This window comes from Nomascus leucogenys, chromosome 4 (genome assembly GCF_006542625.1).
Source record: "Nomascus leucogenys isolate Asia chromosome 4, Asia_NLE_v1, whole genome shotgun sequence".
Classification (NCBI taxonomy): Eukaryota; Metazoa; Chordata; class Mammalia; order Primates; family Hylobatidae; genus Nomascus; species Nomascus leucogenys.
This window is the reverse complement of record NC_044384.1, coordinates 44,465,038-44,606,632: the sequence shown is the minus strand read 5'-3', so window position 1 is coordinate 44,606,632 and position 141,595 is coordinate 44,465,038. Positions and strand designations below refer to the sequence as shown.

The following is a 141,595-nucleotide window of genomic DNA, read 5'->3' as shown; positions in this document are numbered from 1 at the left end:
CCAAGTGAGGAACCTGGACTCCAACTCCAATATGGCAGTAACAAGGTGGTACTACTCTTGCCCCACCAGTGTGGATTCACAGAAGGCCTGCTGAAAATACAAGATTTAAATAGGATCCAGAGTAGTCTCGTAACAAAATACCTAATATGTGCTGGATATAATTGAAAACTCACTCATCATGCCAAGAACCAGGAAAATCTCAACTTGAATGGGAAAAGATAATCAATAGTCACTGACACCGAGATGATACAAATGTTGGAATTATCTGACAAGAATTTTAAAACAGCCATCACAAAAATGGCTAAGAACCCACTTGAAACAAAGGAAAAATACAAATGAAATAAAGCAAGTCTCAGCAAAGAAATAGGAGATATAAAGGAGAACAACATGGGAATTTTAGATCTGAAAAATACAATAACAAAAATTTTAAAACTTACCAGATGGAATGAACAGCAGAATGGAGAAGACAGATTAAAGAATCAGTGAATTTGAAGATAGAGCAATAGAAATGACCAATTTACCAATCTGAACAACAGAGAAAAAATACACTGAGAAAAAGATGAAGAGAATTCAAGAATTTGTGGGACTATAACAAAAGATCTAACATTCATGCAACTGTGGTCTGAGAAAGAGAGAGAAAAAAAGGCAGAACTGAAAAGGTAGTTTTTAAATGTATGCCTAAAAATTTCCCAAAGTTGGCAAAAGACATAAACCTACAGATTCAAGAATGTAAATAAACTGTAAACAGAATAAACACAAAGAAATCTACACCATGACACAGAATGGTCAAACTGAAAACTAAAGATAAAGAAGAAAGTCTTGAAAGCAATGAGAGGAAAAAACATCTTACCTATTTTGGGTGGTGAATGGAAGGCGGTGGAAGAAAGTTTCATTGACAGCAGATTTATCATAAGAAACCACGGAGGCCAGAAGGAAATGGCACAATATTTTTCAAATGCTGAAAGAAAAAAAACCCTTATCTAGTAAAAATATCCTTCAAGAATGAACAAGAAATCAAGATAGTCTCAGATGAAAGAAAAGTAAGAGAATTTATTGTTAGCAAATCTTCTCTAAAAGAACAGCTAAAAGAAGTTTTTGAAATAGGACAGAAATGATAAAAGGTATCTTGAACATCAAAAAGTAAGAACAAAAAAAGTAAAAATTGGAGTAAATACAATAGATGTTCCTTTACCTCTTGAGTTTTCCAAATTGTGTTTGATTGTTGAAGCAAAAGAAATGTTAACACCATTTGATTTGTTTCTTAATACAGGTAGCGGAGATAATTTAAGATCATTACATGATAAATGGGGGTAAAGGGGCTTTTAAAAAGTAAGGTTTCTATACTTTATTTGAACGGTTAAATGTCAATACCAGTAGACTACAATAGGTTGTATATATAGAGAGAGAGAGACTACAATAGGTTGTATATATATACATACGTGTGTGTGTGTGTGTGTGTGTGTGTGTGTGTGTAATATAACACCCAGAGCAACCACTAAGAAAACAAAACAAAGACATACAATTAAAACACCACAGATAAATTAAAATGGAATTTTTTTTTTTTTTGAGACAGAGTCTCTCTCTGTTGCCCAGGCTGGAGTGCAGTGGCACCACCTTGGCTCACTGCAGGCTCCGCCCCGCAGGTTCACGCCATTCTCCTGCCTCAGCCTCCCTTCGAGTAGCTGGGACTACAGGTGCCTGCCACCATGCCCGGCTAATATTTTTGTATTTTTAGTAGAGATGGGGTTTCACCATGTTAGCCAGGATGGTCTCGATCTCCTGACCTTGTGATCTGCCTGCCTTGGCCTCCCAGAGTGCTAGGATTACAGGCATGAGCCACTGCGCCCGGCCAAAATGGAATTATTTTTAGAAGTGTTTTAATAACTCGCGATAAGGCAAAAGAGAAAAACAGAGGAAACAAACAAAAAATAAAATGGAATAATTAACTACTAACATAGCAATAATTGCATTAAATAAAAATAGTCTAAATTTACCAATTAAAGAGATTGGCAGAGTAGATTTTTAAAAAAAATTAAAAGCAAAAACATGACCCAAGCCTCCCCCTATGCCCTGGCAACCACCATTCTACTTTCTGTCTCTATAAATTTGACTACTCTACATACCTCATATAAATGGAATCATGTAGTATTTGTCTTTTTGTGACTGGCTTATTTCACTTAGTATGATGTCCTGATGGTTCATCCATGTAGTAGCATATGTCAGAATAGCCCTCTTTTTAAGACTGAATAATGTTCTATTGTATGGATATATCACATTTTGTCTATCTATTAATCCATGATGGACAATTGGGCTGCTTCCATGTTTTAGCTATTGTGACTATTGCTGCTATGAACATGGGTTTAGAAATATCGCTTCAAGTCTGTATTTTCAATTCCTTTGAGTATATACCCAGAAGTGGAATTGCTGGTTCACACAGTAATTCTATTTAAAATTTTTTGAGGAAACCACAATATTGTTTTCCACAGCAACTAGACCATTTTACATTACCACCAACAGTCCACAAAGATTCTAATTTTTCCACATCCTCACAACACTTGTTATTTCTGTTTTTTTTTAATTGGTAGTAACTATCTTAATGGGTATAAGATGGTATCTCATTATATTTTTTATTTGCATTTCCCTAATAATTAGCTTTTCATGTGCATATTGGCTATTTGTACATCTTCTGTGGAAAAATGTCTATTCAAGTCCCTTGCCCATGTTTGAATTGGATTGTTGTTGTTGTTGAGCTTTAGGAATTCTCTGCTTATTCTGAATATCAATCTCTTATCAGATATATAATTTGCAAATATTTTCTCTCATTCTGTAAGTTACTTTTTTTTTTTTTTTTGAGATAGGATCTTGCTTTTTTGCCCAGGCTGGTCTCATATTCTTGGGCTCAACTGATTCTCCTGCCTCAGCCTCCTGAGTAGTTGGGACTACAGGTGTACACTACTGTGCTCAGCTGTAGGTTGCTTTTTCACTCTCTTGATATTATCTTTTGATGCAAAAAATCTTTAATTTTTAAAATTTGTTTTTATTTTTTGAGATGGGGTCCTGCTCTGTCACCCAGGCTGGAGTGTAGTGGCATGATCAAGTTCACTGCAGCCTCAATCTCCCAGGCCCAAGCAATCCTCCCACCTTAGCCTCCTAAGTAGCTGAGACTATAGTCCCATGCCCCCACACCCAGCTAATTTTATTTTTTAAGTAGAGATGAGGCCTCACTATGTTGCCCAAGCTGTTCTGAATTCCCGAGCTCAAGCAGTTCTCCTGCCTTGTCCTCTCTAAGTGCGGGGTTATAGGCATGAGCCATCATGCCTGGCCAATTTTTAAATTTTCATGTAGTCTAATTTGTCTATCTTTTCTTTTGTTACCTGTGTTTCACATTTCAGCCTAGAGTTTCTAGCCCTTCTGGTAACCCCCAAAGTTTCTAATGAGAAATCAGCTGATAATCTTATTGAGGATCCCTTGAAAGTGATGAATCACTTCTTTCTCACTGCTTTCAAGGTTCTCTCTTTATCTTTGTCTTTTCATGGTTTGATTAAAATGTGTTTCAGTGTACGTCTCTTTGAGTTCATCTTATTTGGAGTTTTCTAAGCTTCTTGGATGTTTATATTGATGGCTTTCATCAAATTTGGGGGACTTTCAGCCATTATTTTTTCTCTTTTCTTTTTTTCTTTTTGAGATGGAGTCTCACTCTGTCACCCAGGCTGGAGTGAAATGGCATGATCTGGGCTCACTGCAGCCTCTGCCTCCTGGGTTCAAGCAATTCTCTTGCCTCAGCCTCTCTAGTAGCTGGGATTACAGGTGCCCACCACCACGCTCAGCTAATTTTTGTATTTTAGTAGAGACAGGGTTTCACCATGTTGTCCAGGCTGGTCTTGAATTCCTGACCTCAAGCAATCCAGCTGCCTCAGCCACCCAAAGTGCTGGGATTACAGGCGTGAGCCACCGCACCCGGCCAAGCCATTATTTTTTCAAATATTCTCTCTGTCCCTTTCTCTCTTCTTCTTCTAGAACTCCTGAAATGTGTATACTCATCCATCTGCTTGATGGTGTCCTACAGGTCCCTTAGGCTCTATTCACTTTTCTTCAAACCTTTTTCTTTCTGTTTCTCAAACTCAATAATTTCCATACCCTACCTTCAAGTTTGCTTATTCTTTCTTCTGCCTGCTCAAACCTGCCTGTGAATCCCTTCAGTGAATTTTTAATTTGTTATTGTATTTTTCAGCTCTAGAATTTATTTATTTATTTTAGCCTTTCTATTTCCTTACTGATACTCCCATTTTGCTCATGCATCATTTTCTTGACTTTCTCCACATCTTTCTTTTGTTGTTTGAGAATCTTTAAGACAGTGATTTTTAAATCTTTGTCTAATAGTTCTGCCATTAGGTCTTTTTGAGGGACAGTTTCTGCTTATTTTTTAAATGAGCCAAACTTTCCTGCTTCTTTGTTTTCCTTGTGATTTTGTTGTCAAAAACTGGACCTTCAAATCAAATAATGTGGTAACTCTGAAAATAATATTCTCCTTTTGCTGTTTGTCTGCCATTGTTTCTGTTATTCCTTTTGTTTTTCTGATTGTTGTAGGCTGTTACAGTGCCTTTTTCTAAGCAAGTATGGTCACTTTCTAATTTCCTCATATATCCAGTTGCTTTTGAATGTTCCAGTCTTTAATGTCTGGCTCCCGAAAGGGAGAAAAAAAAAAAAAAAAACTCAAGAGTAGGGGAAATATAGAACTGGCCCTTTAAATCCCCTGGATGTCACTTCAGCCAGAAGGAGAAAGGCTTGCAACAATGGGGGTGGTGTAGCAGAAGCAGCAACAATGGAGCCAGGTGATCAGAAGCAGCACTCAGCAATCAGAGCACAGATCCCCCATATTTGTAGAACAGGGTCCTTTTTGCCCTCCTTGGCTTCCACAAGCTGTGTGCAAGCTGCTCCAGGAATACATAACTATCCCAGGACTGGAGGTGAGGCATATGAACTGTTACTGTCCTAAGAGCTGAAATTGATTTAACTTAACTGCAATTTACTTGTGCAAGCCACTCTATAGAAATTGTAAGCCTTCAATTCAATAGATGCCAGAGTTCCAAAAATATTTACATCAGACAGATTCTGCCAGTGCAGTTGCTGTCTAGGTGAGGAGACAGATTCCTGAGACTTTTTACTCTGCCATCTCCCCAGAATCCTTCTAGTTTTAATATTGTACTCTCTAATGAGATGTAACTCTTTATGCAGTTCCCCCAATTGCTACAACTTATGGTTAAATAAGATAGTTATATAAGTTATATAAATGTTTACATCTTATGTGCATCTTCTCCAATGACAAAACCACTGGGGAAAACTTGGTAAAGTGTATGTGGGACACCTCTACCATTTTTGCAGCTAACTGTGAATATTTAGTTATCTCAAAAACAAACAAAAAACAAACAGAAAAAAAAAAAAAACTTGCCAAACTTGAAATTCAGGCTCTATTACTGTCTGTGTGAACTTGGTCTCATTTAACCAATCTGTAACTTGGCTTTTTCGTCCATAAAATAACAGTATCTACCAAGTTATGGTAAGAAATAACCGAAATAACATATCAAAAGAAAAACTGTTTACTTAGATCCCAGTTGTCACTTTTCACTTTCACTAAGCCATCATATCCCCTGTGACCTGCACATACACATCCAGATGGCTGTACACATCCAGATGGCTGGTTCCTGCCTTAACTGATGACATTACCTTGTGAAATTCCTTCTCCTGGCTCATCCTGGCTCAAAATCTCCCCTGCTGAGCACCTAGTGACCCCCACCCATGCCTGCCAGAGAACAACCCCCCTTTTTTCCTTTACCAACCCAAATGTTATAAAACGGCCCCACCCCTATCTCCCTTCGCTGACTCTATTTTCGGCCTCAGCCCGTCTGCACCCAGGTGATTAAAAAGCTTTATTTCTTACACAAAGACTGTTTGGTGGGCTCATCACATGGATGCAAGTGAAATTTTGGTGCCGTGACTCGGATTGGGAGACCTCCCTTGGGAGATCAATCCCGTCCTCCTGCTCTTTGCTCCGTGAGAAAGATCCACCTACAATCTCGGGTCCTTAGACTGACCAGCCCAAGGAACATCTCACCAATTTTGAATCAGGTAAGCGGCCTCTCTTTACTCTCTTCTCCAACCTCTCTCATTATCCCTCAACCTCTCTCCTTTCAATCTTGGTGCCACACTTCAATCTCTCCCTTCTCTCTTTCCTTTTCTGGTAGAGACAAAGGAGAACTGTTTTATCCATGAACCCAATACTCTGGCGCCAGTCACAGACTCGGGAAGACAGTCTTCCCTTGGCATTTAATCACGCAGGGATGCCTGCCTGATTATTCACCCATGTTTCAGAGGTGTCTGACCATGTGGGGACGCCTGCCTTGGTCCTTCACCCTTAGCGGCAAGTACCGCTTTTCTGGGGGGCAAGAACCCCGACCCCTTCTTTCTGTGTCTCTACCCCTTCTCCACTTCCCTGGGAGGCAAGCACCCCCATCCCTTCTCTCTGGGTCTCTACCCTCTCTTTTCTCTGGACTTGCCTCCTTCACTAAAGGCAACCTTCCACCCTCCATTCCTTCTCCCTTAGCCTGTGTTCTTAAAAACCTGAAACCTCTTCAACTCACACCTGACCTAAAACCTAAATGCCTTATTTTCTTCTGCAATGCCACTTGACCCCAATAAAAACTCGACAGTGGTTCCAAATAGCCAGAAAATGGCACTTTCAATTTTTCCATCTTACAAGATCAAAATAATTCTTGTCATAAAATGGGCAGTCTGAGGTACCTGACGTCCAGGCATTCTTTTACATCAGTCCCTCCCTAGTCTGTTCCCAATGCAACTCGTCCCAAATCTTCCTTATTTCCTTCCCGCCTGTCCCCTCAGTCCCAACCCCAAGCATCGCTGAGTCTTTCTAATCTTCCTTTTCTACAGACCCATCTGACCTCTCCCCTCCTCGCCAGGCTGAGCTAGGTCCCAATTCTTCCTCAGCCTCTGCTCCTCTACCCTATAATCCTTTTATCACCTCCCCTCCTCACACCTGGTCCGGCTTATAGTTTTGTTCTGTGACTAGCCCTCTACAACCTGTCCAGCAATTTCCTCTTAAAAAGGTGGCTGGAGCTAAAGGCATAGTCAAGGTTAATACTCCTTTTTCTTTATCCGACCTTTCCCAAATCAGTTAGTGTTTAGGCTCTTTTTCATCAAATATGAAAAACCCAGCCCAGTTCATTGCCCATTTAGCAGCAACCCTGAGATGCTTTACAGCCCTAGACCCTGAAAGGTCAAAAGGCCGTCTTATTCTCAATATACATTTTATTTTATTACCCAATCTGCTCCCGACATTAAATAAAGCTCCAAAAATTAAATTCCAGCCCTCAAACCCCACAACAGGACTTAATTAACCTCACCTTCAAAGTGTACAATAATAAAGTAGAGACAGCCAAGTAGCAATGTATTTCTGAGTTGCAATTCCTTGCCTCCACTGTGAGACAAACCCCAGGCATATCTCCAGCACAGAAGAACTCCAAACGCCTGAACTGCAGCTGCCAGGGGTTCCTCCAGAACATCCTCCCCCAGGTGTTTGCTACAAGTGCTGGAAATCTGTCCACTGGGCCAAGGAATGCCCACAGCCCAGGATTCCTCCTAAGCCATGTCCCATCTGTGCAGTACCCTGCTGAAAATTGGACTATTCAACTCACCTGGAAGCCACTTCCAGAACCCCTGGAACTCTGGCCCAAGGCTCTCTGATTGACTCCTTCCCAGATCTTCTCGGCTTAGCAGCTGAAGACTGACAATGCCCGGTTGCCTTGGAAGCCTACAGGACAATCACAGACCTCTAGGTAACTCTCACAGTGGAGGGTAAGTCCATCCCCTTCTTAATCAATACGGAGGCAACCCACTCCACATTACCTTCTTTTCAAGGGCGTGTTTCCCTTACCTCCATAACTGTTGGGGGTATTGACAGCCAGGCTTCTAAATCTCTTAAAACTCCCCAACTCTGGTGCCAACTTAGACAATACTCTTTTAAGCACTCCTTTTTAGTTATCCCCAACTGCCCAGCTCCCTTATTAGGCCAAGACACTTTAACTAAATTATCTGCTTCCCTGACTATTCCTAGGTTACAGCCACACCTCATTGCCACCTTTTCCCCCAGTTCAAAGCCTCCTTCACATCCTCCCCTTGTATCTCCCCACCTTAACCCACAAGTATACGACACCTCTACTCCCTCCTTAGCGAGTGATCAAGCACCCCTTACCATCTCATTAAAACCTAATCACCCTTACCCCGCTCAATGACAATATTCCATCCCACAGCATGCTTTAAAAGGATTAAAGTCTGTTATCACTCGCCTGCTACAGCATGGCCTTTCAAAGCCTATAAACTCCCCTTATAATTCCCCCATTTTGCCTGTCCTAAAACCAGACAAGTCTTACAGGTTAGTTCAGGATCTGTGCCTTATCAACCAAATTGTTTTGCCTATCCACCCCATGGTGCCAAACTCATATACTCTCCTATCCTCAATACCTCCTTCCACAACCCACTATTCTGTTCTGATCTCAAACATGCTTTCTTTACTATTGCTTTGCACCCTCCATCCCAGCCTCTCTTCACTTTCACTTGGACTGAGCCTGACACCCATTAGGCTCAGCAAATTACCTAGGCTGTACTGCCACAAGGCTTCACAGACAGCCCCCATTACTTCAGTCAAGCCCAAATTTCTTCCTCATCTGTTAACTATCTTGGCATAATTCTCATAAAAACACACATGCTCTCCCTGCCGATTGCGTCCAGCTGATCTCTCAAACCCCAACACCTTCTACAAAACAACAACTCCTTTCCTTTCTAGGCATGGTTGGATACTTTCGACTTTAGAAACCTGGCTTTGCCATCCTAACAAAACCATTATATAAACTCACAAAAGGAAACCTAGCTGACCCTATGGATCCTAAATCCTTTCCCCACTCCTCTTTTTGTTCCTTGAAGACAGCTTTAGAGAATGCCCCACCCTAGCTCTCCGTGACTCATCCCAACCCTTTTTATTACCCACAGCTGAAGTGCAGGGCTATGCAGTCAGAATTCTTACACAAGAACTGGGACCATGCCCTGTAGCCTTTTTATCCAAACAACTTGACCTTACTGTTTTAGCCTAGCCCTCAAGTCTGCATGCGGCGGCTGCCACCGCCCTAATACTTTTAGAGGCCCTTAGAATCACAAACTATGCTCAACTCACTCTCTACAGTTCTCATAACTTCCAAAATCTATTTTCTTCCTCCCTCACACCTGACACATATACTTTCTGCTCCCCCCCCACCCCCCCACTCCTTCAGCTGTATTCACTCTTTGTTGAGTCTCCCACAATTACCACTGTTCCTGGCCCAGACTTCAATCTGGCCTCCCACATTATTCCTGACACCACACCTGACCCCCATGACTATATCTCTCTGATCCACCTGACATTCACCCCATTTCCCCGTATTTCCTTCTTTCCTGTTCCTCACCCTGATCACACTTGGTTTATTGATGGCAGTTCCACCAGGCCTAATTACCAGCAAAGGCAGGCTATGCTATAGTAGAAGCCACTAGCCCACCTCTTATAACCTCTCATTTCCTTTGCATCATGGAAATCTATGCTCAAGGAAATAACTTCTCAGTGTTCCATCTGCTATTCTACTACTCCTCAGGGATTATTCAGGCCCCCTCCCTTCCCTACACATCAAGCTCATGGATTTGCCCCCACCCAGGACTGGTAACTCTTAACTCCCTGTTAGAGTGGATAGATGATCTTTGCTGGCAGGGGACCCTCCAATACTTTCACCCTGATGAAGTTCTATTCTTTACTTTTATACTCACTCTTATTCTCATTCCCATTCTTATGCCACCCTCTACCTCTCCCCAGCTATCTCCACCACACTATCAATCTCACTCACTCTCTCCTAGCTGTTTCTAATCCCTCCTTAGTGAACAACCGCTGGCTTTGCATTTCCCTTTCTTCCAGCACCTACACAGCTGTCCCCACCTTACATGCAGACTAGGCAACATCTCCTGTCTCCCTACACCTCCAAACTTCCCTTCTGAAGAACTCATTTACTTTCTAGGCAGGTCCAGCAAGACCTCCCCAGACATTTCACATCAGCAAGCTGCTGCCCTCCTCTGCACTTACTTAAAAAACCTTTCTCCTTATATCAACTCTACTCCACCCATATTTAGACCTCTCACAACACAAACTACTATTCCTGTGGCCGCTCCTTTATGTATCTCTGGGCAAAGACCCACTGGAATTCCCCTAGGTAATCTTTCACCTTCTTGATGTTCCTTTACTCTTCATCTCCAAAGCCCAACTACACACATCACTGAAACAACTGAAGCCTTCCAGCTCTGTATTACAGACAAGCCCTCTATCAATACTGGCAAACTTAAAAACATTAGCAGTAATTATTGCTTAGGAAGACACCCTGTATTTCACTCCATCCTTGGCTACCTTCCCCTTGCTCGTCAGACTCTCTTCCCAGGCCCTCTTCTTGTTTACTTATACCCAGCCCCGAAAATAACAGTGAAAGGTTGCTCGTAGACACTCAACGATTTTCTCCTACACCATGAAAATTGAACCTCCCCCTCTATGCAGTTACCTCATCAGTCCCCATTACAACCTCTGACAGCTGCTGCCCTAGCTGGATCCCTAGGAGTCTGGGTACAAGACACCCCTTTCAGCACTCCTTCTCACCTTTTTACTTTGCATCTCCAGTTTTGCCTCGCACAAGGTCTCTTCTTCCTCTGTGGATCCTCCACCTACACGTGTCTACCTGCTAATTGGACAGGCACATGCACACTAGTTTTTCTTAGTCCCAAAATTCAATTTGCAAACAGGACCGAAGAGCTCCCTGCTCCCCTCATGACATCGACATGACCAAAAAGAGTTATTCCACTAATTCCCTTGCTTGTCAGTTTAGGACTTTCTGCCTCCACTATTGCTCTCGGTACTGGAATAGCAGGCATTTCAACCTGTCACGACCTTCCGTAGCCTCTCTGCTGATTTCTCTCCTAGCATCACAGACATATCACAAACTTTATCAGTCCTCCAAGCCCAAGTTGACTCTTTAGCTGCAGTTGTCCTCCAAAACCGCCGAGGCCTTGACTTACTCACTGCTGAAAAAGGACAACTCTGTATATTCTTAAATGAAGAGTGTTGTTTTTACCTAAATCAATCTGGCCTGGTGTATGACAACATAAAAAAACTCAAGGATAGAGCCCAAAAACTTGCCAACCAAGCAAGTAATTACGCTGAACCCCCTTGGGCACTCTCTAATTGGATGTCCTGGGTCCTCAATTCTTAGTCCTTTAATACCTGTTTTTCTCCTTCTCTCATTCCATTTAGTTTTTCAATTCATACAAAACCATATCTAGGCCATCACCAATAATTCTACATGACAAATGTTTCTTCTAACAATCCCACAATATCATCCCTTACCACAAAATCTTCCTTCAGCTTAATCTCTCCCACTCTAGGTTCCCACACCACCCCAATCCCGCTCAAAGCAGCCCTGAGAAACATCGTCCATTATCTCTCCATACCATCCCCCAAATTTTCGCCACCCCAACACTTTACCACTATTTCATTTTATTTTTCGTATTAATATAAGACAGGAATGTCAGGCCTCTGAGCCCAAGCTAAGCCATCATATCCCCTGTGATCTGCACGTACACATCCAGATGGCTGGTTCCTGCCTTAACTGACGACATTCCACCACAAAAGAAGTGAAAATGGCCTGTTCTTGCCCTAACTGATGACATTACCTTGTGAAATTCCTTCTGTTGGCTCATCCTGGCTCAAAAGCTCCCCCGCTGAGCACGTTGTGACCCCCCCACCCCTGCCCGCCAGAAAACAACCCCGCTTTTTTCCTTTACCTACCCAAATCGTATAAAACGGCTCCACCCGTATCTCCCTTGATGACTCTCTTTTTGGACTCAGCCCGCCTGCACCCAGGTGATTAAAAAGCTTTATTTCTCAAACAAAGACTGGTTGGTGGTCTCTTCACGTGGACGCGAGTGAAAGGATATATGAACTGTTACTGTCCTAACAGCTGAAATTGATTTAACTTAACTGCAATTTACTTCTGCAAGCCACTTGATAGGAATTGTAAGCCTTCAATTCAATAGATGCCAGAGTTCCAAAAATATTTACATCAGACAGATTCTGCCAGTGCAGTTGCTGTCTAGGTGAGGAGACAGATTCCTGAGACTTTTTACTCTGCCATCTTCCCAGAATCCTCCTAGTTTTAATATTGTACTCTCTAATGAGATGTAACTCTTTACCCAGTTTCCCCAATTGCTACAACTTATGGTTAAATAAGATGGTTATATAAATTATATAAATGTTTACTTCTTATGTGCATCTTCTCCAATGACAAAACCACTGGGGAAAACTTGGTAAAGTGTACATAAGACCTCTCTACCATTTTTGCAGCTAACTGTGAAAATTTAGTTATCTCAAAAACAAAAAAAACAAACAGGAAAAAGAAATTGCCAAACTTGAAACTTAGGCTCTAACACTGTCTGTGTGAACTTGGGCTCATTTAACCAATCTGTGACTTGGTTTTGTCATCCATAAAATAACAGTATCTACCAAGTTATGGCAAGAAATAACTGAAATAACATATCAAAGAAAAACTGTTTACTTAGATCCCAGTTGTCACTTTTTGCTTTCGTTGCAATTGCTTTTGGCATCTTCATCATGAAATCTTTGCCTGTGCCTACGTCTTGAATGGTATCGTCTAGGTTGTCTTCCAGGATTTTTATAGTTTTGGGTTTTACATTTAAGTTTTTAATTCATTTCAAGTTAATTTTTGTATATGGTGTAAGGAAGCGGTCCAGTTTCAATCTTCTGCATACGGCTGGCCAATTCTCCCAGCATCATTTATTGAATAAGGAATCCTTTCCCCATTGCTTGTTTTTGTCAGATATGTCAGAGATCAGATAGTTGCAGGTATGTGGTCTTATTTCTGGGATCTCTATTCTGTTCCATTGGTCTATGTTTTTTTACCAGTACCATGCTGGTTTTGGTTACTGTAGCCTTATAAAATAGGTTCAAGTTGAATAGTGTGATGCCTCCAGGTTTTTTCTTTTTGCTTAGGATTGCCTTGGCTATCCAGGCTCTGTTTTTGTTCCATATGAATTGTAAAATAGTTTCCTCTAGATTTGTGAAGAATGTCAATAGTGGTTTAATAGTAATAGCATCGAATCTATAAATTGCTTTGGGCAATATGTCTGTTTTAATAAAATTGATTCTACCTATCCATGATCATGGGATGATTTTCCATTTGTTTGCATCTTCTGTGTTTTCTTTGAGCAGTGTTTTGTAGTTCTCCTTGTAGAGATCTTTCACCTCCCTAGTTAGCTGTATTACTATGTATTTTATTTCTTTTGTGGCAATTGTGAATGGGAGTTCATTCCTGATTTGGCCCTTGGCTTAACTGTTGTTGGTGTATAGGAATGCTAGTGACTTTTGCACATTAATTTTGTATCCTGAGACTTTGCTGATGTTGTTATTATTTAAAAAAATCAAAAGATAACAGATGCTGGTGAGGCTGTGGAGAAAGGGGATAGCTTATACACTGTTGGTGGGAGTGTAAATTAGTTCAGTCATTGTGGAAGACAGTGTGGTGATTCCTCAAAGACATAAAGACAAAAATACCATTCAACCAGCAATCCCATTACTGGGATCCCATTATACCCAAAGGAATATAAATCATTCTACCATAAAGACACATGCGCAGCACTATTCACAATAGCAAAGACATGAAACCCAGCTAAATGCCCATCAATGACAGACTGGATAAAGAAAATGTGGTACATAAGGCCGGGCGCGGTGGCTCACGCCTATAATCCCAGCACTTTGGGAGGCCGAGGCAGGTGGATCACGAGGTCAGGAGATCAAGACCATCCTGGCTAACATGGTGAAACCCAGTCTCTACTAAAAATACAAAAACTTAGCCGGGCGAGGGGGCGGGCGCCTGTAGTCCCAGCTACTCGGGAGGCTGAGGCAGGAGAATGGCGTGAACCCTGGGGGACAGAGCCTGCAGTGAGCTGAGATTGCGCCACTGCATTCCAGCCTGGGCGACAGCGAGACTCTGTCTCAAAAAAAAAAAAAAAAAAAAAAAAGAAAATGTGGTACATATACACCATAGAATACTATGCAACCATAAAAAAGAACAAGATCATGTCCTTTGCAAGGACACGGATGGAGCTGGAGGCCATTATCCTTAGCAAACTAACACAGGAACAAAAAACCACATACCACATGTTCTCAGTTATAAGTGGAAGCTAAATGATGAGAACACATGGACACATAGTGGAGAACAACACAAACTGGGGCCTTTTGGAGGGTGAAGGGTAGGAGGAGGGAGAAAATTTTAAAAAATAACTAATGGGTACTAGGTTTAATACCTGGGTGATAAAATAATCTGTACAACAAACCCCCATAACACAAGTTTACCTATGTAACAAATCACTTGTACCCCTGAACTTAAAAATAATAAAATAAATAATAAAGAAAAAAAAAGAAAAGAAAAACCGTTCTGTGATTACTAAGTGATTACTCTTATATTTCTGTTTTTCCTGTGTTGTAGAGCTGGGCAAGATCAATCCTTCTTTCAATCTTTGATTATTTGCATGATCTAGTGCATGTCCAAATTATACAACTATTATCCAGAGCCTACATGACTAATAAAATGTTTTCAGCATTTCTCCATCACATCTTAGAAAACATTGTCCTTCAGGATAAACACAAAAGGACTAGACACTGAGTATATCAAGGTGCAGGCACAAGCAGGCTTATCATCTGACTTTATTCACACCTTACCTTAATGATCAAAATATGCCTTCCAAAGCACAGGATGCTTACAACCCCATGTTATTCATCAAATAAAAATAAACAAAAACCATATTAATGTTTAATAGATCAAAAGACAATTAGGAAAACTGGCACATGTATAGCCAGACAAATCCAGGGGAAAAGAATAAAACATGATGCTAAGAAATAAGTCAAGCATATATGGGGAGTTAGTATATGAATGAAAAGGTTGTCATCTGAAATTAATGGGGGGAAAGATGAATTATTTAATAAATGGCATTGTAATAATTAGATAGCCACCTAGAAAAATATATATGTTACACCCATATTCTACATCAGGACAAATTCTAAATGGATCAAATATTTAGATGTGAAAATGTAACAACAAAATGCTAGAATAGAATTTTTTTTATAATCTTGAAGTAAGAAAGACTTTTCTAACCATGACACAAAATGAAGAACCCATAGAAGAAACAAATGATAAAATTCACTATGTGAAAATCAAAAAGTTCTGCATGGTAAAAACAAAAACAAATCCAAAAACAACAAAAAAAAAAAAAAAGAGGAAAAAATACTCATATAACAATAGAAGGTCAATAATCTTTTGAAATGCATATGGTTATTTCTTATAACGTTGCTTATAATAGTAAAATATTGGAAACAACCTAAATTTTCATCACTAGGAGGCTGATTGAATAAATTATGGTTTAATAAATTATATGTTATAGAATATTAGGCAATTGTAAAAAAACTGAGAAAGCTCTTTAAGTAAATAATATGGAAAGATCTTTAGGTATATTATTAGCTTTCTAAAAAGCAAAGTGAAAACTGGGTGTATAGTATGCTACCTTTTGAGTAAAAGGGGTAAAATAAGGAAATGTATTTTTTCATTGCTTCTGTAGACACAAAGAAACTCTGGAATGATTTATAATAAACCAATTATGCTGGCTATCCAGAGGGTAGGCAGGTAAGTGGGAAATGAATAGGTAATTACAATTTTTCATCTTATACCTTTTGCAATTTTTTGAACCATTAAAAAATTTATCTGTTCAAAAATTGGATTACAACATTTAAGCAGATGCGAAAATATTATTTTATTCATTTTAACCTCCACTAAAAAATATCCCAAGAGATTCTTTTTTAGACTGAAAATATTCTGGAAAACACCTTCTAATCAGAGACCAGGAGACTTAAGATACTACAAAAAGCCCCTGGATTAAAATGCTGAAAGATGACTTCCCATTCAGCTGTCTAAGAAATTAGTTAAAATTTACTTTAAAATATGAACAATGGGCTGGGCGCAGTGGCTCACGCCATAATCCCAGCACTTTGGGAAGTTGAGGTGGAAAGATTGCTTGAGCCCTGGAGTTCAAGACCAGTCTGGGCAACATGTCAAGACTCCGACTCTACAAAAAATACAAAAATTAGCCAGGTGTCGTGGCACATACCTCCAATCCCAGATACTTGGGAGGCTGAAGCAGGAGGATCCTTGAGCCCAGAAGGCGAAAGCTGCAGTGAGCCATGATTGTGCCACTACACTCTGGGTGACAAAGCCAGGCCTTGTCTAAAAAACTAATAATGGTAAAGTAAAATAAAATAAAACATGAACGTCGTATAATTTTTTGCAAATCTTAAAGGTATTAACAATTGAACCATATAAAATTCTGAGACCTAGCAATGCCATACTATGTTAAAGGGACATAAAATATAAGAAAAAGATAACAATGAAGGTAAGCAATTGTGGGAGGAAAGAAAAAGGCTTTGCAGTAGACAGGTGAATAGTAGAAAAATATCAAAGATCTGCAGTTCATTACAGGAGTAACTAAAGTTTGAGAAAAATATTCCAGCAGGTCATTATATGTGTGTACTCTGTGTGTGTGTGCTTGTTTAATTGTTCATTTATTTATTTATTTTATTCATTTATTCATTCCAAACTGGCAACTTTTCCTTTCATTTTAAATACACAATTTAAAAGCAGGAGGGAACTGTATTCCCAAAACTTATAGACCTACAGAAATAAAAATTGACTTAGAGGCCAGGAGCCCTGGCTCATGCCTGTAATCCCAGTGTTACTGGTGGAGGGTGTCCAGGTTCTTGGTGTCTTGAACAAAGAATTGGACAAAATGCACAAACAAAGCAAGGAAAGAATGAATCAACAAAAGCAGAGATTTATTGAAAACAAAAGTACACTCCACAGGGCAGGAATGGGCCTGAGCAAAGGGGCTTAAGAGCCCCAGTTAAAGAATTTTCTGGGGCTTAAATACCCTCTAGAAATTTCCTATTGGTGACTTGGTGTACACCCTACGTAAATGAATCAGTCCTAGTGGTTGCAGAAAGCAGCCAATCAAAGGCTGAAGTGAAGTTACAGAATTACATCCTATGCAAACGTCTGATTGGTTTTGAAAAGCAACCAATCAGAGGCTTAAGTGAAGTTACAAAGTTATACTCCTATGCAAATGAAGACTTGGCCCACTACTAGCCTGATTGGTTGCATGAAGGGACCAATCAGAGGTACTTTCAATTTTTCATCTGCCAGGCAGAAAAGCAGGGGCAATACAAAGGGAATAGCCTCTGGTCCTTTTGTTACTTGGCTATGAAGAGTTGGGGTTTTCCTTTTGCTTTACTTCTAGGAAGTCAGTGTCAATTGGCCTTAGGTTCTCTGCCTCCAGACCCTATTCTTCTGCCTTGCCAGCACTTTGGGAGGCCAAGGCAGGCAGATCCCTTGAGGCCATGAGTTCAAGACCAATTTGGCCAACATGGCAGAACCACGTCTCTACAAAAAATACAAAAATTAGCCAGATGTGGTGGCACATGCCTGTAATCCCAGCTGCTCGGGAGTCTGAGGCATGAGAATCGCTTGAACCTGGGAGGTGGAGGTTGCAATGAGCCAAGATCACCCCACTGTAATCAAGCCTGGGTGACAGGGTGAGACTCTGTCTCAAAACAAACAAACAAACAAAATCTATTTAGAGAAGAAGTCTTTACAAAACATTAACCTAAATTATAAGATGGGGGACAGCATAATTATAATATCGGTAAGTGACCACAAAAAGTAAACATGATCATTCCTGAAACACCAACTATTAAGTCCAGAGAGATTATAAACATACACACTTTTATAACTGCTAGTCATTTCTGTCTAAGCTTTAGTTATTAAGTTAAATTATTTACATCTAAACCATGAAAAGAATTCACAATTTTTCTGAAGTTAAGTTTTTTCTTCAAGAGAAGAAAGAGAAGGAAATTTTACAATGAGTAACGTACACTTTAGATGGAAATCTGACAATATAAAATTGGAGTTTAAATTTTTTGTGGGGCTGGGCACGGTGGCTCATGCCTGTAATCTCAGCACTTTGGGGGGCTGAGGTGGGTGGATCACGAGGTCAGGAGATTGAGACCAGCCTGCCCAAACATGGTGAAATCCCATCTCTACTAAAAATACAAAAATTAGCTATGCATGGTAGTGCGCACTTGTAGTCCCAGCTACTTAGGAGGCTGAGGCAGGAGAATCACTTGAACCCGGGAGGCAGAGGCTGCAGTGAGCCGAGATCCTGCCACTGCACTCCAGCCTGGGCAACAGAGCAAGACTCCGTCTCAAAAAAAAATTTTTTTCGAAGATGTAAATTTAAGTCTGTATTTGTCAGTAGCCTACCAAGTAAAAAATATTTACATTAATCTGGTGATACGGTTTGGCTATATCCCCACCCAAATCTCATCTTGAATTGTAGTTCCAATAATCCCCACATGTCATGGGAGGGCCCCAGTGGGAGGTAACTGAAACATGGGGGCGGTTACCCCATGCAGTTCTCATGATAGTGAGTTCTCATGAGATCTGATGGTTTTATAAGGGGCTTTTTCCTCTTTGCTTGGCACCTCTCCTTCCTGCCATCATGTGAAAAAGGATGTGTTTGCTTCCCTTTCCTCCATGATTTTAAGTTTCCTGGAGGCCTCCCCAGCCATGCGGAACTGGGAGTCAATTAGACCTCTTTCCTTTATCAATTATCCAGTCTTGGGCAGTTCTTTATAGCAGTATGAAAATGGACTAATACATCTGGTTTGTTTTTTATTTTCCATAATCTAAGCTGGGGTTCAGAGTTCTTCCTCAATTCTCCCCAAGCACTCTATATATACTGTACCTACTTTTGCTGTTCTAGAATACTCTTGATGTCTCTGTCTTACCCTAGATGGATTCTAGAGGCCCAGTCCCTGTGTCTTTTATTTACGGTTGACCCTTAAACAAAAAAAATTTTTGAACTGTGTGGGTCTGCTTATATGTGGATTTCTTCAACCTTTGCCACCCCTGAGACAGCAAGACCAACCCCTCCACTTCCTCCTACTCCTCAGCCTACTCAACATGAAGACGAGAAGGTTGAAGACCTTTATGATGATCCACTTCCACTTAATGGATAGTAAATATATTTCTCTTCCTTATGATTTTCTTACTAACATTTTCTTTCTCTAGCTTACTTTATTATAAGAATACAGTATATAATCATATAACATACAAAATATATGTTAATCAACTGTTTATGTTATGGGCAAGGCTTGCAGCCAACAGTAGGCTATCAGTAGTTAAGTCTGGGGGGAGTCAAATGTGGGCTGGGGCACGGTGGTTCATGCCTGTAATCCCAGCACTTTGGGAGGCTGACACCAAGGCATGAGGAGCACTTGAGGCCAGGCATCAAGACCAGCCTGAGCAACTTAGCAAGACTCCCCCATCACTCTCCCCACAAAAAATGTATATGTATATATGTTAGTCTGGCCTGGTGGTGCACACCTATAATCCCAATTACTCAGAAGCTGAGGCAGGGGGGTCATTTGAGCCCAGGAGTTCAAGGCTGCAGTGAGCTATGGTATGCCACTGCACTCCAGCCTGGACAACAGAGTGAGATTCTGTCTCAAAAAAAAAAAAATTATACGCTTTTTTTTTGAGACAGGTTCTCTCTCTGTCACCCAGTCTGGAGTGTGGTGTCGTGATCTCAGCTCACTGCAGCCTCAACCTCCCAGGCTCAGGTGATTCTCCTACCTCAGCCTCCCAAGTAGCTGGGACTCAGGTGTGTGCCACCACACCTGGCTAATTTTTTATATTTTTAGTAGAGATGGGGTTTTGCTATGTTGCCCAGGCTGGTCCTGAGCTCCTGGACTCAAGCAATACTCCCACTTCGGCCTCCCAGAGTGCTGGGATTACAGGTGTGAGCCACTGTGCCTGGCCGATATGCAGATTTTTTACCTATATGTAGGTGCATGAGTTCCCCTAACCCCCAAGTTGTTCAAGGGTCAACTGGTACTGTGGTATTCACAGAACCTAGTACAGTGCCTGGCTCATTGATGCTTAATAAACATTTTTTGTATTTAATTAAGTATTTAAAAATTAAGACATAGTAATATTTTGTATATTAATGACATTTTAAATACCCAACATTTCCATTTAGGCCAAAGTTATTTAGTTTTCACATACGCCGTCACTTAATAAGTGATGCTGAATTTATAAGACTACGTTTAAGAGAAATTCAGCCTTAGGAGATTCACTGTAAAATTCTAGTAAACAAATTCTTCAGGGATAATTTTCTTTCTCTGTTCATATAACTCAAAAGTAGCTATAATAAAATTTGTTTTTTGTTTTTTGTTTTTGTTTGAACGAAGTTTCGCTCTTGTTGCCCAAGCTGGAGTGCAATGGTGCAATCTTGGCTCACTGCAACCTCCGTCTCTCAGGTTCAAGCGATTCTCTTGCTTCATCCTCCCAAGTAGGGGGGATTACAGGTGCTCGCCACCACGCCCGGCTAATTTTTTGTATTTTTGGTAGAAACGGGGTATCACTATGTTAGCTAGGCTGGTCTCGAACTCCTGACCTCAGGTGATCCGCCGGCCTCAGCCTACCAAAGTGCTGGGATTACAGGAGTGAGCCACCACACTTGGCCATAAAATTAATTCTTTTACAGCATCTTTATATTCAAGTATTTTGTAGAAAGCATTCAAGATTATTTGGTTCCTTAGGATGTCATATAATTTTTATTTATAATTAAAATATTTGATAAAGCCTTTAGACATTTAAAATCCAAATTTCTATGTCCAGAAATTATGTGTTATTGGGAATGAGAAATTACACTGCAGGCTTCGCCAGGATCCTTCTGAACGTGCCCTGCTTTAAATGGCCAACAGGGGGCAGCATGTTCTAGGGAAATGTCTCCAATCCTGCAACAGTCTGTGACGAAAAACGGTCGCAGAACTGCCACCAGAACTTTTGGACTGTGGAATGCAGGGTAAACAAAAATCTATTTACTGGCTCCAGTCAAACTACTTCTAAAGCAGTAGAAGTCATCTTATGGTTTCAATCATTTTACAATTAGTTTCAATACCACCACTAATTATCACCTGCTTGTTAATGCATAATAATAGGTGAATATAACACAAAATAGCAAGTTTCCTGTCAAGCCAGAGAGGAGAGAAGAAAGAGCTAAAAGAATCTTGGGAATATGAAATATTGAAGAATGCTTAAGTAATCTGGAACACTTATTATTTGCACACTTAATGACCTTTCAGTCTAACATGATTAATATGTGATTTTTTACTGTTTATAATACTAACCCCTTATATATATTATTAACATAGATACTACTAATAGTAATGCACTCAGATAACTATAAGAACTAGTGAGGATTTTTAGGCTAATTAATGTATTCACTCTTTGTACAAGTAAATTCTGTAAAAACAGAAAAATTTATCCTATGAAATAGATTGACATTCAATATCACATATTTTACATATTAGTCCTTTTATAGACTAATATACAGTAGTAAAAATTATGGTAAAATTGTAGGCAAGTTAGATTAGAAAGATAATTACTTTTTTATTTTGTTCAATTTGGTTAGATTTGTTCTTTAGCAAAAGGCATTCATTTGTGTATATTCTTAATTTTACTCTGCTATGTTGTCATGTTTACCTACAGAAACTGTTAATTAATAGTACCCTTGATTTCGAAGCTTGAAGAGATCCTGACATTCCCTCTATTTAAAGAGTCTTTGAGTCCCTACTTTTGATGCAGTTTCCTAGGATACTGAGAAATCAGTTGCTATTTAAACATTGGCTAGACTTGTCTAACTTCAAATAATTTACTTGAGACTTGTTTAAAATTATATTAGCCACTAAGCTTAGAAATGTGTCAAGTAGGAGTCAGGTTATGATCTCGTACTTCAAATGAAACTGGAAGACTTGAAGACTTGGTTGGCTCTCATAATCTCAGCTAGTCCTCACTGATGGCTCTATGGCAGCACAGCACTGAAGAAGTACAATCAGGAAACATCACTCTAGTTCTATTATACAGTTCACTTAGTTGATGAGTGGTGAACCAATTATTACATTTTTCTGTACCTCAATTGTATGTAAACAGTGTAGATATTTGTTAAATGTTTGTCGAAGTGATTATGGCGATGATATTACTTTGGTTTTCTAAGAAATCAAAAGGGAAATTTACAAATAAAGAACTAAATGGTAATGAAAAGTTCCTTTTAAGGATAATTTCTAAATATGAGTAATTTTAATTTTAAAAAGAAATTAACAGTATGCTCAAAGTGCTTTGCCAGGTCCTGAGAAGACTAACATAAATAAGTTAAGAGGAGCAGTGGCTCACGCCTATAATCCCAGCACTCTGGGAGGCAGACATGGGTGGATCCCTTGAGCTTGGTGTTGGATCCCAGGAGTTCAACACCAGCCTGGGCAACACGGCAAACCCCATTTCTACCAAATATATATATATACACACACACACACACACACACACACACTTATTAGCTGGGTGTGGTGTCTCACGCCTGTAGTCCCAGCTACTCTGGAGGCTGAAGTGGGAGGATTGCTTGAGTTGGTGAGGCAGAGATTGCAGTTAAGTAGAGATCAGACCACTGCACATAGCCTGGGCAACAGAGTGAGACCCTGTCTCAAATAAATAAATAAGTCAAGAGGAGCATATCATAACAGAGCCCTTCCTAGGGAGCTGAGGAAGGTTTCACAAGGAAAATAACATAATCTGGCCTGAAGGATGCTGAAAATTTCAACCAAAAGCAAAAAGATTATTAAAAATAATAGGCCCGGTGCGGTGGCTCACGCCTGTAATCCCAGCACTTTGGGAGGCCGAGGCGGGCGCATCATGAGGTCGGGAGATCGAGACCATCCTGGCTAACATGGTGAAACCCCGTCTCCACTAAAAAATACAAAAAAATTAGCCGGGCGTGGTGGCAGGCACCTGTAGTCCCAGCTACTCGGGAGGCTGAGCCAGGAGAACGGCGTGAACCTGGGAGGCGGAGCTCGCAGTGAGCAGAGATCGCTCCACTGCACTCCAGCATGGGCGACAGAGCGAGACTCTGTCTCAAAATAATAATAATAATAATATACGGAGCAAATTCAAGGAAGTTGGACAGAATAGGATAACAGAAATGGCACATCACCTTTGGTGCCTGAGTATGTGGGGTGTACATGAGTATGGGTCAGAAGAAGGAAGATGTTAGATGGTATGGCAAGGGTATGTACTTTATATTCAGTGGACATGGCAAAGCAGCAAATATTTATAAAATAGCATGATTACATAATCAAATTCATATTAAGACTCTGGCAGCAATCTGAAAGATGCATTGGACTAAGAGGAGAGATAAGAGACAAGGACTAAAAAGCTATTACAAGAAAGACAGCAAAGACCGGAATTGAAACAGCAGTAAGAAAAAGAAGATAAATTTGAGTTATTTCAAATGATGCTTTAATAGGACCACAGTTAAACAATGGCCAATTTTTCTGGTCCCTTACACTGGCCCTAAAATTTCTACTTAGTCTTGACAGTGTGAGGCAAAAAGGAAAGTTAAGAAAGTAAGATAATTATTCTATTTTAATAATTCATAATAATAACATGATTAATAATAAAATTTAAGATAGAGGAAGGTAGTCGAATTCGATTTGGCTGTGTGAATGTTGAGGCATTGGTGAATTGTCCAGAAGAGACGCTCACAGAAATTGGATATAAGATTTAGGGCTTGGTAGACAAGTCAGGGTTGGAAGTACAAATTTGGGGATAGTTTATGCATAAGTGGAAGAATGAAATCACTGCCAGAGAAGGAATATATATGCAGAAGAGAAGAGTGTTGAAGATGACTTCAGAAGGAAGTAAGCAGAAAAGAGGAGGCAGCTGTAAGGCAAAGGTGTGGATAGAGAGGCAGAGAAAAAATAGTGCCCAAAATCTAAAAAAATGGACAAGTTATCAACAGTGATAAATGCTAAAATGCAGGAAGGCTAAGGAATGAGATGTCATTATGTTCAAGGATGCAACGTAAGTGGAATGGTAAGAGGAAAGTGGATTGCCTCAGGTTGAATAGTAAATGAGAAGTGAGTTTGTATCCTTATTTCCATACTTCCATAATTTCCAAAAATCATACTTTGTGTGAAAGTAAATTAGAGCCCTAAGAGTGTTCAATATACTCTGTAAAGAGATGGAAATGTACAACATAACTAGAATGTGCAAAAATGTGATAACTCTGGCTCTTGAAGAGGTAAGCTTTAGCTATCTAAAATGCCACTAGAATGAACATCTCATTTCCTCGACAGCAATGTCCAAAATGCATTTTTGTTTTTAATGTTTTTTAATACTGTACTTAATGCATGAGCACCAACAGTAGAAAGAATAGAAAACCACCATAGCCAGTGGGAGATATATCCAGAATCTGCAAATCAAAGGATAAAAACTGCAATACTCAAAAGATTCCAAGAAAATAGTATTTTATCTTTAATGTCTATTTTTCACAGTATTAAATTAAATAGCACTCTTACATTGATCTTAACACTAGTGTTCTTTAATTCATTTACTAAAAAACAAACAAAACAGGGTTTCTGTTCCTGTTTTGATCTTAGAAGTAGATAAGGACACCAATTATATTAAACTGAACTCCAATTCAAACCACTGTCAAATACTTTTTGGTATTACAAATTTGGTAAATATGGGCCGGGCATGGTGGCTGAAACCTGTAATCCCAACACTTTGGGAGGCCAAGGCAGACAGATTGCTGAGCCCAGAAGCTTGATACAAGCCAGGGCAACATGGTGAGACCCCATCTCTACAAAAAAAAAAAAATTACAAAAATTAGCCAGGCTTGGAGATGTGCACCTGTCATCCCAGCTACTCAGGAGTTGAGGCGGGAGAATCAATTGAGCAGATTGACAGAGTAAGACTATGTCTCTAAAATAAAAATTAAAAAATAAGTCCATTAAAGTCACTCAGTGAGGCCCTGGTTGGTGCCTTAGAGTGGTAATCCCGGTATATACTATAAGGTCTATAACGATAAACGTAGAAATATTTTTATCAGATTTAGTATCTGCTGTAGCCAAAGAATGGTACACGTAGACATTTACACATAATTGTTTAATGGATGGATCAGAATCCACATCTGTCTGACCCTAAAGCCTGTACTCTGTCTACCAGATCACAGTTTCCTAAACTAATTGATAGTAAGAATCATCTGGGGTATTTGCTAAAAAATAGATAGAACCCCCTCCCCCAGGTATTCTGATTGAAGGCCTAGAAATGTTTATTTTTAATAATGACCCTAAATTGTTCTTATCATTGGGCATATCCAAACCTGCAGAAATATTCCTTCTTCTAGCCTCCACATTCTCCCCACCGACTCAATACCTCCTCCCACAAATAACAATACACGTTTATTGTGCACTGTTCTAAATGTATTGATTCACTTGATGCTTACAACAATGTTATGAGGTAGACACAATAATTATCCTTATTTTTCAGAAGAAAAAACTGAGGTATACAGAGTTTAAGAAACTTGTACAAGGTCACAGAAGTAAGAATTAAGAGAGCAGAGATTTGAACCAGGCTTTCTCCAGAACCTGAACTTCTAATCATTATATTACTCTGTCCATACTCACTTGCCCCTTCCTCCCCAAGGTGCTAGCCCCAAAAGTTCCCTTTGGATAATCATTTCCATAATCAGTAATGAAAGTCAATTTATTGTCTCTGTATACTTCATTACAATTTCAAACTGGTAGATTATAAATAAAGGAAGTTCCACAAGAAGCTATTCAACTGGATATTTTAAATATAAGAAGTAGCCATTTATAAGAAAAGTATTACCTGCAGCAGTATAATCCCAGTCATAAAAACATAACGTATAAAATAATATATATAAAATAATTTTTAAAAGCTACACATATCTAGAAAGATAAGCAAATTATATTGTACCACCTGAAAGATATTTAAAAATAAAAGTATATTTGGCATTTAGGAGGCTTTAAGATAATTTGAGGGAATATATAAATTAGTTATTCATTTACCACTATGTTGCCAAGCAAGATTAAAAGAAATAAATTTATTAGACACTGTCAAACAGAAACCCAATGAGTATTAAATAAATTCACTGTCTATCAAGAATTCAATTAAAATTGAAATCTCCTTTTAATAATGATAGCTACAACAAAAGAATTTAGGCACATAATACAAGCTCAAAGCAACCAGATTAGATTTTTAAACATATCCACAGATTAGATTTTTAAACATATCCACCTTATCACATATAATAGGTGTAATGAAATGAGGTGAGTGTCTTTTATCACTTAATTCCTACAGCTTTTTTTTGATGCTTTCTCTCCAAAAGTGCTCAAGTTTCCTACCCACAAAACTATGAGAACATGTGTTTTTCTTTTTATTACTCATACGCCATGCTTTTAGGCATTGCCTTTTTTTAAAAAAAAAAGTTCTTAGAATGTATCTATGTATCATGGTTGAATTATCCCTAAGACAGAACAGAATCCCAGTGGAAGATCTTTCTGAAGTGGCTGACAGAACTAAGAGCTGGGGTGGGACCCTGTCAAATGATTTATCATTGTGATTAACCTGAAAAAAGTAAAACAATAATAACAGCCTACCTGAAGCTTTAACTCTGTTCTATACATGATAAATACAAGAATGAATGTCAGGAGAAACCACAAAGGCTTTCTTTCACATTAGCAGCAAACAGAAACAACAGTAACTAAGGCCTTTGTTTACTGTTGTGGATACTACAAATAAGCACTGTCAGGCTCTGTTAATACATCCTATTATCTGTCTCTGAAAAATACACCTGCTAAATTAGTGACATCATGGAAGAGCCATAGAATACAATAGTACAGTGACTATTCTTGATATCCTGTAATTGATGATGTGGTAGCTTATAGCCACTGGCCAGTGCTGGAGGCTCAAGGTTGTTTATACCTCTACCATCCCTGTGTTTTCTCAGGCCCTCAGAAATCTCACTACAAACCCTCCAGCCACTAGCCCCAATATGTGTGTTTTGCTTCCTGCCCACACATCTCCACTTTGCAACTTAACTGCCACTATAGTAAGAAAGACTTATCATCAGTTCCTATCTCACTCATTCTCACTCTCCCTGCTTCTCCCTGCAAGAGGTCCCATGGCATACCATGCATCTTATCCTCTAGAATTGTGAGTAATAAAAAACTCTTTTTGTAAAGGCAATGGCCTCTGTGTCTGTCATCTTACCATAAATGATAAAAACAAATCCTGGGTTCATATTAAAATAGTCTAAGCATATTATTAAAAATGTTCCTACCTGTATACTCCGTTTCTTTGAATGCTTCAAATACTATCACTAGTTTTTGCATCAATACTTCGTCTTGTATATATGTATTATATATTCATTCATTTATTCATCAAAATATCTACACAGTGCTAGGCCATACAGGAGAGACAACAATGGAAGACAAAATCCTTCCCCTCATGGAATTTATACTCTAGGAATTACAGTGATGAGTGAGGTGAAAGGGTATATATTTTACTTCATTTGAATCCCTACTTTTCTTCTCAGTGTTTCACATACACAAATATTTCATAATATTTGCTGAATGAGAAAATGATTTGGCCAGGCGTGGTGTCTCATGTCTGTAATCCCAGCACTTTGGGAGGCTGAGACGGGAGGATCACTTGAGCCCAGGAGTTTAAGACCATCCTGGGCAATATATTGAGACCTCGTCTCTATGAAAAACAATTTTTTCTATAAAAAATAAAAATAAAAGAAAATGATTCCTTTCCTTTGTGCATCAGAAGCCATTTTCTCTATTCTTTATTATTGAATAGTTGTTTCAATGGGCTTATCTCACTTGATAAATATCATAAAGTGGACTGATGTTGTATGATACAGTAATTCAAGCAGTTGGACTTCACTTACTGAGAAACCTTACTCACTAATCACTGGTAATGCCTGGAGCTGATATTATTTCATACCTGTCATACATATCATTAAAAAAACAGAAACAAAAATTAAGAACATCTGGAGGAGGAGAAAAACAAAAATTATACTTCTCTACCCTTGATTCAATAATTTTGCAAACATTTTCACATCAAAGCAGACTGGATATGTGTGAAATTGGGGATGAGGGAAGATGGAGGGAATGATTTCAAGGGCATTGATATAATCGATAGCACTGAAAGTTAAATAAGTCATGGAAATTGTTGGCTAAGGTCCTTAAGGGGCTCTAAGGAGGCCCTAAGACCCTACAGTCCTATGGGGTAATCAGTTGCTCTCTCAGTGGGAACTTAAACTATGTCCCAGAAACTAGCTCTAAATCTCTAATCTACATCTCTTGCAAGTAAGTAATTATTAATATTTTATATTTTAAACATACATAACATCTTATAAGGAAGGACAGGAGTCTGGATTTTTTCTCAGTGTCTCACTTTCTTACCTATACAAGGGAATCAGATTACCTATCAAAGCAGATATTACTGTTGCAAATTCAACATTCATCATTTATCTCCCTTTTCTGCCTTTTTAACACAGCCCTAATTTCATGCATTCTCCCCAGAGTGTCTGTGTCCTTTAGGAGAGGCTGGCCTTCTCCTTAGCCCTGGGATATAAATTTCAATTGTCCTAATCCCACCATGGAGGCCTTACCTCCCTTGTTAGTGATAGACATAAGCACTCAAAGCAATTTCAATTAATAAGACATGACAGAAATCTGCCGGGGTAAAAGAGTTTCCTCAATCTTATAAAGGGGCAAAAGATAAAGGTGTTCCCCTTTTTGGTCTCTGAACATTATCTGTAATCTGGAACTGAGGTAATCATTTTAGGACCATAAAGGAAGCCAGACTGGAGAACCACACACTTAAAGATGGCAGAGCCAAAAGAAGGAAGAAACCTGTGTCCTTGACAATATTGTCCAGATGCAGAAGTAACCAACCCTGAGAATGATTTTATCTCCATGCATCTAGCTATTAGGATTTGTTTTAAAAAGGCTTAAACAAAAAGGACATTTAGTAAGGTTCCTGTTACTGCAGCCAAAAGCATTTCAACTGATATGCCTTCTCTCTTTCAATAGTTTCACTCTTACATAGTAAGTTTCTCAATATAACAAGGTGTGTTAGGTTGGACGCAAAGATAATGGCCAAAATTTCCTCCTATGATCAAGCTGCTTAATGTCTATTTCCCTTTTCCACCATTCTAGTCCTTCTGTCATGGAATACTGCAGAAAAATATAATGCCACTTCCAGACTCAGGTTTCAAGAGAATTAGCATCTTTCCTCCTCCTTCACTCTCTTGGAAGCCAGTCACCATATAAGAAAGCTTAGGCTAAACTCCTGAATGGAGAGAGGCCTTGTGGAGAAGAATCAAGTAACTTCAGCCAAGAGGCAACACCAAGACTTCAGCAATGTGAGTGAAGCCATCTTAGACCTTCCACCCCATTTAAGTGAAGATAGCTGACACCTCATAAAGCAGAGACTAGCCATCTCCGCTAAGCCCTGCCTGAATTCCTGGGAACAGAACTGTGAGCAATAAAATATCTGCTGTTTTTAGTCACTAAGTCTCGAAGTGGTTCATTATGAAGCAATTGATAAAATTTATAAACAAATTAATATTATTTGGTTTTTGCTTTGTAAAATTGCTGTAGTCATTTCACAATGATAAAGAATTATTTAGTGAGTCACTTATAGCTTTGAATGCTAATGAACATTTTTCTCAATTATGTGTTTTAACAGTCTTGGCTCACAAAGGACAATTTGTTTCTATGTATGTATGTATCGCTTTGTTATTATCCTATGTACTTTTTTTAATATAACATTTTAAAAATATGTAACATTTAAACATTAAAATGTAGCATTTTAAAAATAAGTACAAATAAATGAGAAACGATTTGCAACAAATGAGTTGCTATCCTTAATAAGCAAAAAAATCTCACAAATAGAAAAGAAAAATCTTACTCCCTTAATTTTTTAAATGGGAAAAGCCATCTCTGAAGAACCATAAATGGTCAATAAACACGAAGGGGGACCATCTTAAGCTCACAAAGTTGAAACATGAGGCATCATTTTTCACCGACTAAATAGCCAAAGAAAAATTTAAACAGTAAGACAATACCAGCAAGCTTCCACTGAAGAACGGGAAGACCCTAAGATAGGCTCCTGGATTCTATGATACCAGTCTCCTTGAACTATGGGGACGTGGGCGTCCCTGGTCACAAGTTGCCTGACTTTGGGCGATGTCTACAGCTGTAAATTTGGGATTATATAGCCACAGCACAGAGCTGTTGTTAAGGCTCCAGTGATACTCATAGGCAAGAGCAATATAAGTGACTGTTAGTTTTTGTTCAGCCTATTCATCCTTACGTTTATTTTTGTCGGAAAAGAACTGGAATCACAGGAAAATCTGAATTATTTTTTTGAGACGGAGTATCGCTCTGTCGCCCAGGCTGGAGTGCAGTGGCACATCTCAGCTCACTGCAAGCTCCGCCTCCCGGGTTCTCGCCATTCTCCTGCCTCAGCCTCCCGATTAGCTGGAACTACAGGCGTTCGCCACCATGCCCGGCTAATTTTTTGTATTTTTAGTAGAGACGGGGCTTCACCGTGTTAGCCAGGATGTTCTCTATCTCCTGACCTCATGATCCGCCCGCCTCTGCCACCGCGCCCGGCCGAAAATCTGAATATTTCAGTGGAAAATTGGGAGTGGGATTCGGGAATTACTTGATACCAACAATGGTGGGTGGCACCGGGAGAAAGCTAGGGTGGGGACGGCCCAGGCGGGATGCAGAGCCCTCCAGGTGCCGCCGCTCACAAGGACCCCCGACTCCTAGCGCACCCTCACCTGGGCTTGGAGGTTTCGCCGGGCTAGCGGCCACCGGGAGAAGGCGGTAGGAACGGTAGAGCCCGCGGCTCTGATTGGCTACCTCAGAGCAAGGGGCGGGGCGGCGGAGGACCCGAAGGGCGCGAGAGCGGAACACTGCGTACGCGCACTTCCGGTCTTTGTGGCTTGCAGCTCGGGGTGGGCGGCTCATTTCCTGGCCGCTCCTGGGCTTCGCGGTGAGGGACGTGGGCCCCTAGGAAGATGGAGGTGGGGTTGGGAGCGCGCGCCGGACAGTGGAGGAGCCCCGCTCCTCTGCCTGCCTATCCCCAGGTCGCGGCTCCTTGGCCTGCGCGGCGTCTCCAAGCGACTGGGGAACTCAGAGGAGGCCCGCACTCAAACTCCTGCTTTCCAAAGGAAAACGCAGTTCCGCTGACCCCGTGACTTCGCAAATGCTGCGGGTTTAACCAAGAATATAAAAATAGAAGGGCTAGTTAGTACGGCCGGACTGGTTAAACCTTAAATTTGTAGGCTAAATATTCTAATTAATCTCTAACGTTAACCGTAGTGTGAGGAATGAATTTTACTCGTCTGTCCTGACAAACTAAGGGCATACACTCCTATCGGTATCTCGCCATCCTAAAATCAGGTCAAGTTTGGTCTGTGTCACATTTAATACCTATTTGTTACCATATTTTGCTTTTGAACATTTTTACTCTTGGGATATTCTAAGCTTTTTAAGAACTGATGGATCTTTTTGCTTCTTTTGTGTATGTGGTTCCTATCATGTTTTTGAACACATGGTAAGCATTTTACAGATACGTCTTGGTTCTTGGTCAATTCCTCTGTAGACTCATTTATTCATAAGCAAAAATCTTAACCTAATGCCCAGTAAGTGCCTCAGTGTTTGTTGAAGTAATTCGGTAAACACCAAATGTGATCAAATGAGAAATATCCAATATTTACATCAACTCATATTTAATGTGAACTTTTAAAAAAATGTTATTACTACCTTAAATGAAAATCAACATTACTTGCTTTAGAAAGTAAGTAAAAATAAGTGTTTAAAATCAGCATTACCAAATTCTGCCTAAATATTTTTACCTTTGGAAGTCTGATTCTGAAGCCTGTATTTTATTTAAAAGAGAGTTCTACAAGTTTTATTAATACATACATGTTAAAGATAGAGTTTTCTCCTTGATACATTCAGAATTGAAAGAGAATTGGAAAGGAAGTTTTCTTACTATGTGATTGATGTTAATGTTGCTTTCACATGCTTAGGCTTCTAAAATAGTTTCTTCTAACATTAGTGGTAGGAATTCTTCATAATGGGAGACACTAATTGAGGTTAATGATTTTTAGTTTATAATCTCATTATTGTTTTATTTAGTGATAGCCCCAAATCTACTCCTTTTCAATATATTACTAAAGTTACTCATCTTTATTATTACAAGTACTTAGAGATTTTATTGATTGCCGTAAGTTAACTGCTTTTATATCCTTCAGGAAAGAAGCGATTACTCACACTCCTTCTCAAGCACAGAACCCAGTTGTACTGAGCTTTTTGCTAAGCTGTTTCAGCCAAGAATGGCTGTGGAATCTGGAGTGATTTCGACCCCGATACCTCAGGATCCTCCGGAACAAGAACTAATACTAGTGAAAGTAGAAGATAACTTTTCCTGGGATGAGAAATTTAAGCAGAATGGGAGTACTCAATCCTGCCAAGAATTGTTTCGTCAGCAATTCAGAAAGTTTTGCTACCAGGAGACACCTGGGCCCCGGGAGGCTCTGAGCCGACTCCAGGAACTTTGCTATCAGTGGCTAATGCCAGAGTTGCACACAAAGGAGCAGATCTTAGAACTGCTGGTACTGGAGCAGTTCCTGAGCATTCTGCCTGAGGAGCTGCAGATCTGGGTTCAGCAACATAATCCAGAAAGCGGCGAGGAAGCTGTGACCCTGTTGGAGGTTTTAGAGAGGGAGTTTGATGACCCAGGGCAGCAGGTGGGAACAGAGAAAAGTGATGTGGGAAAAGGAATTTACAGCCTGGAGCATGTAATGGTATCGTAACAGTAGCATAAAAATGTTTATGTCTCTACTGAACCCTAACCTGAAGTGACTAATAGAGCCATACTTGTCTATACCCTTGAATGGTCTTTTTCCCCGTCCTTCATCCCTGGAGATGTCATCATTGACCTCTTTGAGATTTTTACTAAGCAAGTTTTCCTAGGGATTTTCTCACAAAGCTAACCATATTTTATTGATTTCAGGTCCCAGCTAGTCCACAGGGACCAGCAGTGCCATGGAAGGATTTAACATGTCTCAGAGCATCCCAAGAGTCAACAGACATCCACCTCCAGCCCTTAAAGACACAGCTGAAATCCTGGAAACCGTGCCTTTCCCCTAAAAGTGGTGAGGAATGGGAAATCGTCTGGAAACTCTTGACACTTAGGCCTCTGTTTTTGAGAATGCAGAATTAATTGCACTTGACAAACTTGCCACATGTGAGCATCACCTTTATTATTCTAAACCAGAGGTGCTCACTTTAGCAGCTTTGTATTCACAGCTCATGAATTGCTGTCAGCCCTCCTGTGTCAGTTTCCCTGTTATTCATTCATTCATTTCATTATGTTGTAACTTTATAAAGCGTCAATACATGTCTGGTACTATGGTAGGCCCCGGGTCTCTATCTTAAAGAGGTTTCAGGTCTAGATGGGTGATGGACAAATAAAAAGGCAGTTGCAATGTAGTAAATTATAGAATATAAGTAGGCACTGGGTACTGTTGGAGCACATCTAAAGGCACCTAACCCAATCTTAGAGGATCAAGGAACACTTCCTGAAGGAAGAAAATCTAAGCTAAGACTTGAACTATGAGTAAGAGAAAGCCAGGTAAACAGGTGGCAGGAGGAGTAGCCCAAGTAAAGGCCATACCATCCCGAAGGTGTGAGAATACAACCCATTCTGAAAATTGCAGGTAGTTTAATTTGACTTGAATGGAGAATTGACAGGTGGTAAGAGAAGAACCAGAGAGGAAAATAGGATCCAAGTCATGAAGACCTGTATGTCATGCTAATTTGTATAGTTTCTTAAGAGCAGTGGGATGCAGTTGAAGGATTTTGGACAAGGAGTGACGTAGTTTGATTTGTAGTTTAGAAGTTAGCTGCAAATGGAGAATCATGTGAGGATAGAGACTGCTGTAATCCAAGTGGCCACAGTGTATTCAATCAATATGTGTTATGGTGAGCGGTGGAGAACATAAAAGCTGACTCCTGTTTATCAGCATTTAAGTTGCTTTGCAACATCTGGTAATTATTAAAACTAGAGTGTGAGGGAGAGGAGTTGAGGATGATACTGAGGTTTCAGTCTTCAACAGTCTGGTTAATGGTACTACTGTTCATGTGAATGAGAAAACATAAGGAAAAACAAATACATCTGATGATGTGTTTAGGTTGGTACATTTGGTGCTTGTAAAATATTCAAAAGTAAAATGCCCAATTAGCATAAGACTCTAGAGCTTAATAAAATATGGATATAATTGGGGATCTGGGCAGACATTAGTCAGACAATAGCTTACAATGTATAAGTTGTAATGGAAGCCAAGGGTAGAGAGTTTCTAGAGCCCAAAACAGAATCTGGAGGAATGCTCATGTTTGAGTGATTTACCCTAGAATCTAAGAAGGAACAGCCACAGAAATCAGGCTAATACCACTGGCGGAGAATGTCTCTAGAAGGAAGGTGTGATCCTCAGTGTCAATGCTACAGAGAGGCTAAGTAATAATCTAGAAAGTGCCTATTGGATTAAAGAGCTATGAAGTGACCTTGATAAGAGTAGTATCAGTGGAAGTAGGGGATGGGGCGGTGGGGGGTGGGGCAGGACAGTAAGGCAGAAACCAGATTGTGGAATGAGGATACTTTCACTTGAAAAGCTGCAGACAACTCTTTCAAGAAACCATTATGAGAGAGTGAGGTTGCGAAACCACTATGAGAGAGAGTGAGGTTGCTTGAGGGAGATATGTAGGCAAGAAGGTTGATTTTAAAAGGTGAGAGACACTTAAGCTATTTAAAAGCTGATGAACAGGAGTCAGTTGAGAAAGATTATAAATAGTAGAAAAAAATTGTAGGTAATTTATCAATTGATGTCTCAAAAGAGGCAGGAAAGGATGAAATTCAAAGTGTAGATGTAGACTTTATTATTAGATAAGAGAGACCCCCTTTTGGCCAGTTGAAAAAAAAAAATACTGGAGGACAGTGACATCTTTGTAGGTAGAAGCTTCTGTTTTCTCTCATGTAGAAAGTATTGACAGTGACTAGAGAAATGTAATACCTGTTTTTTTGCTACTTATTGTTTCAGATTGTGAGAACAGTGAAACAGCAACAAAAGAGGGCATCTCAGAAGAAAAATCACAGGGACTCCCTCAGGAACCTTCATTTCGAGGAATTAGTGAGCATGAAAGCAATTTAGTGTGGAAGCAAGGAAGTGCTACAGGGGAGAAACTAAGATCTCCTTCCCAAGGGGGCAGTTTTAGTCAAGTGATCTTCACAAACAAAGCTCTAGGAAAGAGAGACCTTTATGATGAGACTGAAAGATGCTTGATTCTAACTACAGACTCTATAATATGTCAGAAAGTTCCTGCAGAAGAGAGACCTTATAGATGTGATGTATGTGGGCACAGCTTCAAGCAGCATTCCTCTCTAACACAACATCAGAGAATCCATACTGGAGAAAAGCCCTATAAATGTAACCAGTGTGGGAAGGCCTTTAGTTTGAGGTCCTATCTTATTATTCATCAGAGAATTCATAGTGGTGAGAAAGCATATGAATGTAGTGAATGTGGGAAAGCTTTCAATCAGAGCTCAGCCCTCATTAGACATCGGAAAATCCATACTGGTGAGAAAGCTTGTAAATGTAATGAGTGTGGCAAAGCGTTCAGTCAAAGTTCATATCTCATTATACATCAAAGAATTCACACTGGTGAGAAACCTTATGAGTGTAATGAGTGTGGGAAAACCTTTAGCCAGAGCTCAAAACTCATTAGACATCAGCGAATTCACACAGGAGAGAGACCCTATGAATGTAATGAATGTGGAAAAGCTTTCAGGCAGAGCTCAGAGCTGATTACTCATCAGAGAATACATAGTGGAGAGAAACCCTATGAATGTAATGAATGTGGAAAAGCTTTCAGTTTGAGCTCAAACCTTATCAGACATCAGAGAATTCATAGTGGAGAGGAACCTTATCAGTGTAATGAATGTGGCAAAACCTTCAAAAGGAGCTCAGCCCTTGTTCAGCATCAGAGAATTCATTCTGGGGATGAAGCTTATATATGTAATGAATGTGGGAAGGCTTTCAGGCACAGATCAGTCCTTATGCGCCATCAAAGAGTCCACACTATAAAGTAATTTGTGAATACTGTGAATAGTGTAAATACTTCAGTCAGATTTTTATGTTTGTTAGTCAAAACAGTTTACTTTGGAGCAAAACTCCATGAAGGTTATAAAATACTAGGTCTTGAGTCTAGCTTGCTTTGTGCAGCATTTCCCAATGCTAGTGTAAAGTGACTTGAAAGCTTTTCCTGTGACTAATCAGAACAGAATACAGAAGACTCATTACTTCCAGCTCTTCTCTTATTAGGAATACTCAGGAAATACGAAAAGTGGGAATGTAACATTGAAACCTCATTTTGTATGAAAGTGTCATGAAAAGAATATAGCAACCCAGGCTCTGTCACTGCATCTGATTGTTAGTGTGCCAGGTTATGGAGCTGGTGTGGACTGTGTGAGGCACTTTGTCTCAGGAACTAAAAAAAAAAAAAAACAAAAACCAATAAAGAACAGTGACAGAGCAGCAAGAAAGGTGGGGAAATGGCTTCATCAATGATTTGTTGAGCCCAGGGCAGGCCAGGAATTAGGCGTGAGAAGAAAGAATATAATTTACCCAAAGGTTATTTTTTGAGTACCTACTTTGTCCCAGGAACTAGGAATACAGTGGAAAACAAGACTGTAATCTCTATAGTCTAATGGGCAAGGCAGCCAAACAGGCAGTGAAAGTGGAATGCTCTTATGTGACCTTAAAGAGCACCTGACTCAGCCTTGGATAAGGAAATGGGGAAAATGGCCTGAAGGATGAGGAGGAGTTAGCCAAGGTGGTACTCCAGGGAAGTGGTACCCCAGTAAAGAACAGTAGCCAAAGGCCAGAAACAAAGTGTGGATCATTCCTTGAGTTCCTGTTGTAGTGAGGTCTTCTCTGTCAGAGAAGTCTGGGTCTGGCCAGACTCTTAAGCAGTGCCAATGAAGAAGTTCCTGTTAATAGACAAAACCTGGAGCCCTTGGGCCACAGGGTAGTCAAGAGCTTTGTCTTGGTTTATGTGACCCCAGGGAAAGGGCAAATATGTGGTTTCCTTGCCCAACCTGTAGGCTATCCTAGAACTTCCATGAGGGTAGTGGTGGGAATGAGGGTGAGAAAGAGCCCAGCCTATACCTCAAGAGTCTGTTAGAGTGTTAGGACTCTCTCTCCCATCCTTAAGATTCTCCTTTGATCCTAAAGACAGTATCAGAGCTGCTGTCAGGTTTCTTATAATTCCCAAGGCTCTGGATCAGAAGCTGCCATATCATTTGTTTCTGGGGCTATATGCCCACAATTCCTAGTACATTCCCTTGGGCTTTGGTGCTCAAAAAATATTTGTCAGTTGCTGGGTCTGTGACATTCTTTGGGCACCTCGCACATGTTCAGTTTTGTCTTATGTCACCAGTATTTCACAATATCTTTTGCAGTTTTTTTTGGTTTTTTTTTTTTTTTTTTTTTTGAGATGGAGTTTTGCTCTTGTTGTCCAGGCTGGAGTGCAATGGCGTGATCTCGGCTCACCGCAAACTCTGCCTCCCGGGTTCAAGCGATTCTCCTGCCTCAGCCTTTTGAGTAGCTGGGATTACAGGCATGCACCACCACGGCCGGCTAATTTTGTATTTTTAGGAAAGACAGGGTTTCTCCATGTTGGTCAGGCTGGTCTCGAATTCCCGATCTCAGGTGATCCGCCCGCCTCAGCCTCCCAAAGTGCTGGGATTACAGGCGTGAGCCATGGCACCCAGCCATCTTTTGCAAATTTTATTAAAGACAATGCTAAAAGGAAGTGACAACTGAAACTAATGGTCACAGTCAGTCGAGACTTCCCTTTTTTGAGGGGCTTAGCAGGAAGAGAATATTTAGACTGATGCTTAGTGTAAGATGGAATGTTGTACAGGTTAACCAGCAACACAAAGATATTCAAAAGACCTAATAGGTCGGAAGAATAACACACCACACCAAAAACAAATCTGTATGGAAATCTAGAATCATGTGCATAGAAAAAGAATTTTCATGAGGATAAAAAGAAGCAAAGAGAAGTAATGTTCTTGTTGGGGCGTACATCAGTGGACATGTGCTAACCAGTAAGAACAGCAGGAGGCCTAAATGCTCATGTTTAGGGAGAGAATATGGAAAAAATGGATGGGATTATTTGGAAAAGATGTAGGATGTTAAAATACATGGTAAGAGCTACTCAACTCTTGTTTTCCTCCTTTTCCATAGATAAAGACCTGAACAAACTGAAAAGATAGGACATTAAGTAGGAATTGTAAAACGGAAATACTCTTTATATAAAAAAGCTCTACTGTATGTCAGTAAGCAATGTAATAGATAGGCCAAGCACAGTGGCTCACACCTATAATGCCAGCACTTTGGGAGGCCAAGGCTGGAGGATTGCTTGAGTCTGGGAGTTCAAGCCCAGCCTGGGCAGCATAGTGAGACCCCATCTCTACAAAAAATAAACAGAATTTGTCAGACGTAGTAGTGCATGCCTGTAGACCCAAGTATTTGGGAGGCTGAGGTGAGAGGCTCGCTCGAGCCCTGGAGGTCGAGGCTTCAGTGAGGCAAGATCACACCACTGCACTCCAGCCTGGGAGAGCAAGACCCTGTCTCCAAACCAAAAGGAAAAAAATAAATGTAATAGATACTTGCTAAGGGCTTTGTATATACTTATTAATGTTATTTCTCAGCACGTATGTACCCGATGAGGAAATGAAGGCTAAAGGTCATATATCTACAAAGTGGGGAGGTCAGACTTTGAACCCACAACCTGACTGTGGAGCCACTTCAGTATACTGTCTCCCCATAAGAAAGTTCCAGTAGAAAAAGAAGGCTACTTAAGTAGGGAAATCACAAAATAAGTGCCAATGAACAATAAATGTTCAACCTCACTACAGTTAAAATGTATATTAAAGCAAGAGTTGAGATGACACTTTTCCTTATAAAACAGACAGGGATTCAGGGACATTGGGACTCTGATGCTGCTGGTAAGACATGAATAAATACATACGGCCTCTGGCAATCAATACCAGAAGGCTTAAGCATTGCTTGTTGACTTTGAAATTGTACCTGGAAATTTATGTTTCAGTAACCATCATGACTGTACACAAAATCCTGAAACTGTTAAAACTGATGTCACAGGCTGGGTGCAGTGACTCATGCCTGTAATCCCAGCACTTTGGGAGGCTGAGGCGGGTGGATCTCCTGAGATCAAGAGTTCGAGACCAGCCTGACCAATATGGTGAAACCCCGTCTCTACTAAAAATACAAAACAATTAGCGGTGTGGTGGCATGCGCCTGTAGTCCCAGCTACTTGGGAGGCTGAGACAGGAGAATTGCTTGGACCCGGGAGGTGGAGGTTGCAGTGAGCCGAGATTGTACCACTGTATTCCAGTCTGGGTGACAGTGAGACTGTCTCAAAAAAAAAAAAAAAAAAAAAAAAAAAAAAAAAACTGATGTCAATATTAAATGAAGTATTCATGATATATTGTTAAGTAAAAATATTAGAAAACTATATGTACAGTATGCTCCTATGTAAAATATATATTTATGTATTAAAAGAAAACATAAACTCAAAGTGCTATACTGGTTATCTGTGGGTGCTGAGGTTGTAGGTGATGTAATTTTTTTCTTGTACTTTTTTGTGTTTTCCAAATTTTTCTATAGTAAACCTCTAATACTCTTAAAATTAGGGGGGAAGAGTGAATGGAATCCCAGGATACTTGAGAAAATATTTTAAACGCACTTGCTTTTCATAGCATCTCTTGTCTCTTCCAAGTTTCAGGAAATTAGCTAACTTGCTAACTCTGATCCCTTCATCACTGGTAAAATGACAGTGGTAAACATAACCGTCTCACACCTAGTATATTAAAAAGTCTACAAATTATAAATCCGGGTGCAAAAGGAATTCTTGCCTGAAAGATTTACAGTTGAGAAAAGCAATAGCTTTGAAGTGGAGATCTTTGATTATTAGAGTTTTTCCATGTATTCCGTAGCCATAAGCAAGTCACCTTCCAACTCTAGACCCTCACTTTAAAGGAGCTGATGTAGATGATCTCTTATGGTCAAAGCTTCAACATTCCACTCTTTATGAAATGGAAGGGGCACCAATATAAGGTGGATGTCAAAGGAAATTTTTTCGTCTTCACCACTCTTGCTTGGAAGAAAAGTAATTCATGCCTTTCCCTTCTGCTCAGGGCTGTCCTGTTTCTCTTGGTATAGAAGCAGTCCGGGGAGTAATAATGTCTACCTTAAATGAGTTTTACACAGATTTTAAAAGATAATGTGCAATTTAGGCAGTGTTCTTAACTTTGGTTTCCTGCCTTTCCCCTTCCTCATTTCCATAGCCTGCAACTAATACGTCCAGCTGAAAGGATTGGAAATTTAAAGCAAATCTGACCCTCATCTCTCCAAGCTTATTGAGGACCTGTTGAGGGAGAAGGAGGTCATGGCAGGTCCACAGGTCTAAGCTTGGTCCTTCTCAGCAATTAGTGTTGAAAATTCCAGTCTGGTGCATACAGTCACCTCTACTAAAGGGAAGAGAGAGTCCTAATTCTGGTGAACACAGGACGTGTTTGTGTTTAAGAGGCTCCTTCTTGCTCTCATTCCCGTTGTCTTTCAACAACTAAATCTCAGATGTCCCCTCACTTTGGTTAACCGCAGCCCCAGAGACTGGCTATTTTAGTTTCCCGACATTTTTTGGCCCAGAAAATAGAAACTGAGAACACCAATTCCCTATCTTCTTCCCACAACCTCTTCCCCATCATCCTAGCATTATCTCCATTCATGTTATTGTGTTCCCTATTCCTGAATGAATAATTTCAAAGCAAACTTTTAAAACTCAAGTTTTATTGCAATACATCTTGCATTACACTCTAATAATAAATGGTTGAAGTATAAATTTTGAAATTAGTTACCAAAAATCATTTACTAAACAGTAGTTTTACTAAAAATACTAGGATTGGGAAAAATAAACACTAATAGAAAGTACTCCAAAATGTTAACAATGTTTCTATGGGCAATGGGATTGGGGGTGGTTTATACTTTCTCATTTTCCGTATTACCAACACTTACAATTCACAATCAGGAGAAAAACCTATTAAATGATATTTAAAACTAAATCTCTGTCACCTATAGGAAAAGGCAACTCACTATCCATTTGAAGGATCCCTTTAGAATTCTGATTGACCTCACTCGATAACTGCACAACCTCTGGACACAAAGAGGCTGAATTGTCCCCCGCAATTTCACCTCCCCTATTACCCACAACAGCAGTGATATGGTTTGGCTCTGTGTCCCCACCCAAATCTCCAATTGTAATCCCCAGGTGTTGAGGGAGGGTCTTGGTGGGAGGGGATTAGATCATGGGAGCAGATTTCCCCCTTGCTGTTCTCATGATAGTGAGTTCTCATGAGATCTGGATGATTGATAAGTGCCTGGCATTTCTTGTGAAGAAGATGCTTGCTTCCCCTTCGCCTTCCACCATGATTTAAGTTTCCTGAGGCCTCCCCAGCCCTGCAGAACTGTGAGTCAATTAAACCTCTTTTTTTTAAATAAATTACCCAGTCTCAGGTAGAATCTTTTTAGCACTGTGAAAATGGACTAATACAAGCAGTGATCACCAAGTCGTCTTTAGAAATGACACTATCTAGAAGGATATCTTAGAAGAGGAATCAAACTTTCTCTTAGGTATTAATTGCCCTCAGCAATTGTGGGTTAATTAAAACTGCCAAAATAAAAATTAGCAGCGTTACAGGCAGAGGTTATAGCCCATAAAATGGCATGAAGATAAGATAGGATCTGGAGACAGCCCATCATCAGGACTCTTCTCTCCAGCAGGAATTAGTTGTCATAAAGCCTGGCTCAGAATCCCCATGTGTTGGTTTTCCTCTTCCTACTTATAATCACTGAGTTGGGGAGCCTATTCTAGACCCAGAGTGACCTGTGAGACTCTGAAGTGCTCAGAATTAATGTGGTGAGAGACTCTGGTGCATTTTATGGGAAAAGGCATGTATACACACAGGGAAAGAATGCATATCAGAGGCTAGAGAGACAGTGGGGACTGGAGTGTTTGTGTCCCATGACTCTGGGACTCAGGAAGTGGGAAGCATAAAGGAACACAGTGATCTGCCTTTCCAGGCTCTGCTATTCCCCATTCCCTGCCCACACCCCTCCTTACCAGGCTTGCAGACCCTGAGCTGTTATACTTGAGGGCAATAAATATTTGTTGAATTACTCCCTCAGATTCATTTTTTTTAAAATTAGGTCTATGACAATTTGTGCAGTAGAGAAGAGTCTTGATGGAGTGTCTCCAGATCCTGTTCTCTTCTCCCCTGCCCTTGCTGCCTTCTACCCACCTTTACGTCTGAGATACTATCATATCCAGGAAGTCTTTAGTGACTCATAGACCAGATTTAGGTATCCCTGCCATGTACTTTGGTGGAAACCCGCATTTTTCCTACCAAAGTACTTACCACACTTTACTGTAATTACTGTTTAGTATATATGCATATCCTATTAGTCCTTAACTCTGGGAGGGCAATGACCATGTCTACCTCAACGCCTAGCACATAGCAGGTGCTCAGTAAACAAGTAGACCTGAATTAACCTCAGCAGGAAGCTCAGGATTGAGGAGACAACTGGCAAGGGGACAGAATGAGGCACCATTCCTCAGGTACTATTTTACTGCCCCAGATATTATTAAACTAATAGCATAATTCAATATTTTCACTACCTCTCAATTCAACATTTCAGATAGTTCAATAACTCTCAGCACATGCCTCCACCTGCCAAAATACAAATGCTCTTGCCAGGCACATTTGCCATCTTATAAGAAGCTCTTTCAGGATCTCTGCCCCAATCCTGGCATTACTGTGAAGGTGCCCAATGGAAATTATATCTGAGTTGGCAGGGAGTGGAGTGACAGGGATATTGATGAGTCTCATCCAGAAAAGGGTTAGGCATTTCAAGGAAATATCTACCATTCTTTTTGGAGAAGACTTGGGTAAAATTTTTCTTCCATTTAACACTTCAATAATCATAACAAACATCTTTGTGTGGATGTCTTCTTATAGTACCGAACTGGGTTGGAAGGACAGAAGTTCTGCTCTCAGGAAACTTTTCTTTTCTGTGGAGTCTCACCCCTACAGTGAACTCCTTGCATTTCACAATTGTACAACTCTTACCCACAGAGTTAAACTCTGGTGTGTGTTCTCTGATGCTGCATAAGGCCTGACCTATGCCTAAATGTTTTTCTACATTCACTACATTCATAAGGCTTCTCTCCAGTGTGAATTCTCTGGTGCTGGGTGAGGGCTGAGCTCTGATTGAAGGATTTTCCACATTCATTACATTCATAAGGTTTCTCTCCAGTGTGAATTCTTTGATGTTCAATAAGGATAGAACTCCTACCAAAAGCCTTACCACACGCAATACATTCATAGCCTTTATCTCCAGTGTGAATTTTCTTATGCTGAATAAGGGCTGAGCTCCGGCTGAAGGCTTTCCCACATTCTCCGCATTCATAAGGCTTCTCTCCAGTGTGGATTCTCCGATGCCTGATGAGCTCTGAACTGCCCCTGAAGGCTTTTCCACATTCACAACATTCATAGGGTTTTTCACCACTATGAATTCTCTGATGTCTAACAAGGTCTGAGCTCAAACTGAAGGCTTTGCCACATTCTTTACATGCATAAGGTCTCTCTCCAGTATGAATTCTCTGATGTCTAATCAGCTTTGAGCTCTGGCAAAAGGTCTTCCCACAGTCAAAGCACTCATAGAGCTTTTCCCCAGTGTGAACTCTCTGTTGTGTAATATCATTTGAATTCATACTGAAACTTGCTTCACTCTCATGAGATTCAAGTACACTGTGTTCTGTGGGGATTCTTCTGTTGAAGGTTACCAGACTGAAATGTCTGTCCTGGGAAGGAAGCTGACTGATTTTGTTCCCTGCAGCATTTCCCTTTTGCTTCTTAGAGTTGTCCAGACCTCCCAAAGCTTCTTCAGCTATCTGTTTGGAAGGTGTTTCTCCAGGAAGTTTTCCTGGAGATATCATAGCTGCTGAGGCTACACATTCAACAATTTCTTGCTTCGCCATCAACACTTTGCCAGCCACCATCTTGCCATCTAAAAATGTGAATAGAAAGTGTAAGTATCATTTACTTCCCATGACAGAAGAAACTGTTGTAGCAGGAACACAAACCCAATGAAATAGGTATTTACCTATTAGGAGGACAGTTCTCAAAACTAGATTCCCAATCTAGAATTCAGAGAAGTGGCCTGGGGTAGCAAAATATGGCCCCCTCGGAGAGTAAGGTAGACAAAGAAATGAATTAGCATTGGAAAAGAGGAATGGTGAACAAGGAAAGACATTAATTAGACGGAATGGTGATAAACAGGAATATTGGTGATAAACCAGGAAGCTAGAAGACAATCTTGGGTTAGAGAAGATACGTTTTTAGGTAATGAGATAATCAGGAAAAAAAAGTTAAAAGGAATGATCAGGATAAAGAAAGATATCTAAGAGTCTTAAATCTGTTGTCTTCTATCAATATAGGAGAGCAGAAGATATGATTAGGAAATGCTTTGGGAGTTAGCACTGAACAGAGGTAGCTGGGCAGCAACTAGAAAGCATTAAGGCAATTTCAGATTCTGATAGGTTCCAAATGAATTAAATAATTATAAGTAAATAGAGTAAGACACAGACCCAGAGGAAAGAAATACAGGTTCCTGACTCATTCTCAGGTCAGGTGGGAATTTTTTTAACATTAAAAAAAATTTTTCACTTAAATCATCCATGGAATACAAAAGAATCTTATAGTTTTACTTTTTAAAATGTATAAGTATCAAAGAAGGAGATGGAGGCAACTCCTCCTTTGATCATTTAAACATAAAAATATGACTGCCCAGAGCCAGACCTTCTGGCTCTCACAAAACATGCCCCATCTCTAGTAGTCTCCTGTTATGAGTTACTGGAAATCTCTCTAGATAACTACAGTAACTCATAATAGAAGGCTACTAGAGGTGGGGCATATTATATCAGCCATCTACTAGTTATATCTAGAGATTTCTAGTAACTAGAAATGGCTGATATAACTTGAATTATTTTATTCTGAAAAATACATCTTCCCAAAAGCCCTCTAAATGTATATGCATTTTACATATCAGGAAACTGAGGCTCAGAGAAGCTAAGTGAGGCCATAGAAGTAATAATTATTAAGAGTTTGGATTCAAATAAAGATTCTTAATATCAAAGCTTGCAATCTTTATGCTATCTGCCTTCCCTATTGGAAGGATGCAGGGCTGTAGTTGCACTGAAACAAAATATAACTTAAAAATCATTTAAATTTGGCTTTGCAAAAGCATTATGCTTTTATATAAAAATGAATACCTATTTCTGATATTGAGTTCACAACACTTCAAACACAACAATAAAGCACCACAGTTGATACCTGATCAAAGCAGAGGGCTGTCTGACTTCCCGTTTCCCCCTTCCTTACCAGAAATTAAACACAGACAACATCACCTCTAAAATTCATATTGTCCTTGGATTTTAGATAAAATTTAAATTATTCATGGTTTCATCTATTCAAAAAGAAAACACTTATGAAAAATATACTTGCATACAATAGAGGCATAAAAATTAAAAGTACCAAATAGGTTAAAGTCAGAGACCCGACAACCTAATGAGAAATTTTCTGAAAGTAATAAATAGGTCAAATTATTAAGAGTATCAATTATAGGGTATAAAGTGGCAATATAATTGTGTAGGGACAAAATCAAGGGCAATGAAAATTAGAAAACCAATGTAACTTATGGGATTTAAATATGTCTTCAAATTCTATAACTATATGAAGTCAAATTATGAGACCAGAGAAAAACTTTGCCCTCAGAGGTATACATCAGGAAGACACCAAGATTTTTATTTGTTCAACTATACATTTATTATTATATTTTAAAAATTGGAATAAATAGCTAACTAGAGTAATTCTTAGAAAAGACAAATAGAGATTACAAGTAGAGACTGGGCACGGTGGCTCACACCTATAATCCCAGCACTTTTGGAGGCTGAGGCAGGCAGATCGCTTGAGGCCAGGGGAGTTCAAAACCAACTTGGCCAACATGGCAAAACCCCGTCTCTACTAATATGAAAAATTAGCCAGGCATGGTGGTGCACGCCTGTAATCCCAGCTACTCGGGAGGCTGAGGCACAAGAATCACTTGAACCAGGGACGTGGATGTTGCAGTGAACCAAGATCACACCACTGCATGACAGAACAAGACTCTGTCTCAAAAAGAAAAAAAAAGATTACAATAAGAAATGGTCACTTGATTATTTAAAATACTTGCATAGAGATAACCCAATTACTATCTCCCAAGAATGAAAACTAATTTGTAATCAGGCCCAAGTCTGGAGGCTGGAGGGTGGGGTACAGATTTATAAGAGGCTCTTTGGAGGAGAAATAGGCATAGGTATCTCTATTAGAAGAGCTCTTCTGTTTGTTGTTGTTGTTGTTTGTTTGTTTTTGAAACAGTCTTGCTCTGTCACTCAGGCTGGAGTTCAGTGGTACAATTATCAGTCACTGCAGCCTTGAAATCCTAGGCTCAAGTGATCCTCCCACCTCAGTCTCCCCAGTAACTAAGAGTACAGGTGCGCATCATTGCATCCAGTTAATTTTTAAATTTTTTTTGTAGACACGGGGTCTTGCCATGTTGCCCAGACTGGTCTTGAACTCCTGAGGTCAAGCAGTCCTTCTGCCTCAGCCTCCCAAAGTGATGGAACTACAGGCATGAGCCACCACACCCAGCTAGCTTTTCTCTTTAACACACTTCCTGTTTTTCTTATTTGTTCTCTGGGGTGGCTCCTCAGTGAGTTCTGCCAGCTCAGCAGTTCAGTGAGCAATTCCATCCTGTTTAGTTTAAAATCCTTTTAACTAGGGATGTGGCCTTCAATTGCATATTGACAAGTAAGCTTTTAGCCTTAATGCTATGTCAGTGATGCTCCACTGCCCACCCAGTTCTCCTTTACCAATATGATGCCTCCTTCCCTCAGCCACTGTGAATGTTGGCTCCTCCAATGATCTGAATGTCTGTGTCTCCCCAAAATTCATATGTTGAAGTCCTAACCCCCAAGGTGATGGTATTAGGAAGTGCGGCCTTTTGGAAGGTGACTAGGTCATGAAGGCTTAGTGACCTTATAAAATAGGCCCTATGGTGCTCATTTGCCCCTTCCACCACGTGAGGACACAGTGAAAAGGTGCCATCCATGAGAAAGTGGGACCTTACCAAATAAGAAATCTGCTAGCACCTTGAACTTCTCAGCCTCCAGAACTGTGAGAAGTAAATCCGTGTTGTTTACAAGCCACTCAGTTGATGGTATTTTCTTATAGCAGTCCTAACTGATTAAGACAACTCCTGACTATACAGAGTTGCCTCCTTCTGTGGAGAATTACCCTGGCTGATAAGAGCCACTTGGCCCTGGAAGTAACTTCCACCCTCATTGCCCCATCTCTGCCTCAAGAAAAGACAAGTCTGCAGTGCAATTATGCTTCAGCGGCCCATGAAATGCTCCAAGGATTAGACCAAGGCTAGATTGTAACTGACACCACATCATTGCTTGCTCTTTTCCCTTCCTAATCCTGCTTCTCTCCCTCCATTACAGATTTTTCCTGAAGAACAGATCCTCAATAAATCACCTACACCCAAATCTCCATCTCAGGCTCTACTTCTGGCAAGGCATATCATGAGGCTAGTGAAGCACCTACAAGAAACTTATAACTCAAGATTGTAAAAATAGCATGGTGACTCTTACAATCATATCACAGTGGGCCCCTCCAGCAATTTAAACCTCATGACCTAGGTGAAAGCTGTAAAAGGATCTGCATTAATTCTTCAGAGGCAGGGCTAAGACTTTCAAGACTGAAAAGAGACTAGCATAACGAGACTTAATAGGAACCCAGTCAAGGGCATTCATGGCCATGGGACCACACATAAATGGAGAATGAGTAAATTTTGCTAAGTCCAAAGACATTGGAGAGATAGAACCACTATCACTGCTATGGTGACTGAGTCAACAACATACTGCCACTATGAAGTAATAAGAAAACAAAAAGTTAAAAAATGTAACAGATAACAGTTGGAGAGTGAATATATTTTAAATCAATCAGATCCTCATTAGAGTATTTTATTTTGTCTTGATCCCCAAACTTCACATGAATGTGGAGAAACTGAAGCATGTCCAGAGAAAAGTGGCAAGATATCCAGACAGACAGAACACAGACGGGATCAGATGGAGTGAGAGGCTTAGTTAAAACAAGGTCAGGGGGCTGGGCACGGTGGCTCATGCCTGTAATCCCAGCACTTTGGGAGGCCGAGGCAGGTGGATAACAAGGTCAGGAGTTCGAGAACAGCCTGACTAATATGGTGAAACCCTGTCTCTACTAAAAATACAAAAATTAGCCAGGCGTGGTGGTGGATGCCTGTAGTCCCAGCTACTCGGGAGGCTGAGGCAGGAGAATCGCTTGAACCTGGTGGGTGGAGGTTGCAGTGAGCCAAGATCGTGCCACTGCACTCTAGCCTGGGTGACAGAGCCAGACTCCATCTCAAAAAAAAAAAAAAAATAAGGTCAAAGTGCAGTGTACTCACTGCATTCAAGTATAGATTATGTCTTATGAGGACTCTGTAAACTAAAGAAAGTGGATTATGAATAAATTAAAGCTGGGAGTATTTCATATTGACATAAGGAAGAATTTTAATATAGTATGTTTGCTAGGGTTTCCATAACAAAATACCACAGAATGGGTGGTAAACAACAGAAATCTCTTTTCTCACAATTCTAGAGGCTAGAAGTCCAAGATCAATGTGTCAGCAGGTTTGGTTTCTTCCCTCTCCTTGGCTTGCAGATGATGGCCACCTTCTTGTTTTTTTGTTGTTGTTGAGATAGTCTCACTCTGTCACCCAGGCTGGAGTGCAGTGGCGCAATCTCGGCTCACTGCAACCTCCACCTTCTGGGTTCAGGTGACCCTCATGTCTCAGCCTCCCAAGTAGCTGGGGCTATAGGCATGCACCACCATCCCTGGCTAATTTTTGTATTTTTAGTAAAGATAGGGTTTCACAGTGGTCTCGAACTCCTGACCTCAAGTAATCTGCCTGCCTCAACCTCTTAAAGTGCTGGGATTACAGGCATAAGCCACCGCACCCAGCCACAGATGGCCACTTTCTTGCTAGGTCCTCACAAGATCATCCCTTGGTCTGTGTTGTGTCCTAATCTCCTCTTCTTTTAAGGACATCAATTATTTTGGATTAAGGCCAACCCTAATGACCCCACTTTAACCTTTATAAAGGCCTTCTCTCTAAAAAAATGCAGTCATACTCTAAGGTTCTGGCTGGGGGTTATAGCTTCAACATATGAATTTTGAAGGGACACAACTCATCCCATAACAAATAACAAATATGAAAAAGCCCAAGAAGCACTTACCACAGTCTCTGTTCCTTAAGATTTTAAAAAAAGAAAGTAAAAATAGTCTACCTAAATGATTTTGTCATTTACCTGATTTAAGGCAGGGGACTTGATGAGATGAATTTTCTTTTTTAAAAATTTGATTTAAGTTCCAGGATGCATGTGCGGGACGTGCAGGTTTGTTACATAGGTAAATGTGTGCCATGGTGATTTGCTGCACCTATCAATGCATCACCTAGGTATTAAGCCCCACATGCATTAGCTATTTATCCTGATGCTTTCTCTCCCACCCCCACAGGCCCCAGTGTGTGTTGTTCCTCTCTCTGTTTCCATGTGTTCTCATTGTTCAGCTCCCACTTATAAGTGAGAACACGTGGTGTTTGGTGTTCTGTTCCTGTGTTAGTTTGTTGAAGATAATGGCTTCAGGCTCCATCTATGTCCCTGCAAAGGACATGATCTCATTCCTGTTTATGGCTGCATAGTATTCGATGGTGTATACATACCATATTTTCTTTATCCACTCTATCACTGGTGGGCATTTGAGTTGATTCCATGTCTTTGCTATTGTGAGTAGTGCTGCAATGAATATATGCATGCATGTATCTTTATAATAGGATAATTTATATTCCTTTGAGTATATACCCAGTAATGGGATTGCTGGGTCAAGTGGTATTTCTGGTTCTAGGTCTTTGAGGAATCACCACACTGTCTTCCACAATGATTGAACTAATTTACATTCCCACCAACACTGTAAAAGCATTCCTACTCCTCCACAGCATTGCCAGCATCTGTTATTTCTCGACTTTTTAATAATCGCCATTCCAACTGCCATGAGATTGTTTCTCATTGTGGTCTTGATTTGCATTTCTCTAATGATCAGTGATGTTGAGCTATTTTTTATATTTTTTTGGTGCATAAATGTCTTCTTTTGTGGTCTCTGTTCATGTCCTTTGCCCATTTTTTAATGGGGTTGTTTTTTCTTGTAAATTTGTTTAAGTTTCTTGTAGATCCTGGGTATTAGACCTTTGTTAGATGGATAGATTGCAAAAATTTTCTCCCATTCTGTAGGTTGTCTGTTCACTCTGATAATAGTTTCTTTTGCTGTGCAGAAGCTCTTTAGTTTAATTACATCCATTTGTCAATTTTTGCTTCTGCTGCAATTGCTTTTGACATTTTCATCATTAAATCTTTGCCCATGCCTATGTCCTGAATGGTATTACCTAGATTTTTTTCTAGGGATTTTATAGTTTTGGGTTTTACATTTAAGTCTTTAGTCCATGTTGAGTTTATTTTTGTATAAGGTGTAAAGGAGGGATCCAGTTTCAGTTTTCTGCATATGGCTAGCCAGTTTTCCCAGCACCATTTATCAAATAGGTAATCAATCCTTTCCCCATAGCTTGTTTTTGTCAGGTTTGTCAAATATCAAATGGTTGTAGATCTGCAGTCTTATTTCTCAGATCTCTATTCTGTTCCATTGGTCTATGTGTCTGTTCTTGTACCAGTACCATGCTGTTTGGGTTATAGTAGCCTTGTAGTACAGATTGAAGGCAGGTGGCATGATGCCTCCTGCTTTGTTCTTTTTGCTTAGGATTGTCTTGGCTATAAGGGCTCTTTTTTTTTGTACCATATGAATTTTAAAGTATTTTTTTCTAATTCTGCGAAGAATGTCAATGGTAGTTTAATGGGAATAGCACTGAATCTATAAATTACTTTGGGCAGTATGGCCATTTTCATGATATTGATTCTTCCTATTCATGAGCATGGAATGTTTCTCCATTTGTTTGTGTCCTCTCTGATTTCCTTGAGTGGTGGTTTGTAGTTCTCCTTGAAGAGGCCCTTCACTTCCCTTGTTAGCTGTATTCCTAGGTATTTTATTCTCTTTGTAGCAATTGTGAATGGGAGTTAATCATGTTTGGCTCTCTGGTTGTCTATTGTTGTACAGGTGTGCAGTACAGACATAGAGATATAGGAATCTCTGTATATAGGAATGCTTATGATTTTTGCACATTAATTTTGTATCCTGAGACTTCGCTGCAGTTGCTTCTCGGCTTAAGAAGCTTTGGGGCTGAGACGATAGGGTTTTCTAGACATAGGATCATGTCATCTGCAAATAGAGACAGCTTGATTTCCTCGAGATGAATTTTCAAAACCCGTTTTAATGTAGCACCTGCTTGGTGCAGAAGATACTTAAGAGGGCCTGCTTGGCTAATGGTAGTATCAAGGTATGATGCCTGGGGAAGGTTGGGAGGCAGTTTCCCAGAAGAATTCAGTGGATGGATGGTATGGACTCCTTTGGTGAACTGCCGAAGTCCAGGGTCTGGCCCTTGGGCTTAGGTCCTCATATACCTAATTTTATCATCATACAAAAAATAGATTTATCTCTTGGGGTAGACTCTTATTAACTAAGCCCGTGAGACTCAGTAATAAAAACAGAATGAGAATTAATGAGTAATGTAACCATCACATGGACCGGACTGAACAAATGCATTTTCTTATTACAGCTAAGCTTCATGGGAAGTTAATAAGATTGCTTGGTGAAGACGAAATCAGAAGGATAGTCAGATTTAACAAAAGATTAATGAGAACAAGCTGGTATGCCTGATATATCTGCTGCCCACAAGGATGATTTTGCTAATAACATAATCAAAGTCCCTTCAGTTCTAATCCCTGGTATCTGTGACAGCTATCAATTTATTGCTTCAGTTTCAAATCTGCCCTTCATTGCCCTGTCTGTGATACTGGAATATTTGCCAGCTGGCGTGATGTGAGCTTTATCAATAGAGGGGGTTGCAGAGGAACTGAAGAAAGGGCTTTTCTTCCTGGTTCTGGCATGTTCTTTGTGTTCGTTTCTGTAGCATATGGGACACCCAGCAGTGCACACCCCAATGAGTTCCAAAGGCCCCATCCCTATGGGTAGCTTCCCAGCAAGTTCTGTACCAGGTCAGCTCCCCATGGGGAGCTTCTAGCACCCCAGAGTGTGGCTCCTCATTGAGTTCTGCCAGATCAGCACTGCAGTGGCATCTCCATCTAGTGGGCTGCGACTGTGCCCTCTCCAACAACGCCTGGATCTAAGACCTGGCAGGATAGGGGAAGTTGTGGCACCCTCCTGCAGATTTGTTCTTACCTTGGATGTTCTGCCTCAGCCCTAGAGACACTCTATATCTGTAATTCCTGTATTCTTTTGAGTTTCACTTTTTGTTATAACACTTAGTAGTTAATAATTCTTAACATTAAACTTTCCCTGTTCAAGTGATTATGTGGTTTCTATTACTGATACTGTATTCATCTCCATCTTAGGGACTGTCTTGCCAATGAAACCAAAATTAAATAACAGAATACTGAGCTTTGAATATTATGGATATTTAGCCAGGCATGGTGGTGTACAACTGTAGTCCTAGCTACTCTGGAGGCTGAGGAATGAGGATCACTTGAACCCAGGGGTTCAAGGCTGCTGCAGTGAGCTGTGGTTGCACCACTGCACTCCAACATGGGTGATAGAGTGAGACCCCATCTAAAAAAAAAAAAAGAAAGAAAAAAAGAAAAAGAAAAAAATAATTATGGTTATTAGAGAATTTTACTAAAGACTTTAATTCTTAACCCAAAGTTACAAATGATACTGGAATTTCAGATTCTAGGCAGAGCCTAAGGAAGAATATTTCTAGGCAAAGAAGCCTTTCCACAATACTTAGTGATAGCCACAAGTGGCTGTCATTAAGAAAATGAACCGTGCCACAGATGATAACTCTCACCTCCATCCTCAACCCCAAATGGACTGGGGCTTCTCACCTCTCTCCTGGAAAGCCTGGGACTCCTGAGTCTCAGTCTTGCACTGGTTCTCTAAGGGTTGCACCGGGCTATTCAGAGACTTCAGTGCTCCTGTGGATGTCATTTCCTGCCAGAACATTTCTTGGCCATGAGTTGTGTCCTAGGAGTAATCAAGTACCAACACTATCATTCTGAGGATACACAAGCAGAAAACTCCTAGAGCAACAGGGCAGGAACGGAAGAATCAAAAACTCATTCAAATGATTAGAGAGAAAAAAAACAGGACCTTAAAAGCCCTAGTGACTTGAACCCAATGAGTGAATAATTAATAACCCAAAAGAAAGAAACGGTATAATTCTCTGAGAGCTGAGTCAATGCCCCAGTCATAATTATGGCTTCCCCATTAACTTACAATAGATCAAACAAACAAAAATGTTTACTTCTTACCTGCTGCCTTGGCTCCTCCAGTTCTTTTTCCAGCTCCTCCAGCATAGTCACGGCTTCCTCTCCATTCTCTGGCCGATGCTCTCGCAGCCAAGTTTGCAGCTCCTCAGGAAGGATGGCCAGGAACTGCTCCAACATCAGCAGCTCCAGGATCTGCTCCTTGGAGTGCACCTCCGGCCTCAACCACTGACAGCAAAGCTCTCGCAGCCGGCTCAGAGCCTCCCGAGGGCCAGTGGAGTCAGAGTAACTAAACTGCCTGAACTTCTGCCGGAATACCTCTTGGCTCCAGGGGTTTCCCTGAAGGCCAAAGTCCTGGCCCAAAACATAATTTTCTTCTTCAACCTTGACAACTAGAAGTCCTTCCTGTTCTTCTGGAGCATGGTAGGCCAAGACTGTGGCCTCTCCTGACATTCTGGGCAGAGACAGTCTGAAAAGACTGCCCAGGTGAGGCAGGGAGGAGATGGAGATTTGCGTCTGAGAGATTCCTTCTGAATTCCAACTCCCCAGGACGCTCCTGAGGGTGAACAATGCTCACGTTACATAGGGAAAATAATGTACTTGGAATATAAATACAGGTTTTTGAAGCCCAGTTGCCAGGGAGCATAGTGCTGTAAAGAAAACTGACTAACAGGGCACTTCCACATAAATGATACATTTATAGATGACTCAGGATTTTTTCAGGATGTGAAAGAAAAATGTTAGTATGGCCGAAATCAATTTGGCCTTTAGTAATACTGTTAGGAACAACATTAGGGATAATAAAATAGTGCTTGTAGATTATAGAGAGCAAGAAAAGCACTATAGTATATGATTACATCTCAGAAATAACCACTATTTTATTGAGCACTAGCTTGATACTTAACATAAATTTTATATGCTTTTCCTAACAACTCTATAAGGACAATCAAAATTATGCCCATTTTCCTAATGAGGCTACTGAGTCTTAAGTTGACCAAAGACAGACAGCCAGTGAGCAGCAGAACTGGGCTCTGCAACCAAAGTCTTTAGCTCTTTCTATTATGCTGTGGGGCATCCCAAAAGAAGGGAACTCACACTTAATAAATACCTACTATGGGCCAAGCACTTTACAAATACTATTTTACTGGAGCTTGACAATAACACCATCAGGTATTATCATCTAAATTTTACAAATGAGGAAACTAAGGTTCTTAAAAGCCAAGTAATTTGTCCAAGGCTACAAACCGGTAAATAGCAAAGTCAAGACATGAACCCAGGTTGCAACTATACGGTACTTACTCTTTTTATTTCTTTTTATTACAGAATGGGTTGATGCCCAGGACAATCTTGGCTGATACTAAATTAGAAAGATGGTGAAAACGTTAGGAAGGGATCATGGAGAATGGGCAAGGTGAATGTAGAAACAAGGAAAAATTATTATTGACTTTTAAGTTGCCACGTTCTGAAACAGCACAAAGAAAAATGGATTCTTTCAACAAATACTTCAGCATTTACTCTGTGCTAGATAGTGTACTAAAGAGCAGTCTCAGAATTAAAAGATCTGTACCAAAGGACTCTTAGTTTATTATGGGAAAGCAACACGAAAACACAGTGATAAATCCAAGGACGGAGCGAAGTGGGCAAGGTAGCACAAGGGAAAGATGACTGACCAAGACCAAGGAGAGAGGGATAGGAAGAGCCAGAAAGAGCTGCCTGGAGGAGACATCTCAGCAGAGTCTGATATGAGTGAGCTGAGTGAGATGGAGAGGAAGGTCACTCAGGCAAAGTGAAAATGGGTATGAGAGAATGTGGCACAGAAGGTAGTTTGGGGAGACCAGATTAATGGTTGTCACTTCTGACTACGGCTCAAAATCAGCCACGAAACATGAACCCCAAGGCTGACTTCCTGAGTCAGAATCTCCATGGGACAGGGCTTTAATAAGTGCCACAAGAGCTTCTGATGAGCAGCCAGGTTAAGTACTCTGCGCCAGACCCTGGGGCACGGTTAATGAATGGTGAGAGAGGAGGTCTGAGAGGTTGAACTACAGAGTTTGCATTTGATCCCCATGGCCACAGTGATGGCTGGAAGGTCTGTGTGCCCACCCAGAGAGTGGCGTGGAGAAGACATGGGAAGGGGTTTGTTGCAACCATTCAGGAGAGAGACTGTGAGAGACTGAACCATGGGAGGCTAAAGACAAAAAGATGGGAGATTTAACAGGACCTGACACACTGTATAAGGGTTTGGAAGAGAGAGGGGTCAAGGACTCAAGTTTGTGGCTGGCCCTTGTGACTAGAGGATGATGGTGCTATTTGCTGAGCTATTCATTAAGAAAGTTAGGTCTGAGATGCCTATGAAGCAGCGTCTCCTAAACCGTGCTTTGCCAGATATTAATAGATTTTTCATACACATCTAAACACAAGAAACCTGGGGATATTTCTCCTCTTAATTTTTTTTTTTTGAGACGGAGTCTCGCTCTTTCGCCCAGGCTGGACTGCAGTGACGCTCTCAGCTCACTGCAAGCTTCGCCTCCCGGGTTCACACCATTCTCCTGCCTCAGCCTCCCGAGTAGCGGGGACTACAGGCGCCCGCCACCGCACCTGGCTAATTTTTTGTATTTTTAGTACAGACAGGGTTTCACCATGTTAGCCAGGATGGTCTCGATCTATTGACCTCGTGATCCTCCCACTTCGGCCTCCCAAAGTGCTGGGATTACAGGCGTGAGCCACCGTGCAGGGCCTTCTCCTCTTAATTTTTTAGTGTAAAATACTAGAGACCAAGCACAGTGGCTCATGCCTGTAATCCCAGCATTTTGGGAGGCCAAAGGCAGGAGGATCACTTGAGTCCAGGAGTTTGAGATCAGCCTGGGCAACACAGTGAGATCCTGTCCCCACAAAACATTTAAAAATTAGCCAGGTGTAGTGGCACTCACCTGTGGTCCCAGCTACTCAGGAGGCTGAGTTGGGAGGACTGCTTGAGCCTGGGAGGTCGAGGGTATGGTGAGCATGATCGCTTTACTGAACTCCAGCCTAAGTGACAGAGTGAGACCCCATCCCTATTAAAAAAAAATACTACACACATTTCTTTAGTTCTTATTATGTGACAACAGACATTTAAAAAATTTCATGATATCTTACTCTGAGCAGGGTAATAGGAAAATAAAAGTTTTTTTAATGAAATTTTGTGACAACCAATGAATGCATTGTCAGATCTGCGCATGGATGTGTACATAGCATTTCTCAAGAGCTACATCACATTAATGTGTGTTCTTCATTTAGTGACCACTAGTCTATGTTATGTACCTTGCCTTTTAAATTCAATATATTTGTGATATTATTCCATTTTATTGTAAATATTATGCCTCACCAACTAGTCCTCCATGGGTATGTGGCTGAGGGAAGATCTTGGTCATAAAGACTCGACCTCTGCTCCTTCCCCATCTCCTTCACAGGTCCAGCCTCTGCTACATCAGTCCATCAGGTAAGCCCTAGGTCCTCTATTGTCACTCTCTACTTTCCTCCTAGGCCACCTCATTCTAACCTTCAGTTACCATCCAGTCTAGACCTCCTATCTGAATTCCTGACCTACTTACCCACGGTTCCTCACTCCCACCACAACTACTCTTGAATTTCTCAAAAGGACCTCAAACTCAGCACATGCATAACCAACTCGTGATTCTTTCCACCCTAAACCTGCTCCTCTCCCAGTGGTCCCTCTCAAGAAGTCGGAACATCCATTTGGCTCCATAGCCAGAAACGTGGAAGCATCCCTAACATGGTCCTTTCCCCCACCTCCTTCCTTCCTTTAAATCCTGTTAATTTTATTTTCTCTTCAAGAATCTGCCCTTCCCCATCTCTGCGACCATCTTCATCCCAGCAACTATCCCATCACACTGCACAACAACTCACCAACTGGCTCCCCACATTCACTTGGTCCCCATCAGTCTGTTAGCTACATTGTAACCACAGTGATCTTTACAGTTTGTAAATCTGATTACATTCTTCTGACCAGTTTTTTAAAAGTAAAAACAAATCTTCTAGCTACTGTGAGCTTAGGTACAGCCCTTCCCTTTGGGAGAAAGTCCCCAGTCCTAGTCCGAGCAACCCAGATGGAACCTCCAGGGTACTTTTGGACAATCCTGACTGCAGCAGCATCACTGTTATTACAATGTACCTGTATTATAATGTAACAGATATTATAATGTATCTGTTTGCTTAATTTTAATAGAAAACGCTGAGGCTTCATTACAGAGTCAAGCCCTGTTTACCTGCTTTAAGTGTCTTATTTCATCTTCAGAGCACTCCACGGTGTAAATTCAACCGTTCATTTGAAGACAAGAGAGAAGTTATGTAATTTGTTCCAGGTCATGTGGCTTGTAAGTGATGTAGTCTGGACTGTTCTGAAACCAAATAATCTGACTCCAGAGTCCTTACTTAGACGCCTACTCTGCTAAAATGCCTTTTCACATCTGGACTCCCCACCAAATCAAAGAGCCCTTCAGAAGAGGACCTTGTTTTTCTCACATTTGGTATTTGAGTGCCTATTTGTGCAGGTATTTGTGCCAGGTGCTGAGCAAAGAGTTATAAACAAGACAGCGTCTTTGCCATTACAGAACTTAAAAATAGTAGAGACAAGTAGACGTTAAACACAAAGCATACATAATTACCTAATTTAATTGTGACAAAAACTACAAAGGGGAAGGCAGAACGTGTTCCGCGAGTGACTGAGAAAGATCCAGCCCAGACTCGGGGAGCCAAGAGGAAGGATGAGACTCGTCTCAAAACCGAGCTTTGGCCGCGTGAGAAGTGGCCGGAAGGAGCCCACTGGCGAGTGTCAGACTCCTGAGCCTGCAGCCCGACACAAGACACGCTGGGTAAACGCCTGAGGAGTCAGCTGACCGAAAAGGCGGGTGGCTCAGTGGGCAAGTGGAAACGGATGGCGGGATTGACCGACGGAGCGGCGGGCGGGACCCCAGATACAGCCGAGGCCCGGCCTGTGGCCAAGGGGTCGAAGAAAGGCGGCGCGGAGGCTGGATGCGGGACAGGGACGGTTTGGGAAGCACCCGGAACCGCCCTGCTGGACCGCCCCACTCACCCTTCGCTCTACCGGCGGCGGGCACCCACCCCCGGGAGAGAGAACAACTCCCGGCCGCATGCGCGCCGGAAGTAGGGCGGGCGGGGGGGGGGGGGGCGCCCCTCTAGGAGCCCGGAGGACCGCAGCTCTGTGGCAGGCGCGGGTCGTGTCTCGCAGGAGCGGGGCGGGTCCGGCTCAGACCTGGCAGGGGCATCGCAGAGTCCAAACGGTTGACGCGCTGCTGAAAGGGTGGGGAGCATAAGATACATATTAAATATAATTATATATTCTATATATTTTAATACATACAAATATACGTATATATTCAAACATATTTTTCCTCGTTATGTCGCGGGCTGGTATACCATCGAGAAAATAAAAACCGAGAAGCCATGATCTCTACATTTTGAGAGGAAGAGGAGCTGACCACGCTCACCGCGGACGTGCTGACTGCGAAGACGACAGTCCTAGGAGCTGTGGGAGGGCTCGGGTGGGGACGGGTCCTGCCCAGGAATGCCGAGGACGCCAGGTGCTGCGGAGGGGTCGGGGTGGGGGGCAGGAGAAGCTGTAAAAATTTCCTGGTGGACTCTGCCCTCGAGCTGCGCCTGGCCGCGTGCTGGATGCTGACACAGGAGGCGGAGGAGCGCCACAGGTTTCCCGCGTAGGAAGCGGCAGGAGCCAGGGCACAGCGGGGCGGGGTTCAGGGCACGCTCAGAATTGGCCCAGCATCTTAGCTGGCCAGAAACTAGGCTAAGGGGTTGGTTAGAGTGAGTTAGGTTGTGGAGAGTGTCAAATACCAGGCTCAGGTGTTAGAAATGCATTGAATCATCAGTGCAGGGTATTCACATATAACGTGGCTGGAACAGTGTTCAGGGCGGTGTCTGTACCGTATAGAGTGGATTAAAGGACAAAAGAGATGAAAGAATGCAGGTGACACATGAATTTAGCAAAATATAACAATCTGTGAAAGTATGATTGAAAATAGGGCAAGGGATGACATCGCCAAGGGAGGTCTTTTGGAAAATAAACGGGATTGTGAAACACCAACATTTTGGAATGGGGAGGAAAAGGAGATCGAGAAGAGGAGCTACTTAGAGAGCGCCCAGATGGTTCAAACATCATAAAAGCAACAGTGTTTCAGGAGAGGGAACAGGTGACTAGCAGATGCTGCAGAGAGCCGAAAAAGGGTGAGAACTAAGCTGATGGTGGAATTAGGGGGAATGACAGAGGAGGGCAAGAGAGAGAGATGTTACCTGTGGACTGTCCTTTCCGGTGGTTCAGAAGAGTTGGTAAGACTGAAAATAGACAATAATCTCGTTTGAGAATTGTGATACTGCAAGAAAGGAAAAAGGATATTGGTTGAACTAAGCAACCGGATTTAAAGTATTCTTATTTTCAAGGGTAGTGGAGAGCTAATTTGTAGAAAAGAAAAGGTAAAGTTTAGTAGGCACAAGAAATTGAAGATGGAAGAAAAGAAATACAGCTGATGGGGAGGAAATGAGACCAGATGGGCTGGTGAAGTTGTTTGTCTCAGAAAAGAAGGAAGTGATTTGTTCCTGAATACGAGGAAAGTGGAGGGTGAGTGCAAGAGAGACGGGAGAAGTTGAAGATGTTTATGTCAGATGACTCTGACCACAAAGGTGTTAATCAGAAGATGTTACAGTTGAGCCAGACTTTGAAGAATGTTACGACGGCCAATGACTGGAAGAGACGACTTCAAGTTATGTTCTATATCTACTATCCAATATGGAAGCCATTAGCCATTTATAGCTATGTGTAGGAAAGCAGCCTGTTGCATGACAAGAGTAATGCTATCTTGAAGTGAAACATCATAATAACCAGTGTTTGACTCTTGCATACCAAGGCATTACCCCACCAAGGTGAAGAAACAATGCCTATAACATAGATAACCCCTCATAAAGAAACAATACCTGTAGCACAGAAAACCCCTCATAAAGATCCTTATCTAATTTTCCCACTGGTCAGAGTTTTGCAAGAGGGTCTCAGACATGACCAGCTGCACATGTTTTACCAAAAAAAAAAAAAAAAAAAAGCTTGCAATAGAAAGAATAATATCTGCAGGGCAGGTATGGGGATCCACCACCTTAAGTCCTTTCGTCCCTACCAAATGTTTCCTTCTGAGAAACTGCATTTGTCAGCTCAATCCTCTCAACCTCTGGGAGTAGGTTTACATATATTTGCTCACTTGATATATGGCTGATAGGAACTAAGTAAAATTTTCATTTCACTGAATTTTAATTAATTTACATTTAAATTGCCACATGGGATTAGGGGTTCCATACTACACAGTGAAGCTAGCATATACTGGTTAAAAAGAACCCAATGAGTGAAATGAACAAAGTAAACATAGCACATTTCTAATGAAGCAGATAAAATAATGACTGGCAAAAAAAAAAGACTGTAAAATTGTCTTCTACGTAAAAAGTCCATAAGGTTTACACACAGAACATACTCAATTTGTTCATTCCCTTAAAGGATCTAGCAACACACTTTTTAATGTAACTACCCAATTTCCCCATTTTTAATGAACAGATGAATACCAGTATCTGCTAACACTGTGGGGAGGGGAGGGGAGAGTGATATATATCTAAGAAAATTAGCGACTTCATCAATGATAAACATTTCTCTATCATTTACTTATTTTCTTTTAAAAAATGTATTAACACCTGAATAATGCATGGATTTTAGATAATGAAGTATCAATTTTGGTCAACTGATTTTGACAAATATGTCATATCAGTGAAAGATGGTAATAAAAAGAAATGAGTGTGAAGGTATATGGGATCTCTCTGTACTATCTATCTTTGCAATAATAGATAAATTGAATTTTAAAATATCTTAATAAAAAGAAGGCAGGAATAGGGGAACGAGGGAACAAGTACCTTGTCTGCCCTTCTTTGCTGTGGGGCTTCAATCACCTGTTAGACTTACACACCATATCCTCTGTATCTTTTATATGCTCTTTTTAATTTTTGTTCGTCATTTGCATATTTTACCACTTATTTTCCAATCACTAATTCTTTCTTTAGTGATAATGTACTTTTAAACATATCCCTTGAATTCTCAATTTCTGTAATTCAATGTTTTAATTCAGAATTTCTCTTTGGTTCAAGTTCACATCCATTATTTTATTTAATTTATTTTTTGAGACAGGGTCTCACTCTCTTGCCTAGACTGGAGTGGAGTGGCGTGATCTCAGCTCTCTGCAACTTCCGCCCCCCAGGCTCAAGCAATTCTCCTGTCTCAGTCTCGCAAGTAGCTGGGATTACAGGCACAGGTCACTACTGTGTCCAGAATTGGTGGGTTCTTGAGCTCACTGACATCAAGAATGAAGCCGTGCACCCTCGCAGTGAGTGTTACAGTTCTTAAAGATGGTGTGTCCAGAGTTTGTTCCTTCTGATGTTCCGACGTGTTCGGAGTTTCTTCCTTCTGATGGGTTTGTGGTCTCACTGGCTTCAGGAGTGAAGCTGCAGACCTTCGCAGTGAGTGTTACAACTCTTAAGGCTGCGCGTCTGGAGTTTGTTCGTTCCTCCCAGTGGGTTTGTGGTCTCGCTGGCCTCAAGAGTGAAGCTGCAGACCTTCACAGTGAGTGTTACAGCTCATAAAGGCAGTGCAGACCCAAAGAGTGAACAGCAGCACGATTTATTGCAAAGAGCAAAAGAACAAACCCTCTACAGTGTAGAAAGGGACCCCAGCAGGTTCCGGCTGCTTGCACGGGCAGCCAGCTTTTATTCCCTTAGCTGGCCCCACCCACATCCTACTGATTGGTCCATTTTACAGAGAGCTGATTGGTCCATTTTATAGAGAGCTGATTGGTCCATTTTGACAGGGTGCTGATTGGTGCATTTACAATCCCTGAGCTAGACACAGAGTGCTGATTGGTGTATTTACAATCCTCTAGCTAGACTTAAAAGTTCTCCAAGTCCCCACTAGATTAGCTAGATACAGAGCACTGATTGGTACGTTTACAAACCTTAAGCTAGACACAGCGTGCTGATTGGTATGTTTACAAACCTTGAGCTAGACACAGCGTGCTGATTGGTGTGTTTACAAACCTTGAGCTAGACACAGAGTGCTGACTGGTGCATATACAACCCTCCGGCTAGACATAAAAGTTCTCCAAGTCCCCACCTGACTCAGGAGCCCAGCTGGCTTCACTTAGTGGAACCCGCGCCAGGGCCGCAGGTGGAGCTGCGTGCCAGTCCCGCACCGCGTGCCTGCACTCCTCAGCCCTTGGGCAGTTGACAGGACCGGGCACCACGCAGCAGGGGTGGCGCCCGTCTGGGAGGCTCCGGCCACGTGGGAGCCCACCACAGGGCAGGGAGGGGGGGTCTCAGGCATGGTGGGCTGCAGGTCCTGAGCCCTGCCCCACGGGGAGGCGCTAAGGCCCGGCGAGAATTCGATTGTGGCGCGGGCAGTTCTGTGGGACCCCGTGCCCCCTCTGCAGCTGCTGGCCCAGGTGCTAAGCCCCTTACTGCCTGGGGCCAGCAGTGCTGGCCGGCCGCTCTGAGTGCAGGGCCCACCGAGCCCGCACCCACCTGGAACTCACGCTGGCCCCATTCCTGCCCACGCCTCTCCCTCCACACCTCCCTGCAAGCAGAGGGAGCCAGCTCCGGCCTTGGCTAGCCCAGAGAGGGCTTCCACAGTGCAGCGGCTGGCTGAAGGGCTCCTCAAGCATGGTAAGAGCAGATGCTGAGGCCAAGGAGGTGCTGAGAGCGAGCAAGGGCTGCTAGCACGTTGTCACCTCTCACTACCACCTGGCTAGTTTTTTGTATTTTTAGTAGAGAGAGGTTTTCACCATGTTAGCCGGGCTGGTCTCGAACTCCTGACCTCAAATGATCCACCTGTGTTGGCCTCCCAAAGTGCTGGGATTACAGGTGTGAGCCACCATGCCCGGCCCATATCCATCATTTTAGAAAGTTTTTCTTTTTTTTTTTTTTTTTTTTTGAGATGGAGTCTCGCTCTGTGGCCCAGGCTGGAGTGCAGTGGCACAATCTCAGCTCACTGCAACCTCAGCCTCCCAGCTTCAAGCAATTCTCCTGCCTCAGCCTAGCTGGGATTACAGGCATGTGTCACCACACCCAGTTAATTTTTGTATTTTTAGTAGACGTGGGGTTTCACCATGTTGGTTGGCCAGGCCGGTCTCAAACTCCTGACCTCAAATGATCTGCCTGCCTCAGTATCCCAAAGTGCTGGGATTACAGGCGTGAGCCTCTGCACCTGGCCCATTTTACAAAGATTTTTATGGTAAAATACACATGCCATTAAATTTACCATTTTAACCATTTTTAAGTGTACACTTCTGTATTAGTCCGTTTTCATGCTGCTGATAAAGACGTGCCTGAGACTGGGCAATTTACCAAAGAAAGAGATTTAACTGGACTTACAGTTACATGTAGCTGGGGAGGTCTCACAAACACGGTGGAAGGTGAAAGGCATGTCTCACACGACAATAGCAAGAGGGAGAATGAGAGCCAAGCAAAATGGGTTTCCCCTTATCAAACCATCAGATCTCATGAGACTTATTCACTTCCACGAGAACAGTATGGGGGAAACCACCCCCATGATTTAATTATCTCCCATTCCCTCCCACAACACATGGGAATTATGGGAGTACAATTCAAGATGAGATCTGGGTGGGGACACAGAGCCAAACCATATCACCTTCAGTGGCATTAAGTGCATTCACAATGTCGTACAACCTTCACAAACATCCATCTCCAGAACTTTTTCATCTTCCCAAACTGAAACTCCATACCAATTAAACAGTGATTCCCCATTTCTCCCTCCCCCAAGCCCCTGGCAACCACCATTCTACTTTCTGTCTCTCTAAATTTGACTACTCTTAAGTACCTCAAATAAGTGGGATCATACAGTATTTGCCTTTTTGTGACTGGCTTATTTTACTTAACATAATGTCTCCAGGTTTATCCATGTTGTAGTATATGTCAGATTTTCCTTTCTTTTTAGGGCTGAATAATATTCTATTGCATGTATATACCACATTTTATTTATCCATTCATCTGTTAACAGACACTTGGGTGGCTTTGACCTTTTGGCTATTTTGAATAATGCTACTATAAATATAAGAGTACCTTTAATCCATTTTTAATTTTTGTATATAGTGTAAGGCAAGAGTCCAACTTCATTCCATTGTACGTATCTGGTTTTCCCAGTATCATTTCATGAAAAGACCACCATTTCCACCATTGAATGGTCTTAGCACCCTTGTTAAAAATCAATTGACCACGTGTGAGGGTTTACTTATGAGTGCTCTATTTCATTGGCCTGTATGTCTATTCTTATGCCAGTACCACACTGTTTTGATAATTGTAGCTTAATGAAATCAGGAATTAGAGTCTAATAAGTCATTCTAAAAATAGCTTCTGGTTTTCTGTCAAATTCTTCTCAATCTTGTCTTTTATGTCCCCGAATAAAAAATAGTATTTTATCCAAATCTAATTATCCTAATATAAGAAACTACAGTGATTCTACTTCTATTGTCAATTGTTTCTGCTGGTTGTTCTTATCTCGCTTGTCTGGTTATCTTCCATCAGGAATTTTCATGAAAAATTGATATGGAAATAATTTGAAGGTACTCCTCTTCTTTATTTTATTTTTTGAGACGGAGTCTTGCTGTTGCTCAGGCTGGAGTGCAGTGGTGCGATCTCGGCTCACTGCAAGCTCTGCCTCCCAGGTTCACACCATTCTCCTGCCTCAGCCTCCCGAGTAGCTGGGACTACAGGCGCCCGCCACCATGCCCAGCTAATTTTTGGGGGCTTTTGTTTGTTTTTTGTTTTTGGTAGAGACAGGGTTTCACCATGTTAACCAGGATGGTCTCGATCTCCTGACCTCGTGATCTGCCCGCCTCGGCCTCCCAAAGTGCTGGGATTACAGGCATAAGCCACCATGCCTGGCCGAAGGTACTCCTCTTCTAGAGAGAATCATTGTTTGCTTTCTGCCAGATATCTGGGAGCTCCAGTAATTGCAGGTCATCACAAACCAGTTTTAGGTATTGAGATTTTTCTGGGTCAACCAGATGACTTGCAGTTGGGCTACAGTCTGTGGAAGGGCTGGTTTACTACAAGTTCACCTTTATTCCTAGAATGTAGTTGCTTTTGGGTATAATTCAAAGTACCAAGGTCCCAACCCTTAGTCTCTGATTCCAACTTTCTTCTCTCTAGTCCTATGAGGCTATCAAAAATGACATTCAGTACCCTCAGCTGCCTCTTCCAGATAAGCAAATAATCTGAAACTGAAAGCCCACTAGATGCTTTGGTTCACCTCACTGGACTTAGATCATTTTTTGGATCTTGTTCTAGTATTCTGTACTACCTTGACAGTTCTAATGCCTTCCAGCTGATTTTCATATTTTTATATGGATTTACTGGTTGTCCTTAAGGGAAGTGTGATCCACATTACTCACTGTACCAATAATGGAAGCTGAGTTCTGTGACTTTAATTTTCCTCTAAAAGATAGTATCTTTTGAAGAATAATAAGTTTTTAATTTTAATGTGGTCCGATTGAACTTTCCTTTTTATATATATTGGGCTTTACTGCCTTTTTAAAATATTTCCTTCCCTACTGTGAAGTCATAAATATACTTTCACGTATTTTCTTCTACAAATTTTACAAAAGGTTTGCTTTTCTCTCATGTATTTAATATACTTGCTATTTGCTTTGTGTGCAGTTATGAGGCAGAGATCTACAATAACTATTTCTAGATGAATAACTAATTATCCATTAATCACTTACTGAATTGTCCTTCTTATCCACACTGGTTTTCATGCCAGCTCATTCACCTACATTATTCATCTTTGATCCCACATATAGTGTTATGATGGAGATGGATATAGGCTATTCCATCCATCTATAAAGTTAGCATCATAAGAATGATTAAGAATACATGAACACTACAGGTCACTCAATATTGCTTACCAATCTTATGTTTTTCTAGTAAGCTCACCTTTGCACAAAGCTTATTTCAACCATCTTCTCAAGCATTATTCTCCTCACCCCTCATTCTTAAATGATATAACCTCCTTCTTCCCAATGAATTGGAACGTCCTCAGTTTCCCACTAACCTACCTGAGCTTGCACCCATTCTCTCCTATCATCTTAGTTAGCATAGGAGAAGGGCCACTCATATCTAAAGACCTATTCTTCCACTTTTATCTTGGATCCCATCTCCTTCCCCATCAATCATATGCCATCAACAGTTCATTCTCTTCCTGTGTTATCTACTCCCTCTCTCCTGGATTCTTCCTGCTATCTTTTACACATTTACACATTACATATCTTTCCTATCTTAAAAATTATCAAGCCACCAACCAAGCAAATAAACCATCCCTAAACTCCACTATTACCCTATTTATTTTCTTTTATTCATAACTGACTTATTGAAGTTGGTCTGTAATGACATTCTCCATTTCCAGATATCCCTTTTTTTTCTCATGCTGGTTCTCTTCAACGTTTGTTTTTTATGAAGAGGTGTTGGATTTTGTCAAATGCTTTTTCTGCATATTTTGTCCTTTATTCTGTTGATATGGATTTGATTTTTAAACTGATGCTCAGATGGATTCCTGGGATAAATTCCACTTGGTCGTGGTAGAAAATCCTTTTTTATATGTTACTGAATTCAGTTTACTAGTATTTTGTTGTGAATAAGAGATACTGGTCTGTAGTTTATGTTTCTTGTGATGTATTTGACTGATTTGGATATCAAAGTAATATCGGCCTCATGAAATGAGATCAAAGATATTCCTTCTTCTTGTTTTGGGGAGGGGGAGAGTTTGTGAAGAACTGGTATTAATTCTTCTTTAAATGTTTGGTAGAATTCACCAGTGAAGCCCTTGGGCCTGGGCTTTTTCTTGTGTGTCCTTTTTTTTTTTTAAATTACTAACTCAATCTCTTTATTATATCTATTCACATTTTCTATTTCTTCTTTAGTCAGTTTTCTGCCTGCAGGGCATGTCAGAGACCTTCACAGCAGCCCCCCCATCACAGGCCTTGGGGCCTAGGAGGAAAAAATGGTTTTATGGGTGGGGCCCAGGGCTCCCCTGCTGTGTGCAGCCTAGGGACTTGTTGCCCTGCATCTTAGCCACTCCAGCCATGGCTGAAAGGGGCCAATGTAAAGCTCAGGCTGTGGATTCAGAGAGTGCAAGCCCCAAGCCTTGGCAGCTTCCACGTGGTGTTGAGCCTGTGGACACACAGAAGTTAAGAATTGAGGTTTGGGAACCTCTGCGTAGATTTCAGAGGATGTATGAAATGCCTGGGTGTTGAAGCAAAAGTTTGTTGCAGGGGGAGAGTCCTCATGGAGAATCTCTGCTAGAGCAGTGTGGAAGGGAAATGTGGGGATGGAGTCCCCACACAGAGTCCCCAACAGGGAACTGCCTAGTGGAGCTGTGAGAAGAGGGCCCCTGTCCTCCAGACCCCAGAATGTTAGATCCACTGAAAGCTTGCACCATGCACCTGGAAAAGCCACAAACAATGCCAGCCTGTGAAAGCAGCCAGGAGGGGTGCTGTACCCTGCAAAGCCACAGGGGCAGAGCTGCCCAAGGCCATGCAAGCCCACCTCTTACATCAGTGTGCCCTGGATGTGAGACATGAAGTCAAAGGAGATCATTTCAGAGCTTTAAGATTTGACTGCTCTGATGGATTTCAGACTTGCATGGGGCCTGTACCTCCTTTGTTTTGGCCAATTTCTCCCATTTGGAATAGGTGTATTTACCCAGTGCCTGTATCCCCATCATATCCAGGAAGTAACTAACTTACTTTTGATTTTACAGGCTCATAGGCAGAAGGGATTTGCCTTTGGATTTGGACTTTTGGGTTAATGCTGGAATGAGCTAAGACTTTGGGGGACTGTTGGAAAGGCATGATCATGTTTTGAAATGTGAGGACATGAGATTTGGGAGGGGCCAGGGGCAAAATGATATGACTTGGCTGCGTCCCCACCCAAATCTCATCTTGAATTGTAGGTCCCATAATCCCCATGTGTCATGAGAGGGACCCAGTGGGAGGTAATTGAATCATGGGGGCAGCTACCTCCATGCTGTTCTTATGACAGAGAGTTCTCACGAGATTTGATGGTTTTATAAGGGGCTTTTCCCCTTTTGCTTGGCACTTCTTCTTACCACCATGTGAAGAAGGACATGTTTGCTTCCCCTTCTGCCATGATTGTTAAGTTTCCCGAAGCCTCCCCAGCCATGCTGAACTGTGAGCCAGTTAAACATCTTTCCCTTATAAATTACCCAGTCTCGGGTATGTCTTTATTGGAAGCATGAGAACAGACTAATACAGTAGGCTATACCATCTAGGTTTGCGTATGTATACTCTATGATGTTCACACAAAGACGAAAGCACCTAATGATGCATTTATCAGAATGTATCCCTAGCATCAAGCAAAAGATGACTGTACTTCCTTCCTTCTGCTGTTCTGTTGTTGTTAAGTTTGCTCTCATTTTTAGTTTCTTAAGGTGGAAGCTTAGGTTTAGATAATTTTTTTTTCTAAAATAGACATATTAAAGCTATAAAATTTCCTCTAACCATTACTTTTGCAGCATCCCATAAAATATTTTATGTTGTACTTCACTTTTATTCAGTTTAAAGAATTTTCTAATTTCTCTTATGATTTCTTCTTTGGATCATGGGTTATTTATATTATGTTATTTAATTTCCAAATATTTGTGGAGTTCTCAAATTATGCTGACTCAATATGCCCTCTGGGTCAGTGGAATCCTCACTGTCCCCAACCTCTTGGTCTATAGATACCCAACTGGTCCTATCTTCTGGACTCTAAGAGGCCTCACTGGTCCCTGAGCCACCCTCAGCTGAGGCGGCCCTGCCATCTCTGCCCTTGGTACTGTCCCCACCCTCTGGGTACCTCGTTTCCTGCTTTGGAATACCAGAAGTTGGACTGCTTTTCTTCTTTTCATCCTGTCTCTGTCCTCTTCAAAATTAGCAGTGTTTCTGGTGATAGCATTGTCAAAATCCTTGTTAGTTTTCTATAGATTTTAAGAGAATCCATATGATTAGGCACAAGGATTCTCTATAGATCCTTCCTGGATAACCCAATTTCTATCCTGGATTCTGCTGAAATAGTTAATTGGGTCCATAAATCACACACCTAATCGCTTCACCAAAACGTTTGTCCCAGTGCTGTCTCCAGAGCATGCTATCTGAGATAGGCTGAGAAATTTCCAAATCATCAAATGATTTTTGCTTAACAGTTTCCTCCTCAGTGTATCTCTTTCCTCTCATATTTTACCATAAGAAGGAAGGAAAAAACAAGCTACACCTTCTACTCTTTGCTTGGAAACATCCTCAGCTAAATACTCAAGTTCATTAGTTACAAGTTCTACTTTCCACCCAATAGCACAGCATGATTCAGCCAAATTTCTGCCACTTCTAACAAGGATTGGTTGTTCTCTAGTTTCTATTAAGAATTTCAAAACTCTTCCAGCTCAATCACTTACTCAATTCCAAAGCCACATCTATATTTTTAGATATTTGTACATAGCACCCCACTTCTGGTACCACAAACAAGATGGCATAATACAATAGAAATATACTCTCTCATAGTCTGGAGGTTAGAAGTACAAGATCAAGGTGCCAGCAGGGCCATACTCTCTCTGAAGGCTCTAGGGAAGTGTCTGTTCCATCCCACTGTCTTAGCTTTAGGTTGCTGGCAATCATTGGCATTCTTTGCCTTTTGGATGCATTACTCCAATCTCTGCCTCCATCATCACATGCATTCTCCTCTGTCTCCTCTGTCTCCTCTGTGTCTGAATTTGCCTATCTCATAAGAACACCAGGCACTGGATTAAGGCCCACTCTAATCCTTTATGACCTTAACTTGATTATATCTGCAAGGGCCCTGTCTTAGGCCATTCAGGTTGCTATAACAAAAAATATCCTAGCCTGGGTAGCTTACAAACAACAGAAATTTATTTCTCATAGTACTGGAGGCTGGCAAGTCCAAGATCAAGGCACTGAAAGATATGGTGTCTGGAGAGGGTCTGCTTCCTGGTTCATAGACAGCCATCTTCTCACTGTGTCCTCATATGGCAGAAAGCCTTGGAGCACTCCAAGTCCTATTTTATAAAGACACTTAATCCCACTCATAAAGGCTCTGCCCTTATAACCTAATTACCTCCCATAGGCCCATGTCCAAATACTATCACATGAGGAGTTACAATTTAATATATGAATTTTTGGGGGATATAACATTCAGCCTACACAGACCCTATTTTCAAGTAAAGTTACATTCACAAGTAATGGAGGTTAGGGCTTGAACCTATCTTTTGGAGGGATACAATTCAATCCACAACAATGTGATTAATATAAACCAAGATTTATTTAAACCACTGTGGGCCAGAAGCAGTGGCTCATGCCTGTAATCCCAGCACTTTAGGAGGCTGAAGTGGGTAGACTGATTGAGCCCAGGAGTTCAAGACCAGCCTGGGCAACACAGTAAAACCCCATCTCTACAAAAAAATAGAAAAATTAGCCAGTCATGGTGGCATGCGCCTATACTCCCAGCCACTTAGAAGGTTGAGGTGGGCGGATCACTTAAGCCCAGGAGGTTGAGGCTGCAGTGAGCTGTGATCACACCACTGCACTCCAGCCTGGGTGACACAGTGATACTTTGTCTCAAAAAAAAAAAAAAAAAAAGAGACAGAGAGAGAGACAGAGAAGGCAACCACCATTTATAAAAAGAGAGAGAGAGAGGCAGAGAGAGAGACATAGAAGGCAAGCAACACTTATTGAAAAAAAAGAAAGAAAGAAAACACACACACACATACACACACAAAAAAACACCATGACTTGGCTTTCAGTTATTTAACAGATAAAGATTTTTCAAGGTGATGCCAATGACCTCACTGATTAAAAACAAAGGGAATTATCTGACCTGAACTCAACTTTAAAGATCTTGGGAAATTATAGTATTTCTTGACACAAGGCCAGTCACTTCTGACAAAGTGAACCTTGGGAGCTGTGATTACACTGGCCATTATTTTCTTTTCTGAATCAGAGTTTTCAGCACTGGTTCTGAGTTTTAGGAAGTCAGTGTCAACTGGACATGCACACTGACATGTCAAAGATGTCTTATTACCCATAATTTAAAGATCTTATTCACAACAAACGTGTTAATACTTGTTAATATTTATTTGAGCAGCAGCCTACTTGTTAATATGAGCAAAAGGCAAGTTAATTTTTAATGTGGCTTCACAATTTTGATTTATTTCCTTTTTCCCCCCAGAACTGGAAATTGATTTTTAAATTGAAATCCCTTCCTTGTGAAAATTGTTTACATACTCTAAGTATCAAAGAAAATTAATTTCCAATACAATACATGATAAGCAAAAGTCCACATGTAGGTCTTTATGTTCATTTATCTGAGGAAGAAGTTTGCAGTTTTTATCCTTTTCTTAAATAAATTTACTATCTCAAAAAGATTGAGAACCACTGCTCTAGAACGTATGCCTAAGTTAGACATATATTAGTACATATGTTAGTTTGACCTAGTTTCCCCCAAGTGAAATGAGAAATAGAATTCAGGTAGAATATTAGTGGTGGCCTATCAGTTTCATTCTTGAGAATTTTATATCACTTCCCATGCCTGTATTATCACTCCTAATATCTCTGGAAACCCTTCAATTCCATTTACTTCATTGAGAGGAACTTCCTCAATGTCAGCTGGTATGGACCATAGTTGGCTCTAGATTTGTTTTGGCCAGTCCAGCAAACAAACTCCAAGTTAGCTCATGAAATTCACACACAGAAAGCAACATCTCTGGCGAGACTCCATAAAGCTACAAATCTAACATAATCTGAAAGAATGGTTTGGCTTCCTTGGTCAAACACCCAGAAAATCTACATTCATATCATCACTTTTGGGTAAAAGGTTAACAAAACACTTTACCTTTGTACATGAGAATTAACCTTTGGTTAATTTTCTCATTCTGTTTTATTGAAAACTTATTAATAGGTCAATTATGTTATCCAACAATATTGTTTATGGTAAAAATGTTTCCTGATTACCAAAAGAATTATAAATGAACTATAAATACTGACTATGCTAATGGATACTATAACTTTGGGCCTCCCTGAGTATAGTGACTCTTGTAATTGGCATGTCTTTTACAGAAATTCTAGAAGCTATGTCCATGGAGTTGTTATAAGACATATTAGCTCCTATGGAAGTTTCTAATCCAGATGCATCCCACAGGTGCCCAGTGTAAGCCTCATCTCCTTGCATCTGAGCTGTCAACTTGGAATGGGAAGGCCAAAAAAAAAAAAAAAAAGCCTGGATGCTTGTGTAAAACACTGTGAGTACCACTACCACCAAAGAGGGGTAGGTGCTGCCTACTGGTCAGCTGTGGCTTCTGTCCTATCCTTCTAAGTGAATCTGATGCCAAGGGTGATCTGCAGTAGTCTTGAAGGTCTAAAAGTCTAGTTGAATTCAAGAAGAACATTCTGTTGGGCAATGATATACACCCAGCTTCTTTTGGAAACTACTTGAAAATTTATGTTTCTTCCTTCTCTCATCTTCTTATCATCTAACACAATATGTGTTAATAGTTAACTTTATATGTCAATATTTAAGTTATAGGATATGAAAGAAGGAGTGTTATCATCTGGGAGCAGAATGAATGCCATTCATGGACCAAAAAAAAGACTATTTTCCTCTTTTGGGAAATGCTTAGCATGTTAATAGTTATGTGATAGTAGTGTTATGTAAGGTGAAAACACAACTTCATTATTATCATAATTTAGAGAATTAAAGTATGGCTTAAAGAAACATGTATGGTACTAAGTTGACAAGGGGCAGACCATGATGCTTTTATAATGTGTCATCTTGCTTAGAGTGCACCAGTTTTCCTAGAATTATTTATTTTATGTTTACAGTTTGGGTGGGCCAAAAAGGCAATTTTTGGGAGATGTGTAATGTGGAAAGGAAATAGTAGCCATTTGTAGTTCACATATGTTGTTGCTGACTGGTGACTCACTTTGTTGACTTATTTTGTTGCAGCTTGGCCTGCAACTACTCTACCATCCTCTAGATCCTCCTTCAGCTTCTCCAACTCCTGGCCTGTGTATGTGTGTTTATGACAAACAGCCCCAGCTTCTGAAGGATACCCTCACCACCAAGGTCAAAGGCAACAAAAACTAACATGGATTTCAGTCCATTTTCATGAGGTTCAAGTTTGTACTTGTGACTTCCAGCCTGACCTTGACTTCTCCCACTTTACTTCCATCTTTCTTTCTGACTACTCTGCCAACATCAAATTCTAGCATCAGACACAACAGCATTACAAGACTGCCTAACTAGCTCTCATAATTGTGTAAGCCAATTCTCTTTAACAAATCCATATGTACATGTACATATATTCAATTACTTGTTGTGTGCCTCTGGTTGAACACTGACTGATATATCAGGGATAAAGAAGGTCTTTTCATTATGAAAAAGGAGTCAATCAAGAAGCATAACAGGCTGGGCATGGTAGGTCACACCTGAAATCCCAGCACTTTGGAAGACCAAGGCAGGCGGATCACCTGAAGTCAGGAGTTTGAGACCAGCCTGGTCAACTTTGTGAGACCCCGTCTCTACTAAAAAAAAAAAAATATACAAAAATTAGCTAGATGTGGTGGCACGCACCTGTAGCCCCAGCTACACTGGAAGCTGAGGCACAAGAATAGCTTGAACCCAGGAGGTGGAGGTTGCAGTGAGATGAGATCATGCCACTGTGTCATGGGATACCTGGGGTGTTGCTTTTCTGGTCAGAAACCTCTGTGGCCAGTGGTGCCTTTGCCTGAGTTTTGCTTGAGCCCACTGGGATCGCTCCAGCCACTCAGCCTGGCAGGCTGCGCTTGGCTAATGCTACCAGTCTGGATCTCACCCCTGCCAAGGGTGAGCCAGGCGTGAAGTAGCAAGGGGTGTGTGAGCGAGAGAGTGTGGGGTCTGGCCACTGCACACAGTCAGGCACGCTGGCTGCTGTAGCAGGGTGGGCAGCTCCAGGTGCCAGTACGGGCCCTGGCTCACTGCAAGGCTGTGTCTGGATTAAGTACACTGCAGTGGTGCCCAGAAGCTTGGAGACTCCAGGAAATGCAGGGCCCCAAAGGGAGTCACAGTCCTGGCTCAGGGAGCTTCCTGGTCTGGGCTCCCTGAAGGCCACAGCTCTTCTCTCCTCTTTGCCTGCAATGTAGTGAGCAAGGGGCATGTTTCAGCTCTGTTTGTGTTACAGCTCTTTCAGCCCCACCATTCAGCAGGTCTCAAGTTCCTGTCCTGCATCCAGAAAGAATGAGGTATGCGGACAAGTGGAGGCTGAGCAAAGTGAAGAGGAGCTTTACGGAGAAGGACCCATTCCAGGGTCTCCTCTCTGCAGGCAGCTTGTCCCATCATCTCTGCAGCTGTCAGCAAAGAGGAGGCCCTGAAGTGGGTAACTCCTCTCTGCAGGTTGGTCCTCCTGTTGTCTCTGCAGCTCTCAGCAGAAAAGAAGCCCTGGAGTAGGTAGCTCCTCTCTGCTGGCAGGTCTTCTCCCCAAGTCTGGCTGAGTCCAGGGAATTTTATGGGCCTCAGAGAGAAGAAGTGCATGCTGATTGGTCCATTGGTGGCCATAGGCAGGTCCAAGAAAAAGCACCACCAGTTCCCCCTCCAGTCAGGGGGACTGGTGGCCTGGCCATTAGCCTTCAGGCCTTCTGGGGACCTGCCCCTTTCTGCCTCAGAGCATGTCGCCTCCTACTGCTTTCTATGGTGCCCAGGCTGTTCGTGGGGACAAGCACCTGCAGGAAAATGCCGAACTGCCCTCAGCCTTCCCTCAGCCTCCCTCCTATGTTTGTCAGCACCCAAAATCTGGAGGGGGCTGAGGCAGCAGGGGAATGGCCTGTCAGCACTGCCTCAAGTGTGCGCACAACTGGCTAGGCCACAATAGCACACTGGCTCGGCCCCAACCTTGCTCCTAGATCGGAGCAGTCACCAGGAGCAGGGAGAGGCCAGGCAGCAGAAGCAGATACCTCCAAGCCTGCTGAGGTGGGGATGCCTTCCCAGGCCCCTAGAGTGTGCAGAGATATCCAGGTTGGTCCGCAGCCAACCTGGGTGGCTACAGCTGCACAAAGGAGGTGGGGGATGCAGGAAGGGCTCATGCCTGCTCCGGCACTCCTGCCTGCTCCCAGCCTCCAAGAGCACGGTCTGTAGCAAGGACTTGGATGGCTGCAGTTGCACCCGGGAGAGCGGGGCTCCTGCCTGCTCCCAGTCTCCAAGAACACAGGGAGGTTCAGCCAGCAGCCATGACTTGGGCAGCTGCAGCTATGCCCAGGGAGCTCCCACCCACGAACTTGGAAGGAACTGGGCTCCTGCTTGTCCCCGCTCCCTCTGGCTCTGTGAAGCTTGCAGCATGGGCAGAGCCTCCCGGCTGCAGCCAGCATCTTGGCAGTGGCCACTCGAGATGGTCCAAATGGCCCACCGTTGCCATCAACAACACTCCAGCCTGGGCAACAGAGTGAGAGACTCCCTCTCAAAAAAAGAGAAAAAGGAAAAAGAATAACAATCCTAAACATTTATGCAAATTGTGAGCTTCAAAATACATAAAATTAAAACTGATAGAATCACAAGGAGAATAGACAAAACCACAATTATTGACAGAGAATTCAATACTCATCTTTCAATAATTACTTTTAAAATTAGTAGAAAATCAGCAAAGTATATAGTAAACTTCAATAATACCATTAACAAACTAACAATAATCAAATAGTCGACCCAACAGCAGCAGAATATATTAATGTATCCTTCTCAAATGTGCATGGAACATTTATGAAGACAGACCATGTTTTGGGCCATTAACAAGTCTCAATAGATTTTAAAGGATTCAAGTCATACACAGTATGTTCTTTGACTACAATAAAATTAAATTAGAAATAAATATCAGAAAAATCTCTAGAAACCCCCCAAATATTTAGAAACTGAAATAATCCAAGTTCAAAGTATTCTGAACTGAATGAAAATAAAAACACAACACATCAGAATTTGTGAGATGCTGCTAAGGCAGTACTTAGGGGAAAATTTATAGCACCAAATTTCTATAACCCAAAATAAGAAATATCACAAATCAGAGACCTCAACTTCCACTTAAAGTAACCAGAAAAAAAAAAAGCAAATTAAACCCAAAGCAAGGAGAAAAAAGGAAATAATAAGGGACAGAGTGGAAATTAATAGACCAGAAAATGAAAGACAATTTTTAAATAAATGAAAAGCTGGTTCTCTGTAAAGATAAAAATGACAAATCTCTGGCCTATCTGACAAGGGGAAATGGGAGAAGATACAAATTACTAATAGCTAGAATAAAAGAGGTAACATCACTGCAGATTCAGCAGATACAAAAAGGACAAAGTAATATTATAAACAACTTTATGACAACTTATACAAAATGGGCTGATTCTTTAAATGATACAAAATATTAAAGCTTACTCTAGAAGAAATATATAACCTGAATCGCACCATATCTATTAAAGAAACTGAATTTGTAATTTAAAACCTTCCCACAAAAAAACTCTAGGTCCAGATAGGTTCACTGTGAATTCTGCCAAATATTTAAGGAAGAAATAAAACCAATTCTGTACAAACTCTTTAACAATACTGAAGACAACGGGATGCTTTTTGAATCATTCTTTGAGGCCCACATTACCCTGATCCCAAAACTAGACGACATTATAAGAAAACTATAGGCCAATACTCTTCATGAAAAATCCAACAATATATAAAAAGGATAACACATCACAGTGAAGCAGGGTTTTTTACAGGAATGCAGGTTTGGTTTAATGTTCAAAAATCAATCATTGTAAATCACCATATTAACAAACTATCTTCTCAAAAGATACAGAAAAGGCAATTGACAAAATCCATCCTACATTCCTGATATAAATTCTCACCAAACTAGAAGTAGAAAAAAACTTCCTCAGTCTGATAAGGGGTATCAATCAAAAACACCACAGCTAACATCATGCTTAACAGAGAAAGACAGGATGCTTAAGATTAAAAAAAAAGACAAAGATCTTCACTTAAGATTGGAAAAAAGACAAAGATTTCCACTTTCTTCATTTCTACCGAACATTGATATACATAAAGATCAGTTTTACTTCTTCTTTTCCAATCTGAATGCCTTTCTCCACCTCCCTTTGCCTGCCTTACTGCGCTGAAAATAAGAAAGGCATCCAGATTGGAAAGGAAGGAGTAAAACTGATCTCGTATGTAGAATATCTGATGGAATCTACAAAAAAAGCTAGTAGAACTAATAAATGAATTTAACAAAGTTGCAAGATACAAGATTAATATACAAAAATCAATTGTATTTCTCTATATTACCAACAAACAATCTGAAATTAAAGGAAAAATACAAAAGCATCAAAATATATTAAATACTTAGGAATAGATCTGTCAAAAGTTATGAAAGATCTGTAAAATATTAAAAAGAACTATAAAATATTGGTGAGAGATATTAAGGAACACCTAAATAAAGAAAAATATTGTGTTCATGGATCAGATGACTCAATATTGCTTTAACATGTCAATTCTCCCCATATTGATCTACAGATTCAATCCAATCCCAATCAAAATCTCAAATAGCTTCTTTGTAGAAGTTGACAAACTGATTCAAAAATTGATATGGAAATGCAATGGACTTAGAATAACCAAAACAACAAAATTAGAGGTCTCACACTACCTGATTTCAAGCCTTATTATAAAGCTAGAGTAATTTAGTGTGGTGTTGGACTAAAGAGAGACAAGTAGATCAATGAAAAAATAGAGAGGCCAGAAATAGACCCACACATATATGGATAACTGATTTCACAAAGCTTAAAGGAAACTCAGAGGAGAAAGAAATGGTACAGAACAACTGAATATCCACACACCAAAAAAAAAAAAAAATTAACTTTACCCTAAATCTCAGAGTTGTATGGGTACAAACGAATTAATTCCAGATGGATCAGAGACCAAAATGTAAAACCTAAAAATCCTGGAGGAAATCTTGGTGACCTTCTTTTAGGCAAAGATTTCTCAAATATCATACAAAAAGTATGATCCATAAAAGAGCCAATTGATAAACTGTGCTTCATCAAAACTTAAAACTGATGCTATTCAAAAAATATTAACAGAAAGAAAACTGAAGGCACAATATATTTGCAAAGCATATATCTTCTTCTTCTTCTTTTTTTTTTTTTTTTGCAATGGGGTCCTGCTCTGTTGCCCAGGCTGGAGTACGGTGGCATGATCACCACCCACTGCAAGCTCCACCTTCCAGGCTCAAGCAATCCTCCCACCTCAGCCTCCCAAGCAGCTGGGACCACAGGCACACACCACCACATCTGACAATTTTTTGTATTCTGGGTGGAGAAAGGGTGTCGCCACGTTGCCCAGGCTGGTCTCCAGCTCCTGGACTCAAGCAATCCACCCACCTCGGCCTACCAAAGTGCAGGAATTACAGGCTTGGGCCATGGCACCTGGCCACAAAGCATATATTTGACAAAAGACTGGTGTCCAGAATGGACGAAAGATTTGTACAGATACTTCACCAAAGAATATACACAGATGGCATATAAGCACATTACAAAATGCTATATATTATTAGTCAGTATGGAAATGCAAATTGAAACCACGGTGAGATACACAGTGAGTTGGTAAGGATGTGGAGGAACAGGAACTCTCATGTACTCATGTTAGGGATGCAAAATGATACAGCCACTCTGAAAAGTAGTGTGGCAGTTTTTTTAAACATTAAATATACATCTACCATGAGAGAGGGGGAAAAAAGCATATGTCCATATAAAGACGTGTGTACATGAATGTTCTCAGCTTTATTTGTAACAGTAAAAACCTGGAATAACCCAAATGCCCATGAACTGGTGATTGGATAAACAAACTGTGATATATACATACAATGGAATATTATTCAGCAACAAAAATTAACTATTGATACACACAGCAATAGAGATAAATCTCAAAACAAATGCTTAGTTTAACAACTCTGACAAAAAAAAAAAAGGACATTCTGTATGATTCCATTTAAATAAATATCTAGAAAATGCAAACTAATCTCCAGTAACAGCTGACCAGTGGAGGGGGCATTGGGAGAGAGCCATTACCAATGGGCAGGAGGAAACTTTTGGGGTTTAGATGTGTTTATTATTTTGACTGCAGTGATAGTTCCACAGCTGTATTCATTTAACAAAACTTATCAAATTATATCCTTTAAATATTTGCTGTTTATTGTATGTCAGTCATACCTCAATAAAGCTGTTTTGTTTTGAGACAGAGTCTCGCTTTGTCACCCAGGCTGGAGTGCGGTGGCGCAATCTCGGCTCACTGCAACCTCCGCCTCCTGGGTTCATGGGTTCAAGCGATTATCCTGACTTGGCCTCCCAAGTAGCTGGGATTAAAGGCACACATCACCATGCCCAGCTAATTTTTGTATTTTTAGTAGAGACAGGGTTTCACCATGTTGGCCAGGCTGGTCACAAACTCCTTACCTCAGGTGATCCACCTGCCTCAACCTCCCAAAGTTTTAGGATTACAGGCCTAAGCTGCGCCCGGCCAAAAATAAAGCTGTTTTTTAAAAACTATCTGCACTCCCTACTTGGGAGGGCTGGACTCAAGTTCCCACATCTCTTTCCTCTTACGGGTATATTAAGGTCTTATTCATACATCCCCAAATTTCATATATCCCAACAGGGACTTAGGCTGGGACAGGAAGCCCTCTTCCTCCACCTCAACTACCACTTAGCCACCCACCATTTTCTCAAACCTCTTCCTTTCCCCACCAGACAGCTTAAACCAAGTCACACGTCTCATTGGTCTCAAACCAGAAATGAGGTCCCAACTCCTCATTTCCTAAGATATTTCCATGAACACAGCAATATCCTTTCCTACCCTGATTACCCCGCACCCTCCATTTTGGGTCCTTCTCATCCTGATCAATGAGAATTGTTCTAGCAAGCAAACCTTAAATAGACCTCGTACCCTTTCTAGATTGCAAAGTAGATAAAAATCCAACTTTCCGTTAATTCAGGGATTAATTACTGAGCATCACTTATTTCTTGGGCTGTGGTTCTCAAAATGTGGTCCCAGGACCAACAGCTTCAGGATCACCTGAGAACCTGGGCTGCCACCGCCCCCTCCCCCACTACTAAATCAGCAACTCCGGCGTTGTGGGGCAGAAGTCAGTATTTTAACAAGGCCTCCAGCTGATTCTGATGCGCGCCACTCTTCTGGGGGTGTAAAAAACCAGAGAGGACAGGAAGAAAGTTAGAATTAAAGCATACCTACGAATCAGATAAGCAATAGGGGGAGGGGTGGTTATTTGAAAAACGATAACTAATTAAGAACTTGTATGTAGTAAGAAAACCTACCCTGCCCCAGAGAGTTTTTCCGAAAGATAATGGATTCCGACATTCACTTCAAGAACCGGCAGACAGAGCAGCAAGGGATCTGTCGCTAGCCAAGCAGGTCTCTGGCTAAGACACTGGTAGGGACAGCTCGCGGCGGTTCGGGGGTTAATTCTCAGCAACCCTCCCTCACCCGGTGCCCCACCCCCGCCCTGCGCCTGCGCGGTGAAGCGCCATAGAGCTGAACACTCCTCCCAGATTCCTAGAGCGGACAGGGCGATGGCGGGTTCGCCGGGTGTGAGGCTTCACAGCGGTCCGGTGACCGAGTCGAGGTAAGGGTGATGTCGGCTCGCGGATAGCAGAGGAATTCCGGGTGATCTTGCCTAACGAGCGGCCTCACAGCGCCACCAGGAAACTGTGCGTGGTTTCTCGAGTCCTTGGAGAGTGAAGGCCCCCGGGGTCGCTCCCGGGCACGGAGAGCCGATTGGTTCACGGCCTAGTGTTCGGTTTGTCCCCAGTCAGCCCTTGCTGGCCTTGGGTTCAACCGAATGAACGCCAGAAACTCTGTGGGGTGGGTGGAGTCACCAAGCGTGGTGCATCCACACGAATCAGCCTACCGTACTGGGAAAGAGCCACCTGAATTTGTGAGTGTTGGAAAAAGCAAAAGGGGAAGAAAAATGATCAGTAGTGTTGTTTTTGGATAGGAAGGGCAGCTAATAACGTAGTGTTAAACACTAGAATTCACTGTAAAATTCCCCCCTCTGCGTTATCTTTCCAGTTATACCTTTTTTTGGTAGCATTAACCCCTAATTTTGTTTGAACATCTCTAGACTTGGAATGGGGAATGTGTGTCTTAAGTGGGTTAATCCCCTGGCTCTTGGATGATGGGGAGGAAGCCTAATACATTCGGAGAGAAAAGCAACTGGAAGTCAAATGAGATTTTTTTGTTTTCTCCTTCTTTTATATCTTGAGGATTTTTCTGGTGGTCTAGTCTCAGAGATCACATCTGTAGTCAGCACAATGATTCCTTTCCAAGCCCAGTGGTGCCCAGTTGCCTCCAGGTCCCAGACCTTTATGTGGACAAGAAAAGCTTACAGAGGAAATGGTAATTCTCCACTTGCACCCTGAGGTGTCCAGTTGCAGCCCATGGAGATCCAGTTCAATTATGAATCTCAAGAGCATCACCTTCTGTCAGGTGAGAGGCAGGGTGTTATATCTTTGTTAGTGGCTTTGGTGGGGTGGGGAGGACGAGGGGGTGTCACCCTATGCTAGTGTCTTCAAATGATCCCCCTTAACTCTGTTAGGCAGTATTACCTCTTTAGTGTACCAAGCATAGTCACATGACTTTATTTCAAAATCTGGCAATCAAATTCTCATGCAGCTCTCTCCACTTTTTTAAGACCCCAAAGTCATTCATTTTTCCCTGTATAATGACCTCATTGCTAATCTGTCAGTTTTGGTCATTTTTCTTATCTACTGTAGGGGCATAGTTAAAAGTTCTGGAGTCTGACAACCTAGATTCAAACAGTAGTTTTGTCACTTAACTGGCTCCATTAAGTTACTCATGTATTTTACGATTCTGTTTCCTCACTTTTCAAGTGCATAGTAATTCATACCTTGAAGTTATTTTGAGATTTGTATCTATGTATTACTCCAGAATAAAGAACCCCAAAATTTAGTGGCCTAAAACATCAGACTTCTTAAACCACATTATTTCTTATTGTTCTGTAGGTCATCAACTTGAGCTGGGTTCACCTGGGCAATTTTTTTTTTCTCTTGGTGTTTTCTGGGGTCATTTTGCAGTCATCTCAGGGCTGACTCTACTGGGGCCAGGGTCTAGGATGGTTTCAATCACATTGTCTCAATGTCAGACTGTTAGTGCTGGCTATGGCTTGAGTCCTCATGTCTTCAGCAGGCGACCCTGGACTTTTTCACAGGACAGCTTGTTTCCAGTCAAAGAGAAGGCAAGCTCTTTTCATACCTACGTTTGTGTTTCATCTGTTAATGTCTCATTGATGAAAGCAGGTCATATGACCAGTTCTAAAGTCATTATAGAAGGTAACTACACAGGGATATAGGTACTGGGAGATAGGATTCACTGGGGTACACTAATACTATAACAGGCCAGGTGCAGTGGCTCACACCTGTAATCCCAACACTTTGGGAGGCCAAGGCAGGAGGAATGCTTGAATCCAGGAGTTCAGGACCAGCCTGGGCAACAAGGTGAGACCCCATTTCTACAAAAATGTAAAAAATTAGCCAGGCATGATGGTGTGTGTGTGCCTGTAGTCCTAGCTATTTAGGAGGCTGAGGTGGGAGGATTGCTTGAGCCTAGGAGTTCAGAGGCAGCAGTGACTTATGATTGCACCGCTGCACTCCAGCCTGGGTGACAGAGTAAAATGCCATCTCCAAAAAAACACCAAGAAAAAAAAAAAACTAAACAAGATCCTTAACGTAAAACTCTGAGCACAGATTTTGCTTACAGTAAATTCTTTATAATTGGTAGCCACTATTATTTTAAGTAAGATAATTTTGATCTCAGCGTTTTTCAGGTGTTCTGTAGGGTCTCATTTCCACATCATATGTTACTTCTTTTTGGTTTGTCCTCATTGCACTGTTTTTCCTATGAGTCACCTTCAGTTGTTCCTTTTCTCACTCTAGATCTTCTGCTTTTTAGTCTTGGAGCATCTTTATTTTATTTTACTTAGTTTTTCTCTCCTATATCTAGAACTTGTCCTTCCTTAATAATCTATTCCTAGACATCTAGCTCTTATCTTTCCTGAGAATCACTGCAGAATTTGACCTCCTCCTTGCAGTTTTACATAAATTGATATACTTAGTCCTTGTGTTTGTCTCTTAGAATATGTATAAAATAACGTTTTATTATAGAGAAATACAGTTATACTAAAGTCAGTTTGTAAAGGAGAACACAAAACAAAATTTAAATAACCTTCAGCTCCACCCTCTAGAAATAGTCACTACTAACATTAATATATCCTTAAAATCATTCATCTAATTCACCAAATATTTATTATTGATAAATGTTTACTAATAAGATCATACCTTATTAATTACTAGCCATATAACATTAGTTATTAAGGGTTTGCTCTGTGCCAATAACTGTTCTAAGTGCTGGGGATATAGCAGTGAGCTGAACACCCAAAGCCTTTGCTGTCAAAGTGCTTATATGCTAGTGCAGGGAAGGAGAAAATAAATGAATGCTCATTATATTATCAGATAATGATAATGGTTATGGAGAAATTCAGCCAGGATATATCAGTCAGGATACTAGCAGGAAACAGATGGCTCATTCCAGTGCAGTAATTCAAAGTTTCATGAAGAGGATGGGCATGATTACAGAAATCAGCAAGGGATGGAGAACAGCCATGGATCAGACAACACTGGGGAGCAGTTACTACCTGTAGGTCTTCGGGGACCAGGGGAAAGATTGATTACCAGGCTCTGGAAAGTATAGCTGTAGGATTTAGCCATCTGATAGGAGCTCTGGCCTTTGCTAAAAGGCTCAGCTAGTGGCCCAGCAAGGAGACAGCCAGGATGTAGGGTGACCAGTTCATCCCAATTTGCCTGGAATTTAGCACTGAAATCTGCAATAGTCCCTTCAGTTTTAAGCAAACCAGTACAGTTAGTCACTCTACTATTTTCCCACTTGTTCCCAAATCTACTTGCATACCAGAGGGCATGGAACCCCAGGTGGTGCAGTCTGTCAACATTAGTCTCCTGGTACAGAGCAGGGTGGGGCACAGAGCAGGTTGGAGAGTAGATCTGGAGGGGTAAAAGGACAATATTCATTATAATCCACCACTTTTATCCTGCAATATCCACCCCAACATAGCCAAAAAACAAAGTCCCTTAAGCTGCCATTTCATTTCAGGTTGACATAATTAAATCATATTCCCACCGGAAACCTGGAATTTAACTACCATTAGTGCCCTTCATATAAAACGGTGAAGGAGATGGGGAAAAGACATAATTAACATAAAACATGACGGCTACTGTTTTTGCTATTCACAAAGCCTAAATTGATAATCCTAATTTTCTTCTTCCATTACCCTTTTATATCTCCCTTACTCTCTGCCAGCACCTTGGTGGCATAAATTTCTTTACGTAGTTAAGTAATATAAAGCTGCTTTCCTGGATGATCTGAGTCCTCAGTAATCCTGCTTCTTTCAGGCTGCTTCAGTGTACCACTGACTAGGCCTACTAGACATGAGAGGACTAAGACGCATCCTATTGAATCCTCTTGAGTTCCAGACATAGACTTTCTTGCCCTTCCTATGTTGCAGCAACCAATTCCCCCTTGGTAATTGAGATCAGTCATCCTGGCCAGTAAAGTGATCCCTTCTATGTTGGTTCAGCAGCATGAGGATCCCAGAATGACCAGGAGACAGTTTCATCTTTGAAATTAACAAAATCATGACTTTGTTCCATGGTGGAAACATTTCTCCTTTGAGCACTAGAACTTCAAACTCACCATGCCAACAATTATGGGGATAGGAAGCAAAAATAATACAAGCAAATTATTAGGTCTCTAATAAGAGGAACCATTCTCACTCTTCCTCCACCCTTGGTTCCTGTACCTGTGTATGTATTCTGGCCACGGTGAAAAAAACAATATTTATTGTCCTTTGATTTAAGGCATATATTGCATCTATATGACAGCACCCCAGACTTACAGGGTGTTGTGTTGTTGACATAACTCAGCCTTTAGCAGATCATTCCACATACTTTTGGATTAATGGGCATATGGCAAGACCTATGAATTACATGTATGTGAATTCACTGCTATACTTTCTTTCCTGAAAAATGAGTTATTTGGAGGCAACAGAGTATCGAATACCGTGGTAATAAACATAACCTTAAGTCAATGCAAATTTGTACCTGGACTATGTATTTAATACTTTGTAAACAAATTGCTGCCCTCTTTTTGATAGAAGTGGTTCAATGTAATGAATCTGCCCGCATTTCCAGGGAATGGTACCTTTTTAGGGGCTTGGTTTTGGTCTTGGCTGTTAGCTGCTTGGCCACATAGCAGTTGGGATAGGCATATCAACCTTAATGAGGGGAGGTCCCTATTGTTGAGCCCATATATAGTTTTCATTCCCGCTGCCATGACTACTTTGTACATGAGGCTATTGGATAAGCATTGGAAAAGGGACTCATTGACAGTCATAAAGTAGATGGAAAGGCTTCTCCACAGTGGATGCCCTTTGGTGAGGATTCACATGGGACACAAATATATTCACATTCATTGCCCATTCTGGGAATTCCATCCTCATACTTTTCCCCCAGAATCTTTGCTTCCAGTCCTCCAATCTTGTTCTTTCCAGGTACCTACATAATCAAATAACCCATTAGTCACTACCCATGAATCAATATAAACATATACCTTAGGCTATGTTACCTTTCATGAAAAGTGGACAACTAGGTACATATGTGAAATTCTGCCCACTGGGAGGATTTGCCTTCACCAGTGTGTTTGAGGCCACTTCTGAGTAGGGGTGTAAATGAAAGCTATTTACTTTTGGCTGGTGCCACTCCCCACCATTTGTAAACCAGTTCTGTAATTTTTCCTCGGCTGTTAACTGATAATAGGAAATTCCCATGAGACTATAAACATAAATTGAGGGGCAGAGGTAGTGAAGCAATAGGACCAGGTACTATGGAATCCTAGTCACTTGCATATGGAATTTACTTTTCTTCTAGACTTTCTTTTGCAATGGAACGTTGCTTTGTGTGTGATTTGGTGGAATAACAACCAATACACAATGAACAGTCTGATGTGTAGTCATTTGGTGCTCTGTGTTCAAGTGTGAAATCTCTGTCAGTGCCCAATAGTAAGCCAGGATCTGTTTTTCATATAGAAAATTGTTGCTGACAGAAGATCTGGCCCTACTCCAGGGTGGTTCTCTATGGAGGCTTGTGAGAGGCTCTATACAGCATCCATGACTGCCACTGGCACTTCCAATACCATTAGTTATCCTGGTAATAAGAGTCTCACTCAAAAGTAGCAACGTTACAAGTTAATTAAATTGGTCATTTCAGCTCATTGAGCTGTGGTATCTGTCACCTCAAAAATGCAGAGGCGCTCCAAGTCTTACACCTCCTTGCAATGGTAAAATTTGGGTAGAGCTATAAATGAAGTGAGAAAACAAGCCATATGACTATCTGAGAGTGTTCCAGGAAGAGGGAGTAGCAAATCCCAGTGGCTCCTAAATGTATCAGGAACAGAGGGAGCCTGGGGTAGACAGGTATTAGGGGTGGTAGTGGAATGAAATGAGGGCAGAGAGAAAGAAAGGGACCAGATCATGTGGAACCTTATAAACTATAGTAAGGACTTGGAATTTTATTCCCAATGTAATAGGAAGCCATTGGGGTTCTTTATACAGGATAATGAGAAAGGTAAGTTAGGGAGAAGAAATCAAATGTTTTAAGAAGAGAGTAATCAACTATTCAAATCAATCCAGAAAAAGATTGAGAAGTGACCATTGGCTTTGTCAAGATAGAGCCTATTAGGGACTTTAATAAATGCAGTTTTGATGAAGTTTCAGAGATAAAAGCCTAATGACAATGGACTAAAAAGAGAATAGACCAAATGTTGGTTACAGCATAGAACAATGTGAATTCCTCATACACCATCCTGATGGAAGTCTAAATTGGTTCAACTACTTTGGAAATACCTAGTTGAGACCCAAACAAGTCAAGGTTATATAAATTGGATATATAACTTATAGTTTATATAACCTAGAGAAACATTTGTATATGTGTACCAAGATAGATATACAAGCATATTCGTAACAACATTGTTTATAATAGCAAAATGTTATTGTTTATTGAAAGAGAATAGGTAAATAAATTGTAGTGTATGTTACGCTGTAGTAGCAAACATGAATGGACTACAGCTACATACATCAACATGGGTGGATCCTCCAGGCGTAATGTTGAGCAAACAAAGCAAGCCACAGAATACAAGTAGAATTCCATAAATATATAAAGTTCAAAAACATCCTGTTTTAGTCTGCTAGTGCTACCATAACAAAATACCATCTACTGGGTGGCTTAAACAACAGAAATTTATTTTCTCACAGTCCTGGAGGCTGAAAGTCCCAAATCAAGGGACCAGCAAAGTTGGTTTCTCCTGAGACCTCTCTCCATGGCTTGCACATGACTTTTCTCTTCACGCGGAGAGTGGCTTTTCTCTGCATGCATGCCTCCTGGTGCCTCTTCATCTTCTCCTGAGAACACCAGTCTTATTGGATTAGAGCCCTCCCTATGACCTCATTTAACCTTAATTACCTTCCTAAGGGCCCTCTCTCCAATCGCATTGGGAGTTAGGGGTTCAACATATGAATTGGGGATGGTGACAGGGAGGGAGGGGGCAGTGCACAAGCACAAGTCAGTCTATAACACATGCAAAACCAAACAATACTTTCTTAAAAATACAAATATTTGGTAAACTCTGAAGAAAGCCAGAGAAGGATAAACATAAAATTTAGCACAGTGATTGCAAGAGTAGGTGGGGGAAAGAGATTGGAGGAGGAAGACAGGAACAGGGAAGCATGTAGAGGGGAATTCTAGCGTATTGGAAACTTTATGGTAATTTTTTTAAGTTGAATGGAAGGTTCAATTTTGTTTGTTGTATTATTTTTTAATTGTACATATATGCATATAGATGTATCCATATTTTTGTATATAAAATAATAAATGAGAAAGTAAAGTTTTTCAAGGAGAATTGCTATAAAGGGAAACAGAAATAAAGCAATAGAAGGATGGAATATAAGGTCAAGGTTTTTTGTGTTGTTGCTTTTTAATATATTTTTACTGACTTTTATTAAATCTACTTTAGTCAGGCATAATTTATGGACAATAAAACATACCTCTTTTAATTGTGCATTTAGATGAGGTTTTAGATGAGAATAGAGTCTCCCTCTGTCACCCCAGCTGGTGTGCAGTGGCGCAATCATAGCTCACTGCAGCCTGAGCCTCCCAGGCTCAGCTCAATTGATCTCCCACCTCAGCCTCCCAAATAGCTGGCATTACAGTTGCACATCACCATGCCAAACTAATTTATTTTATTTTGTAGAGACATGATATTGCTATGTTGCCAGGGCTAGTCTCGAACTCCTGGGCTCAAGCAATCCTCCCACCTCAGCCTTCCTGAGTGCTGGGATTACAGGTGCGAGCCACCACACCCAGCTTGCTTTAGATGAGTTTTGACATATATATAGACCATGTCCACTACCCTCCCAAGCAAAACATAGAATCTTTATATCAACACCCTTCTTCCAAATTTCCTTCCAGTCCATCCCCATCCCTAGACAACCATTAATATGCTCTCTGTCACTACATATTTGCTTGGGCTTCTCTAACATTTCATGTAAATGGAATCATACTTGCCTGCCTTCTTTAGTTCAGCATAATGTTTTTGAGATTCATCCATATTGTTGCTTTATCAGTAATTCTTTTTTATTGCTAAATAATATTCCATTGTATGGATATATTATAATTTGTTTATTGATTCACTAGATGATGAACATTTGGATTGTTTTCATTTCTGGCTGTTAATAAAGCTGCTCTAAACATTTGTGTACAAGTCCTTGTGTGGACATATGTTTTCATTTCTCTTGGATAAATATTAGTATCTAGAAGTAGAATTGCTGGGTTGTATGGTAAGAAAATGTTTAACTTTATGAAAAGCTGCTAGAATTTTCTAAAGTAGGTATACCATTTTGTATTTTCATCAGCAGTGTTTGAGAGTGCCAGTTGGTCCACAGACTAGTCAGTATTTAGCCATTAACTATGTTAGTTGTATTGTCAGTAATGGGTATTTACCAGTAGCTCCTTGAGGTTGAATTTTATTTCCCTGATAACTAGTGATACTGAGCATTTTGTCATGTGCTTACTAACTATTCATATAACTTATTTTGTGAACTGTGTATTCTAATCTTTTGTTTGAGTTGTATTATTTTTGAGGTGTAAAAGTTCTTTGTATATTGTAGATATATAATCGTCAAATATATGCTTTGTGAATATTTTCTCCCAATCTGTAGCTTGACTTTTTTTCTCAGTAATGTCTTTTGAAGAATAGAGGTTTATAATTTTGATGAAGTATAACTTACATTTTTTATTTTATGATTCATGCTTTTGGTGTCCTATCTAATATCCTTGTCTGCCCCCAAATCATAAAGATGGTCATCTCTGCTTTCTTCTAGAAGTTATATACTTTTAGCTTCAATGCTTGGATTTATGTTACATTTCCAGTTAATTTTTGTGTATAGTGTGAGGAAAAAGTTGGGGTTCATTTTTGTCATTATGATATCTGCTTCTGACACTTTTGTTTTGTTTGTGTGTTCATTTGTTTTTGGAGACAGGGTCTTGCTCTGTTGCCCAGACTGGAGTGCTGTGGTGCAATCACAGCTCACTGCAGCCTCAATCTCCCAGGCTCAAGTGATTCTCCCACCTCAGCTTCCCAAGTAGCTGGGACTACAGGTGTGCGCCACCACACCTGGCTAACTTATATTTTTTATAAAGACAGGGTTTCACCATGTTGCCCAGGCTGGTCTCGAACTCTTGTACTTAAGCGACCTACCTGCCTCAGCCTCCCAAAGAGCTGGGATTACAGGCATGAGCCACCGTGCCTGGCTTAGTTTCAACACTTTTTGTTGAAAAGAGTTTGTCCTTTCAATATTGAATTACCTTGCCACCTTTATTATAGATCAGTGGTACATACGTTTTTGGATCTATTTCTCAAATCTGTTCTGTTCCATTAATAGATATGTCTGCACTTACGCCAATGCCACCCTGCCTTGATTACCGTGGCTTTTGAGTAAAGCTTGAAATCTGGTAGTGTAACTACTCCAGTTTTGTTCTTCTTTCTCAAAAGTGTTTAGCCTCTTCTGTGCCTTTCTATATAGAGTTTAAAACTAATTTGTGTTCCCCAGTGGGCAGGTGGATGCATACCTGCCCCCAAAGGCCAAGGAAGCTGAGAGGCCACATAAAGAGGCTAACAAACCCAGTTTCCCAGAAAGAATCACTTAGTAGAGATGAGGAGAAGTCATGTCTGAGGTGGCCGCAAGATTGTGGATCCCCACCCTCATCCTCAAGAAAACACTCTTTATGTAGCAAGCTTTTTTTTTTTTTTTTTTTTTTTTGGTAAACATGTGCAGCTTGTCATGTCTCAGACCCTCTTAAAAACTCCGACCACTGGGGAAGTTAGATAAGCATCTTTATGAGGGGTTATCCCTGCTACAGGCAACATTTCTTTATGAGGGGTTATCTATGCTACAGGAATACCTTGGCATACAGGAGTCAAACATAGGTCATTATGGTGGTTTCATTTCAAGATGGCATTACTCTTATCATCAACAGGCTGTTTTCCTCGAGTTTGTCAGTTCATCCAAAAAAAGACCTGCTGGGATTTTGATTGGCGTTGCTTTGAATCTGTAGATCAGTTTGGAGAGAATTACCATCTTAACAATATTAAATGTTCTTATTTATAAGTAATTGTATATTTCTGTTCTTTTTTAGTTTATCTGAGCAGTTTTGTTTTCATTATGCAAATGTTGCACATATTTTGTTGAATTTCTAAGTATTTCATTTTGGGGTACAATTAAACATTTTAGACTGTGATTGTTAATTGCTTGAATATATAAATACAGTAGGGTTTTGTATTCTGTTCTAGTAAATGGATTTAAAAGTTCCCATAGCTTTTTTGAGATAGGGATTTTTTGGTATATGTGATTGTGTAGTCTCTAAAGACAGTATGACTGTTTTCTTTCCTATTTGTATGTGTCAGTTATTTCTCTTGTCTTATCTTATTGGCTAGGAATGTTGAGTAGAAGTGGTACAATATTGAAGAGAAGTGATAAGAGTAGGCATCTTTGCCTTACCCCCTTGTTCCTAGGAGAAAGGCATTCAGTATTTAACCATTAACTATGTTAGCCGTAGGTTTTTCTTTGCTTTTTATTGGAGTAGTCAATTTGCATAGAATATAATTGATATGCTTAGATTTAAATGCACCAGCTTCTTATTTTGTTTTCTTTGTTTTTTATTCCATCTATTTCTTTTTTTCCTTTTTGTCCAATTTTAGATTATCAGGTTTCTGCACTTTTTCTTCTGTTAGCTTATTATTTATACAGTCTTCTATTATTTTAACAGTTATCTCATCCTAGGCTTTCTCACATGTGATTCTGTGAAAGAATTAAGCCCCAACGCTATCAGGCTGTCTTATACATCTACTATGGTATTAACTGTGTACCATCATTGGAGAATTAAGAAAATAGTCACTCAATTCATTTTCTGTTTCATTCTCTTTTGGAACTCTGGTTGAAAAAGGCTGCCTTAGAAATTAGAACATGTACACTGGATTTGTTAGAGTTTAATTTACTACTTCTAAGACAATGCTGAGACCCTATAATACTGTAGTTCTTCTTATCCCCTCCTTTTGTGCTATTTTTGCCATATATTTTAATTTATGTATTTTATAAACTCCATAAAACATTCATATTGCTTTAATCAGAAAGTACACATTTAGATTTACCCAGACACTTTACTTTTCCAGTGCTCTTCATTCCTGCATTACCTTGCTTGCATCTGGGATATTTTTTATTCTTGAAGAATTCCGTTTAGTATTTATTTTAGTGCAGGTATATTTTTGAAAACCTTTCTTGGTTTTTATTTAACTGAAAATATCTTTATTTTAACTTTTCTTTAAGGCATTTTATCTTATTATGCAAGTCTATGTTGGCACTTCTTTTCCTTAAGCACTTGGCAGATGACATTCCATTATCTTCTGGTTTTCATCATTTCTATTAAAGTTAGGGTTGAGAGAGAATTCTCCATGGGCTTTTGTGGATCTACACATCTTTTAAGCAAAGGAATTGCCTGCATTTGTTCTGGACTGTTTTAAGAATGTTGTGGCTGGGCACAGTGTCTCACACCTGTAATCCCAGCACTTTGGGAGGCTGAGGCGGGCAGATCACGAGGTCAGGAGATCGAGACCATCCTGGCTAACACGGTGAAACACCGTCCTACTAAAAATACAAAAACAGGCGTGGTGGCGGGCACCTGTAGACCCAGCTACTCGGGAGCTGAGGCGGGAGGATTGCTTGAACCCAGGAGGCAGAGGTTGCAGTGAGCCGAGGTTGCAGTGAGCCGAGATCGCACCACTGCACTCCAGCCTAGGCAACAGAGCAAAACTCCATCTCAAAAAAAAAAAAAAAAAAAATGTTGTATAGCAGGCAACCTTTGAATATAGTGATAGTGTCTCCCTCTAAAGCAGAGGACAGGTGTCCTTATGTCCCTGCCTCAGGGTTCCTGTCCTGCAACACAACTTACTTGTGTCACCTTGTGGGAATTAGGGTTCAGGAAGGCAAATACTGCTATTCTGTCTAATGCTGTTGCTGTGAGTAATAAACTGTCATTTGTTTCTTATCTAGGATTCTCATGTCTTCTGCCAGGGGCTGTGAAACTGGGTAGATTGACTCGTTAGCTTGCAAGCAGGGTAAAACCCCAGATTTTTCAGCTTTTGATAGTGTTGGTAATAACGATGGGATGCTGACAGAGACATGACTTTCTGGAAGAGGAAGTATAAGGGCCTCACGGGCTCTTTAACAGATTTTGAGGGAAGTCCGTGAGAATTGGTAGTGAACATGTTGACCAAATTGTATGGTTAACAGAGCAATAAATGTTTCTTCATTTTATTGCCTGTTAATGAGTATTCAGGAGGTGATTGCAAGCCAAATCCAGGAAGAATGTTCAAAGACAGCTAGCTAAACAGTACCCTGATTGTTGCTAACTCTCTTCCAGGGGAACTTCAGCCTCAGTGGTCAGCCTCAGGTGTGTGCCATTGTAACAAATAGCAGTTAGGATTCATATTGGGTGGACAAAAGTGTCCACCCACTTTCAGACAGTTACAGAGATATGTAGCTACACTGAGCATAAAAGGAGGAAAATTGATGAACACTATGGACAGAAACCAGGTGAATTGTTAGAACTTTGGCTGGTTTGCTTGGGTTAGTTGCTTAAAGATTAAGGAAGAATGGAAATAGCTGAGCCATCTTACTACTTAGTCCCTCCTGTAGTCTGTCATGCCAACCTTAGATCCCTTTGCAGATGACAGTAAAAGTCATTTCAGAGTTCTTTTGCAGTGGATCTAAGATGTGATAGAGGAACTTTGGCACCCTAGGAGAGAGGGGGCTTTCCCTCAGACAGACAAAACTCCTGCAAGATACCATGGACAAGATATTAACTCGTATCCAGGCTCTTACAGCTCCACACTGGAATTACAGTGCTGATGAAAATGACCAACTTGATATGAAGAATTAGATAAAGTGTACTGTTGTTACTGTTTCTATATCTGAATGTTTAGTAGGTATTAGTTCTTGTATTTCAGTATCACTTAAGTCCCAGAGGGGATCCTCCCTATTGCAAAGAACTGAATATAGGGAAGTGCCAGAAGTCCTTTGGGACCCCTAACAAACCTAATGATTCCTTTGAGCTAGTCTTTATTTATAACTAATGATTCTGCTAATTGGAGCCTTTGGCAAGAGGGAAGAAGCCTTCACTTGGAAGTACCCCTTTAGGTTTTAGACTTTCACCCAAATTGAATGTGTTGTCAGCTCTCCAGACCATTTGTAGTCTGACAGTGATATGCCTTTTGTAATAAACACCACTCAACAATGGGCTGATAGCCAAGAAATTGGATGGGAACCGGTGCTGTGGCATAGGCCTGTAATACTAGCTACTTAGAGGGCTAAGGTAGGATTGTTTGAGCTCAGGAGTTTAAGATCAACCTGGGCAACCTAATGAGACTGCATCTCAAAGAAAGAAAAAAAAGAAATTCAGTGAAGCTTTCATGTGCCCTACCATCATAGGTATCTGGTATTGTTGAGTATAGGAATGGCTCCTCAAAAGTCAACTCAAAAAAGGTATCTAACTCTACCTTCCTAGCCTTTTTCTGGTTCACACTCCTTAGTAAGGAAGTTTGTTCACTGAATATGGCTGTTTCCAGAAAGGGATTATGTCTTCTTGGTCACTTCCTTAGAAATAACCAGGACAAAAGAGGTAGAAATTTTTTATAGACCTCATTTTGAAAATTTAAGATTTTGTTCTGACCATTCCTGGGCATGATGTTTCTTTCTTTCCCCTAATCGCAGTTGCTGGCCAGCCTGGTTGGTGGTAGGTATACCTTCCTGGTTACAGCCTAGCCAAAATGGAGCTTATGGGGTTCAAATTTAATTCTGGTCCAGCTATCTGGATTCTTTTGTTGGATAGCATGTCCTAAATCATAAAGATAATGATCACTCAGTTGATTGCACTGCTTGCAGAGTACACTTACAGTGGCTCATATAGACCATAACACAATACATTTTCTTGTAACCAATTTTCAGAGTGATTTATATTATCACTTTGTGGTCTGTGTTTACTGCTACAAATTGTCATATACAAATATAGATCCCTTTTTTTCCCGTAATTCAGCAGTTTTACTTACTTTGGTATGTGAAAGGAAAATAAATCTCCAGACCCCAAAATCACTAAGCTAAAAGGAAAAGTCAAGCTGGGAACTCCTTAGGACAAACCTGCCTCCCATTCTATTTAAAGTCATACCTCTGCTCACTGAGAGAAATGCATATCTGATTGCTTCCTTTGGAAAGGCTAATCAGAATCTCAGAAGAATGCAGCCCTTTATCTCTTATCTACCTATAATCTGGAAGCCCCCCTCCCTGCTTTGGTTATCCCACCTTTCAGATCGAACCAGTGTACATCTTACATATATTGATTGATGTCTCATGTGTCCCTAAAATGTATAAAACCAAACTGTGCCCTGACCACCTTGGGCACATGTCATCAGGACCTCCTGAGGCTGTGCCACGGGCATGTCCTTAACCTTGGCAAAATAAAATTTCTAAATTTACTGAGACCCACCTCAGATATTTGTGGTTCTCAGGTATATTCATTTTAAAAAATAGCTAATGCATGCAAGTGATGAAAGAGTCAAGCATTATCAAACTCTATGCAATAAAAAGTTTCTCAGAATTCCTCATACTCCTCACCATGTGACTCCCAGTTTTCTTCAGGTGTAATTATTGTTATTTTCCTGGATATTCTTCCTAAAGACATTCCTATGGGCAGAACTAGGATGGCCCTCCATTTGAGTGAAAATAAAAACCATAATTTTCATAGTAAGATGAAAGGTATGCAGCATTATCCCATTTGGAAGCCTATTGATGTTTTCACATAATAAATTCAAACAGTTGTATGAAAACTCAATATTGAAGTGATTGCTGTACTTAAGGACTGGGATCATTCTTGTTTGTGGCTTTATTATATAAGGTATTGAGAGCATAGTACATGCTCCACTGGTGTGTTAACAATCAATCTTGTACCATTTCTAAAAATTGATAGAGAAGATGCAAATAAAGTAATTGAAGCATTTTCTTTTCCTTGTTTTTCTTTTTCTCTTTTTTGTCAATACCATACTTTTAGTCCAAATTGATGGGTAGTGGTAAGATAAAGCCCAACCAACTTCTTTATCTTTTTTGAGATTCACACTGCTTGCCTTATATATGTTAATAAAATGCTTGTGTATTAGTTCTAATTTAGTCACAATTTACTAATCACTAATTAGGTTTCAGTATTCCTAGATCTCCTGTGACAAACATACAGAGCATATCTGGTACATCACTTCTATAAATGATTAATGTGATCTATTACTTATTGAATCTTTCTAGGTTTCCTCAGAGGGTAATGTTCATTTTTTGGAACACTCACACTATGATCACATTTTATAGGTAAATACTAATCTGTGTCACCTGAAACTTTCTTACAATATACAGAACACATTCCATTTGGATTTTGTTTATTGTTCCAGATGGTGAGAACAAGACCAAGATTGGAAAGCCAGCTTCAGAGGAGGGAATTACAGCAAAAATTGAACCATTGACAGAAGAGTCTAGCAGTCTCAGAGAGAATGTTCTCCAGGATTCTGAAGGCAGAGAATTCTGTGAATTTGGGGATAAATTAAATGAAAAAGATCAGAACGTCTTTAAAAGGAGACCTCATAACTGTGACGAATATGGGCAAAGCTTTGTTTGGAGTAAAAGCCTTTTTAGGCATCGAAGAACCCACTATGAGAAACCTTATGAATGTGATAAGTGTGGAAAGGCCTTTAGTGTGAGCTCAGCCCTGGTTCTGCATCAGAGAATTCACACTGGAGAGAAACCTTATTCCTGTAATTGGTGTTTTAAAAGTTTCAGTCGGAGCTCAGACCTTATTAAACACCAAAGAGTCCACACCGGTGAAAAACCTTATACATGTGATGAGTGTGGGAAAGCCTTCAGTCAGAGCTCAGATCTTATTATACATCAGAGAATCCATACAGGAGAAAAACCCTATCAATGCAGTCATTGTAGTAAAAGTTTTAGCCAGCGCTCCGATCTGATTAAACATCAGAGAATCCATACTGGAGAGAAGCCTTATACTTGTAACCAGTGTAACAAACATTTTAGTCAGAGTTCTGATGTGATAAAACATCAAAGAATCCACACTGGGGAGAAACCATATAAATGTGATGTGTGTGGGAAAGCCTTCAGTCAGAGCTCAGATCTTATTCTGCATCAGAGAATCCACACTGGGGAGAAACCATATCCATGTAATCAGTGTAGCAAAAGTTTCAGTCAGAATTCAGACCTTATTAAACATCGAAGGATCCACACTGGAGAGAAGCCCTATAAATGTAATGAATGTGGGAAAGCTTTTAATCAGAGCTCAGTCCTTATTTTACATCAGAGGATTCATACTGGAGAGAAACCCTATCCCTGTGATCAATGTAGCAAAACCTTCAGTAGGCTTTCAGATCTTATTAATCATCAACGAATTCACACTGGAGAGAAGCCTTACCCATGTAATCAGTGCAATAAAATGTTTAGTCGAAGATCAGATCTTGTTAAACATCACAGAATTCATACAGGTGAGAAACCCTATGAATGTGATGAATGTGGGAAAACCTTTAGTCAGAGCTCCAACCTTATTCTTCATCAGAGAATCCACACTGGAGAGAAACCTTATCCATGTAGTGATTGTACTAAAAGCTTTAGTCGCCGTTCAGATCTTGTTAAGCATCAAAGAATACACACTGGAGAGAAACCATATGCATGTAATCAGTGTGATAAAAGTTTTAGTCAAAGCTCAGACCTCACTAAACATCAGAGAGTACACTCTGGTGAAAAGCCTTATCATTGCAATAGTTGTGAGAAAGCCTTCAGTCAGAGTTCTGACCTTATTCTTCATCAGAGAATTCACACTGGAGAAAAACCGTATCTATGCACACAGTGCAGCAAAAGTTTCAGTCAGAACTCAGACCTCATTAAACACCAGAGAATCCACACTGGGGAAAAACCATATAAATGTAGTGGGTGCAGGAAGGCTTTCAGTCAGTGCTCAGCTCTTATCCTACACCAGAGAATCCACACTGGGGAGAAACCAAATCCATGTGATGAGTGTGGCAAAAGCTTTAGTCAGCGTTCTGATCTCATTAACCATCAGAAAATACACACTGGTGAAAAGCCGTATAAGTGTGATGCATGTGGGAAAGCCTTTAGCACATGCACAGATCTTATTGAACACCAGAAAATCCATGCTGGGGAGAAACCCTACCAGTGTGTTCAGTGCAGCAGAAGTTTTAGCCAACTCTCTGAACTTACTGTTCATGAGGAAGTCGATTGTGGAGAAGACAGTCAAAATGTGATGAATGTGAGAAAACCTTTAGTGTATACATCAACTCTATTCAGTACCAGAGACACCATACCAGGAAAAAAATCTAATGAATGCTGTTGATATTGATGAGTATGAAAAAGGTTTTAATCAGTGTTCAAGTCTTATGCTACATTAAAACCACACTGGATCCATGTGTGGTGGCTCATGCCTGTAATCCCAACACTTTGGGAGGCAGAGGTGGAAGTATCATTTGAGCCCAGGAGTTTGAGGCTGCAGTGAGCTATGATCCCACCATTGCACTCCAACCTGGGCAACAGAGCAAGACCCTATTTAAAAAAAAACCAGTACCACACGGGAGAAAACATTAATTCAGTTTTTATAATGAAAGTTTAACTCAGAGCTCAGACATTACTAAAATTAAGAAAAATTCTCCAGCCTGGCCAACATGGTGAAACCCTGTCTCTACCAAAAAAATAAAAAATAATTAGCTGGGCATGGTGGCAGGCGCCTGTAGTCCCAGCTATTCGGGAGGCTGAGGCATGAGAATCACTTGAACCTGGGAGGTGGGGGTTGCAGTGAGCCGAGATCTGCCACTGCATTCCAGCCTGGGCAACAGAGTGAGACTCTGTCTCAAAAAAAAAAAAAAGAAGAAAAAGAAAAACTCTGAGGAAGAGTCCTGTGAGTTGTGGGAAAACCTTCAATGTGAAAAACATTTTTACTGAATGTCAGTATACCACAATAGAAACATTTCTATCTTTTCTATAATGCTGGAAAAGCTCTAGTCTTATTCAGACATAACCTACAGGAAGAGAGTTGTATTACTGTAAGAGATCTAATGCAGAACTTATCGGATATTGTAAAAATCAGTGTGGGAAGTATTCAGTCAAAAGTCAGAAGGAAATGTATTATTGTTATAATGTCAAACCTTTAGAGAGCTTAAATTACCAATTGCATATCAAATTTTTTTCGATAATGTAAGGAAAACTTAAATCCTCTCCATATCCTAATTGGCATTTATAATAAAATGACACTTAACCTTGACAGCTAGAGTCTTTCTTTATGCTAATGCTAGATATCTATTTTTAAATTCCACGTGTGTAAACATGCTATACTATTCCGATATTAAACTTACTAAGTACATAATTCCAGTGCCCCCTTTTCTCAGAAGTTTTGTTTTTAGTTTTGGGGGGTATAGTTTTGGTTTTCCTAGTGCACATCAGTTTGTGCAAGTTCTTGTAATGTTCACAGCAAATATAGATTTATTTTGCTTTGAATAATTCAGCCCCTAAACTTTATTGGTTTGAAAGTTCTTCACTACCATTTAATCACAGCTTCTAAACATGTGAAACAGAATCTTTAAAAAAATTTTCCATATGTCACAGTGTAGAGATGTTTCTAGCAGCATTTATCTTGTCATCTATAGATTGAACAAAAAGTGGTAGCTGTGAAATTGTGATTTATAATAAATTTATAATAAATATATATTTGGTCTTCATCCCCTGGTACAGAGCTCCTAAAACTCTTGAAATTTCCTGAGTGGTAAGAATAAATAGGATGACAAGCCCTTTAACCACACCTGAGTTTATGTTAATGGGATTACTTTTGGAAAGACAGAACCACAGGATGGGGGCTAGTTGCCACGAGAACCAACCATGTGATTAGAGGGTTGGAACTTTCAGATCAACCCCACCCTACCTTGACCTCTGGGAGGAGAGAGGCTGGAGACTGAATTCAGTCACCAGTGGCCAGTGATTGAATCATTCATGCCTATGTGATGTGGCCTTCATAAAAAACTAAAGGACAGGATTCAGAGAGCTTCCAGGTTGAACTTGGTGAGATACTAGGAGGGTGGTGTATCTAGGGAGGGCATGGAAGCCCAGTGTTCTTCCCGCACACCTTGCCTTATGCATCTCTTTCATCTGGCTGATCCTTCATTGTGTTCTTTTACAAGAATCTAGTAAATAAACTTTTCCTACATTCTATGAGCCATTCTAGCTAATGCTGAAACTCAAAGAGGTGATTGTAGGAACCTTGGATTTATAGCCAGTTGGTCAGAAGCACCAGTGAAAACATGGACATGAGATTGGTGTCTGAAGTGCAGATTGGTGTCCAAAACTGACACAATTGGTGTCAGTTGTAGAACTGAGCCCTTAACCTGAAGCATCTATGCTGATCTGATTCCAGGTAGATAGCATCGAAATTTAATTACAGGGCACTTAGTGGGTGTCCACAGAAAATTGGAGAATTGTTTGGTATGGGAAAACCTCATACACTTCTGGTATCAGAAATGTGAGTATAGAGAACACAATAAGTTTTTCCTATACAGTAGCTAAAGTACCTACATGATTAATTTGTATAGTATATTCTGTGTAAAAATAAAGACTTTCTGATATTTTTTTCAAGTGGCAACATTCAGACTTTTTTGATTTCTGACATACATACTGAAAGCAGGCAACATACATGCAAAGTTTTCCACTGAAAAATAGAAATAGTTTGAAAAAATAAAAAATTCAAATTGTCCTTCTGGTATTAACAATTTGATAAGTTCTGCTACTAATTAATAGTACTACAAAGTTGTTTACTTTGATTGTCCCCCATAATTTTCCAATTAATATTTTAATTTAGCAGACATTGTTAAATTCTATTCCTTCCTTAGGAGTGTGATGCTAAAGCAAGGCCTTTTGGGAGGTTTTGTAGTACGTTAAAAGAATATACTATCTCTTCCAATGAAGCGTATATTGTATAGTGATAGAGACTAATATGTACAGAAAACACATGGCTCAATGTAATCATAAAGGTAGGACAGGCTTGTAAGAACTCAGAGTCAGGGTTCAATTCTAATTAGAAAAGGGAGAGCTTTGTGGAACTCCTGAAGTTTGAGCCTTGAAGGATGGGAATAGAGGCATAAAGGCAGGGAGGGAATAAACAAAGGCACAAAAGTAAGGAAGTGCAAGAATTGTGGAGCATGGTGGTTATCATTTATTCAATAAATATTCAGTGTCAGGCATTGTACTGGTTCCTGTTGAAGAGGGGCGAGGGAAGGGCCCCTGCCCTCAAGAAGCTCACAAACAGTTACGATGCATTATGAAAATGCTTATTGAAACATATATTTCAAAGGGTAAGAATAATGTGGAAATGAAAATCAAGTGGGAAGAAAAAGGAGTGTGATGCTAAACAAGCAGGCACTTTAATTTTCTGGGCTGTAGCTAATTATCTCTAAAACAAAAGTACTTGGAGTGGTTAGACTAGTTTTTATGTTTCTGCATTTTATTCTCAAAATAATGAAAAGCCATTAAGGTCTTTGAATGATCTTCCTACTGTAAAAAGAGTTTCAGATTAAAAGGGGGAGAGAAACAACAGAAAGGAAACCCATTTTTAAAGTCTGGAAATAAAATCACGAGGTCCAGAGGTAGAGGAGCTAAAAGGCATTGACATGATGATAGGTTGAGAAGTGAGTAAGAGAAAGGTAAAATTTATTATCTGTTCTTTGGAGAATTTAAAAAGCAAAGAAGAAAAAACAGGGTGGTCTCCAAATCTGTTTCTGAAGTTTAGCTATCTCTCGTGAGAATACATTTTGAGAGCTTACTACACATTTCTCTATTCAGTGTCCTATGGGTAAACTCAAATTCATGAACTTAACACATACACACACACACACACACACATCCATGATTTCTTCCTCCTGAATTCCCTATCTTTATGAATTATACTACTAAACACCTTGTCATCCACATAAAATAACTGGTAATCAACCTACACTCCTGACCTCCAGTTTTCCAAATCTAGTTGCTTACTAGGTCTTAGAAGTGGGTTGCAAAATTGCAAAATTCGAACAACTGTCAAGAATATAGAGTGGAAGGGAAATACAGAGAAATGGGCCTGACACTTTATGCCAGTTGATTCTTCCAGGCATTTGCTGATTCTTGAACTGACAGGGCAAAGGGCCAAGAAATCTATTCAAAGAATGGAAGGTTAAATGAAACACAGCTGACTCATGCTAGGGAATAAAAATTAGAGTATAAATTGCGCCAAGTAGGTGGTGTCCTTGTAAACACCCCACATTCTCAATGTAAACATTATATGGCTACACCCCAAGAGAGGATAAAACCTGACCAAGTCTTAAAAAGACTGAATGCAATGTCAAGTAAGGTCAACCTTTTAGTGAACTAAGTTATCTTGCCCTAATCTGGCTGCTAGCTAGAAAAGAGGAAAGGGTGAATCCTCTCTGGAGGATGGCTATCTAGATTCTACAATTTTTCATGCACAGTATGTTCAATCAAAAATTTTAGAATCAGAAACATCAATATGAATTCGTATATACATTTTATGCATACACAGATGGATTATGCAGAAACAGTTATAGAACATACATCTATACATATGTTAGTATGCATACATACACTACCTAGCTCTTTGAGAGGATCTAGAAGAAATGACACCCGAGCATCAATGAGCATAACTAGACCTTGGTTTCTAAATATCATTCTCCAAATAAAAGGAACCAGGGCTCCTTTGAGAAATGACTGGTTGTAGGGCTAGGGCAGGGAAAACGCAAGATGAGCCTAGAGCATCTTGTAGTACAGAAAGTAGGTAAGAGTTCAAAAAACAAAAGGATAGGGGCATGTGAAAGGAACATAGGAGACAAACTGAAGGAGTTCCCAAGGCCAAATAAGCATCCATGCATCCATGCTGATATATAGGTATGGGAGAAGAGACAACTCTTCCTTATGGAAAAATTCCAAATTATATATTTAGATTCTCTCCTCCTCCAGAGGAAGCTGGAACTGTTGACCTACTTCCAAAGAATAGAGTATGGAAAAGGAAAAACTACAGTGGAGAAATCTGACAAAAGCTATCATAAGGCAGGGCTTGTCAACCTTAGCACTATTGACATTTTGGGGCACGTAATTTTTTGCTGTGGGGAGCCGTCCTGTGGACTTATTGGACATTTGATACTATCTCTGGCCTCTATCCACTAGATACCAGTGGCAACCCTCCCCCAGTTATGACAGTCAGCCAAAAATGTCTCCAGCCACTGCCAATGTCCCCTGACGGGCTTCTCACCTGCCTAAGATGCACCACCTAAAGTGTAACATCATCAATGAGTGATATTATGTGAATATTATGTACCACTTGGTATGATGTTACAAGAAAGTCACTTCAAATTGTAGTATTCTTTTTAAAAACCTATAATCCCCAAATTAACTAAAATCAGAAATAAAAGAGGGCATGTTACTGCTGTAATTTCAGAAATAAAAAGGATTAGAAGAAACTGCTAGGAATAATTGTACACCACAAATTGGATAACCTAGATGAAATAGACAAGATCCTAGAAACACACAGCCTACCAATGAATTGTGAAAAAATAGAAAATCTAAATAGAACTATGGCTAGTAAGATTAAATCAGTAATCAAATACCTCCCAAAAAAATAACCCAGGACCAGGTGGCTTCACTGGTGAATTCTATCAAAGAAGTAACACTAGCCGGGCGCGGTGGCTCACGCCTATAATCCCAGCACTTTGGGAAGCCTAGGCGGGCGGATCACAAGGTCAGGAGATCAAACCCTCCTGGCTAACACGGTGAAACCCCGTCTGTACTAAAAATACAAAAAACAAAATTAGCCAGGCGTGGCAGCGTGCACCTGTAGTCCCAGCTACTCGGGAGGCTGAGGCAGGAGAATGGCGTGAACCCGGGAGGCGGAGCTTGCAGTGAGCCGAGATCGAGCCACTGCACTCCAGCCTGGGCAACAGAGTGAGACTCTGTCTCAAAAAAAAAAAAAAAAAAAGTAACACCAACTTTTTAAAAATTCCTACACAATATTACAAAGGAAGGAACAATTCCAAATTCATTTTATGAAGCCAGCATTAATCTGACACCATGCCCGACAAAGACACTACAAGAAAACTACAGACCAATGTCCTCTATAAATAATCCTCAATAAAATTCTAGAAAATACAATCCAACAATGCTTTAAAATAGTTATACACCATGTCCAGGTGAGATTTATTTTTGAAATTCAGAATGATTCAACATACAAAAATCAATCAATGTAATACATCACAGTAACAGAATGAAGGAAAAAAGTGTGATTAACTCGACTGATGCAAAACTGACAAAATTCAACGCTTTTATGGTACACTCAACAAACAAGGAATATAAGGAAACTACATCAGTATAATAAAGGCCATATTTAAAAAAAAAACCTACAGTGAGCATCATAATGGTAAAAGACTGAAAGCTTTTTCTCTAAGAGAAGAAATATGCCTGCTTTCACCACTTCAACATAATACTGGAAGTCCTAGGCAGATGAGTTTAGCAAATAAAAGAAATAAAAGGCATCCAAATTGGAAAGGAGGAAGTAAAATTATCTCTATTTGCAGATGACATAATCTTATATGCAAAAAACCCTTAAGATGATACACACACACACACACACACACACACACACACACGAACTAATATATGAATTCAGCCAAGTTGCAGGATACAAAATCAACACCCAAAAATCAGTTACATTTCTATATACTGGCAATCTACAATCTAAAAAGGAAATGAAGAAAACAATTTCATTTACAACACCATCAAAAAGACTAAAATACTTAGCAATAAACTTAACCAAGTAAGTGAATGACTTGTTCCCTGAAAACTACGAAACATTGCTGGAAAACGCGAAAGAAGGCACATGTAATTGGGCAGATATCCTATGTTCAATACCACCCAAAGAAATCTACAGATTCAATGCAATCCCTATGAAAATTCCAATGACAAGTTTTGCATTAATAGAAAAACTAATTCTAAAACTCGCATGGAATGTAAAGGGATCTCAATTAGCCAGAACAATCTTGAAAAGCAATAAAGTTGGAGGTCTCACACTGCTGATTTCAAAACTTACTATAGCCAGGCATGGTGATGCATACCTATAGTCCAAGCTACTCAGGAGGCTGAGGTAGGAGGATCCCTTGAGCCTGGGAGTTTGAGAACAGCCTGGTCAACAGAGTGAGACCAAGTCTTTGAAAGAAAAAAAAAAAAAACTTAATACAAAGCCACAGTAATCAAAATAGTGTGGTACTGGCGTAAAGACAGACACTTGAGGAAGACAAGAAACTTTTAATCTGAGGAATGTGAACCTCCTTTAAATTATCAGGCCCAAATAGACATTGAAATGTGACAGTAGTCACCTTTTACTCCACGCTTGAGTTAACTATTTCTAATCTACCTGCTATAGGGACTCTAGACTGTCACCACCAAGTAGCCATAAACCTAACAATGCCTTACCCTGGACACCATAGCTCATACCCTGTAGTTCAACAATGTATAGCTAATCACTAATCAGTGTTATTTCTGTAAACCAATGAGAATTCCTGAAACTTTTGTAAATTGCTTTCTCTTTTGATTCATCCTTTTCTTTTTTCTTTAAAAGCCTCAAGACTCTTCTTTGCTCTCTGAAGCACTTCCCAGTGGTTCCCAAATTCCAGTCCTCAACCTTGGCCAAAATATACTCTCTACATTAATTTTGCCTCATTTTCTTCCTGCAGGTCAATACACATAGACCAGTGAAATATAATAGAGAGCCCAGAAATAAACTCTCCCATATATGATGAAATGATTTTTGACAAGGGTGTCAAGACCATCCAATGAGGAAAGGACTATTTTCTCAACAAATAGAATTGGGAAAACTCCATATTCACATGCAAAAGAATGAAGTTGGACCCTTACACTATACCATATACAAAATTTAACGACAACAACAAAAAAGATCAAAGACCTAAACATGAGAGCTAAAAATATAAAGCTCTTACAAGAAAATAGGGGAAAACCTTCATGACATTGGATTTGTCAATGATTTTATTGGATATGACAGTAAAAGCACAGGCAACAACAAAACCCGATTTTAAAATGGGCAAATTGCTTGAATAGATATTCCTCCAAAGAAGATATATAAATGGTCAATAATCACATGACAAGATCTCAACATCATTAATCATTAGGAAAATGCAAATCAAAACCATGATGAAGGCCAGGTGCGGTGGCTCATGCCTGTAATTCCAGCACTTTGGGAGGCCGAGGTGGGTGGATCACGAGGTCAGGAGATTGAGACCATCCTGGCTAACACAGTGAAACCCCGTCTCTACTAAAAATACAAAAAATTAGCCGGGCATGGTGGCACATGCCTATAGACCCAGCTACTCGGGAGGCTGAGGCAGGAGAATCACTTGAACCCGGGAGGTGGAGGTTGCACTGAGCCGAGATCTCACCACTGCACTCCAGCTTGGGTAACACAGCGAGACTCTGTCTCAAAAATAAATAAATAAATAAATAAATAAATAAATAAATAAATAAAAACCATGATGAGATACCACTTCAAATCCATTAGACTGGGTATTTTCCAAAGAAACAAACAAAATCAGAACTTGTTAGCAAGTATGTGGAGACATTGGAACCCTTGGGCATTGCTTATGGGAATGTTGGTGGCTCCTGAAAAACTTAAAAATAGAATTGCCATATGATCCAGCAATTCTACTTCTTGATATATACCCAAAAGAAGTAAAATCAGGGACGCAAGCAGATATTGTACATCAATGTGCATGGCGATTACTACTCATAATAGTCAAAAATTAAGGAAAAATATCCTGTCCTGAAAAACAATTTTAGGAAGAAATGAAGAGGCATGGAAAGAGTAAATCTGAAGGTAAATGTAAATGAATATTGACTGCAAGATAATAATCCCTAAAATCAGGACATTCTCAAGGAAGTAGTAAAGTACCAATTTATAATGGATTCTAATAAAAACCAAGGAGGCATGTTATAATCTCTAGGGTAAAACAGGAGTATATCTAGCAACTTAATAGAAGGTAAAATGCATTAATTAAAAGTATTGATTAAAAGAATGCAACAAAAATAGAAAAAGAAACATAGAACAGGGAAGACAAATAGAAACAAATAGAAACACAGTAGATATAAACCCAAATACATCCGTAATTATATTACATGTAAGTGAACTAAATGACAAATATTCTTCATTTAAAAAATTAATTATATGCCACTTACACAGGACACACAATAACTATAAGGACTCAGGAAATTTAACAGTAAGAGTATGGAAAAAGATGCAATATTCAAACACTGAAGAGAGCTGTTAAATAGCTTTACTAATATCAGACAAGAAGTAGACCTTAAGACAAAAATATTACTAGAGATAAAGTAGAACATTCTATTGATTAAAGAGTCAATTTGGCAAAAATATAAATATTCTTAAAGTATATACATCTAATAATGAGACAGAGTAGGGATGGGACTCAGCCTACCACCACCAATGTATTTTTTCATAACATACTTGCTGACCAGAGGTTAGCAAGCTCTCTGAAAAAAACTAAGATAAGCAGCATCCCACCATAAATCTCACTCAAAGGAGTTAACCCTGTTGCCCTGATGTGCACAAGACCAGAAGAATGATCTTTAACACATGCTTCATTATAATACTAAATTTCCCACATATCTGCCATTTTGTTTCGTTGAGGTGTTGTTGTTGTTTTTAGGAGGGGGTGTTGTTTGTTTGTTTTGAGACAGGATGTCACTCAGTCACCCAGGCTAGAGGGCAGTGACATGATCACAGCTCATTGCAGCCTTGACCTTCTGGGCTCGAGTGATCCTTCCACCTTAGCCTCCCAAGTAGCTGGGACTACAGGCGCACACCACCATGCCCTGCCTAATTTTTTTATTTTTGTAGAGACAGGGTCTCACCATGTTGCCCAGGCTGGTCTCAAACTCCTGGGCTTAAGTGATCCTCCCATCTCACCCTCCCAAACCGCTGGGATTACAGGTGTGAGCCACGGCACTCGGCTTATCTGCCATTTTGATCATGTGACATGTATGTTACCATGATTCCTTACTGCATCTGCCCACTCTGCATTCCATCCTAAACATGTAGTGATGCTCACCTACCTCATGAATTATGCATGTCATCCTCGTTAAGACACCGTGATGCAGTTTCCTCAGGGAGTCAGCCAGAGAACACTTTTTCCTGTGCTATTTCCCTTATGCCCAACATTTCTGGCATAAGTCTTAATAAAAGTTAATCTCAGAAAAGTTTGTCAGGTCTCATATTAATTTCTATTACATTGAGAGCTGACAATGTCATACTAATAACATATTTCTTGGGAACCATGAAGGGATTGTGAGGATTTTTGTCCTTATTCTGGGGTGGAGAGCTAGCGGGACTGGTTGATGTGACCCTTTTTGCAGCTAATGAGGAGGTACCTGAACCTTTGATTCAGTGTCACCACAAATGGTAAGTCTTCCCCTGGCCTCATGGGGCCCCTTGCTCACCCATAAACAATGTTCTCTTTTCCTTTCTATCTTCATTTGCTCCTTTCAGCACTCCTTTTGTTTTTTCTTCATTTTCCCCGTAGTTTTACTATTTTGGATTGCCTTAATAGACATCTGTGAGAGATGAATTAAAACAGTTTCCCCCAGGGTCTGATTAACCTGGCAGGCAGCAGGACAGGTTGCGTCCCTCCCCTGGCCTACGTGGTCTGGTTTGGGTTTCAGTCCCGAAGAATCAGGCAGACTGGTTTGGGCTGGAGTCCCAAAGAATCTGGTTTCTGGCACTCTGGCTGTTGACTCTGTAACTTTGTTTAAAAGCCCTCTCTACTTCATTTCCCTGCGTCACACTTAGTGGGGAAGAGAGATCTGTGACTTTTCCTGATGTTTGTCTGTCCAGTGTGTAGTCCTGTCAGTTTGGGTAGACTGCCTGAGATGGTGCCAGGGACACCTGGCTGGTCTTAAGGAAAGCATCAGGGATGCCTGGATGTGACAGTCAGTGTTGGTTTTCTGCACAGTAAGAAAAGTTGAGAGCTCAAATGATTAACCTGCAACTATGGAGTTAAGTAGAGTCTTCTAATACTATCTTCCTCTCTTCTGCCTGCTTTGAATCTGTTGCTACTAAGCTGTTGGTGCTGAGGTAAGACTCATTATTTATGGTCTAACTGAAATACAAACATTGAAAACTCATTTGAAACTGAAAGAAACAAAGGGTAAAAGAGGCTTTTTAAAACAAACTGTCATAGAGACTGCTTTACCCAAATTTTGGTCCACAACTTTCCTTGGATTATCTATTGGGGTAAACAAAATTTAGCCATGTGAACAGGTTCCAATTTTGTAAAAAAAAAAAAAAAAAAAAAAAAAAATCATTTGGATCCATCTATCTTTTATGATGTGTTGACTTTGTATTGCTATCATTTATGGATAGAATTCTGAGGTAAGAGCTATTGGATCTTTATGTGTATATATACGTGTTTAGATGTGTTTATGTGTGTATACATGCATTATGTTAAGTGTTGTGTCTAGCATGCTACTAAATTGGCTTATAAGTAAATGAATACTCATAAATTAAGTCCAATGCTATTTTAGTTTATATGACTTTAGCAATCTTTGACAAATAAAGATCGTTTTAAAGATTATTGGCAAAATAAAAACATCTTCAAAATTCATACCTTTGGCCTCAATTAGGCAGGTTAAAAGACTGTGCTTGCTAGATGCTTTAACATCATAAACTGCTTCTGTAATTTTTGATAACTGTTCAACTTGCCTGCTTGGAAGCCATTAGATTCTAGGCAAGGCCCGGGGACATGTGGAGTTAGCCATGCCCCTCACTATGATGGAAAAGAGTCAGATATTATCCTCAGTTCCTGTGTCCTAGGCTCTGAACCTGGTATATAATTATAATTGCTTACACTAAAACTTAAAAGCGATGTGTTTTTTTTATAAAAAGGCATGGGGATGTGGTTTATTAAAGAGAAAGTAATTTTTTCCAGTTTAGAGGGTTTAAAAATTATTTTGAATTAAAGAAAGGATAAAACTAAAGGTTTAAAGGAATTGTAAAAGATTTATAAAAGACTACTCTTGTAAAAAAAAATTACATGTGGGAGCAAGTTGAGTTACAACTAAAAGGGTATTATTTACTTTTTCCACAAATTAAACATTAAAATAAAAGCACATGATGCAAAGCCAAAATGGGGGCCCATGTGTCGAAATAAAAAGGGTTTCTTGGAACGTTAAGTTGTTCTAACCAAAAATTGTAAAGGGTTATTTATGGGCACCTTACCTTGTGGTCAAACTAAGTAAAATTAGATAGATTTGTTTATAAGATTTTATTTAAAATTAACCTTAATGCTAATAATGCATTAATACAAAGGTAGAATTTGGTTTTCTCTTTTAAACAAGATTTTTCTGTAATAATTAAAAAGATAATAAAAGATTTCAAAAGGAGACAGATTCAGTTGGTCTTATGATGTCTTCACCAGATCTTATTGTCTGGAAAACCAAGTCTCTACCAAAGAATAAAAGTTTTACTTTTAAAATATCTTTAAATTATTATTATTTTTGCTAAATAAATGGCTTATAGTGACCTGGGATTCTATTTTGTGATATCAAATGTTTTAAACATTTGCTATTGACAAATTTTCCAAGATCAATTTCTAAATTAAATCTGTTTTTTTGGTCCTAATTAACTTTTTAACTATTAGGTCCCCTGAAGTCCAAAAAAGACATATTGAGCTTAGTTGGTATATTAAGATCATATAGAAAACATTGTCAAATATAAAATGGTGTTTAAATTTCTTTGGGTCATAGTCATATAAATATGTTATTAATTTGTGTTCCAAAATTGTATTTTTGGAACAAAATACAATTTTTTTCCTAATTCTCATTCTGATTTGTCTATAATTCTGATTTGTCTCAGTATTTGTTATCAGTAATAATTATGGTTATGTGAAATTATTGTGTGCCACAGAGATGGCTAGATTTCCTTGTTAATTGTGTCTTTAACTGTAACTGTCCTAAGACTTTTGTCATCCACGGATAATTGTTGTCTTGGTCCTTTTCAAAAGGTGGTTTATAATCAGCTATAAAACTCTCATGGGTGCCCTTGAATGAAGGTTTCTGATAACTTTAGAGATTTTGCCATTGAAATAGAAAAAAAAAACTTCCAGGACTTGCATAGAGAGCCAATGTGTTCATGAGGACTGTTGGCCCAATATTGGGCAGAACAAGAGTTAATTGCATGGACTTAACTAGTAGAAGACTGAAATAGGCCAGGCAAGGTAGCTCATGCCTGTAATCCCAGCACTTTGGGAGGCTAAGGCCAGAGGATCACTTGAGCCCAGGAGTTTGAGACCAGCCTGGGCAATATAGGGAGACCCTGTCTCTGCAATCAATCAATCAATAAGCTGGGCATAGTGGCATATGCCTGTGGTCCCAGCTACTCAAGAGGCTAAAGTAGGAGGATTGCTTTAGCCCGGGAGGATGAGGCTGCAGTGAGCTGTGATCACACCACTGCACTCTAGTCTGAGTGACAGAGCCAGACCCTGTTTCAAAACAACAAAAAAGACTGAAATAATCTTTCTTAGACCTTTTTATTTAAAACATTGCTGATCCTTTTTGTTAAGTTTTTCAGAATCAAGAAAACTTTTTTCTCTTTTAAGCTATTTATACCTTTTAACAACTGAGTAAAGTATACTTCTGTAAGCAAAATTTGGGGCATGATTTCTTTCTCTCTGGTTAACTTCTCCAGAATTTGAAGATTATTTGTGAGTATTCCTAACTTGCAGCAATATAGTTGGTTGCCTAAGGGCAATGAGAATCTGTCTTCTTTTGTAACAGGCACAATTAGAGACACTTTTTGTTTTATTAAGGCTTTGACTGGAATAGCATGCTTTCAGATTGCTTTTAAAAATTGGGGATTACTTACTTAGAGAACCAATAAAAGCTCCTTGGAGGAAATCATCTCATACTTTGTCTATGCAGTCCCCGCGCAGGGTTCCTGACCTGTGGAAAAGAATGTCACTTTCTGACAGGTCCAGGAGCCTCCAAACTATTATAAGACTTCTAGAGGAAAGGAGTTCACCCAATTCATACAAGTATTTGTAGGCGCAAATACATCCACAGTGGGGCTCAAGGCTTTAAAAAGTCTAACCAGAGATTCCTGTGGAATAAAGTTCCAGCAAAACCAATTTTTTTAAAAAAAGGATACTATATGGCAAATGATTATTCTTGCTATACTTTATGCAAATAATCACACCAAGTATAATAAGATAAAACGGCCAGGCATGGTGGCTCACACCTATAATTCCAGCACTTTGGGAGGCCAAGGCAGGTGGATCATACGAGGCCAGGATTTCGAGACCAGCGTGGCCAACATGGCAAACAAAACCTTTTCTCTACTAAAAATACAAAAATTAGCTGGGCATGGTGATGCACACCTGCAATCCCAGATACTCGGAAGGCTGAGGCACAAGAATCACTTGAACCCAGGAGGCAGTGGTTGCAGTGAGCTGAGATTGCACACTGCACTCCAGCCTGGGTGACAGAGCAAGCTTCTGTCTCAAAAAAAAAAAAAAAAAAAAAAAAAAAGGCTAAAACTTACCGCAAGATAAGTTTCAGTCTTGTTATACCATGTCCTAGCATGATTTATCTTTGGTAAAACTGGGAGACTGGACAGGAAAATTACGTTTTGTTTAAAAAGAAAATGTATAGTGCACCAGTTATTGGATTCCAGTTCTTGTCTGTTGTTTTTGAGTTTTTATTATTTTCTACAATTTGGATTGGCTCTTCAATTCTTTCTGGGTTCCAAACCAACATTTTCAAAATTTTCTTCTATTTTTCAGACTAGGACTCAATGAAATTGCTGCTCCCATGTTCCTGAGGCCCTGCAAGCTGAAGCTTATTTCTCATGATACAGGCAAGAAAAATCTGTCAGATTGCCACCACCTTCCTCCCTGGTAACTAAAGATATTTTGAGTCTAACATATAGATACATTGTGTCCAACATTAACCTTTGTTTTTCTTCTTTCATTCCATAGAAATGCCTCTTATTAAAAATCTGTTTGCCTTCATTAATATAGAGGCTCAGCCTGTTTGCCATGCCACCTCCTGGAATGAGACACAGTTGTTTAACTAAACTAATCTATTCTCAGGACTAGGAAGCTGACTCAACAAGAGTGTAGATGGTCGAAGCTCGTATCTTCCAGGCTTCAACAGTACCCAGTCAAGTTGATGATGGAACAACATATACTATACTAGGAGTATCTAAGTCCCTATAAATCATTAGATCAGTCAGCAAGAGATTTTTACAACCTCCAATGTTAGGCAAGGACAACAGTCCAGTTCAGGAAGAAGCAGCTCCAGAAGACAAGACCTCCATCCCCTTCTCCTTAAGAATAAGGAGGGTAAAATCTCTCAGGGGGAATGAAACAGGGTAGGGATGGGACTCAGCCAGCCCCCATCAATGTATTTTTTCATACATACCTACTGACCAGACCTTGCAAACTCTCTGAAGAAACTAAGATAAGCAGCATCCCACCATAAATCTTACTCAAGGCACCATATCTGCTGATTGTGGAACCTTGAAAAACCAAAATAAGCAACACCCAACCATGAATTTCACTCAAAGGAGTTAACCCTATCACCTACATGTGCACAAAACCAGAAGAATGACCAATCTTTGACCCATGCTTCATTATAATACTAAAATTCCTGCCCAAGGAGGGGCTTATCTGCCCTTTTGTGGTCATATATGTTACCAAGATTCCTTACTGTATCTGCACACTGCATTCCATCCTGCACATATAGTGACACTCACCTACTTCATGAATTCTGCATGCCACCCTCCGTAAGACATCACAATGCACTCCCCTTGGGGAGTCAGCCCAAGAACTTTTTCCTTTCTGTCTCCCTTATGCCCAACCTTTCTGGGGGTAAGTCTTAATAACCCTTGTCTAGGAAAAGTTTGCCTGGCCTCATCTTCATTTCTATTACTAATTTCTATTGAGAGCCAAGAACCTCATGTACATAACAATAATTTCACTCCAAAATATATAAAGCTTAAATTGACAAAACTAAAATAAGTGATAATTCTGTAATCCTAGTAGGAGATTTTCACAATTCTCACAATTTTTTCTTTTATGTATTTATTATCATGACCTCTACACACTGAAACAACTCTCACATTTGTAAAAGATAGAACAAACAGAAAAAAAAATTCTAAGGAATTACAGTGTAGGTTGACAATTTAATTAACAAAATGGCCTCACTGATGTATAGATAACAGTGCAACCAATGGCAGAAAACTTATTCTTTTTAGATGCACAGAGAAAATTTACCAAAACTTAGCATGAACTGGTTTATAAAGCAACTTACAACAAATCTCATCAGATGGAAATCATTTAGAGTAGTGCTGTCCAATAAGACTATTTTTGTCCTATTTATATTGTTGAATACAGTAGTCACTATAGTCAACACAGTAGTTACTAGCCAGATGTGGTTATTGAACACTAATATATGACTAGTGTGGCTGATGAACTAAATTTCATTTCAAATTAGTTCAAATAGCCACATGTGGTTAGTGGCTATCATATTGGAAAGCTCAGACTCACCATATATTTAAACAATCACACACACACACACACACACACACTTACAGTGTAAATAACCCATGGGTCAAAGAAGTAAGCACAATAGAAATTAGAATATACTTTTATCTGAATGATAGTTGTGGCATACAGCTAAAGTCCTGATTAAAGATAAATGTATTCAGTGTATGTATTAGGGAAAAAAGGCTAAAATGCAATGATCTAACTATCCCAAGAAGTTATAAAAAGAAAGCAAATAAATCTAATGAAAGTAGAAAAAGTTAAATGGTAAGGAGTATGAATTAATGAAATAGAAAATAAACATTTACAAAAGGAAAATAAAGGCAAAATGGATTTTTTGAAAATAATAAAATTGATAGTCTCCAGTAAAACTGATCAAGAAAAAAAGGACTGTCTGTCAAACAAAGAATGCAAAAATGTCCATCAGCCCAGATCCTGTGGTCATTACAGATATAATATAAGGGATAATACAAAATTAACCAGGCGTGGTGGCACATGCCTGTAATCCCAGCTACTCGGGAGGCTGAGACACGAGAATCGCTTGAACCCAGGAGGCAGAGGTTGTGGTGAGCCAAGATTGCACCATTGCACTCCAGCCTGGGCAACAAGAGCAAAACTCCGCCTCTAAATAAATAAATTAAATAACCTTAAAAAATTGAAAATCTGTCCAAAATATACACAAGAAGAAATCTAAAATCTGAATAGCTCTGAGTCTCTTAAGGAAATTAATTACAGTTTAAAATTTGCTCATAAAATGTATTCTAGGCTAGATAGTTCAATGAAGAATACTTTCAGCATTAAAGGAAAAAATAATTAATTGTACACAATCTCTTCAAGGTAATGGGAGAAGATGGTATACTACCCAACTAATGTTATGGAATCTGTGGATTATGCTCTTTAGAAAGGTAGATTTCCTCCCTCTAACAAGACCAGAAGGAGCCTGATTTTCCCTAGAATTCTCCTCACACCTCCCCAGGACACCCTCCAGGCCTTTGTCAGGTAGTTACTGCTGAGCCTTTCATCATCATTTAAAGGAATCTCTTTCCAACAGTTAGCATTCACTTCTCTGGCAGACTGAATCTAACTATCTACAATATGACAAAATATACATTTATCACTTACATTACACTCCTCTACACAAGGTGCTTGTTATTTGTAAAGATGGTTTTCATTTAATTTCTTTTGGTCTGTTTACTCAATAATGTAACTAATTACACAGGACCAGTCAAAATTCCAGACTGCCAGTTGGTCTAGGGGGCTCCTCAGGAAGCTCCAAAGCAATGAGAACATTCCTTCCCAGTAAGCCATGCTATAGGGAAGTAAGTGGCTATATAAACCATGAGTTAGCAAACTATTTCAGGAAGGCCAGATAGCCACTGGTTTTTGCAAATAAAAAGTTTTCATGGAACATAGTCATGCCCATGTTATCTAAGGCTGCTTTCTGCTATGATGGCAAAGTTAAATACTTGGAACAGGAACTCTATGGCCCTCAAAGCTGAAAATATTTACTATCATGTCCTTCAGAGAAAATGTTTGCTGACCCCTGATCTAAATGAGAATTTTCTTCCTTTTAAAATGTTTTACTGATTTCCTGCTGATTATAAATTTACTGATAGCTTATTGTAAAAAAAAAGAAAAAGAAAAAATAACATACAAGAGAATAAAGATAAAAGTCATGTATTGCCAGAAGCCTACTTAGCAAATTGTATCTATAACGGTAAACTAATTTTTTTCTATTATGTCATATTTTACATGTCCATAACATAGCTCTATAACATCATTTAAAATTATGTCTATAATGGGTGGATGTTAGTAATTCCTTTCTTGATATTCCTCCTTCTCCCTCCCTGACCCAAGCTTTCTCAGTAGCCACACCTGCCCTGATTTTCCTTTAAGTAATTCGCTGTTTTCCTGAGACATTAAGTTTTGTTAACTTTGAATTTTGACAATTTCAAAATTATATAAAAATTGAAAGAATAATACAGAGAATTCCTGTATATCCTTTACCCAGGGTCCTCAAATGTTAACATTTTACCATATTTACTTTATAATTCTCCATCCTACCAACTCTATCTAATCTTCTTACCTATCTAGACATATATCTATATATAACACATCTAGACATACTACTATACCTATTACTCTTACATATACCTATCTAGGCATATTTTATATATATGCAATATGTACATATATACCTTATATGTATATATATTTAATTTTGGAGGGGAGAAAATGTATACAAATTTATTTAATATGTATACACAGGGAGAATCACAGAGTGATTGCCCCACATATGTAGAATATTTGTCTGAATTATTTAAGAGTAAGTTGCAGACACTATGCCCCTTTGACATTTATGTAGAGTAAGATGGGAGAGCATTTTGAGCAGAGGAGTGACATGGTCTGACTTATATGATCTAGGGGCTGTGTTGAGAACTGAGTGACGTAGGGCAAGCAGGGAAGCAGGGAGGCTATTAGCCTGAGCAACTGGAAGGACAAAATTACCGTTTTCTAAGAGGAGGAAGACTAAAGGAGGACATGTCTGGGGAAGAAATTTGCTTCTGGGTATATTAGGTTTAATATGCCTAATCAGTCATGGTACCAAAGCCAGTTTATAAGGCTGCTTATGTTTTCAGGGCCAGAATTTTCTCCTCTTATGATACTGATGATTCTCTAAGATTGCACCATCCACCCTGGAGGTTGCTGACTCCCACTTGATTGCTGGCCTGCCACTCATCCTATGCTGTTTTCTTGGATCCTGACCTCCTCAGTGATTGCTGCTGGAGAGGCTGAATGGTGCAACCTGGAAGTGCGGAGTAGCTGATGCTCTGTGGTGGAAACCAACCATATGGAGGGAGGAGTCTGCAGAGAAGTCTTTTCTTTCTTCCTCATCCCATAGTAAGGTAAGATGCAGTACTTTAGTTCACACGGCTTGTGCCTTGAAAATGATCAGTGACACTAAGCAAACAGCTGTGCCTTTAGAAGCTACAGACAGCTCAGTAACACCTCATATTTGCTTTCTCTCCTCTGCTTCACTTCTCATTTACCTTCAGTCATGCTTTTCTTGAACTGCATCACCCTAATTTGTCTTAGTAATATGGTTTTGTCTTAGGCCCTATTTTCTCAGGAATCCAGACTAAGACAGGTTTCATAGTGGAGATGTTTATTAGGCAAAGGGATACATGAGTCTGAAGTTCAGAGAAGAGGTCTCTGGGCTGGGGATATAGATTTTGGATTTGTAGATAGTACTGAACAAGATAAGACCATGAGATCAACTAGGAAGTGGATATAGCTAGAAAAGAAAAGAGAGCTGAACACTGAGCCCTCAGGCACTCCAATATGTAGAAGGAAGTCCAAAGAGGTGAGGAAATACCAGCATTGAGACTGAGAAGAAACAGCTCATGAGGTAGAGGGAAATCAAGAGTGTTGTTCTGGAAGCCAAACTAAAATATGTCAATTATACAAAATACTATTCATTGGTAAGCAATGTAAGTCTGAGAAATGAGAATTAGAATCATCAACACTGAGGTTATCAAACTTGGCTAGAACTCTATGTTGAGAAAAATTATATAATATATAGTAATGTCACACCTCTCATTCCTGATATAATTTGTATCTTCTTTTTCTTCTGATCAATTTGGCTAGAAGTTTATCAATTTTACTGTTATTTTTACAAGATACTTTTGGTTTAAATTGAGTATAGAAATTCATTTTTTGCTCTTGTTTTTCCGCTTCCTATTTTATTGATTTCAAATCTAATCTTTATTTCTTTTCCTCTCTTTATCTTGGGTTTACTTTATTCTTATTCTATCTTATTAAGTTGGAAGCTGAGGTAATTGAGAACGTTTTTCTACTATAATTGCTTTATTGCTATGAATTTCCCTCTAAGTAATACTTTGGCTGTATCTCATAGATACAGGCGGCTGAGGCAGAAGGATCACTTTTAAAAAATACACACACATACACACATTCGTGTCTGATACAGGGACATTGTATTCTTGAACTTTCTTCTGGGATGTGTTTAAGTTTTATCTTCTCAGGTCTTGCTTTTAAGTTTTACACAGTGTTTAGGGTTTATTTTTCTCCACAAAGTAGGCAAGATCCTTCCCTAGTACTCTAACCAGGAGTTTTTTCAAACCTCAGCACTACTGCCATTTGGGGCTAATTCATTGTTATAAATTGTAGGATACTTAGTAGCATTTCTGGTCTCTACCCACTAAATGCCAGTAGTGCCATCTCCTCTGGTTGTGACAACTAAAAATGTCTCCTGGGGGACAGAATTGCCCTTGAGAATCACTGCCCTGATGCTCTATGAATTATGAGGTTTTCTACTCTGGCTACCATTCCTGTCTCTTTGTGAGTTCTGGTGATTTTTCCCTCTAATCCTTTTGGATAATTCTTTCCCCAAACTCAGGTAGTCTCCTTACATATATATGGTCATAAGTACTCAACTGAATACTTGAGAGGGACTCTGCAGATCTCCACTGTTGTCTTTCTGTGCACTTATCTCCTCTCTGATACTCTGTCCTGCAAAAGCTAGCCACCTTGGCCTCCCAGGACTTCTTGCTCCATCTTCTCAACTTAAGAAAACTGCCAGGCAGAGGCCTGAGCCACCCTCCCCATGCCGAGGCCTGGAAATTCTCCCCAGGCAAGTAAATGGGCAATCCAAGTTTGCCTCATTTGTTTTTTGTCTCTCGGGAATCCCATCTTCCCATTCTTTGCCTCTGTCTGCTATATTTTGTCTGATATTTTATTTATTCAGGCAGGTTAGATCGGATCCCTGTACTCCATCTTGGCCTGGAGGTTTTTGTGTGACAAAAACATATTTTTATGTTAATTAGAAAAGTTCAGAAGACAGGAAAAACTGATAATGTGGGAAAGGTGAGGATTATTGGAGTATGTCTTTCCATAGGTGTGAGAAGACAGCTTGGATCTAGTGGAGAGGTTAGCCTTAGGCAGAAGCAGACAGTTGATCTAAAGTTCAGGGGAAAGAAGGAAGCTGTATATAGACTATATAGACACATTTTTTTTTCTAAATATGTATTTGTTGTGAATAATGGTGTGATATGGATGGGGAGAGGTATACAGATGGAACATTTATATAGGTGTATAGAGAATAAAAAATGTTACTGGGATGTTATTAGGATTATGGATTCCTGTGACTTTTTGGGTGATTTTTATTTCTAAACTTTTCCTATTACCTTCATAAGAAAATATGTAAAGAAACATTTTAAGAATTTAGATAAACTAGATGGAGTTTTTTGTTCAGCTGTTCTCAGAACCTTGTCACATTACTCATTTGCTTAAAACCTCTAAAGGTCTCTCATTACATTCAAAGAAAAAGTTATAGTTCTATCAATGGCTGACCAGGTCATCCATGATCCAGCTTCTCCCTGCCACCCTCACCACATTTGTCTTTGAACTCACCTAGTTCCCCCCATGTTCATTCTGCTCTAGCCGTACTGGCCTCTTTGGTTTCTTGCACAAATGAGGCATTGCTCTTACATCAGCTTGCTTTGCAGTTGGTCTTTTCATGCCTGGAACATTCTCCAGTCTCATGGCTTGCTTCCTTATACTATCTTTTCTCCAGTGTCACTTTCTCAGTGAAAACCTTCCCTGGCCAGCCTATCTAAATTGCACTATCTTTCCTTCTTGACATTTTGTATCCCTTTCCTATTTTCTCCCTAACCACTTGTCATCATATGACATACAATATGCTTTCTTAAAAAACTGTTTCTCATTTACTTTTGGTTTTCCATTGCCACATACAGTTTTTCACACACACAAGCAACAGATGTAAATCCCAGAACAGTGCCGGACCCGGAGTAGGCATTTAAATGTGTTGAATAAAAGCTTGCAAAATGTTTTCCTCAATTTTGAAAGACATCTCTTTGAAAACACCATCTTGGGAGATGTGATTAATAGAGGTGCCAGGTGACATAGAGCACTGCTACATTTCTGGCCGTGGGGCTGCTCAGGTCTGTGTGTGCTCATTCAGGTCTTGAGTCCGCAGGCCTGAGAATGAAACAAAGAGCCAGAGAACCATGGAGTTGGGATGGAGGTCATTGGAAGGGCTCCAAGGGTTGTATACAGGGAATGCTTGAGGGGAATACCCCAAGAACAATGGTAGGAGATGGGTACAGCTCTCAGCAGTGTAACCCTTAAAGTCCCAGGTTAATGAGTCTAGAGGAAGAATAAGAAGAGAACTGCCAAAGAGGCAATTGTGTAAAAAGCTGTTCATCCACATTCCCAACATCAATGTTCAGTTACTATTGGAATGTAAAGTGTATGTGTGAGGGGTGTGTGTTATAGGGAGAATGGAGTAACAAGTGGCAAAAGTTGACACAGGCCAAATCATGGAAGGCCATGCTAATTTTATTAACTTATATAGTGCATAAAGTCTAGAATTTAAAATTACAAAGGTTTTCTACAAATCAATAAGAAAATACAAATAACCTATATTAATCAGAACAGAAACCCAATTCAATTATCTTAAACAAGAAAGGGACTTTATTGGCTCACAAAACTTTAAAGTCCGGAGGTAGGGCAGGCTTTAGGCACAGCTGGATCTAGGGCCTCCAGAAAAATGACATCAGAACTTAGTTCTCTTTCCATTTCTGCTAGCATCCGAGTTTCTCCTCAGACAGACTCTCTCCACATGGCACAAATTCAGGCTCACATGGTCCTTGGTTCCTGGGATCTCCATAAAGCCTTCTTTCCAGTAGTCCCAGCAGAAGTTCTGTTGAGGGCTCTCCTTAGCCTAGCTTAAGTTATATACCCATTCTTTAATCACTGTGGCTAGGAAGCTGTGGGACTCAGGAGGCCAGGCCTGGTCACATGCTCACCTAAGCCACAGGGAATAGGTTCCCCACAAATAAATAAAGGTTGTGTTACCAGAAGATAGGGAAGGAGATGCTGAACAAATAAAAACAAGATATCCACACATAACCCAATAGAAAACAGGTAAAAGATACAAACAATCCACAGTAAACTATAAATGGCCAATAAACATGAAAATAACCCCAATCTCACCATTTTTTTTATAATCAGGGAAATGCAAAATAAGAAAAGATTCTTTTTCGCCCAACAGATAAAAACTATCAAGTGTAGGTATGGTTATATGGGGAAATGAACATTTTCCATACACTTGGTGAAAATACAGTTATGAAGGCCTTTGGGAAGACTGAAGGTGGACAGAGAACAAACCCTTTGACCCAACAATCCACCTTACTGGACTCCAGACTAAAGAAATATTCACACACATGCACAAAGACATCTGAATAGGATGTTTACTTTGGCAATGTAATAGCGAGGAAAAAAAATTAAGGGAATAGTTAAATAATGGCATTTTCATAGTATTTAATCATATTCAACCATTAAAGAAATTTAAAGACCTGTTATCTTTTTTTGAGACCAAAATTTTAAAAAGCTACAGAATATGAGATCCTATTTATGTAAAAAGTGTTTTTATGTGTATGTATATTCATATGGAAAGGTGACTAGAGGATGTATGTTAAACTGTGTTAAGTGGAATGTGATTGGTAGCATTGGAGAAAAGGGTCTCTCTATTCAAAGAACTGTGTTTTTTATACAATGAGAAGGTAGTCATTAGACTTTCATAATTAAAAAAAGGAAAATGAGCAAAAGCAATTCATAATAGGAAATGCAAATGGCCAAGAAACATGAAAAGATGTTCCTCCTCATTAATATTCAAAGAAAAGAAGGAAATTTTGCCTATCAGATTGGCAAAAATTTTTAAGGATTCAGGGTTGGCAGACTATAGGCAAACAGGCATTCTTACTAATGATGGAGTTGTAAATTGGTGAAATCTTTTTGGTGGTAGTTTTCAAAACTGCAAATGTGAAATCTGATCCAATAAATTTCTAGTTATTCATCCTATAGAAATACCCACACAAGCAGCAAAATACATGTACAGGAATGTTAATTACACTTCTATCTATAATGAACCTAATTATCAATCCATAGGGAATTAAATAAATTACAGAATATTCATGCAATGGAATAGTATATAGTTATGAAAAAAGAACATCTTCAATGTGGGGGGAGAGGAGGCAAGTCTCAGTGTAGTGCATGTGAAATGGGGTTATGTCCTACTTTATATGGTAGCTGAGGATTAAGAGTTAATCCATGATAAAGCACTTCAAATAGTGCCTGTCACAGCAACCACAGGTGTCAGCTATTAACACATTATTGATTAAGTAAGTATATGCCTAAATCTGGAAGAACAAATGAAATTATCATGACTGTGAAAGGAAATATCCCTTTTCATTTTACATTTCTGCACTGTAAAAAATTCAAACCAGCAATGTTTAATAGCTTTCACATTTGTTAACCATAAACACAAATTAATCAAGGTTTAATAGCCACCACCCATGGCATGGTGAATATGTCCCTGGAGTCTACAGAACCAGATTTGAGTTTTATCTCTAGGCCACATGCAAGTCACATGATCTCTGAAATCTTGCTTTCCTAGTCTACAAATCTAAGTGAGATAGGTACAGTGTCTAAGCCAATGCCTGGCATGCAGATTATTTCAGTACATGTAACCCTCCCTTCAATTTACATGAATATGAGACATATTGCTAAAGATCAAGTACCAACTGGGTATGACTACAGAGAGTTTAACCTCCAAGAAAGCCAGAAGAAAAAACCAGCAAATGCTCAGTGGCTACTGGGCAGGTATCAGCAATCTGCATGACCTAAAATGACTGCTCATTTGCTAACCAAACGGATACTCTGGCGATGCCACTGCTTGGCAACTGCCATATCACCACTTCATCAGAAGCTAGGCACTCCCCCAAATTTCTTGATTATCTATGTGGGTAATAAATGAATGTGTGGATGGAATTTAAAAATCACTACATAGTACTTAAAATCAATTTGTCTAGTGGGGACTAAGCCTAACCAGAGATAGAAAGTACACATCTCATCATTTCCTCTTCTTGTGTGCCACCATCCAGTTTTTTTTGGTCCAGTCCCTTTTTCCCGCAGAGCTTTGCCTTAGCCTCAGAATCCTTTCTGAACAATGCAGGTATTAGAGCTGCCAAGACAAAAATAGTATTTGCCAACCCTAATACTACTTTTTCTACACTCACATTACCAAATATCTTTGGCATTTATGACACATCTACCACAGGGAAGCTTCCTTGTATATAGGAACTGTATAACGATCTTAAAAAGCATGACATAATAGCCATTGAGAGGTTGCTCCCTTCTTACCTACTCTGATACAAGAATTCTGTCATCCCAGCCGTCTTCCAAATATGCCACCTCAAAACCTACTTGGAAAGAAGCCAGTTATAAATAAATAAATCACATCATTTATCTTAGAGCAGAGGAGTTTACAGCTTTATTGGACATTGACTTGTTTCCCCTCAGCCACAAAGAGAAAAAGACCCAAACAAAAGTCCCTACATTTTCTTGTATAACTTAAAATACATTATATCATTACTACATATTTATACTTCAATAAATCTTAATCTATAAAGCACATTTTTTATAATTGTTATCAGAAAACCTATAAACAAGCTCCATTCTGCCTCACTTTTCCACCAGCTGGCCTAGCATTTATTACTATGCTTTTTAATAGGCTCATGCAAAATCTCACCTTCCATTTTTAAACTTGATCCAAGCACCAGATATAACCAAAATCTCTGAACTAGGAAATACTTGTATTCACATGGGTCATTTTCCACAATGATGCCCATTATAAAAAAGCCTCCTCTCATATTCTATATTTTAACTTCCAGAGTTTTCCACTAAACAGTAGAACCACAGTACTTGGAATTCTCAGCCAAAGAGTATATAATCCTACTACTACAATGTATTACTTTAATACATTTTTTAAAATGTGTTAAGACTGAAAATTTAAAAAAAAATTCAATTCTGATAGGTTAATAAACTAGTTGTTAATAGTCTAGTTGTTTATTTTTTAAATAGAACAGTCCATTCAACTTAATATGTAGGTACAACCTCAATGCTATTAGAGATTGATTAGTTCTTTAAAAAGATTCACAAAGTTCCAAATTGTGGTAAGAGTATGGTGGACTCACCTCTGAACACTGGAGAGCCGGCTAGCTCTTTGAACCGAGTCCTCCTCCCCCTCCAAATACAACACCCTGGTAAAAGAACTACAGTTCTGGGAACCTCACAGGTGACCTCCCCTGAGGAATGCTCAGACAAGGGGAAGAGGCTAACTCACATAAAACAGCAAACTACTATGATTTACAGTGGAAGAAATACCTACCTACTTATGGTAGGATTACAGTACCTAGCACAGTGCCTTGTCGGTAGAAAATGTTTAATAATAAATGCATGGCTGCTTTTTTAGCCTGACGTTCAACCCTTTTGCACCAAAGGAATAAAAAATAGGTAACCTGATACTTGCCCACCTGTCAGGGAATTTTCTGTCCTTAACAAAGATGAAGGCAAAATAATGATGAATTCGATCATCTTTTTCTAAAAGCCATGACAGACCATTACCCTTAAGTTTACATTTGCCTTCAACACTGCCATCCACTACAAATTTTTCCCTAGTGTTATAATTTCTACCTTCATTATTTTACAACTATTTGTTTAGACTGTATGCTTTTTAATAATATATGGGAAAACATTATTTTCATTAGTAAGATGACTCCAAATTATAGAGAGGATGAGTAGCTTTTGAATTTTCCTGCAGGCAGAATATAAATTGATACACTTCAATTCTTAGATCAAAGTATTTGTATATCTTCCCCAATCAAGGTGTTCCATTCACTTTTTGATGTTTTATCACCATCACTTCTTATCTGAGATCTTATGGCTCATTTTGAGGCTCTTAGCCATCCTTTATCCTCTATTTTCTCAAATGCATATTCAAATTAGGTAAAAGGAAACAAGAGTAAATTTTTAAGATGGTTTAAAATGGTTTTCAGACTTTGTAATTCCTGTTGCCTTTTAATATATAAGGGAATGTATCCTTATAAAGAACATTTCAATGATCAATGCAGAAATAATGTATTTGTCTTAAAAAAAAAAAAGAAACTTTCAAGAAAGGGACAATGAATAAGGTAGTTCATTATTTGGAGAAGTAATACAGACTATAAACATCACACGGAAAATTTAGGCATTAAGACCTGAATTAAGTTTAAAATTTCAGTTTCTAGGCAGGTACAACACCATTTCTTTCAAGATAAAATCATAATGGTGAGTGAAGATTTTTACATTTCCCAGTGGATTTTCTGACAGTCAATAGGGAAAAAACTATTCTGCATCATTTCATATTTTAAATTTTGTCTTCATTTCTGAAGAAAAAGACCTGAGTGCTGATTTTTTTTTTTCAATTTCTTAAACTTTCACAACATTCAGAAGTTTTTCTGCATTGTGTCTTCTCTGATGTCTAAAAAGATTTGAGCTTTGACTATACGATTTCCCACACTGAACACATTCATAAGGTTTCTCCCCAGTATGGATTCTCTGATGATTAATAAGCCCCGAATTCTGGCTAAAGGCTTTCCCACATTCAAGACATTTGTAAGGTTTTTCTCCAGTGTGGACTCTCTGGTGTTGCACAAGAATGGAACTTCGGCTGAATGCTTTCCCACACTCAACACATCCATAAGGTTTCTCCCCACTGTGAATTCTTTGATGAAGAATAAGGGCTGAGCCCTGACTGAAGTGTTTTCCACATTCATCACATATATGTTGTTTCTTTCGAGAGGGATTTCTCTTTCTTTCAAACCTGCCCTTGGGGAAACAGGTTTCTCCATATTTAAAAATTTGAGGAACACCCATATTGAGAGTGCCAGGAACTTCATGGGATTCTACTGCTGAAGGAAGCTCCTGCTTTGGAGCTAGTGCTCCATTTTCAGTCCTACCATCATCATCTGAAATAAACAGAAAATGTAAATATCATTCATTATCTATTAAGGGAAAAAGAAACCTAAAAAAAATTTTTTTTAATGAACTAAAATAGCTTACACACATCTATAAACCACTCTGACACTGGTGTTAAGGCCTATTCTCAAAAAAGAAAAAAATGAAATTACTCTGAATAACAGTGTAACATCATGATATAAGAGATATCTGAATAAAACATAGGCAAGTGGTTTACAAATGGTAGTCAGAACACAAAGGTCAGAAAGATGGTAGATTCTAAGATGGTTAGGGAGATAATCAAAGTGATGTGGCTAGGTATGGATGAAACTTTGTAAGAATAAAAATAAAATAAAATTGGCCACTAGGAAATCATTATAATGTTCTTTTACTTTGAGAAAGGGAGAAATTACATCAAAATACAAAGATGTAAATTAAAAAAACATGTCAGAAAGTGGCTATTTCTGAAATGAACAAGACAAGTCAGGTCACAGCCAATGTTAGACTAAAAGCAGAACACAGGAGTCTTGACAAGGGGCTGAAGATAAGATGGGGGCATCCTGTGTTAACCAAAGACATGACATAAAAATTCAGTATGCCCCTAATAAATGAAAGTTTTCCAATAAAAGAAGCTTGTTGCGTGTGGTATTTGTCATGGTACTTGGAAAAATGGTTATTTCTAAGCCTCAGTGAAACATGTCCAATGAAAGAAAAGCCTGAATTACCAACATGGGGTAGCATCACTCACATGCAGGCAGAGATAACAGCAAATGTCATTTAAGACTTTTCTAAAACTTCATGCCTTAAGGAGTAAAGATCCAGTTCATATAGGGTTAGCAACTGCCTTCAGCAAAGAGGAAAACAGTAAATAATTAACAAAAAGATAGTCAGGAGATAAGGCCAAGAGAGAGAGACTGAAAGGTTAGAGGAGGATAGTGAGGCTTGGAGACTTGAAAAACAGAGGAGTGAGTGTGAAGATTAAGTGGAGACAAATGGCACACAGGAAACAAATTCCCAAGTGTAGAAGAGAATAGACAGCTGAAATAAGGAACACAGGTGAAAAGTCACTCTAAAATTCAGATGATGAAAAGTTGAAAATATTGCCCCCACATATCAAGAATGATACTTCTCAAACTTTATTGCACAGAAGAATGTCCCATGAAACATGTAAAACTGCAGATTTTCAGCAGACTTCAGCCCCACCCCAAAAATTGATTGGCTGGCACTGTCCCCTCAGATGTGAAGAAAACCTGCTCAGACCTCATTCAGCGGCATACCAGCAACATCTCCAAATACCTCAAGGAATGATTACTAAAGCAGAGTCAAAGTTTCATTTTAGTTCATCATGAGAAAGCAATCTAGCAGTTTTAGGAATATACTGGGCCGTATCAAAGGATACACATAAGTATATGGCCAATATATTGGGAAAGACTGGTCTTGTGAATTAATACAACTTTGAGCTTTTAAAAAAGCTTTTTCTGCGTTTAAAGCATGTTATAGCTAAGGAGCCTTTTTTTGCATACTTAGAAAAAGGAAAAAAATTACTCCAAATATTTCTACAAAAGAAGCTTCTTAGAAGAAAATGACTCTAGATAGACATTGAAGAAAATCAGAAATAAATATTTAGAAAGACTTCAGTGATATACAACAAAGAGATTAGAAGAGGTTTTCAGGTAAGCTTACTGTACGAATGGAATTAGGTAGGAGATTGAAAGTAAAAGGACGTAAAATGGATGACAAGTAATACTGAATGCAAAATAGAGGGACTTGGTCCATGGGTGGGTGCTGGCTCAAAGTAAGGCAAATGCTAGCCTGACATGGGCAACTCTTTTTAGGAAGGAGACTGAAAGGGAAGAAAAGGCTGAAGATGTTAATGTCTAGGAATAAAAGGTCTGAGGCCAGCAAAATCAACTTAATCAGAAAAAAGCTGAGGTATTAGATTAAGAGTGATATGATCCCCCCCACCAGTGAGAACAAGGAAAGTTCTGAACAAAAGGCCTACACTCTCTTTCACCCTCTAGCCCACACAAGAGTTCTGGTCCTCACCACAGTGCCTTAGGGAATGGAGCTCCCAGGATGCCCACTTGAGCTGGTTCTCCACAGCATCAAGCTCAGAACTTGGTAATCCCTGAGCTTCTTCTTGAGATACCATGTCTTCTACTAGTACTTCCCGTTTTCGTCGACGGAAAGAAACCTGGAAACAGAAAGATTTGATTCAGAGAAGGAACTGTAATGAGAATCAGAACTAAAAACATGTAAGAGAAACCCCATAAAACAAATACTGCAGAAGCCTAGATGGCAAAGCAGCACAGATAACAGGGAGTGGTACAGGAATGGGGGAAAAGGCATAAACATAATTCTAACTTAGTTGAGTGGAATTAATTCAGCAGCTTTGCCTACTACTATGCCAGTGCTTCTGACACAGGAAATGACACAAGCAGGCTCACCGGTTGTCCAGGGTCATCAAGTTCACTCTCCAAATCCTCCAGCACTGTCACTGCCTCCTCTCCATTCTCTGGATGATGATCTCGAACCCAAGTCTGTAGCTCTTTGGGTAGGATGGCAACAAACTGCTCCAGCACTACCAGCTCCAAGATTTGTTCTTTTGTGTGCGTCTCTGGCCTGAGCCACAGACGGCAAAGTTCTCGGAGCTGGCTCACAGCCTCGCGGGGCCCAGGTGAATCCTGGTATCCAAACTGCCTGAATCGCTGTCGGAAAATCTCTGGGTCTGGGAGATGGTTCCAGGGGATACTTGATCCCTCTTCACCATCAGGATCCTCCTCCAACTTCACTCTCAGAATTTTGTCCTCTTCATCTGGAGTTGGGATGATAAGTATTGAATCTTCTTCCACTGACTGTGCAGACATTCTGATTTATAATATTTCAAGAAAAGACAACTGAGGCAGAATATAAGCCTCAGGGCAATATCCCGTTTTCTTCACAGGCACTCCTGAGGCATAAGAAATAAAAGATATATAAATAAGCAAAAATATCCTAAGAATTTGGACTTACACTGGTAAAAGATACTTGTTCTTTGACTGAGTTAAAAATTCCAATCAATAACCTACACCAGGAATTGGCAAACTACAGCTTCACAGCCAAATCTAGCCTGCCACCCATTTCTGTACAACACTTGCACCAACAATAATTTTCACATTTTTAAATGGCTGTGGTCTTCACCACAGTGCCTTAGGGAACAGAGCTCCCTAAAATCAAACGAATACCTAATGATATTTAGGGAATGGAGCTCCCCAAAATCAAATGAATACCTCATGACATGTGAAAATGATATGAAATTAACATGACTGTGTCCATAAATAATTGTACTTATTCATACTTCATGCTACAATAGCAGAGTTGAGTAGTTTCAACAGAGTAGATGGCCTAAAAGAACCCAACACAGTCATGCACTACAAAATGATGTTTGGGTCAGTGAAGGACCACATAGATGACAGTGCTCCCATAAGATTATAATGGAGCTGAAAAATTCAAGATTCACCTAGTGACACTGTAGCTGCTGTAAGGTCAATACATTACTCACATGTTTGTGGTGATACTGGTGTAAACAAACCTGCTGTGTTGCCAGTTTAACACATACAGTTATGTATGGTACATAAAACTTGATAACAATAATAAAAGACTACGTTACTGGTTTATGTATTTACTATTTATACTATACTATTTTAGAGTGTGCTCCTTCTACTTATTAAATAAAAAAGTCAACTGCAAAATGGCCTCAGGCAGGTCCTTCAGGAGGTATTATAGAAGGCATTGTTATTATGGAGATGACAGCTCCATACATGTTACTGCTCCTGGAAACCTTCCAGTGGGACAAGATATGGAGGTAGAAGGCAAAGATATTGATAATCCAGACCCTGTGTAAGCCTAAGCTAATGTATGTGTTTGTCTTAGCTTTTAACAAAAACAGTTCCAAAAGAAAAAAAAAATTGGCCAGGTGCAATAGTTCACACCTGTAATCCCAGCATATAGGAGGCTGAGGCAGGAGGATCACTAAAGACCAGGAGGTCAAGGCTCCACTGAGCTATGATCACACCACTGCATTCCAGCCTGGGCAACAGAGTAAGACCCTGTCTCTAAAAAATGAATTTAAAAATAGCAAAAAGCTGCGCCGGGCGTGGTGGCTCAGGCCTGTAATCCCAGCACTTTGGGAGGCCGAGGTGGGTGATCACGAGGTCAAGAGATCAAGACCATCCTGGCCAACATGGTGAAACCCTGTCTCTACTAAAAATACAAAAATTAGCTGGGCGTGGTGGCTTGCGCCTGTAGTCCCAGCTACTCTGGAGGTTGAGGCAGGAGAATCTCTTGAACCCGGGAGGTGGAGGTTGCAGTGAGCCAAAATCGCGCCACTGCACTCTAGCCTCGCAACAGAGCGAGACTCTAAAAAAAAAAAAAAAAAAAAAAGCTTACAGAATAAGGATATAAATATATTTGTACAGCTGTACGATGTGTTTGTATTTTAAGCGAAGTGTTATTACAAAAAGAGTAAAAAAGTCAAAAAACAATGTAAAAGTTTGTAAGTGAAGGAGTTCCAGTAAGCTAAGGTTAATTACTGAAGAAAAATGTTTTCTTAATAAATTTAGTGTAGCCTAAGTGTTCAGTGTTTATATAGTCTATAGGAGTATACAGTAATGTCCTAGGCCTCCAAATTCACCACTCACTCACTCACTGACTTCTTAGAGCAACTTCCAATCCAGCAAGGTCCATTCATGGTAAGTGCCCTGTACAGGCATACCTTTTTCTTTTCAAACCTTTTATATCATATTTTACTCTTATCTTTTCTATGTTTGGATACACAAATAGTTAGCATTGTGTTACAATTCTCTACAGTATTCAGTACAGCAACATGCTGTACAGGTTTGTAGCCTAGGTGCAATAGGCTATACCAGATAGCCTAAGTGTGTAGTAGGCTACGCCATTTAGGTTTGTGCAAGTACATTCTATGACGTTCGCACAAGGATGAAATAGCCTAACACATTTCTCAGACCATAGCACTAACATTGAGTTATGCATGACCTTATTTACCATATGGCCGCTTACAGAAAAAGTTTGCCAATCATGACCTACTAAGACGACAAACCCTATGTCAATAATCAAAAGAATCCAAGTAAGAACCAGACTACTTCAGTGCTTTCTAAATGTGCCTGACCCTGGAACGCATTATTTCCAACTCAGGATTGGTGTTTCCTGACACACACAAGTCAACTCAAAAGGAAGGTTCGCTTTACTATTATGTGCTTAAAAAAATTTTCTTTACCATTTAAAAAATATTTTTAAGGTGTTTAAGAACTCCTTAGACTTAAAATCTATGTGAAAAAAATGTTCACTTGCTGCGTAGCAGATCACATAATATTGAAAAGATCATATGTGAAAAACAGATCACATAATTTTGAAAAGTTATCTTGCACATAATACGTAAATATTGAGTCTTCCACCACACCATACGTACATTTATATTTATAACGATAGGCATTAATCACAGAAAATTCTATTAAGAAAAGGCACTCGCATAAGCACCTTAACTTCTTGCAGTGGTCCAGTGTCTTGTCCTTACACTGGATGACTCACAGTTCCCCAGCTTCTACCTTCAGGGAAACTGTATGCTGCTTCTGGACCTTTATTATTTGCACGAGCATGCCCGTGCTGTTGTTTACGACACATACTAGCAACGAGCCATTCAGCCTATTTATTTACTCAGGGCCCAAAATCTGAACAATAACAACTTAAACTTATTGTAACCCAAGCAAGATGAAGACTGGAATCAGAAAAGGCCTTATCAGACAAGTAATACATACTGGTTTAATTAAATACCCTGGAGTGTGGTGGCCTTATAAATAAAGTCTAGCCAATATTCATTCGTTTCTATTCCAAGACCCTGCTTATCAACGGTGCAAGTATTTCTACATAATTTTCTCTTCCTTTTATGCTGTAGAGCATACTGCTTGGGGGAAATGGAGGGAAGGCCCACGGTCCCGACAATGTTTGGGCAGGGTACCTCGTCCCAGGTAGATCGCCCACCTTACTGCTGCATAGACCTGCTGTGTACCCCGACCCCGGCCCGACGTCCCCTAGCCCCTCTTCCCAGCACTCAGGACGGCGGATTTCAGATGACCAAAGGCCACCCTGTGACAACAGCGTCGGAACCACGGCACTTCCGCCTGCGGCCGGTGGGACTACAAATCCCAGCAGCCCCGCGCAAGTCTCGCCCCACTACCACCTCCTCCCATCACGACTCCCACAACCCTCCGCGAGACGCCAGGGCCTCGAAATAGAACAAAACCGGCCGGTGGGGGAGGGGGAAGGTGAGGGTCTCGGAGGACACAGGGGGTTAGAGAGCTCTCTGCAGATGCCGAAGACCCAAGCAGGCCTGCCGCCTACCTCTCCCCGCCCCACAACTGCTAGGCGCGGAGACCGCGGCCTGTTCCCCGCGCCTCCCGGGAAGCTGAGGAAGGTCCCGGGCAGGCTTCCCCGCCGGCTCCCGCTAAGAGGTCCGCAGACCCTAGCCCGGTGTCCCCCTCCCTCTCATAACGTTCCCCGCACACCGGCGCAAACCTCCGGCTCAGGAACCGCAGCAGCTTCGCTGTCCACGGCAGACGCAGAAACGCCGTTCACAAGCCTTTTCCCAGAAGCCCCCGGCGCGGGCTGCTTCCGGTCTGCGGGTCTGAGGAGGTGGGGAGAGGTAAAGCCCACGTTGCCATGGAGAAGCGCCTCGGACGGGGGAGGGGCGGCCCCACGACAATGACCGCATTGAGGCTGCGCTTGGCCTCGCGCCTCTCCTCGAACAGCCCAGCGTCCTCTGGACTGTTTAAAAGAAAAGAAAAAGAGAGGACTCTACCATTAAGATAGTCCTTACAATTTCGCAAGCCCTTTCACGTGCATTATCTTGTGGATCCTCTCAGTAATCCCCTGCAAGAAGGAATGAAAGCGAGTATTTGTGAAAGCTTACTGCATTGTGCCAGGCGCTCTCGTCGTGCTTTACATGTCATTTATTTTTTCACAAATAAATGATGTAGGAACTTTCATTATCCCCATTTCACAGCTGAGATAGTTGAGGCACAAATACAGTAAATAACTTGACAAGAGCTCACAACTCATTTGTGGGTAGCAAAATTTGAAACCAAGACGTGATTCAAATCTTTGGCTCCCACTAGTTATGTCACGGAGCTTTATTCTGTCCTATTTATCTGTCAGGAAAACTAGATAAGATTTGGCAGTGATGTCACGGTGAATTTGTAGAATGCATGGTCATCTTAAAGCTGGGCATTTTATACCATAAAACAACTGCTGACGCGATCATTTAAAATTACAAATCAGACGACTTCACTTCCCTATTTAAAGCCCTCCAATTTATCTCATAATAATTTATGACATAAAAACTCCTTATGATGGCCTGTAAGTCCCCTGTGGTCTGTTGCCTGCCCGCACCCCCAGACCCTGGCGCCCCCAGTCACCTCAGCTCTTCGGCTCATCGTGGCCCAAGATCCTCAGCCTCACTGCCTGCCTTTCATGGCACATGACCCTTCATGGCACTGTTATTAATGGAAGTGATCTCATTTATTTACTTGTTTTTTGTTTTGTCTTTAAGTCCCTTGAGGGCAGGGACCTTGTCTGTGTTGTTCACCACAGTATCCCATCCTAGATCCCGGAAGCTGACTGCCTGGTAAATAGATAACTCAATAAATATTTGTTGAATAAATAAATGAATTGTGGGATGGTTACATTGCTGCCTTTAGCTAGGTCACATGATTGGCATCAGATACCACACAAAGGAGCCCTGTTGTTTAAGGATTGGTCAAAAGTGTAGATCCAGCCTAACATAAGCGTTTCAAGATCCTCAGGCTTTGACTTTTTGCCTCATTCGAGAAAATGCCCTCTGAAAAGTGCCGTCAGCCTCTGCTGGATTCATGCATGAGAGAGCAAGTGAGGGAGCAGCTGATGGTATACCACTGCTTTTCACTCTGACCAGAGCTCTTCTCACAACCCCTGCTAACACTTCTCTCTTCATTGCAGGAAGTTTCAGAAATACAGCCTTTTCACTCTGCTACTTGGATACGGCCCCTAAGCAACTTGGCTGCTCTTTCCAACCTTTCCCTCTTTTCTGATTTGTAAAGGCTAGCTGAAGGCATTTTTGTTTTAACAGTTTTTACATCTAATTAATGTTGGAAAACAAAAATAATAAATCTCAAACGAAACCTTGGGGAAGTTAAAAATATTGCAAAATTTTACAAAACCCTTTTCCTGTGATTATATTGTTTGTTTGTTTTGTTTTTGAGACAGGGTCTTGCTCTGTCACCCAGGCTGTAGGGCAATGGTGCAGTCTTGGCTCACTGCAGCTTCAACCTCCCAGACTCAGTGATCCTCCCTCCTCAGCCTCCTGAGTAACTGGGCATTTTATACCATAAAACAGCTGTTGACGCGATCATTTAAAATTACAAATCAAACCACTTCATTCTCCTATTTAAAGGCCTCCATTTTATGCTGTAATAATTTATCTTGAAATGTTTATGGAAGGCTGGACTTACACTTTTGATAAGTCCTTAAACAACAGATGTGCTCCACCATGCCCAGCTAATTTGTTTGTTTGTTTTTCAGAGATGAGTTCTTCCTATGTTTCCCAGGCTGCTCTCCAACTCCTGGGCACAAGTGTCCCTCCTGCCTTGGCTTCTTAAATTGCTAGGATTGCAGGCATGAGCCACCGTGCCTGGCCTCCATTCTATTATTATTACTTATTTGTAAAATACTAAATGGAAACCACAGTAAGGTTTTCCTAAGTTACTCCTTTGAGGGCAGGGGCTACTAACACCCACTTTGAAACATCATCCTTCTGAGGTCCTCTGGGATTTTTTCCTGAATGGTGGCCCTTGTTGCCATCTTAAAGATCTAGTCAAGAAGAAACATCATGTTCCTCTGGACAACCTGAATGGAGGGAGCAGCTTCATACCAGGGCCTGACAACCTTGCACATATCCACATAGGCCACATAGGCAATGCCTGAACCACAGCTGATCTGAGTCTTGGCAGAACACCTTGGGATCCTCCCAGAAGATGAGCGCATGAGAGGCTTGTAAGCAGCTACTGCAAGGCCATTTCTCACTCAGCTCTCTGTCTTCCAAAGAGACTATCATGAGGCAGTTTCTATTGCTTCCTGGGTTCCAATGAGCCATTCTGCCTTACCCCCTTAGAATACAGCTGCAGGTTATAACAAGGCTTAGTTGCAGCATGGCATTAACCCCTCAGCAACAAGGTGTCCACAGTGTTTGCTGTAGTCATCCAGCCCCTTCTGTTTTGGTGTCATCATTTTGGTATCCGAGACAAAAGCTCATGGAGAGTTGGCACTTGCTTTTGCTTTCAATGTCTGTGCAAATAATAATATGTCTAAATTCAAAAAGGGCTTATTTCTTTACCAGCCAAATCTTTCAACCTTGCCTTGATACTAAACATCTGATTCATTAATTAATGGTAAAACGAACAAAACGAACAGACAGAAACTACCTGGGTACCAGAGATATAGAGATGAATAAAATGAAGTTATGATTCCGTCTTTGTTTTTCCATTTAAAAGAGATGAGGTCTCACTCTGTTGCCCAGGCTGGAGTGCAGTGGCGTAATCATAGCTTGCTGCAGCCTCAAACTCCTGGTAGGGATCCTCCCGCCTCAGCCTCCTAAAATGCTAGGATTACAGTTGTGAGCCACCATGTCCAGTTTGATTCCTTCTTTTAACATTACCATCTTGTTAAGGAAATCAACAACAACAACAACAGAAAAAAAAACAAGTATTCACAAGGCAGTGTAGAAGTGCTACAGTAGAGAAGAGCAGAAGGCCTGGAAGGGCTCCTAAATGAGATGGTATGCTGAGAGGTAAGGGAGGCACCCTGAAATGGAGGAAGCCAGCCAGAAAAGTTTTCAGGCTGGGCATAGTGGCCTGCACCTTTGGTCCCAGCTACTCAGGAGACTGAGGTGGGAGGATTGCTTGAACCTGAGGGGTTGAGGATGCAATGAGCTCTGATCGCATCACTGTACTTAAGTCTTGTGGACAGAGCGAGATCCTGATAAAAAGAAAAAAAAATAAGTGTTCACATTGGAAGGAAAGCATAGACCTTCAGATTTGGTGTTACCAGATTCCATCCAAGACTGATTTTTTTTTCCAGGCTTTGGAACTGTCAGTCCCCTTCAGCTCAAAAGTATCTCCCTCTGGGCACTTTAAGTACATTGCTTAAAGATTCCATTTTAGCTAGTAAGTATACAGTATGAGGAGTCTTTTGATTGCAAGTGACTGAAAACCTAATAGGCAAACATTGTTATCTTCCCACACAAAGCGCTTCCCCTTACTTCTAATACACTCCTGATTTTTTTGGATGGAGAGGGGGAACAGTGTGCCCAGCTGTAAGCAATAAATTGTGATTGAGCTAAGCTATCCATGACCATTCTGCTTCCCTGTGCCAGATACTCGCTTTGCCTTGCTGGCACTGAGGAATGAGATTGTGATTCATTTCTGGTCCATGAGATATAAGGGGAAATAGTTTGTATCTTTGAAGAACTCTAATTCATTTAAGTTGTCAGATTTATTGGCATAAAGTTGTTCACAATTATTTCCTTAATATCTTTAATTAATAATACTAAATAGTTCCTTAATATCTTTTAAATATTTGTAGGGATGTCCCCTCTTTCATTCCTGACATTGCTAGTTTCTGGTTTCTTTTTTCTTAATCAAGACTTCAAGTTTTGCTCGAGTCTTATCAATTTTATTAATTTTTCAAAGAATCAGCTTTTGGCTTTATTTGTTTCATTATTTGTTCTCTATGGAGTTCTTCTCTTTTAATAAAATTAACAGCAAAATATGGCACTTTGGGGGGGGCAGGTATTTCTGAGTTTTAGATTTGTGAAACCACCGCCAAAATCATGATACAGAATAGTTCCATCATTCAATAAAACTCCATCAAGTTGTACTCATGCCTTCGCCACATCCCAATTCATGGCAACCACAGATTTGTCATCTGTCACAATAGTATTGACTTGTCCAGAATGTAATAAAAATGGAATCATAAAGTATGTTATCTTTTGAGGCTGGTTTCTTTCATTCATCATAATGCCTTTGAGATTCATCTGTGTTGCCACACATATCAATAGTCGATTCCAGGTCTATTACTGAGTAATATTCCACTTGTATCTATCATAGTTTGTTTATCCATTCAACCACTGAAGGACTTTGGGGTTGTTTCTGGATTTGGGTGATTATGAATAGAACTACTATAAATATTCATAGACAGAGGCCAGGCGTGGTGGCTCATGCCTGTAAACTTTGGGAGGCCGAGGCAGGCAGGTCACTTGAGGTCAGGAGTTCGACCAGCCCGGCCAGCGTGGTGAAACCCTGTCTCTACTAAACTAAAAATTAGTCGGGCATGGTGGCACGCACCTGTAATCCCAGCTACTTGGGAGGCTGAGATAGGAGACTCGCTTGAACCTGGGAGGCGGAGGTTGCAGTGAGCCGAGATTGCGCCATTGCACTCCAGCTTGGGCGACAGAGTGAGACTCTGTCTCAAAAAAAAAAAAAAAATTAATGGACAGGTTTTTACATGAACATTGATTTTATTTCTCTAGAGTAAATATCTAGAAGTGGGATTGGTGGGTCGTATGGTAAGTATATGGTTAACTTTCAAGGAAACTGCTGAACTGTTTTCCAGAGTGTCTGCACCATTTTGCACCACCAGCAATGCATGAGTACTCCAAATGCTCCCCATCCTTAACAGCACTTGGTGTTGTCTTTTGCTGCTGCCGTTATCCATTCTAATGTATGTGTTGTCATAACTCATCATGGTTTTAATTTGCATTTCCCTAAAGGCTAATGATGTTGGACAACTTTTCAGGTGCTTTTTGCCACCCATAAGTACTCTTTTATGAAGTGTCTGCTCAAGTCTCCTTCCCCATTAAAATTTTTTTTCTTACTATTGAGTTTTGGAAATTCTATGTTGGACATAAGTCTTTTGTCTAATTTGTGATTTGAAAATATTTATCTGAGTCTGTAGCTTATATTTTCTTAATAGTGTGTTTTGCAGAGCAAAACTTGTTAATTTTTATGAATGTCAATTTATCTATTTTTGGTGCTTTTAGTGTCATATCTAATAATACCTAATACCAGACCATGAAGACTCTCTCATGTTTTCTTCTAAGAGTTTTACAGTTTTACATTTCACATTGAATATATGATTTAGTTTGCATTAATTTTAGTATAAGGCATGAACTATAGGTCAAGGGTTTTTTGTTTTTGTTTTTGTTTTACATAGAGATGCCCAATTGTTCTACTTGATAAAAAGTTCATCCTTTGTCCATTGAACTGCCTTTGCATCTCTATAAAAAATCAATTGGTCATACTTCTCAATTCTCTAATCTGTTATATTATCAAGCATGTTATCTCATATCAATTGATATGATCATGTGGTTTTTCCTGTTGAGACTATTAATATGGTAAATTAGCTTCACTGATTTTTGAGTACTGAGTCAATCTTACAGTTCTGGGATAAACCCTACTTGGTCATGATGATTTATCCTTTCTGTACATCGCTGAATTAAATTTGCTAGTATTTTGTTGAGGAGTTTTGTGCCTATGTCTCTGAAGGATATTGGACATATATCCTTCCATTCATTCACCCTTACTTTCAAAGCATGGTTATAAAACTTGCCTTAAAGTTTTTTCTGTGAACCCTAACATCTGTATCATCTAGGTGTTGCATCACTTGAATTTTTTTTCTTGCAAGTGGAGATATTCCTGGTTCGTTTTGCAAGTGGAGATATTCCTGGTTCGTTCTGTGCCTAGTAATTTTGCATTGTATCCTGCACATTTTCAATATTATGCTGTCAGATCCTGGGCATTATTTAAGTCATAAGGAGAATGTTGATGTTTTTTGTTTAACAGACAACTGCCCTAGTTAGGGTCAGGTTGCAAGTTCTGATCTGCATTGTGTGAGCTGTAGTTCCAATGTCAGTTCAGGTTTCAAACATTTCGAGTTCAATTTGGGTCTTTGTGTGTGCCACCCAGTGGCCAATCTGGGGCCTAAGTGGTAGTCTATCTTGTAGCTCAGTTCTCAATGCCTGTGATGTGCCAGTTAGGGTCAGCTTCACACATGCGCAGTTTAGAGGTGAGCAGACGGGGCTCATACAAAACTTTAGGGGATCTCACTTGATCTCCATCCTCTTTGCAATAACTTTATCACTTTTCTGGCTCCCTGGGGCCTCTCTTACCAGTTCTTCAGTTAGAAAGCTGGGGTTTTAGTTTCCTGGTTTAGTTCTGCTGTTTACTTCTCCCAACTGCATTCTGCATCCTGGTCCAAGCAGCCAGAGGACACAGAGAAAATAAAAGCAATGGGGATTTGCTGCATGCTTCTGGGACCAAAGCAACTCTGTTCAGAACAAAGTGTTCATCTCCCTCTGAGTTTAAAGTGCCTTCCCACAGCCTGGGTGACAGAGTGAAGCCCTGTCTCTAAAATAGATAGATCATTAAATAAATTAATTTAATTAAATGCCTTCCAAAAGACCACTGCCATTGCAGTGCTGCTGATGCCAATGCTACTGCCATACTATTCCCTGAAGACTGGGGTAGAAGAGAAGGGAAATAAAGCAAAGAATACTGTATGTGGGATTTCCCCATTCTCTCTGACCCTTAGAACCCCCCTTTCCCACTCCAAACTTTATGAGGGCAGGGATTTTTTTTTATAAAGCAGCTTCAATTTGTTTCTTCCAATACTTTTGTTTTTCATTGTGGTAAAATATATGTAACATAAAAATTGATCATTTTAACCATTTTAAGTGTACAATTCCTTAGGCCAGAGACAGAACTCTTACCTTGGAACTTTCTATTCATTCTCGGTGTGCACTTCTGGGTTTCAGGCTGCCTTTGAGTCTAAGCAAAGAGATGCCAAGTGGGGAATTTCATGTGCATCTGTGTGAAGAGACCACCCAACGGGCTTTGTGTGAGCAACAAGGCTGTTTATTTCACCTGGGTGCAGGTGGGCTGAGTCTGAAAATAGTCAGCAAAGGGTGATAGGGGTGGGGCCGTTTTATAGGATTTGGGTAGGTAAAGGAAAATTACAGTCAAAGGGGGGTTGTTCTCTGGCGGGCAGGTGTGGGGGTCACAAGGTGCTCAGTAGGGGAGCTTTTGAGCC

The 141,595-nt window shown here is 40.2% G+C and overlaps 4 protein-coding genes and 2 long non-coding RNA genes across 14 annotated transcripts in view; 3 read left to right on the top strand and 3 right to left on the bottom strand.

Moving 5' to 3' along the window:
* Window positions 1-12,770, bottom strand: part of LOC115834747 — a 15,579-nt gene extending 2,809 nt beyond the window's left edge. The window contains exons 1-2 of the long non-coding RNA XR_004029643.1: window positions 12,684-12,770; window positions 8,093-8,097 (exon numbers count right to left, since the gene is read on the bottom strand). This is a non-coding gene — a long non-coding RNA (uncharacterized LOC115834747). The remainder of the gene's footprint in view (window positions 1-8,092; window positions 8,098-12,683) is intronic.
* An 18,339-nt stretch (window positions 12,771-31,109) lies between these two features.
* Window positions 31,110-39,393, top strand: ZNF397 (zinc finger protein 397). Of its 4 annotated transcripts, none has more exons than XM_003261926.3 (4): window positions 31,110-31,190; window positions 32,458-32,952; window positions 33,219-33,360; window positions 35,302-39,393. In XM_003261926.3, the coding sequence occupies exons 2-4, from the start codon at window positions 32,539-32,541 to the stop codon at window positions 36,348-36,350; spliced, it is 1,605 nt and encodes a 534-aa protein (XP_003261974.1). In that variant the 5' UTR covers window positions 31,110-31,190; window positions 32,458-32,538; the 3' UTR covers window positions 36,351-39,393. The 4 variants fall into 4 exon arrangements, with proteins under 4 accessions (XP_003261974.1, XP_030666434.1, XP_030666433.1 ...); XM_030810574.1 differs by having other exon boundaries at window positions 32,458-33,009; window positions 35,302-36,779; XM_030810573.1 differs by having other exon boundaries at window positions 31,129-31,754; window positions 35,302-36,779.
* Window positions 39,394-41,116: 1,723 nt separating this feature from the next.
* Window positions 41,117-81,548, bottom strand: ZSCAN30 (zinc finger and SCAN domain containing 30). 4 transcript variants are annotated; one of them, XM_030810575.1, is made up of 5 exons: window positions 59,419-61,004; window positions 59,004-59,220; window positions 53,957-54,467; window positions 53,531-53,669; window positions 41,117-44,412 (listed from the first exon to the last, which is right to left on the bottom strand). In XM_030810575.1, the coding sequence occupies exons 3-5, from the start codon at window positions 54,362-54,364 to the stop codon at window positions 43,481-43,483; spliced, it is 1,479 nt and encodes a 492-aa protein (XP_030666435.1). In that variant the 5' UTR covers window positions 54,365-54,467; window positions 59,004-59,220; window positions 59,419-61,004; the 3' UTR covers window positions 41,117-43,480. The 4 variants fall into 4 exon arrangements, with proteins under 4 accessions (XP_030666435.1, XP_003261973.1, XP_030666436.1 ...); XM_003261925.4 differs by lacking the exons at window positions 59,004-59,220; window positions 59,419-61,004 and adding an exon at window positions 81,409-81,548; XM_030810576.1 differs by lacking the exons at window positions 53,531-53,669; window positions 53,957-54,467; window positions 59,004-59,220; window positions 59,419-61,004 and adding an exon at window positions 49,835-49,965.
* On the top strand, window positions 44,143-48,453 carry LOC105739670. Its single transcript, XR_001115630.1, has 2 exons — window positions 44,143-44,433; window positions 47,948-48,453. It is a non-coding gene; the product is annotated as an uncharacterized LOC105739670 (long non-coding RNA).
* An 82-nt stretch (window positions 81,549-81,630) lies between the features above and the next one.
* On the top strand, window positions 81,631-100,619 carry LOC100579694 (zinc finger protein 271). 2 transcript variants are annotated; one of them, XM_003261928.4, is made up of 3 exons: window positions 81,631-81,716; window positions 82,357-82,579; window positions 97,274-100,619. In XM_003261928.4, exons 2-3 carry the CDS (start codon window positions 82,531-82,533, stop codon window positions 99,235-99,237), a joined length of 2,013 nt encoding a protein of 670 aa, XP_003261976.3. In that variant the 5' UTR covers window positions 81,631-81,716; window positions 82,357-82,530; the 3' UTR covers window positions 99,238-100,619. The 2 variants fall into 2 exon arrangements, with proteins under 2 accessions (XP_003261976.3, XP_030666431.1); XM_030810571.1 differs by lacking the exon at window positions 81,631-81,716 and adding an exon at window positions 81,727-82,028.
* Window positions 100,620-121,903: 21,284 nt separating this feature from the next.
* Window positions 121,904-134,091, bottom strand: ZNF24 (zinc finger protein 24). Of its 2 annotated transcripts, none has more exons than XM_030810568.1 (4): window positions 133,994-134,091; window positions 129,871-130,373; window positions 129,470-129,617; window positions 121,904-127,434 (listed from the first exon to the last, which is right to left on the bottom strand). In XM_030810568.1, the coding sequence occupies exons 2-4, from the start codon at window positions 130,288-130,290 to the stop codon at window positions 126,896-126,898; spliced, it is 1,107 nt and encodes a 368-aa protein (XP_030666428.1). In that variant the 5' UTR covers window positions 130,291-130,373; window positions 133,994-134,091; the 3' UTR covers window positions 121,904-126,895. The 2 variants fall into 2 exon arrangements, with proteins under 2 accessions (XP_030666428.1, XP_030666429.1); XM_030810569.1 differs by having other exon boundaries at window positions 133,984-134,080.
* Between the last annotated feature and the right edge of the window lie 7,504 nt (window positions 134,092-141,595).

What these genes read in the sequence shown, in the direction of transcription:
- ZNF397 (XM_030810572.1), top strand. An exon ending in ACAGCCTGGAGCATGTAATG is followed by an intron (nt 33,010 to 33,218) that starts GTATCGTAACAG and finishes TATTGATTTCAG; the next exon opens with GTCCCAGCTAGTCCACAGGG. An exon ending in GTGCCTTTCCCCTAAAAGTG is followed by an intron (nt 33,361 to 35,301) that starts GTGAGGAATGGG and finishes TTATTGTTTCAG; the next exon opens with ATTGTGAGAACAGTGAAACA.
- ZSCAN30 (XM_003261925.4), bottom strand. Translation starts at nt 54,364, where the DNA reads ATGTCAGGAGAGGCCACAGTCTTGGCCTACCATGCTCCAGAAGAACAG. An exon ending in TGGAGGAGCCAAGGCAGCAG is followed by an intron (nt 53,670 to 53,956) that starts GTAAGAAGTAAA and finishes GATTACTCCTAG; the next exon opens with GACACAACTCATGGCCAAGA. An exon ending in CCAGGCTTTCCAGGAGAGAG is followed by an intron (nt 44,413 to 53,530) that starts GTGAGAAGCCCC and finishes TCACATTTTTAG; the next exon opens with ATGGCAAGATGGTGGCTGGC.
- LOC100579694 (XM_003261928.4), top strand. Translation starts at nt 82,531, where the DNA reads ATGGAGATCCAGTTCAATTATGAATCTCAAGAGCATCACCTTCTGTCA. An exon ending in AGAGCATCACCTTCTGTCAG is followed by an intron (nt 82,580 to 97,273) that starts GTGAGAGGCAGG and finishes TTATTGTTCCAG; the next exon opens with ATGGTGAGAACAAGACCAAG.
- ZNF24 (XM_030810568.1), bottom strand. Translation starts at nt 130,290, where the DNA reads ATGTCTGCACAGTCAGTGGAAGAAGATTCAATACTTATCATCCCAACT. An exon ending in TTGATGACCCTGGACAACCG is followed by an intron (nt 129,618 to 129,870) that starts GTGAGCCTGCTT and finishes TTCTGTTTCCAG; the next exon opens with GTTTCTTTCCGTCGACGAAA. An exon ending in CCATTCCCTAAGGCACTGTG is followed by an intron (nt 127,435 to 129,469) that starts GTGAGGACCAGA and finishes TGTTTATTTCAG; the next exon opens with ATGATGATGGTAGGACTGAA.